Source organism: Engystomops pustulosus, chromosome 4, assembly GCF_040894005.1.
Source record: "Engystomops pustulosus chromosome 4, aEngPut4.maternal, whole genome shotgun sequence".
NCBI lineage: Eukaryota > Metazoa > Chordata > Amphibia > Anura > Leptodactylidae > Engystomops > Engystomops pustulosus.
In genome coordinates, this window is record NC_092414.1 from 226,853,215 (window position 1) to 226,971,192 (window position 117,978).

The following is a 117,978-nucleotide window of genomic DNA, read 5'->3' on the forward strand; positions in this document are numbered from 1 at the left end:
TCTGTATACTGGAGTATATACTATATACCATACACTGCTGATCTGTGCGGTCACATGTCTCTCCTCTGATCAGTTATCTGTATACTGGAGTATATACTATATACCATACACTGCTGATCTGTGCGGTCACATGTCTCTCCTCTGATCAGTTATCTGTATACTGGAGTATATACTATATACCATACACTGCTGATCTGTGCGGTCACATGTCTCCTCTGATCAGTTATCTGTATACTGGAGTATATACTATATACCATACACTGCTGATCTGTGCGGTCACATGTCTCTCCTCTGATCAGTTATCTGTATACTGGAGTATATACTATATACCATACACTGCTGATCTGTGCGGTCACATGTCTCCTCTCTGATCAGTTATCTGTATACTGGAGTATATACTATATACCATACACTGCTGATCTGTGCGGTCACATGTCTCTCCTCTGATCAGTTATCTGTATACTGGAGTATATACTATATACCATACACTGCTGATCTGTGCGGTCACATGTCTCTCCTCTGATCAGTTATCTGTATACTGGAGTATATACTATATACCATACACTGCTGATCTGTGCGGTCACATGTCTCCTCTGATCAGTTATCTGTATACTGGAGTATATACTATATACCATACACTGCTGATCTGTGCGGTCACATGTCTCTCCTCTGATCAGTTATCTGTATACTGGAGTATATACTATATACCATACACTGCTGATCTGTGCGGTCACATGTCTCCTCTCTGATCAGTTATCTGTATACTGGAGTATATACTATATACCATACACTGCTGATCTGTGCGGTCACATGTCTCCTCTGATCAGTTATCTGTATACTGGAGTATATACTATATACCATACACTGCTGATCTGTGCGGTCACATGTCTCTCCTCTGATCAGTTATCTGTATACTGGAGTATATACTATATACCATACACTGCTGATCTGTGCGGTCACATGTCTCCTCTGATCAGTTATCTGTATACTGGAGTATATACTATATACCATACACTGCTGATCTGTGCGGTCACATGTCTCCTCTGATCAGTTATCTGTATACTGGAGTATATACTATATACCATACACTGCTGATCTGTGCGGTCACATGTCTCCTCTGATCAGTTATCTGTATACTGGAGTATATACTATATACCATACACTGCTGATCTGTGCGGTCACATGTCTCCTCTGATCAGTTATCTGTATACTGGAGTATATACTATATACCATACACTGCTGATCTGTGCGGTCACATGTCTCTCCTCTGATCAGTTATCTGTATACTGGAGTATATACTATATACCATACACTGCTGATCTGTGCGGTCACATGTCTCCTCTGATCAGTTATCTGTATACTGGAGTATATACTATATACCATACACTGCTGATCTGTGCGGTCACATGTCTCCTCTGATCAGTTATCTGTATACTGGAGTATATACTATATACCATACACTGCTGATCTGTGCGGTCACATGTCTCCTCTGATCAGTTATCTGTATACTGGAGTATATACTATATACCATACACTGCTGATCTGTGCGGTCACATGTCTCCTCTGATCAGTTATCTGTATACTGGAGTATATACTATATACCATACACTGCTGATCTGTGCGGTCACATGTCTCTCTCTGATCAGTTATCTGTATACTGGAGTATATACTATATACCATACACTGCTGATCTGTGCGGTCACATGTCTCTCCTCTGATCAGTTATCTGTATACTGGAGTATATACTATATACCATACACTGCTGATCTGTGTGGTCACATGTCTCTCCTCTGATCAGTTATCTGTATACTGGAGTATATACTATATACCATACACTGCTGATCTGTGCGGTCACATGTCTCTCCTCTGATCAGGTATCTGTATACTGTAGTATATACTATATACCATACACTGCTGATCTGTGCGGTCACATGTCTCCTCTGATCAGTTATCTGTATACTGGAGTATATACTATATACCATACACTGCTGATCTGTGCGGTCACATGTCTCCTCTGTGATCAGGTATCTGTATACTGGAGTATATACTATATACCATACACTGCTGATCTGTGCGGTCACATGTCTCTCCTCTGATCAGTTATCTGTATACTGGAGTATATACTATATACCATACACTGCTGATCTGTGCGGTCACATGTCTCTCCTCTGATCAGTTATCTGTATACTGGAGTATATACTATATACCATACACTGCTGATCTGTGCGGTCACATGTCTCTCCTCTGATCAGTTATCTGTATACTGGAGTATATACTATATACCATACACTGCTGATCTGTGCGGTCACATGTCTCCTCTGATCAGTTATCTGTATACTGGAGTATATACTATATACCATACACTGCTGATCTGTGCGGTCACATGTCTCCTCTGATCAGTTATCTGTATACTGGAGTATATACTATATACCATACACTGCTGATCTGTGTGGTCACATGTCTCCTCTGATCAGTTATCTGTATACTGGAGTATATACTATATACCATACACTGCTGATCTGTGCGGTCACATGTCTCCTCTGATCAGTTATCTGTATACTGGAGTATATACTATATACCATACACTGCTGATCTGTGCGGTCACATGTCTCTCCTCTGATCAGTTATCTGTATACTGGAGTATATACTATATACCATACACTGCTGATCTGTGCGGTCACATGTCTCCTGTGATCAGTTATCTGTATACTGGAGTATATACTATATACCATACACTGCTGATCTGTGCGGTCACATGTCTCCTGTGATCAGTTATCTGTATACTGGAGTATATACTATATACCATACACTGCTGATCTGTGCGGTCACATGTCTCCTCTGATCAGTTATCTGTATACTGGAGTATATACTATATACCATACACTGCTGATCTGTGCGGTCACATGTCTCCTCTGATCAGTTATCTGTATACTGGAGTATATACTATATACCATACACTGCTGATCTGTACGGTCACATGTCTCTCCTCTGATCAGTTATCTATATACTGGAGTATATACTATATACCATACACTGCTGATCTGTGCGGTCACATGTCTCCTCTGATCAGTTATCTGTATACTGGAGTATATACTATATACCATACACTGCTGATCTGTGCGGTCACATGTCTCTCCTCTGATCAGTTATCTATATACTGGAGTATATACTATATACCATACACTGCTGATCTGTGCGGTCACATGTCTCCTCTGATCAGTTATCTGTATACTGGAGTATATACTATATACCATACACTGCTGATCTGTGCGGTCACATGTCTCCTCTGATCAGTTATCTGTATACTGGAGTATATACTATATACCATACACTGCTGATCTGTGCGGTCACATGTCTCCTCTGATCAGTTATCTGTATACTGGAGTATATACTATATACCATACACTGCTGATCTGTGCGGTCACATGTCTCCTCTGATCAGTTATCTGTATACTGGAGTATATACTATATACCATACACTGCTGATCTGTACGGTCACATGTCTCTCCTCTGATCAGTTATCTATATACTGGAGTATATACTATATACCATACACTGCTGATCTGTGCGGTCACATGTCTCCTCTGATCAGTTATCTGTATACTGGAGTATATACTATATACCATACACTGCTGATCTGTGTGGTCACATGTCTCCTCTGATCAGTTATCTGTATACTGTAGTATATACTATATACCATACACTGCTGATCTGTACGGTCACATGTCTCCTCTGATCAGTTATCTGTATACTGGAGTATATACTATATACCATACACTGCTGATCTGTGTGGTCACATGTCTCCTCTGATCAGTTATCTGTATACTGGAGTATATACTATATACCATACACTGCTGATCTGTGTGGTCACATGTCTCCTCTGATCAGTTATCTGTATACTGTAGTATATACTATATACCATACACTGCTGATCTGTACGGTCACATGTCTCCTCTGATCAGTTATCTGTATACTGGAGTATATACTATATACCATACACTGCTGATCTGTGCGGTCACATGTCTCCTCTGATCAGTTATCTGTATACTGGAGTATATACTATATACCATACACTGCTGATCTGTGCGGTCACATGTCTCCTCTGATCAGTTATCTGTATACTGGAGTATATACTATATACCATACACTGCTGATCTGTGCAGTCACATGTCTCCTCTGATCAGTTATCTGTATACTGGAGTATATACTATATACCATACACTGCTGATCTGTGTGGTCACATGTCTCCTCTGATCAGTTATCTGTATACTGGAGTATATACTATATACCATACACTGCTGATCTGTGCGGTCACATGTCTCCTCTGATCAGTTATCTGTATACTGGAGTATATACTATATACCATACACTGCTGATCTGTGCGGTCACATGTCTCCTCTGATCAGTTATCTGTATACTGGAGTATATACTATATACCATACACTGCTGATCTGTGCGGTCACATGTCTCTCCTCTGATCAGTTATCTGTATACTGGAGTATATACTATATACCATACACTGCTGATCTGTGCGGTCACATGTCTCCTCTGATCAGTTATCTGTATACTGGAGTATATACTATATACCATACACTGCTGATCTGTGCGGTCACATGTCTCCTGTGATCAGTTATCTGTATACTGGAGTATATACTATATACCATACACTGCTGATCTGTGCGGTCACATGTCTCTCCTCTGATCAGTTATCTGTATACTGGAGTATATACTATATACCATACACTGCTGATCTGTGCGGTCACATGTCTCCTGTGATCAGTTATCTGTATACTGGAGTATATACTATATACCATACACTGCTGATCTGTGCGGTCACATGTCTCTCCTCTGATCAGGTATCTGTATACTGGAGTATATACTATATACCATACACTGCTGATCTGTGCAGTCACATGTCTCTCCTCTGATCAGTTATCTGTATACTGGAGTATATACTATATACCATACACTGCTGATCTGTGCGGTCACATGTCTCCTCTGATCAGTTATCTATATACTGGAGTATATACTATATACCATACACTGCTGATCTGTGCGGTCACATGTCTCCTCTGATCAGTTATCTGTATACTGGAGTATATACTATATACCATACACTGCTGATCTGTGCGGTCACATGTCTCCTCTGATCAGTTATCTGTATACTGGAGTATATACTATATACCATACACTGCTGATCTGTGCGGTCACATGTCTCCTCTGATCAGTTATCTGTATACTGGAGTATATACTATATACCATACACTGCTGATCTGTGCGGTCACATGTCTCTCCTCTGATCAGTTATCTGTATACTGGAGTATATACTATATACCATACACTGCTGATCTGTGCGGTCACATGTCTCCTCTGATCAGTTATCTGTATACTGGAGTATATACTATATACCATACACTGCTGATCTGTGCGGTCACATGTCTCCTCTGATCAGTTATCTATATACTGGAGTATATACTATATACCATACACTGCTGATCTGTGCGGTCACATGTCTCCTCTGATCAGTTATCTGTATACTGGAGTATATACTATATACCATACACTGCTGATCTGTGCGGTCACATGTCTCTCCTCTGATCAGTTATCTGTATACTGGAGTATATACTATATACCATACACTGCTGATCTGTGCGGTCACATGTCTCTCCTCTGATCAGGTATCTGTATACTGGAGTATATACTATATACCATACACTGCTGATCTGTGCAGTCACATGTCTCTCCTCTGATCAGTTATCTGTATACTGGAGTATATACTATATACCATACACTGCTGATCTGTGCGGTCACATGTCTCCTCTGATCAGTTATCTGTATACTGGAGTATATACTATATACCATACACTGCTGATCTGTGCGGTCACATGTCTCTCCTCTGATCAGTTATCTGTATACTGGAGTATATACTATATACCATACACTGCTGATCTGTGCGGTCACATGTCTCTCCTCTGATCAGTTATCTGTATACTGGAGTATATACTATATACCATACACTGCTGATCTGTGCGGTCACATGTCTCCTCTGATCAGTTATCTGTATACTGGAGTATATACTATATACCATACACTGCTGATCTGTGCGGTCACATGTCTCCTCTGATCAGTTATCTGTATACTGGAGTATATACTATATACCATACACTGCTGATCTGTGCGGTCACATGTCTCCTCTGATCAGTTATCTGTATACTGGAGTATATACTATATACCATACACTGCTGATCTGTGCGGTCACATGTCTCTCCTCTGATCAGTTATCTGTATACTGGAGTATATACTATATACCATACACTGCTGATCTGTGCGGTCACATGTCTCCTCTGATCAGTTATCTGTATACTGGAGTATATACTATATACCATACACTGCTGATCTGTGCGGTCACATGTCTCCTCTGATCAGTTATCTGTATACTGGAGTATATACTATATACCATACACTGCTGATCTGTGCGGTCACATGTCTCCTCTGATCAGTTATCTATATACTGGAGTATATACTATATACCATACACTGCTGATCTGTGCGGTCACATGTCTCTCCTCTGATCAGTTATCTGTATACTGGAGTATATACTATATACCATACACTGCTGATCTGTGCGGTCACATGTCTCCTCTGATCAGTTATCTGTATACTGGAGTATATACTATATACCATACACTGCTGATCTGTGCGGTCACATGTCTCCTCTGATCAGTTATCTGTATACTGGAGTATATACTATATACCATACACTGCTGATCTGTGCGGTCACATGTCTCTCCTCTGATCAGTTATCTGTATACTGGAGTATATACTATATACCATACACTGCTGATCTGTGCGGTCACATGTCTCTCCTCTGATCAGTTATCTGTATACTGGAGTATATACTATATACCATACACTGCTGATCTGTGCGGTCACATGTCTCCTCTGATCAGTTATCTGTATACTGGAGTATATACTATATACCATACACTGCTGATCTGTGCGGTCACATGTCTCCTCTGATCAGTTATCTGTATACTGGAGTATATACTATATACCATACACTGCTGATCTGTGCGGTCACATGTCTCTCCTCTGATCAGTTATCTGTATACTGGAGTATATACTATATACCATACACTGCTGATCTGTGCGGTCACATGTCTCCTCTGATCAGTTATCTGTATACTGGAGTATATACTATATACCATACACTGCTGATCTGTGTGGTCACATGTCTCCTCTGATCAGTTATCTATATACTGGAGTATATACTATATACCATACACTGCTGATCTGTGCGGTCACATGTCTCTCCTCTGATCAGTTATCTGTATACTGGAGTATATACTATATACCATACACTGCTGATCTGTGCGGTCACATGTCTCCTCTGATCAGTTATCTGTATACTGGAGTATATACTATATACCATACACTGCTGATCTGTGCGGTCACATGTCTCCTCTGATCAGTTATCTGTATACTGGAGTATATACTATATACCATACACTGCTGATCTGTGCGGTCACATGTCTCTCCTCTGATCAGTTATCTGTATACTGGAGTATATACTATATACCATACACTGCTGATCTGTGCGGTCACATGTCTCCTCTGATCAGTTATCTGTATACTGGAGTATATACTATATACCATACACTGCTGATCTGTGTGGTCACATGTCTCCTCTGATCAGTTATCTGTATACTGGAGTATATACTATATACCATACACTGCTGATCTGTGCGGTCACATGTCTCCTCTGATCAGGTATCTGTATACTGGAGTATATACTATATACCATACACTGCTGATCTGTGCGGTCACATGTCTCCTCTGATCAGTTATCTGTATACTGGAGTATATACTATATACCATACACTGCTGATCTGTGCGGTCACATGTCTCCTCTCTGATCAGTTATCTGTATACTGGAGTATATACTATATACCATACACTGCTGATCTGTGCGGTCACATGTCTCCTCTGATCAGGTATCTGTATACTGGAGTATATACTATATACCATACACTGCTGATCTGTGCGGTCACATGTCTCCTCTGATCAGTTATCTATATACTGGAGTATATACTATATACCATACACTGCTGATCTGTGCGGTCACATGTCTCTCCTCTGATCAGTTATCTGTATACTGGAGTATATACTATATACCATACACTGCTGATCTGTGCGGTCACATGTCTCTCCTCTGATCAGTTATCTGTATACTGGAGTATATACTATATACCATACACTGCTGATCTGTGCGGTCACATGTCTCCTCTCTGATCAGTTATCTGTATACTGGAGTATATACTATATACCATACACTGCTGATCTGTGCGGTCACATGTCTCCTCTGATCAGGTATCTGTATACTGGAGTATATACTATATACCATACACTGCTGATCTGTGCGGTCACATGTCTCCTCTGATCAGTTATCTATATACTGGAGTATATACTATATACCATACACTGCTGATCTGTGCGGTCACATGTCTCCTCTGATCAGTTATCTATATACTGGAGTATATACTATATACCATACACTGCTGATCTGTGCGGTCACATGTCTCTCCTCTGATCAGTTATCTGTATACTGGAGTATATACTATATACCATACACTGCTGATCTGTGCGGTCACATGTCTCTCCTCTGATCAGTTATCTGTATACTGGAGTATATACTATACACTAGACACTGCCCCTTTTGTCAGGCTCCAGGGGTAGTGGAGCCACTGGACCACCACGGATGCTGACGTAAGCCGACACCTGGTGGCACCCGGTTTTCCCCAGACCCCGCCGCCGTTGGACTTGCTGTGGTTTGGTGCCACCAGGTTGTTCCACAAATGTGGCTTTGTCCACAGTGGCAGCCGCGGCGAGTTACACAGACTTTAGGCAGAATTGTAGTGGGGACCAGGCAGGAGGTCAGGACCGGCAGCTCGGGATCGGAGTCATAGACGAAGCAACAGGTCAGGGCAGGCGGAATAGGATCAAAGTCACATACAGAACAACGGGAAATCAGTAGACAGGCACAAGGCAAGGACACGAGCTTTCTCACCGGCATAGAGCAGGACGATCCGGTAGGGAATCGGCCAGCACCTCCCTCCAGAAGATGGTGCCACTCTTCTAAGGCAAGGGTTATCGCTCACAGTAACCGATCTCCTGTGGAGTAATTCCTCTCTGCAGATGTAAGCGCATGTAAGGGTTCGGCCTTTGGACTCTTTGGCTCCCGCTCTGCTCCCGCTCCTACAGATGAGGCGTCACCTTCCAGGTGGAAAGTCTTCTCTGTATGTGGCCGTGTGAGAACTGGGCCCGAGGCAAAGCCTGACTTCAATGTAGAGCCGGACTCTAGAACCGATGATGCCAAAATCGAGGATTGGCACCCTTCTAGGTGAGTGCCACGATGGGGGACACCAGGGAGGAGAAGTGCGGAATAAACTGCTGGGAGTAACGCCCAGGAATCTCTGTATTGCACGTTGTCCTACTGGGCGAGGCCATTGAAAGAGCGCAGACAGCTTGGAAGGATCCTCGGTCAGAGATAATATAGCCGAGGAAGGGGAGACTCCACTGATGGAACTGGCACTTCTCAGTGTAAGGACTACTGGCCCTTAAACGGGTGAGAACTTGCCGGGATATCGTGCAGATAAACCACGACACAGGAATATAGCAAGTGCCTAAGGATGTCATTGACAAACTCCTGGAAGGCAGCCGCTGCGTTACAGAGTCCAAACGGCTTCACCAGGTACTCAAAGGGTCCATCACGAGTGTTGAAGGCCGTCTTCACGGATACAGATGAGGTTATAAGCCCCCAGCTTGGAGAAGACCTTGGCACCACGTAGGTACTTTAATCAAAGGCACAGGATAGCGATTCTTAGCGGTGACTTTGTTAAGACCTTGATAGTCTATACGGAGTGACGAACCCTGCACCAGCCGGAGAGGAGGGTTTTACGTATGAACCCCCTCTGCAGGTTCTCTTTGATGTAGTCTGACATTGCTAACCCCAAGGAGGAGACATATCCGCCAGCGTGTCACTAGGGCAGTGGTAAGGACACTGCGGTGGCAAAATCTCTGCTTGCTTCTTCAAAAAGACAACAGCAAAGTCTTGATGAGAAGCTGGGACACCCTCCAGAGATTGGGAGACCACGGAAGAGACCACGACAGGGACTGGATGATGAACCATCATACAGATCAGATCCCCAACGAAGAATCTCCCCCGTCTTCTAGTGATGGACAGGTGCATGGACTGGCAACCATGGAAGTCCTAACAGGAGGGACGAGATGGAGCGAGGCAGCACATAGAAAGACTGTCCCTCTTTATGTAGAGCTCTGACTTGCGGGATCATAGGCTCTTTACGGTACCGGACTGGATCGAAAAGGATTTGGCCACTGCCCGAGGAGATGACCAGGGGATTATCGAGGCAGACCACAGGGACGTGATGCTCAGAGACCAGAGCGGCATCCATAATGTTTCCCGAACAACCAGAGTCTAAGAAGGCAGAAACCTTAAACTGGCTACCTGTGCCAAAGCTGAGGAGCACGGGAATGTTTAGGTGTGGAGAAGCTTTGCTCTCACGTAGGGACGCTTCTCCCTAGAACCCTAGCTGTGGGTGTTTCCTGGAAGCTGAGGAGCATGGGAATGTTTAGGTGTGGAGAAGCTTTGCTCTCACGTAGGGACCCTTCTCCCATGAACCCTAGCTGTGGGTGTTTCCTGGAAGCCGAGGAGCACGGGAATGTTTAGGCGCGGAGAAGCTTTGCTCTCACGTAGGGACCCTTCTCCCATGAACCCTAGCTGTGGCCGTTTCCTGGAAGCTGAGGAGCACGGGAATGTTTAGGTGTGGAGAAGCTTTGCTCTCACGTAGGGACCCTTCTCCCATGAACCCTAGCTGTCGGCGTTTCCTGGAAGCTGAGGAGCACGGGAATGTTTAGGTGTGGAGAAGCTTTGCTCTCACGTAGGGACCCTTCTCCCATGAACCCTAGCTGTCGGCGTTTCCTGGAAGCTGAGGAGCACGGGAATGTTTAGGTGTGGAGAAGCTTCGCTCTCACGTAGGGACCCTTCTCCCATGAACCCTAGCTGTGGCCGTTTCCTGGAAGCTGAGGAGCATGGGAATGTTTAGGTGTGGAGAAGCTTTGCTCTCACGTAGGGACGCTTCTCCCATGAACCCTAGCTGTGGGCGTTTCCTGGAAGCTGAGGAGCACGGGAATGTTTAGGTGTGGAGAAGCTTTGCTCTCATGTAGGGACGCTTCTCCCATGAACCCTAGCTGTCGGCGTTTCCTGGAAGCTGAGGAGCACGGGAATGTTTAGGTGTGGAGAAGCTTTGCTCTCACGTAGGGACCCTTCTCCCATGAACCCTAGCTGTGGGCGTTTCCTGGAAGCTGAGGAGCACGGGAATGTTTAGGCGCGGAGATGCTTTGCTCTCACGTAGGGACGCTTCTCCCATGAACCCTTGCTGTGGGCGTTTCCTGGAAGCTGAAGAGCACGGGAATGTTTAGGTGTGGAGAAGCTTTGCTCTCACGTAGGGACCTTTCTCCCATGAACCCTAGCTGTGGGTGTTTCCTGGAAGCTGAGGAGCACGGGAATGTTTAGGTGTGGAGATGCTTTGCTCTCACGTAGGGACGCTTCTCCCTAGAACCCTAGCTGTGGGCGTTTCCTGGAAGCTGAGGAGCACGGGAATGTTTAGGTGTGGAGAAGCTTTGCTCTCACGTAGGGACGCTTCTCCCATGAACATAGCTGTGGGCGTTTCCTCGAAGCTGAGGAGCACGGGAATGTTTAGGTGTGGAGAAGCTTTGCTCTCACGTAGGGACCCTTCTCCCATGAACCCTAGCTGTGGGCGTTTCCTGGAAGCTGAGGAGCACGGGAATGTTTAGGTGTGGAGATGCTTTGCTCTCACGTAGGGACCCTTCTCCCATGAACCCTAGCTGTGGGCGTTTCCTGGAAGCTGAGGAGCACTGGAATGTTTAGGTGTGGAGAAGCTTTGCTCTCACGTAGGGACGCTTCTCCCATGAACCCTAGCTGTGGCCGTTTCCTGGAAGCTGAGGAGCACGGGAATGTTTAGGTGTGGAGAAGCTTCGCTCTCATGTAGGGACGCTTCTCCCATGAACCCTTGCTGTGGGCGTTTCCTGGAAGCTGAGGAGCACGGGAATGTTTAGGTGTGGAGATACTTTGCTCTCACGTAGGGACGCTTCTCCCATGAACCCTAGCTGTGGGCGTTTCCTGGAAGCTGAGGAGCACGGGAATGTTTAGGTGTGGAGAAGCTTTGCTCTCACGTAGGGACGCTTCTCCCATGAACCCTAGCTGTGGCCGTTTCCTGGAAGCTGAGGAGCACGGGAATGTTTAGGTGTGGAGAAGCTTTGCTCTCATGTAGGGACGCTTCTCCCATGAACCCTTGCTGTGGGTGTTTCCTGGAAGCCGAGGAGCACGGGAATGTTTAGGTGTGGAGAAGCTTCGCTCTCATGTAGGGACGCTTCTCCCATGAACCCTTGCTGTGAGCGTTTCCTGGAAGCTGAGGAGCACGGGAATGTTTAGGTGTGGAGATGCTTTGCTCTCACGTAGGGACGCTTCTCCCATGAACCCTAGCTGTGGGCGTTTCCTGGAAGCTGAGGAGCACGGGAATGTTTAGGTGTGGAGAAGCTTTGCTCTCACGTAGGGACGCTTCTCCCATGAACCCTAGCTGTGGGCGTTTCCTGGAAGCTGAGGAGCATGGGAATGTTTAGGTGTGGAGAAGCTTTGCTCTCACGTAGGGACGCTTCTCCTATGAACCCTAGCTGTGGGCGTTTCCTGGAAGCTGAGGAGCACGGGAATGTTTAGGTGTGGAGAAGCTTTGCTCTCATGTAGGGACGCTTCTCCCATGAACCCTAGCTGTGGGCGTTTCCTGGAAGCTGAGGAGCACGGGAATGTTTAGGTGTGGAGAAGCTTTGCTCTCACGTAGGGACGCTTCTCCCATGAACCCTAGCTGTGGGCGTTTCCTGGAAGCTGAGGAGCACGGGAATGTTTAGGTGTGGAGAAGCTTTGTTCTCACGTAGGGACCCTTCTCCCATGAACCCTAGCTGTGGGTGTTTCCTGGAAGCTGAGGAGCACGGGAATGTTTAGGTGTGGAGAAGCTTTGTTCTCACGTAGGGACCCTTCTCCCATGAACCCTAGCTGTGGGCGTTTCCTGGAAGCTGAGGAGCACGGGAATGTTTAGGTGTGGAGAAGCTTTGCTCTCACGTAGGGACCCTTCTCCCTAGAACCCTAGCTGTGGGCGTTTCCTGGAAGCTGAGGAGCACGGGAATGTTTAGGAGTGGAGAAGCTTTGTTCTCACGTAGGGACCCTTCTCCCATGAACCCTAGCTGTGGGCGTTTCCTGGAAGCTGAGGAGCACGGGAATGTTTAGGTGTGGAGAAGCTTTGCTCTCACGTAGGGACCCTTCTCCCTAGAACCCTAGCTGTGGGCGTTTCCTGGAAGCTGAGGAGCACGGGAATGTTTAGGTGTGGAGAAGCTTTGCTCTCACGTAGGGACCCTTCTCCCTAGAACCCTAGCTGTGGGCGTTTCCTGGAAGCTGAGGAGCACGGGAATGTTTAGGTGTGGAGAAGCTTTGCTCTCACGTAGGGACGCTTCTCCCTAGAACCCTAGCTGTGGGCGTTTCCTGGAAGCTGAGGAGCACGGGAATGTTTAGGTGTGGAGAAGCTTTGCTCTCACGTAGGGACCCTTCTCCCATGAACCCTTGCTGTGGGCGTTTCCTGGAAGCTGAGGAGCACGGGAATGTTTAGGTGTGGAGAAGCTTTGCTCTCATGTAGGGACCCTTCTCCCATGAACCCTAGCTGTGGGCGTTTCCTGGAAGCTGAGGAGCACGGAAATGTTTAGGTGTGGAGAAGCTTTGCTCTCACGTAGGGACGCTTCTCCCTAGAACCCTAGCTGTGGGCGTTTCCTGTAAGCTGAGGAGCACGGGAATGTTTAGGTGTGGAGAAGCTTTGCTCTCATGTAGGGACGCTTCTCCCTAGAACCCTAGCTGTGGGCGTTTCCTGGAAGCTGAGGAGCACGGAAATGTTTAGGTGTGGAGAAGCTTTGCTCTCACGTAGGGACGCTTCTCCCTAGAACCCTAGCTGTGGGCGTTTCCTGGAAGCTGAGGAGCACGGGAATGTTTAGGTGTGGAGAAGCTTTGCTCTCACGTAGGGACCCTTCTCCCATGAACCCTAGCTGTGGGCGTTTCCTGGAAGCTGAGGACAGACAGGACAAGCCCCAAGGAAATGTTCAGGACTGGCACAAGAGATCCTCCTGACTTTGCCTGGACCGTTCCTGGGGAGAAAGCAAAGCTCTATCCACCTGCATCGGTTCATCTGCAGCGGACACAGCCGGAGGCTGAAGCGGTCTTTGGAAGGCTGGAGCCAGGCACGGCAAACCTCGGACCCGGACTTGCACCTGTTCGAGACGTTCCTCAGAGCGCTCCATAAACTGGATATCTATCCGAGTGGCCAGAGAGATGAGACCTCTCAGAGTAGACGGCAGGTCACGTGCAGACAGCATGTCTTTAACTTGTCTCGAAAGTCCCTTCTTAAAGGTCGCAATCAGGGCTGCTTAGTATCAGGCTAGCTCAGAGGCCAAAGTGTGGAACCGAACTTTATAGTCACCAATGGATGAGTCCCCTGGTCGCAGGTTCAGCAGTGCGGCCTAAGCTGAAGACGCCCGTGCAGGTTCCCCTAAGAGGGACCGTAGCTTAGTGAAGAAAGAGGCGATGTCCTGTTTCTATCCCAGAGGGGAGTAGCCCATGCCAGGGCTTTCCCGTAGAGGAGGCAGATGATAAATGCCAACTTAGAGCGTTCCGAGATCAACTGGGTCGGCATAAGCCCGATGTGCAGGGAACACTGGGTGATAAAGCCCTGCACAACTTGGGGTCCCCATCATACTTTCATGGCATGTATAGTCTCAACCTGGGTTCAGCGGCAGGCAGGCAAACCGGAGCAGCAGAAGAAGTCGCAGGGAGCCGGCGTTACTGCCGAGTAGCCATCATCTGCTGCAGCATGGCGGTAACAAGTCTGAGCGGTTGACCCTGCACGGCAATCTGCTGGGACTGCTGAACCAAGAAGCGGAACCTTGGCGGGATCCATGGCCGGATCTTACTGTCAGGCTCCAGGGGTAGTGGAGCCCGCCAACGTTGGACTTGCTGCGGTGTGGTACCACCAGGTTGTTCAGAGTGGCAGCCGTGGCGAGTTACACAGACTTTAGGCAGGACCGGCAGCTCGGGATCAGAGTCAGGGACGAAGCAACAGGTCAGGGCAGGCGGAATAGGATCAAAGTCACATACAGAACAACGGGAAATCAGTAGACAGGCACAAGGCAAGGACACGAGCTTTCTCACCGGCATAGAGCAGGACGATCCGGTAGGGAATGCTGGGAGAGGCCGGCTTTTAACCCTATCCTGGAATGGCCTGCACCAATCAGCGGTGCGCTGACCCTTCAAAACATCCGAAGCCGGCGCACACACCATCCTATACACCAGACACCACCCCTACAGCCATCCTATACGCCAGACACCGCCCCTATATCCATCCTATACGCCAGACACCGCCCCTATATCCATCCTATACGCCAGACACCGCCCCTATATCCATCCTATACGCCAGACACCGCCCCTATATCCATCCTATATGCCAGACACCGCCCCTATATACATCCTATACGCCAGACACCGCCCCTATAGCCATCCTATACGCCAGACACCGCCCCTATATCCATCCTATATGCCAGACACCGCCCCTATATACATCCTATACGCCAGACACCGCCCCTATATCCATCCTATACGCCAGACACCGCCCCTATATCCATCCTATATGCCAGACACCGCCCCTATATCCATCCTATACGCCAGACACCGCCCCTATAGCCATCCTATACGCCAGGCACCGCCCCTATAGCCATCCTATACGCCAGGCACCGCCCCTATAGCCATCCTATACGCCAGACACCGCCCCTATATCCATCCTATACGCCAGACACCGCCCCTATATCCATCCTATACGCCAGACACCGCACCTATATCCATCCTATACGCCAGACACCGCACCTATATCCATCCTATACGCCAGACACCGCCCCTATATCCATCCTATACACCAGACACCGCCCCTATATCCATCCTATACACCAGACACCGCTCCTATATCCATCCTATACGCCAGACACCGCCCCTATATCCATCCTATACGCCAGACACCGCACCTATATCCATCCTATACACCAGACACCGCCCCTATATCCATCCTATACACCAGACACCGCTCCTATATCCATCCTATACGCCAGACACCGCCCCTATATCCATCCTATACACCAGACACCGCTCCTATATCCATCCTATACGCCAGACACCGCACCTATATCCATCCTATACGCCAGACACCGCCCCTATATCCATCCTATACGCCAGACACTGCCCCTATAGCCATCCTATACGCCAGACACCGCCCCTATAGCCATCCTATACGCCAGGCACCGCCCCTATAGCCATCCTATACGCCAGGCACCGCCCCTATATCCACAGAATATTAGTTGTATACACCACGTTTTATCGCTATAATTATTCTGGACTTATAATAGTCCTGTAGAGCAGACACTTTAGCTTTGGGTATGGCAGTACTGGAGCCACTTACCTTCAGAGGGGAGATGTGTGAATGGGAGACGTAGCCATGTACATTCTCTATCTGTGAGAGGTTCTTCTCGGACACATGTACCAGCTCCGGAGCCTTCATGGTGTTGGCCAGATGTGCCGGGCTGTGCTCCAGGGGAGGGGAGTCATCGTCCTGGTACCGATATTTCTGGTAAAAGAGACAATTATTAATGGAAGGAACCGATAAATCATGTCTCATCTGTCATCTCTATGTAGAGGTCTGCGATGGAAGTAGGGAATCAGAGGCTCCTGGCCACATCGGTGTCTCCCCTATGAAGATGTCCTTATGGTTACCATCTTTAGGTTACTGGCTCGATGAGCAGCGCAGCCGGCTCCATGACCGGCCCGTATGACACCGGCGGCTCTGGGCACTATGTGCAAGGTGCGGGGGATCACAGGGGCCCTTCATAACTCCGCCACCCCCCGCATGCGCGCATCGCGCTTACACTTAGGGCACCAGTTTTTGGGGCACTCAGTTTAAAGGGCGCACGACATTTCTGATGAGGCACAGTAATAAAAGTGGCGCATAATCCAGGTCTGCATCGGGAGCCCCTTTAGGTGCAGAATTAGGTGGTGAGGCGGACACAGAGCAGGACAACACAAAACTGGTGCAGGCAACAAGTGCAAGATCCAAAGACGTTCTGTCCAGCGCAAAATCACCAGAAAACGGGTGATAGATAGATAGATAGATAGGAGATAGATAGATAGGAGATAGATAGGAGATAGATATATAGATAGGAGATAGATAGATATAACACAGATAGGAGATAGATAGATAGATAGATAGATAGATAGATAGATAGATAGATAGATAGATAGATAGATAGATAGATAGATAGATAGATAGATAGACAGATAGACAGATAGATAGATAGATAGATAGATAGATAGATAGATAGATAGATAGATAGATAGATAGATAGGAGATAGATAGATAGATAGATAAGAGATAGATAGATAGATAGATAGACAGATAGATAAGAGATAGATAGGAGATAGATAGATAGGAGATAGATAGATAGGAGATAGATAGATAGATAGGAGATAGATAGGAGATAGATAGATAGATAGGAGATAGATAGATAGATAGATAGATAGATAGATAGATAGGAGATAGATAGATAGATAGATAGATAGATAGATAGGAGATAGATCGACAGATAGATAGATAGATAGATAGATAGATAGATAGATAGGAGATAGATAGATAGATAGATAGATAAATAGATAGATAGATAGATAGATAGATAGGAGATAGATCGACAGATAGATAGATAGATAGGAGATAGATAAGAGATAGATAGATAGATAGATAGATAGATAGATAGGAGATAGATAGGAGATAGATAGGAGATATATAGATAGATAGATAGGAGATAGATAAGAGATAGATAGATAGATAGGAGATAGATAGATAGATAGGAGATATATAGATAGATAGATACATAGATAGGAGATAGATAGATAGATAGATAGATAGATAGATAGATAGATAGATAGAAGATAGATAGATAGATAGGAGATAGATAGATAGATAGATAGATAGATAGATAGATAGATAGGAGATAGATAGATAGGAGATAGATAGGAGATAGATAGATAGATAGATTAAAGCTCATGTGTACAGGACCCCCGTCCCATAGGAGCACTGATCTGGCCCGGAGGACCGCGTGTTCACCAGGCGTGAGATCCAGGATGTACCGGGCCCTGGATGTTGTAGAAGGAGGTAAGAAGAGTGAGGGACGTTGTAATGTAATAACCAGGAGATACCCGCGTAATATGGGGGTACCAGGAGGCAGTCTGAGGTATGTTACCCCTGACACAGTGGGAAGGGTGGCTGGAATACACTATTAGCCTTTGCCTAAAAAACTAGCGATCAGTGTGTCAAAGAGCTGACAATCAGAAAAAGAAAACCGATGTATCCAGGTCAAGATATGCCGACATGTCCGGGTCTTGTCATCTCGTTACCTGTAGACTTTTCCCCCTGCTTCCCTGCTTCCTTGCTCCCCTTCTCCCCTTCCCCACCCTGCTTCCATGCTGCCTTGAGCCCCTGCTCCCCTTCCCCACCCTGCTCCCCTGCCCCACCGTGCTCCCCTGCTTCCTTGCTCCCCTGCTTCACTGCTCCCCTGCTTCACTGCTCCCCTGCTTCCTTGCTTCCCTGCTCCCCTTCCCCACCCTGCTTCCTTGCTTCCCTGCTCCCCTTCCCCACCCTGCTCCCCTGCTTCCTTGCTCCCCTGCTTCACTGCTCCCCTGCTTCCTTGCTTCCCTGCTCCCCTTCCCCACCCTGCTTCCTTGCTTCCCTGCTCCCCTCCCCCACCCTGCTTCCCTGCTTCCTTGCTTCCCTGCTCCCCTTCCCCACCCTGCTTCCATGCTTCCCTGCTTCCTTGCTTCCCTGCTGCCTTGAGCCCCTGCTCCCCTTCCCCACCCTGCTTCCATGCTTCCCTGCTTCCTTGAGCCCCTGCTCCCCTTCCCCACCCTGCTTCCTTGCTCCCCTTCCCCACCCTGCTTCCATGCTTCCCTGCTGCCTTGAGCCCCTGCTCCCCTTCCCCACCCTGCTTCCATGCTTCCCTGCTTCCTTGAGCCCCTGCTCCCCTTCCCCACCCTGCTTCCCTGCTTCCTTGCTCCGCTGCTTCACTGCTTCCCTGCTTCCTTGCTCCCCTGCTCCCCTTCCCCACCCTGCTTCCATGCTTCCCTGCTTCCTTGCTTCCCTGCTTCCTTGAGCCCCTGCTCCCCTTCCCCACCCTGCTTCCATGCTTCCGTGCTGCCTTGAGCCCCTGCTCCCCTTCCCCACCCTGCTTTCCTGCTGCCTTGAGCCCCTGCTCCCCTTCCCCACCCTTCTTCCCTGCTTCCTTGCTCCCCTGCTCCCCTTCCCCACCCTGCTTCCTTGCTCCCCTGCTTCCTTGCTCCCCTGCTTCCTTGCACCTTGACCTATTGTCAGGCATTTCCTATGTCTTTCAAACAATACTACCTCCTCCATGCCTACAAGTTGTGTTTCATAATTATTCACCTATTGCGCAAACCAAAGAAATAAACTTGTCAGATGAGCACAGACTCCAGGGCAGTCTCCATAAGAAAGATCTCTCGGCAGTCATTCCTGCAGGAGAACACCATGGAAGCGGCTGTCCTCTGAGAGGTCCTCCCTATATCCTCTAGGGCTTTCTGTATACGGTATATTGTAGCTGTGACGTCTCAGGAGCGGAGGCTCAAACTGTCAGGATTAAGGTCTTCCCCCGGAGCTCCCCTCCCAGGTGATAAATATGTTGTCCATGCAGCGAGACCCCGTGTCTGCAGTTACGTTCCCCCCGGATTAGCATGGCTGGGCACAGGCGCTCCCCAATGCACACCCTGTTATGTGTCTTGTGCGGGTTTGATGAGGATGACCTCACTGCTTTGAGACCTAATTCATGTGGAATGAATGACAGTCACCACCATCATCCAGGTAACACACAGTCTACAGTCACCACCATTATCCAGGTAACACACGGTCTACAGTCACCGCCATCATCCAGGTAACACACGGTCTACAGTCACCACCATCATCCAGGTAACACACGGCCTGCAGTCACCGTCATCATCCAGGTAACACACGGTCTACAGTCACCGCCATCATCCAGGTAACACACGGTCTACAGTCACCACCATCATCCAGGTAACACACGGCCTACAGTCACCGCCATCATCCAGGTAACACACAGTCTACAGTCACCGCCATCATCCAGGTAACACACGGCCTGCAGTCACCGCCATCATCCAGGTAACACACGGTCTACAGTCACCGCCATCATCCAGGTAACACACGGTCTACACTCACCGCCATCATCCAGGTAACACACAGTCTACAGTCACCTCCATCATCCAGGTAACACACGGTCTACAGTCACCACCATAATCCAGGTAACACACAGTCTACAATCACCACCATCATCCAGGTAACACACGGTCTACAGTCACCGCCATCATCCAGGTAACACACGGTCTACAGTCACCGCCATCATCCAGGTAACACACAGTCTACAGTCACCGCCATCATCCAGGTAACACACAGTCTACAGTCACCTCCATCATCCAGGTAACACACGGTCTACAGTCACCACCATAATCCAGGTAACACACAGTCTACAGTCACCGCCATCATCCAGGTAACACACAGTCTACAGTCACCGCCATCATCCAGGTAACACACAGTCTACAGTCACCACCATCATCCAGGTAACACACGGCCTGCAGTCACCGCCATCATCCAGGTAACACACGGCCTGCAGTCACCACCATCATCCAGGTAACACACAGTCTACAGTCACCGCCATCATCCAGGTAACACACAGTCTACAGTCACCGCCATCATCCAGGTAACACACGGTCTACAGTCACCGCCATCATCCAGGTAACACACGGTCTACAGTCACCGCCATCATCCAGGTAACACACAGTCTACAGTCACCGCCATCATCCAGGTAACACACGGTCTACAGTCACCGCCATCATCCAGGTAACACACGGCCTGCAGTCACCACCATCATCCAGGTAACACACAGTCTACAGTCACCACCATCATCCAGGTAACACACGGTCTACAATCACCACCATCATCCAGGTAACACACGGTCTACAGTCACCGCCATCATCCAGGTAACACACGGTCTACAGTCACCGCCATCATCCAGGTAACACACAGTCTACAGTCACCGCCATCATCCAGGTAACACACAGTCTACAGTCACCTCCATCATCCAGGTAACACACGGTCTACAGTCACCACCATAATCCAGGTAACACACAGTCTACAGTCACCGCCATCATCCAGGTAACACACAGTCTACAGTCACCGCCATCATCCAGGTAACACACAGTCTACAGTCACCACCATCATCCAGGTAACACACGGCCTGCAGTCACCGCCATCATCCAGGTAACACACGGCCTGCAGTCACCACCATCATCCAGGTAACACACAGTCTACAGTCACCGCCATCATCCAGGTAACACACAGTCTACAGTCACCGCCATCATCCAGGTAACACACGGTCTACAGTCACCGCCATCATCCAGGTAACACACGGTCTACAGTCACCGCCATCATCCAGGTAACACACAGTCTACAGTCACCGCCATCATCCAGGTAACACACGGTCTACAGTCACCGCCATCATCCAGGTAACACACGGCCTGCAGTCACCACCATCATCCAGGTAACACACAGTCTACAGTCACCGCCATCATCCAGGTAACACACAGTCTACAGTCACCTCCATCATCCAGGTAACACACGGTCTACAGTCACCACCATCATCCAGGTAACACACAGTCTACAGTCACCACCATCATCCAGGTAACACACGGTCTACAGTCACCACCATCATCCAGGTAACACACGGCCTACAGTCACCACCATCATCCAGGTAACACACGGCCTACAGTCACCACCATCATCCAGGTAACACACAGTCTACAGTCACCACCATCATCCAGGTAACACACGGCCTACAGTCACCACCATCATCCAGGTAACACACGGCCTACAGTCACCACCATCATCCAGGTAACACACGGCCTACAGTCACCACCATCATCCAGGTAACACACGGCCTACAGTCACCACCATCATCCAGGTAACACACGGTCTACAGTCACCACCATCATCCAGGTAACACACGGTCTACAGTCACCGCCATCATCCAGGTAACACACAGTCTACAGCCACCTCCATCATCCAGGTAACACACAGTCTACAGACACCGCCATCATCCAGGTAACACACAGTGTACAGTCACCACCATCATCCAGGTAACACACGGCCTGCAGTCACCGCCATCATCCAGGTAACACACAGTCTACAGTCACCGCCATCATCCAGGTAACACACAGTCTACAGTCACCACCATCATCCAGGTAACACACGGCCTACAGTCACCACCATCATCCAGGTAACACACAGTCTACAGTCACCACCATCATCCAGGTAACACACGGCCTACAGTCACCACCATCATCCAGGTAACACACGGCCTACAGTCACCACCATCATCCAGGTAACACACGGCCTACAGTCACCACCATCATCCAGGTAACACACGGCCTACAGTCACCACCATCATCCAGGTAACACACGGCCAACAGTCACCACCATCATCCAGGTAACACACAGTCTACAGTCACCACCATCATCCAGGTAACACACGGCCTACAGTCACCACCATCATCCAGGTAACACACGGCCTACAGTCACCACCATCATCCAGGTAACACACGGCCTACAGTCACCACCATCATCCAGGTAACACACGGTCTACAGTCACCTCCATCATCCAGGTAACACACAGTCTACAGACACCGCCATCATCCAGGTAACACACAGTGTACAGTCACCACCATCATCCAGGTAACACACGGCCTGCAGTCACCGCCATCATCCAGGTAACACACAGTCTACAGTCACCGCCATCATCCAGGTAACACACAGTCTACAGTCACCACCATCATCCAGGTAACACACGGCCTGCAGTCACCGCCATCATCCAGGCAACACACAGTCTACAGTCACCGCCATCATCCAGGTAACACACAGTCTACAGCCACCGCCATCATCCAGGTAACACACAGTGTACAGCCACCGCCATCATCCAGGTAACACACAGTCTACAGCCACCGCCATCATCCAGGTAACACACAGTCTACAGTCACCTCCATCATCCAGGTAACACACAGTCTACAGCCACCGCCATCATCCAGGTAACACACGGCCTGCAGTCACCTCCATCATCCAGGTAACACACGGTCTACAGCCACCGCCATCATCCAGGTAACACACAGTGTACAGTCACCGCCATCATCCAGGTAACACACAGTGTACAGTCACCGCCATCATCCAGGTAACACACAGTCTACAGCCACCGCCATCATCCAGGTAACACACAGTCTACAGTCACCTCCATCATCCAGGTAACACACAGTCTGCAGTCACCTCCATCATCCAGGTAACACACGGCCTGCAGTCACCTCCATCATCCAGGTATCACACAGTCTACAGTCACCACCATCATCCAGGTAACACACGGTCTACAGTCACCTCCATCATCCAGGTAACACACAGCCTACAGTCACCGCCATCATCCAGGTAACACACGGCCTGCAGTCACCGGCATCATCCAGGTAACACACAGTCTACAGACACCGCCATCATCCAGGTAACACACAGTCTACAGTCACCTCCATCATCCAGGTAACACACGGTCTACAGTCACCTCCATCATCCAGGTAACACACAGTCTACAGTCACCTCCATCATCCAGGTAACACACAGCCTACAGTCACCGCCATCATCCAGGTAACACACGGCCTGCAGTCACCGGCATCATCCAGGTAACACACAGTCTACAGACACCGCCATCATCCAGGTAACACACAGTCTGCCGTCACCTCCATCATCCAGGTAACACACGGTCTACAGTCACCTCCATCATCCAGGTAACACACAGTCTACAGTCACCACCATCATCCAGGTAACACACAGTCTACAGTCACCGCCATCATCCAGGTAACACACGGTCTACAGTCACCTACATCATCCAGGTAACACACAGTCTGCCGTCACCTCCATCATCCAGGTAACACACGGTCTACAGTCACCTCCATCATCCAGGTAACACACAGTCTACAGTCACCACCATCATCCAGGTAACACACGGTCTACAGTCACCGCCATCATCCAGGTAACACACGGCCTGCAGTCACCACCATCATCCAGGTAACACACAGTCTACAGACACCGCCATCATCCAGGTAACACACGGCCTGCAGTCACCACCATCATCCAGGTAACACACGGTCTACAGTCACCGCCATCATCCAGGTAACACACGGCCTACAGTCACCACCATCATCCAGGTAACACACGGCCTACAGTCACCGCCATCATCCAGGTAACACACAGTCTACAGTCACCGCCATCATCCAGGTAACACACAGTCTACAGACACCGCCATCATCCAGGTAACACACGGCCAGCAGTCACCACCATCATCCAGGTAACACACAGTCTACAGTCACCACCATCATCCAGGTAACACACAGTGTACAGTCACCGCCATCATCCAGGTAACACACAGTCTACAGTCACCACCATCATCCAGGTAATACACGGTCTACAGTCACCGCCATCATCCAGGTAACACACAGTCTACAGTCACCTCCATCATCCAGGTAACACACGGCCTGCAGTCACCACAATCATCCAGGTAACACACAGTCTACAGTCACCGGCATCATCCAGGTAACACACAGTCTACAGTCACCGGCATCATCCAGGTAACACACAGTCTACAGACACCGCCATCATCCAGGTAACACACAGTCTACAGTCACCGCCATCATCCAGGTAACACACAGTCTACAGTCACCTCCATCATCCAGGTAAAACACGGTCTACAGTCACCGCCATTATCCAGGTAACACACAGTGTACAGTCACCGCCATCATCCAGGTAACACACAGTGTACAGTCACCGCCATCATCCAGGTAACACACAGTCTACAGACACCGCCATCATCCAGGTAACACACAGTCTGCAGTCACCACCATCATCCAGGTAACACACAGTCTACAGTCACCTCCATCATCCAGGTAACACACGGTCTACAGTCACCGCCATCATCCAGGTAACACACAGTGTACAGTCACCTCCATCATCCAGGTAACACACGGCCTACAGTCACCGCCATCATCCAGGTAACACACAGTCTACAGTCACCGCCATCATCCAGGTAACACACCGTCTACAGTCACCTCCATCATCCAGGTAACACACGGTCTACAGTCACCGCCATCATCCAGGTAACACACGGCCTGCAGTCACCACCATCATCCAGGTAACACACGGCCTGCAGTCACCACCATCATCCAGGTAACACACGGCCTACAGTCACCACCATCATCCAGGTAACACACGGTCTACAGTCACCTCCATCATCCAGGTAACACACGGCCTGCAGTCACCACCATCATCCAGGTAACACACGGCCTGCAGTCACCACCATCATCCAGGTAACACACAGTGTACAGTCACCTCCATAATCCAGGTAACACACGGCCTACAGTCACCGCCATCATCCCGGTAACACAAAGTGTACAGTCACCGCCATAATCCAGGTAACACACGGCCTACAGTCACCGCCATCATCCAGGTAACACACGGTCTACAGTCACCACCATCATCCAGGTAACACACAGTCTACAGTCACCGCCATCATCCAGGTAACACACAGTGTACAGTCACCGCCATCATCCAGGTAACACACGGTCTACAGTCACCGCCATCATCCAGGTAACACACAGTCTACAGTCACCGCCATCATCCAGGTAACACACGGTATACAGTCACCACCATCATCCAGGTAACACACAGTCTACAGCCACCGCCATCATCCAGGTAACACACGGTCTACAGTCACCGCCATCATCCAGGTAACACACGGCCTACAGTCACCGCCATCATCCAGGTAACACACGGCCTACAGTCACCACCATCATCAAGGTAACACACGGTCTACAGTTACCACCATCATCCAGGTAACACACAGTCTACAGTCACCGCCATCATCAAGGTAACACACGGCCTACAGTCACCACCATCATCCAGGTAACACACGGTCTACAGTCACCACCATAATCCAGGTAACACACAGTCTACAGTCACCGCCATCATCCAGGTAACACACAGTCTACAGTCACCGCCATCATCCAGGTAACACACAGTCTACAGTCACCACCATCATCCAGGTAACACACGGCCTGCAGTCACCGCCATCATCCAGGTAACACACGGCCTGCAGTCACCACCATCATCCAGGTAACACACAGTCTACAGTCACCGCCATCATCCCGGTAACACACAGTCTACAGTCACCGCCATCATCCAGGTAACACACGGTCTACAGTCACCGCCATCATCCAGGTAACACACGGTCTACAGTCACCGCCATCATCCAGGTAACACACAGTCTACAGTCACCGCCATCATCCAGGTAACACACGGTCTACAGTCACCGCCATCATCCAGGTAACACACGGCCTGCAGTCACCACCATCATCCAGGTAACACACAGTCTACAGTCACCTCCATCATCCAGGTAACACACGGTCTACAGTCACCACCATCATCCAGGTAACACACAGTCTACAGTCACCGCCATCTTCCAGGTAACACACAGTGTACAGTCACCACCATCATCCAGGTAACACACAGTCTACAGTCACCACCATCATCCAGGTAACACACGGTCTACAGTCACCACCATCATCCAGGTAACACACGGCCTACAGTCACCACCATCATCCAGGTAACACACGGCCTACAGTCACCACCATCATCCAGGTAACACACAGTCTACAGTCACCACCATCATCCAGGTAACACACGGCCTACAGTCACCACCATCATCCAGGTAACACACGGCCTACAGTCACCACCATCATCCAGGTAACACACGGTCTACAGTCACCTCCATCATCCAGGTAACACACAGTCTACAGACACCGCCATCATCCAGGTAACACACAGTCTACAGTCACCACCATCATCCAGGTAACACACGGCCTGCAGTCACCGCCATCATCCAGGTAACACACAGTCTACAGTCACCGCCATCATCCAGGTAACACACAGTCTACAGTCACCACCATCATCCAGGTAACACACGGCCTGCAGTCACCGCCATCATCCAGGCAACACACAGTCTACAGTCACCGCCATCATCCAGGTAACACACAGTCTACAGCCACCGCCATCATCCAGGTAACACACAGTGTACAGCCACCGCCATCATCCAGGTAACACACAGTCTACAGCCACCGCCATCATCCAGGTAACACACAGTCTACAGTCACCTCCATCATCCAGGTAACACACAGTCTACAGCCACCGCCATCATCCAGGTAACACACGGCCTGCAGTCACCTCCATCATCCAGGTAACACACGGTCTACAGCCACCGCCATCATCCAGGTAACACACAGTGTACAGTCACCGCCATCATCCAGGTAACACACAGTCTACAGCCACCGCCATCATCCAGGTAACACACAGTGTACAGTCACCGCCATCATCCAGGTAACACACAGTCTACAGCCACCGCCATCATCCAGGTAACACACAGTCTACAGTCACCTCCATCATCCAGGTAACACACAGTCTGCAGTCACCTCCATCATCCAGGTAACACACGGCCTGCAGTCACCTCCATCATCCAGGTATCACACAGTCTACAGTCACCACCATCATCCAGGTAACACACGGTCTACAGTCACCTCCATCATCCAGGTAACACACAGCCTACAGTCACCGCCATCATCCAGGTAACACACGGCCTGCAGTCACCGGCATCATCCAGGTAACACACAGTCTACAGACACCGCCATCATCCAGGTAACACACAGTCTACAGTCACCTCCATCATCCAGGTAACACACGGTCTACAGTCACCTCCATCATCCAGGTAACACACAGTCTACAGTCACCTCCATCATCCAGGTAACACACAGCCTACAGTCACCGCCATCATCCAGGTAACACACGGCCTGCAGTCACCGGCATCATCCAGGTAACACACAGTCTACAGACACCGCCATCATCCAGGTAACACACAGTCTACAGTCACCTCCATCATCCAGGTAACACACGGTCTACAGTCACCTCCATCATCCAGGTAACACACAGTCTACAGTCACCACCATCATCCAGGTAACACACAGTCTACAGTCACCGCCATCATCCAGGTAACACACGGTCTACAGTCACCTCCATCATCAAGGTAACACACAGTCTACAGTCACCACCATCATCCAGGTAACACACAGTCTACAGTCACCGCCATCATCCAGGTAACACACGGCCTGCAGTCACCACCATCATCCAGGTAACACACAGTCTACAGACACCGCCATCATCCAGGTAACACACGGCCTGCAGTCACCACCATCATCCAGGTAACACACGGTCTACAGTCACCGCCATCATCCAGGTAACACACGGCCTACAGTCACCACCATCATCCAGGTAACACACGGCCTACAGTCACCGCCATCATCCAGGTAACACACAGTCTACAGTCACCGCCATCATCCAGGTAACACACAGTCTATAGACACCGCCATCATCCAGGTAACACACGGCCAGCAGTCACCACCATCATCCAGGTAACACACAGTCTACAGTCACCACCATCATCCAGGTAACACACAGTGTACAGTCACCGCCATCATCCAGGTAACACACAGTCTACAGTCACCACCATCATCCAGGTAACACACGGTCTACAGTCACCGCCATCATCCAGGTAACACACAGTCTACAGTCACCTCCATCATCCAGGTAACACACGGCCTGCAGTCACCACCATCATCCAGGTAACACACAGTCTACAGTCACCGCCATCATCCAGGTAACACACAGTCTACAGTCGCCGGCATCATCCAGGTAACACACAGTCTACAGACACCGCCATCATCCAGGTAACACACAGTCTACAGTCACCGCCATCATCCAGGTAACACACAGTCTACAGTCACCTCCATCATCCAGGTAAAACACGGTCTACAGTCACCGCCATTATCCAGGTAACACACAGTGTACAGTCACCGCCATCATCCAGGTAACACACAGTGTACAGTCACCGCCATCATCCAGGTAACACACAGTCTACAGACACCGCCATCATCCAGGTAACACACAGTCTGCAGTCACCACCATCATCCAGGTAACACACGGTCTACAGTCACCTCCATCATCCAGGTAACACACGGTCTACAGTCACCGCCATCATCCAGGTAACACACAGTGTACAGTCACCTCCATCATCCAGGTAACACACGGCCTACAGTCACCGCCATCATCCAGGTAACACACAGTCTACAGTCACCGCCATCATCCAGGTAACACACGGTCTACAGTCACCTCCATCATCCAGGTAACACACGGTCTACAGTCACCGCCATCATCCAGGTAACACACGGCCTGTAGTCACCACCATCATCCAGGTAACACACGGACTGCAGTCACCACCATCATCCAGGTAACACACGGCCTGCAGTCACCACCATCATCCAGGTAACACACGGCCTGCAGTCACCACCATCATCCAGGTAACACACAGTGTACAGTCACCTCCATAATCCAGGTAACACACGGCCTACAGTCACCGCCATCATCCCGGTAACACAAAGTGTACAGTCACCGCCATAATCCAGGTAACACACGGCCTACAGTCACCGCCATCATCCAGGTAACACACGGTCTACAGTCACCACCATCATCCAGGTAACACACAGTCTACAGTCACCGCCATCATCCAGGTAACACACAGTGTACAGTCACCGCCATCATCCAGGTAACACACGGTCTACAGTCACCGCCATCATCCAGGTAACACACGGTCTACAGTCACCGCCATCATCCAGGTAACACACGGTATACAGTCACCACCATCATCCAGGTAACACACAGTCTACAGCCACCGCCATCATCCAGGTAACACACGGTCTACAGTCACCGCCATCATCCAGGTAACACACGGTCTACAGTCACCGCCATCATCCAGGTAACACACGGCCTACAGTCACCACCATCATCAAGGTAACACACGGTCTACAGTCACCACCATCATCCAGGTAACACACAGCCTACAGTCACCGCCATCATCCAGGTAACACACGGCCTGTAGTCACCACCATCATCCAGGTAACACACGGTCTACAGTCACCACCATCATCCAGGTAACACACAGTGTACAGACACCACCATCATCAAGGTAACACACGGTCTACAGTCACCACCATCATCCAGGTAACACACAGCCTACAGTCACCGCCATCATCCAGGTAACACACGGCCTGTAGTCACCACCATCATCCAGGTAACACACGGTCTACAGTCACCACCATCATCCAGGTAACACACAGTGTACAGACACCACCATCATCCAGGTAACACACAGTCTACAGTCACCACCATCATCCAGGTAACACACGGTCTACAGTCACCGCCATCATCCAGGTAACACACAGTCTACAGTCACCGCCATCATCCAGGTAACACACAGTCTACAGTCACCGCCATCATCCAGGTAACACACGGCCTACAGTCACCACCATCATCCAGGTAACACACGGCCTACAGTCACCGCCATCATCCAGGTAACACACGGTCTACAGTCACCACCATCATCCAGGTAACACACGGTCTACAGTCACCACCATCATCCAGGTAACACACGGTCTGCAGTCACCACCATCATCCAGGTAACACACAGTCTACAATCACCACCATCATCCAGGTAACACACGGTATACAGTCACCACCATCATCCAGGTAACACACAGTCTGCAGTCACCACCATCATCCAGGTAACACACAGTCTACAGTCACCACCATCATCCAGGTAACACACAGTCTACAGTCACCACCATCATCCAGGTAACACACAGTCTACAGTCACCACCATCATCCAGGTAACACACGGTCTACAGTCACCACCATCATCCAGGTAACACACGGCCTGCAGTCACCACCATCATCCAGGTAACACACGGTCTACAGTCACCGCCATCATCCAGGTAACACACGGTCTACAGTCACCGCCATCATCCAGGTAACACACGGTCTACAGTCACCACCATCATCCAGGTAACACACAGTCTACAGTCACCACCATCATCCAGGTAACACACGGCCTGCAGTCACCACCATCATCCAGGTAACACACGGTCTACAGTCACCACCATCATCCAGGTAACACACGGTCTACAGTCACCGCCATCATCCAGGTAACACACGGCCTACAGTCACCGCCATCATCCAGGTAACACACGGTGTACAGTCACCACCATCATCCAGGTAACACACAGTCTACAGTCACCACCATCATCCAGGTAACACATGGCCTGCAGTCACCACCATCATCCAGGTAACACACGGTCTACAGTCACCACCATCATCCAGGTAACACACGGTCTACAGTCACCGCCATCATCCAGGTAACACACGGCCTACAGTCACCGCCATCATCCAGGTAACACACGGTGTACAGTCACCACCATCATCCAGGTAACATACAGTCTACAGTCACCACCATCATCCAGGTAACACACGGCCTGCAGTCACCACCATCATCCAGGTAACACACGGCCTACAGTCACCGCCATCATCCAGGTAACACACGGTCTACAGTCACCGGCATCATCCAGGTAACACACGGTCTACAGTCACCGGCATCATCCAGGTAACACACGGTCTACAGTCACCGCCATCATCCAGGTAACACACGGTCTACAGTCACCGCCATCATCCAGGTAACACACAGTCTACAGTCACCGCCATCATCCAGGTAACACACAGTCTACAGTCACCGCCATCATCCAGGTAACACACAGTCTACAGTCACCTCCATCATCCAGGTAACACACAGTCTACAGTCACCGCCATCATCCAGGTAACACACAGTCTACAGTCACCGCCATCATCCAGGTAACACACAGTCTACAGTCACCGCCATCATCCAGGTAACACACAGTCTACAGTCAACTCCATCATCCAGGTAACACACAGTCTACAGTCACCACCATCATCCAGGTAACACACGGTCTACAGTCACCTCCATCATCCAGGTAACACACAGTCTACAGTCACCACCATCATCCAGGTAACACACGGTCTACACTCACCGCCATCATCCAGGTAACACACGGCCTACAGTCACCGCCATCATCCAGGTAACACACGGTCTACAGTCACCACCATCATCCAGGTAACACACGGTCTACAGTCACCGCCATCATCCAGGTAACACACAGTCTACAGTCACCACCATCATCCAGGTAACACACGGTCTACAGTCACCGCCATCATCCAGGTAACACACAGTCTACAGTCACCGCCATCATCCAGGTAACACACGGCCTACAGTCACCACCATCATCCAGGTAACACACGGCCTACAGTCACCGCCATCATCCAGGTAACACACGGTCTACAGTCACCACCATCATCCAGGTAACACACGGTCTACAGTCACCACCATCATCCAGGTAACACACGGTCTGCAGTCACCACCATCATCCAGGTAACACACAGTCTACAATCACCACCATCATCCAGGTAACACACGGTCTACAGTCACCACCATCATCCAGGTAACACACGGTCTACAGTCACCACCATCATCCAGGTAACACACAGTCTGCAGTCACCACCATCATCCAGGTAACACACAGTCTACAGTCACCACCATCATCCAGGTAACACACAGTCTACAGTCACCACCATCATCCAGGTAACACACGGTCTACAGTCACCACCATCATCCAGGTAACACACGGCCTGCAGTCACCACCATCATCCAGGTAACACACGGTCTACAGTCACCGCCATCATCCAGGTAACACACGGTCTACAGTCACCGCCATCATCCAGGTAACACACGGTCTACAGTCACCACCATCATCCAGGTAACACACGGCCTACAGTCACCACCATCATCCAGGTAACACACGGTCTACAGTCACCTCCATTATCCAGGTAACACGGTCTGCAGTCACCACCATCATCCAGGTAACACACGGCCTGCAGTCACCGCCATCATCCAGGTAACACACGGTCTACAGTCACCACCATCATCCAGGTAACACACAGTCTACAGTCACCACCATCATCCAGGTAACACACAGTCTACAGTCACCACCATCATCCAGGTAACACACGGTCTACAGTCACCACCATCATCCAGGTAACACACGGCCTGCAGTCACCACCATCATCCAGGTAACACACGGTCTACAGTCACCGCCATCATCCAGGTAACACACGGTCTACAGTCACCGCCATCATCCAGGTAACACACGGTCTACAGTCACCACCATCATCCAGGTAACACACGGCCTACAGTCACCACCATCATCCAGGTAACACACGGTCTACAGTCACCTCCATTATCCAGGTAACACGGTCTGCAGTCACCACCATCATCCAGGTAACACACGACCTGCAGTCACCGCCATCATCCAGGTAACACACGGTCTACAGTCACCACCATCATCCAGGTAACACACAGTCTACAGTCACCACCATCATCCAGGTAACACACGGCCTGCAGTCACCACCATCATCCAGGTAACACACAGTCTACAGTCACCGCCATCATCCAGGTAACACACGGTCTACAGTCACCGCCATCATCCAGGTAACACACGGTCTACAGTCACCGCCATCATCCAGGTAACACACGGTCTACAGTCACCGGCATCATCCAGGTAACACACGGTCTACAGTCACCGCCATCATCCGGGTAACACACGGTCTACAGTCACCGCCATCATCCGGGTAACACACGGTCTACAGTCACCGCCATCATCCAGGTAACACACAGTCTACAGTCACCGCCATCATCCAGGTAACACACAGTCTACAGTCACCGCCATCATCCAGGTAACACACAGTCTACAGTCACCTCCATCATCCAGGTAACACACAGTCTACAGTCACCGCCATCATCCAGGTAACACACAGTCTACAGTCACCGCCATCATCCAGGTAACACACAGTCTACAGTCACCGCCATCATCCAGGTAACACACAGTCTACAGTCACCTCCATCATCCAGGTAACACACAGTCTACAGTCACCACCATCATCCAGGTAACACACGGTCTACACTCACCGCCATCATCCAGGTAACACACGGTCTACAGTCACCGCCATCATCCAGGTAACACACGGTCTACAGTCACCACCATCATCCAGGTAACACACAGTCTACAGACACCGCCATCATCCAGGTAACACACAGTCTACAGTCACCGCCATCATCCAGGTAACACACAGTCTACAGTCACCACCATCATCCAGGTAACACACGGCCTGCAGTCACCGGCATCATCCAGGTAACACACGGTCTACAGTCACCGCCATCATCCAGGTAACACACAGTCTACAGTCACCACCATCATCCAGGTAACACACAGTCTACAGTCACCGCCATCATCCAGGTAACACACAGTCTACAGTCACCACCATCATCCAGGTAACACACAGTCTACAGCCACCGCCATTATCCAGGTAACACACGGTCTATAGTCACCACCATCATCCAGGTAACACACGGCCTACAGTCACCACCATCATCCAGGTAACACACAGTCTACAGTCACCACCATCATCCAGGTAACACACAGTCTACAGTCACCGCCATCATCCAGGTAACACACGGTCTACAGTCACCGCCATCATCCAGGTAACACACGGTCTACAGTCACCACCATCATCCAGGTAACACACAGTCTACAGACACCGCCATCATCCAGGTAACACACAGTCTACAGTCACCACCATCATCCAGGTAACACACAGTCTACAGTCACCACCATCATCCAGGTAACACACGGCCTGCAGTCACCGCCATCATCCAGGTAACACACGGTCTACAGTCACCACCATCATCCAGGTAACACACGGCCTGCAGTCACCGCCATCATCCAGGTAACACACGGCCTACAGTCACCACCATCATCCAGGTAACACACGGCCTGCAGTCACCACCATCATCCAGGTAACACACGGCCTACAGTCACCACCATCATCCAGGTAACACACGGTCTACAGTCACCGCCATCATCCAGGTAACACACGGCCTACAGTCACCGCCATCATCCAGGTAACACACGGTCTACAGTCACCGCCATCATCCAGGTAACACACGGCCTACAATCACCGCTGTATCCCAGTATATAGAGGATGTGTCTATGTATTTCCCGGTTCTCCTCTGCAGGGTCAGACTATCCTTAGATAATTCCCACCACTCATACCCCGGTAAGGATACTGCACAGGCTGTAATGTGATGGGTGGCCTGCAGAGGGCACCAGAACATCGTATAATATTGTACTCTCCGTCCTGACTTCTCGCTAACCCAGAGGGGAGGATTCATGGGAAGAGTTTCCAGGTAAATCTCCTTCACTATACATGTAACGCTACATTCACACGGACATATGGGGGACGTATATACAACTGCAAGCTCGCATGGCTCACCCCTCCTCCTCTCCAGCGCGTGTCCTGTATGCATGTAGCCTTACTATGATAATAAGACAGAGGTCAGGACAGGCGGCACAGGGTCAGTATAGTCATCAGGCAGAGGTCAGGGCAGGAGGCACAGGGTCAGTATGGTCATCAGGCAGAGGTCAGGACAGGAGGAACAGGGTCAGTATGGTCATCAGGCAGAGGTCAGGACAGGAGGAACAGGGTCAGTATGGTCATCAGGCAGAGGTCAGGACAGGTAACACAGGGTCAGTATGGTCATCAGGCAGAGGTCAGGACAGGAGGCACAGGGTCAGTATGGTCATCAGGCAGAGGTCAGGACAGGCGGCACAGGGTCAGTATGGTCATCAGGCAGAGGTCAGGACAGGCAGCACAGGGTCAGAATGGTCATCAGGCAGAGGTCAGGACAGGCAGCACAGGGTCAGTATGGTCATCAGGCAGAGGTCAGGACAGGAGGAACAGGGTCAGTATGGTCATCAGGCAGAGGTCAGGACAGGCAGCACACGGTCAGTATGGTCATCAGGCAGAGGTCAGGACAGGAGGAACAGGGTCAGTATGGTCATCAGGCAGAGGTCAGGACAGGAGGCACAGGGTCAGTATGGTCATCAGGCAGAGGTCAGGACAGGCGGCACAGGGTCAGTATGGTCATCAGGCAGAGGTCAGGACAGGCGGCACAGGGTCAGTATGGTCATCAGGTAGAGGTCAGGACAGGCAGCACACGGTCAGTATGGTCATCAGGAAGAGGTCAGGACAGGCGGCACACGGTCAGTATGGTCATCAGGCAGAGGTTAGGACAGGCAGCACACGGTCAGTATGGTCATCAGGAAGAGGTCAGGACAGGCGGCACACGGTCAGTATGGTCATCAGGTAGAGGTTAGGACAGGCAGATCAGTGTCAGTATGGTCATCAGGCAGAGGTCAGAACAGGCAGCACAGGGTCAGTATGGTCATCAGGCAGAGGTCAGGACAGGCAGCACTCAGTCAGTATGGTCATCAGGCAGAGGTTAGGACAGACGGCACAGGGTCAGTATGGTCATCAGGCAGAGGTCAGGACAGGAGGCACAGGGTCAGTATGGTCATCAGGCAGAGGTCAGGACAGGCAGCACACGGTCAGTATGGTCATCAGGCAGAGGTCAGGACAGGCAGAACAGGGTCAGTATGGTCATCAGGCAGAGGTCAGGACAGGCAGCACAGGGTCAGTATGGTCATCAGGCAGAGGTCAGGACAGGCAGCACACGGTCAGTATGGTCATCAGGCAGAGGTCAGGACAGGCAGCACAGGGTCAGTATGGTCATCAGGCAGAGGTCAGGACAGGCAGCACACAGTCAGTATGGTCATCAGGCAGAGGTTAGGACAGACGGCACACGGTCAGTATGGTCATCAGGCAGAGGTCAGGACAGGCAGTACACGGTCGGTATGGTCATCAGGCAGAGGTCAGGACAGGCAGCACAGGGTCAGTGTGGTCATCAGGCAGAGGTCAGGACAGGTAGCACAGGGTCAGTATGGTCATCAGGCAGAGGTCAGGACAGGCAGCACACGGTCAGTATGGTCATCAGGCAGAGGTCAGGGCAGGAGGCACAGGGTCAGTATGGTCATCAGGCAGAGGTCAGGACAGGCGGCACAGGGTCAGAATGGTCATCAGGCAGAGGTCAGGACAGGCGGCACACGGTCAGTATGGTCATCAGGCAGAGGTTAGGACAGGCGGCACACGGTCAGTATGGTCATCAGGCAGAGGTCAGGACAGGCGGCACAGGGTCAGTATGGTCATCAGGCAGAGGTCAGGACAGGCGGCACAGGGTCAGTATAGTCATCAGGTAGAGGTCAGGACAGGCAGCACACGGTCAGTATGGTCATCAGGCAGAGGTCAGGACAGGCGGCACACGGTCAGTATGGTCATCAGGCAGAGGTTAGGACAGGCGGCACAGGGTCAGTATGGTCATCAGGTAAAAGGTTAGGACAGGCAGATCAGTGTCAGTATGGTCATCAGGCAGAGGTCAGGACAGGAAGCACACGGTCAGTATGGTCATCAGGCAGAGGTCAGGACAGGAGGCACAGGGTCAGTATGGTCATCAGGCAGAGGTCAGGACAGGCGGCACAGGGTCAGTATGGTCATCAGGCAGAGGTAAGGACAGGTAGCACAGGGTCAGTATGGTCATCAGGCAGAGGTCAGGACAGGCGGCACAGGGTCAGTATGGTCATCAGGCAGAGGTCAGGACAGGCAGCACACGGTCAGTATGGTCATCAGGCAGAGGTCAGGACAGGCGGCACAGGGTCAGTATGGTCATCAGGCAGAGGTCAGGACAGGAGGCACACGGTCAGTATGGTCATCAGGCAGAGGTCAGGACAGGCGGCACAGGGTCAGTATGGTCATCAGGCAGAGGTCAGGACAGGCAGCACAGGGTCAGTATGGTCATCAGGCAGAGGTCAGGACAGGCAGCACACGGTCAGTATGGTCATCAGGCAGAGGTCAGGACAGGCAGCACACGGTCAGTATGGTCATCAGGCAGAGGTCAGGACAGGCGGCACACGGTCAGTATGGTCATCAGGCAGAGGTTAGGAGAGGCGGCACACGGTCAGTATGGTCATCAGGCAGAGGTTAGGACAGGCGGCACAGGGTCAGTATGGTCATCAGGTAGAGGTCAGGACAGGCAGCACACGGTCAGTATGGTCATCAGGCAGAGGTCAGGACAGGCAGCACAGGGTCAGTATGGTCATCAGGCAGAGGTCAGGACAGGCGGCACAGGGTCAGTATGGTCATCAGGTAGAGGTCAGGACAGGCAGCACACGGTCAGTATGGTCATCAGGCAGAGGTCAGGACAGGCGGCACACGGTCAGTATGGTCATCAGGCAGAGGTTAGGACAGGCAGCACAGGGTCAGTATGGTCATCAGGTAGAGGTTAGGACAGGCAGATCAGTGTCAGTATGGTCATCAGGGAGAGGTCAGGACAGGCAGCACACGGTCAGTATGGTCATCAGGCAGAGGTCAGGACAGGAGGCACAGGGTCAGTATGGTCATCAGGCAGAGGTCAGGACAGGCGGCACAGGGTCAGTATGGTCATCAGGCAGAGGTAAGGACAGGTAGCACAGGGTCAGTATGGTCATCAGGCAGAGGTCAGGACAGGCGGCACACGGTCAGTATGGTCATCAGGCAGAGGTTAGGACAGGCGGCACAGGGTCAGTATGGTCATCAGGCAGAGGTCAGGACAGGCAGAACAGGGTCAGTATGGTCATCAGGCAGAGGTCAGGACAGGAGGAACAGGGTCCGTATGGTCATCAGGCAGAGGTCAGGACAGGCAGCACAGGGTCAGTATGGTCATCAGGCAGAGGTTAGGACAGGCGGCACACGGTCAGTATGGTCATCAGGCAGAGGTCAGGACAGGCAGCACACGGTCAGTATGGTCATCAGGCAGGGGTCAGGACAGGAGGAACAGGGTCCGTATGGTCATCAGGCAGAGGTCAGGACAGGCAGCACAGGGTCAGTATGGTCATCAGGCAGAGGTTAGGACAGGCGGCACACGGTCAGTATGGTCATCAGGCAGAGGTCAGGACAGGCAGCACACGGTCAGTATGGTCATCAGGCAGAGGTCAGGACAGGCGGCACAGGGTCAGTATAGTCATCAGGCAGAGGTCAGGACAGGCGGCACAGGGTCAGTATGGTCATCAGGCAGAGGTCAGGAGAGGCAGCACAGGGTCAGTATGGTCATCAGGCAGAGGTCAGGACAGGAGGCACAGTGTCAGTATGGTCATCAGGCAGAGGTCAGGACAGGCAGCATAGGGTCAGCATTGTCATCAGGCAGAGGTCAGGACAGGCAGATCAGTGTCAGTATGGTCATCAGGCAGAGGTCAGGACAGGCAGCATAGGGTCAGCATTGTCATCAGGCAGAGGTCAGGACAGGCAGCATAGGGTCTGCATTGTCATCAGGCAGAGGTCAGGACAGGCAGCATAGGGTCAGCATTGTCATCAGGCAGAGGTCAGGACAGGCAGCAGAGGATTAGTATTGTAATGGTTACTAGATTGAGGTCAGACAGAAAATGTTAAGAGTCCAGTAACACAAGCAGTCAAATCTAGGAACCTTAGTGGTCAAGAATCTTTCTGTGGGTAAATTAGTAATCGGCACATGTAAGCCCCTGCATCTAACACCTGGTGCCCATCATTGATCACAGTAGCAGGGAGTCAGGGGACCAAAACATCCAAGAGCCGTCTTATCTCCATACCCACGGACTTGCTGATCTTTACCTCTTATGTAGTATATAGCACTAACCCTGGGGTACAGTTATGGAGGACAGCTAGGTTCTCCTCATCTGGTCCAGGAATAGGCTAGCCCTGAGCCGGCCCAAAAGCTGTTCCACCAGCACTGTCCTGCAAATGCCACCATTGTGTCCTCCATGGTAGAAGTCCAGCTGCAGATGCCACCATTGTGTCCTCCATGGTAGAAGTCCAGCTGCAGATGCCACCATTGTGTCCTCCATGGTAGAAGTCCAGCTGCAGATGCCACCATTGTGTCCTCCATGGTTGAAGTCCAGCTGCAGATGCCACCATTGTGTCCTCCATGGTAGACGTCCAGCTGCAGATGCCACCATTGTGTCCTCCATGGTAGAAGTCCAGCTGCAGATGCCACCATTGTGTCCTCCATGGTAGAAGTCCAGCTGCAGATGCCACCATTGTGTCCTCCATGGTTGAAGTCCAGCTGCAGATGCCACCATTGTGTCCTCCATGGTAGAAGTCCAGCTGCAGATGCCACCATTGTGTCCTCCATGGTAGAAGTCCTGCTGCAGATGCCGCCATTGTGTCCTCTGTGGTAGAAGTCCAGCTGCAGATGCCGCCATTGTGTCCTCCATGGTAGAAGTCCAGCTGCAGATGCCACCATTGTGTCCTCCATGGTAGAAGTCCAGCTGCAGATGCCACCATTGTGTCCTCCGTGGTAGAAGTCCAGCTGCAGATGCCGCCATTGTGTCCTCCATGGTAGAAGTCCAGCTGGAGATGCCACCATTGTGTCCTCCATGGTAGAAGTCCAGCTGGAGATGCCACCATTGTGTCCTCCGTGGTAGAAGTCCAGCTGCAGATGCCACCATTGTGTCCTCCGTGGTAGAAGTCCAGCTGCAGATGCCACCATTGTGTCCTCCATGGGAGAAGTCCAGCTGCAGATGCCACCATTGTGTCCTCCGTCGTATAAGTCCAGCTGCAGATGCCACCATTGTGACCTCCGTGGTAGAAGTCCAGCTGCAGATGCCACCATTTTGTCCTCCGTGGTAGAAGTCCAGCTGCAGATGTCACCATTGTGTCCTCCGTGGTAGAAGTCCAGCTGCAGATGCCACCATTTTGTCCTCCGTGGTAGAAGTCCAGCTGCAGATGCCACCATTGTGTCCTCCATGGTAGAAGTCCAGCTGCAGATGTCACCATTGTGTCCTCCGTGGTAGAAGTCCTGCTGCAGATGCCACCATTGTGTCCTCCGTGGTAGAAGTCCAGCTGGAGATGCCACCATTGTGTCCTCCGTGGTAGAAGTCCTGCTGCAGATGCCACCATTGTGTCCTCCGTGGTAGAAGTCCAGCTGGAGATGCCACCATTGTGTCCTCCATGGTAGAAGTCCAGCTGCAGATGTCACCATTGTGTCCTCCGTGGTAGAAGTCCTGCTGCAGATGCCACCATTGTGTCCTCCGTGGTAGAAGTCCAGCTGCAGATGGTGCAGATCTGTAGGTGATGAGTATGATCTGCAGATCTTTGGCTTTTGGCCTATATTTTTAGATTACAGTCAAACAGGTTTTCTAGAACTTTCATGGAAGTTGCTGGTTGCCAGGGTAATGAGGGTGTATTTCACATGGAGATGCCGGCTCCTAAAGGGAGGGGGGAAGCGAATGGAGAACTACGTCTAAAGTAACCACCATCATCCCCATAGCATCACGTGACAACCACCATCATCCCCATAGCATCATGGACATCTCTTCACAACCACCATCATCCCCATAGCATCATGGACATCTCTTCATAATCACCATCATCCCCATAGCATCACGTGACAACCTCCATCATCTCCATAGCATCATGAATATCTCCGTGTGTGCCCTGTTACTGTGGATATTTCATTATTAAGGGGGTATCTGTGGATATTTCGTTAATAATGGGGCTGCTCCTGGACATTTCATTATTAAGGGGGTATCTGTAGATATTTTTTGTTAATAATGGGGCTGCTCCTGGACATTTCATTATTAAGGGGGTATCTGTGGATATTTCGTTAATAATGGGGCTGTTCCTGGACATTTCATTATTAAGGGGGTATCTGTGGATATTTCGTTAATAATGGGGCTGCTCCTGGACATTTCATTATTAAGGGGGTATCTGTGGATATTTCGTTAATAATGGGGCTGCCCCTGGACATTTCATTATTAAGGGGGTATCTGTGGATATTTCGTTACTAATGGGGTTGCTCCTGGACATTTCATTATTAAGGGGGTATCTGTGGATATTTTGTTAATAATGGGGTTGCTCCTGGACATTTCATTATTAAGGGGTATCTGTGGATATTTCGTTAATAATGGGGCTGCTTCTGGACATTTCATTATTAAGGGGGCATCTGTGGATATTCCTTTAATAATGGGGCTGCTCCTGGACATTTCATTATTAAGGGGGTATCTGTGGATATTTCGTTAATAATGGGGCTGCTCCTGGACATTTCATTATTAAGGGGGTATCTGTGGATATTTCGTTAATAATGGGGCTGCCCCTGGACATTTCATTATTAAGGGGGTATCTGTGGATATTTCATTAATAATGGGGCTGCTCCTGGACATTTCATTATTAAGGGGGTATCTGTCGATATTTTGTTAATAATGGGGCTGCTCCTGGACATTTCATTATTAAGGGGGCATCTGTGGATATTCCTTTAATAATGGGGCTGCTCCTGGACATTTCATTATTAAGGGGGTATCTGTGGATATTTCGTTAATAATGGGGCTGCTCCTGGACATTTCATTATTAAGGGGGTATCTGTGGATATTTTGTTAATAATGGGGTTGCTCCTGGACATTTCATTATTAAGGGGTATCTGTGGATATTTTGTTAATAAGGGAGCTGCTCTTGGACATTTCATTATTAAGGGGGTATCTGTAGATATTTTTTGTTAATAAAGGGGTTGCTCCTGGACATTTCATTATTAAGGGGGTATCTGTGGATATTTTGTTAATAATGGGGCTGCTCCTGGACATTTCATTATTAAGGGGTATCTGTGGATATTTTGTTAATAATGGGGCTGCTCCTGGACATTTCATTATTAAGGGGGTATCTGTAGATATTTTTTGTTAATAAAGGGGTTGCTCCTGGACATTTCATTATTAAGGGGGTATCTGTGGATATTTTGTTAATAATGGGGCTGCTCCTGGACATTTCATTATTAAGGGGGTATCTGTGGATATTTCTTTAATAATGGGGCTGCTCCTGGACATTTCATTATTAAGGGGGTATCTGTGGATATTTCGTTAATAATGGGGCTGCTCCTGGACATTTCATTATTAAGGGGTATCTGTGGATATTTCGTTAATAATGGGGCTGCTCCTGGACATTTCATTATTAAGGGGTATCTGTGGATATTTTGTTAATAATGGGGCTGCTCCTGGACATTTCATTATTAAGGGGTATCTGTGGATATTTTGTTAATAATGGGGCTGCTCCTGGACATTTCATTATTAAGGGGTATCTGTGGATATTCCTTTAATAATGGAGCTGCTTCTGGACATTTCATTATTAAGGGGGTATCTGTGGATATTTTGTTAATAATGGGGCTGCTCCTGGACATTTCATTATTAAGGGGTATCTGTGGATATTTCTTTAATAATGGGGTTGCTCCTGGACATTTCATTATTAAGGGGGTATCTGTGGATATTTTTTGTTAATAATGGGGTTGCTCCTGGACATTTCATTATTAAGGGGGTATCTGTGGATATTCCTTTAATAATGGGGCTGCTCCTGGACATTTCATTATTAAGGGGTATCTGTGGATATTTCGTTAATAATGGGGCTGCTTCTGGACATTTCATTATTAAGGGGGTATCTGTGGATATTTTGTTAATAATGGGGCTGCTCCTGGACATTTCATTATTAAGGGGGTATCTGTGGATATTTCTTTAATAATGGGGTTGCTCCTGGACATTTCATTATTAAGGGGGTATCTGTGGATATTTTGTTAATAATGGGGTTGCTCCTGGACATTTCATTATTAAGGGGGTATCTGTGGATATTTTGTTAATAATGGGGTTGCTCCTGGACATTTCATTATTAAGGGGGTATCTGTGGATATTTTGTTAATAATGGGGCTGCTCCTGGGCATTTCATTATTAAGGGGTATCTGTGGATAATTCGTTAATAATGGGGTTGCTCCTGGACATTTCATTATTAAGGGGGTATCTGTGGATATTTTGTTAATAATGGGGCTGTTCCTGGACATTTCATTATTAAGGGGGTATCTGTGGATATTTCGTTAATAATGGGGTTGCTCCTGGACATTTCATTATTAAGGGGGTATCTGTGGATATTTTGTTGATAATAGGGCTGCTCCTGGGCATTTCATTATTAAGGGGTATCTGTGGATAATTCGTTAATAATGGGGTTGCTCCTGGACATTTCATTATTAAGGGGGTATCTGTGGATATTTTGTTAATAATGGGGCTGTTCCTGGACATTTCATTATTAAGGGGGTATCTGTGGATATTTCGTTAATAATGGGGCTGCTCCTGGACATTTCATTATTAAGGGGGTATCTGTGGATATTTCGTTAATAATGGGGCTGCTCCTGGACATTTCATTATTAAGGGGGTATCTGTGGATATTTCGTTAATAATGGGGCTGTTCCTGGACATTTCATTATTAAGGGGGTATCTGTGGATATTCCTTTAATAATGGAGCTGCTCCTGGACATTTCATTATTAAGGGGGTATCTGTGGATATTCCTTTAATAATGGAGCTGCTCCTGGACATTTCATTATTAAGGGGGTATCTGTGGATATTCCTTTAATAATGGAGCTGCTCCTGGACATTTCATTATTAAGGGGGTATCTGTGGATATTCCTTTAATAATGGAGCTGCTCCTGGACATTTCATTATTAAGGGGGTATCTGTGGATATTTCTTTAATAATGGGGCTGCTCCTGGACATTTCATTATTAAGGGGGTATCTGTGGATATTTCGTTAATAATGGGGCTGCTCCTGGACATTTCATTATTAAGGGGGTATATGTGGATATTCCTTTAATAATGGGGCTGCTCCTGGACATTTCATTATTAAGGGGGTATCTGTGGATATTTCGTTGATAAGGGAGCTGCTCTTGGACATTTCATTATTAGAGCTTGTGTAGAAAATTCATGAATGAGATCTCTTGGAAAGAAGTATATTTATAAGGGAGGCTGCTGCTGTGTGTATATCTCTGAGTAGTATATATGTGTATTCTCCAGTGTAATGTGCAAGAAGGGGGTAGCGGTGTGAGGTTAGGTACACAGGTCCCAGAGCCAAAGTTCGACTGGGGCCTAGTGGAGTTATTTTACACCACTGATTATTAGGAACCCCCAACATACTTGATCATGACTTGATCCCCATAATCATCCACTGAGCCTTGTCATCCTCTCTTGATCTCCATGATTTTCCCTCAGTAATCATTTCTTGACCACATTCCCTGAGCCTCATGACTTTCTCTCATTCTCCTGGGCCTAGCGATCATCTCTTGACCTCCATGAGCATCTGATGGCTCTCCTGATATCCTTTTACTTTCAGAATGATAATCCAAAACACCCAGGATCATCTCTTGATCACTGTGATGACCACCTGAGCTTTGTGATCATCTCTTGATCACTGTGATGACCACCTGAGCTTTGTGATCTTCTCTTGATCACTGTGATGACCACCTGAGCTTTGTGATCATCTCTTGATCACTGTGATGACCACCTGAGCTTTGTGATCTTCTCTTGATCACTGTGATGACCACCTTAGCTTTGTAATCTTCTCTTGATCACTGTTTTGACCACCTGAGCTTTGTGATCATCTCTTGATCACTGTGATGACCACCTGAGCTTTGTGATCATCTCTTGATCACTGTGATGATTACCTGAGCTTTGTGATCTTCTCTTGATCACTGTGATGACCACCTGAGCTTTGTAATCTTCTCTTGATCACGGTGATGACCACCTGAGCTTTGTAATCATCTCTTGATCACTGTGATGACCACCTGAGCTTTGTGATCATCTCTTGATCACTGTGATGACCACGTGAGCTTTGTGATCATCTCTTGTTCACTGTGATGACCACCTGAGCTTTGTGATCATCTCTTGATCACTGTGATGACCACCTGAGCTTTGTGATCATCTCTTGATCACTGTGATGACCACCTGAGCTTTGTGATCATCTCTTGTTCACTGTGATGACCACCTGAGCTTTGTGATCATCTCTTGATCCCTGTGATGACCACGCGAGCTTTGTGATCTTCTCTTGATCACTGTTTTGACCACCTGAGCTTTGTGATCATCTCTTGATCACTGTTTTGACCACCTAAGCTTTGTGATCATCTCTTGATCACTGTGATGATTACCTGAGCTTTGTGATCATCTCTTGATCACTGTGATGACCACCTGAGCTTTGTGATCATCTCTTGATCACTGTGATGACCACCTGAGCTTTGTGATCATCTCTTGATCACTGTGATGACCACCTGAGCATTGTGATCATCTCTTTATCACTGTGATGACCACCTGAGCTTTGTGATCATCTCTTGATCACTGTGATGACCACCTGAGCTTTGTGATCATCTCTTGATCACTGTGATGACCACCTGAGCTTTGTGATCATCTCTTGATCACTGTGATGACCACGCAAGCTTTGTGATCTTCTCTTGATCACTGTTTTGACCACCTGAGCTTTGTGATCATCTCTTGATCACTGTTTTGACCACCTAAGCTTTGTGATCATCTCTTGATCACTGTGATGATTACCTGAGCTTTGTGATCATCTCTTGATCACTGTGATGACCACCTGAGCTTTGTGATCATCTCTTGATCACTGTGATGACCACCTGAGCTTTGTGATCTTCTCTTGATCACTGTGATGACCACCTGAGCTTTGTAATCATCTCTTGATCACTGTGATGACCACCTGAGCTTTGTAATCATCTCTTGATCACTGTGATGACCACCTGAGCTTTGTGATCTTCTCTTGATCACTGTGATGACCACCTTAGCTTTGTAATCTTCTCTTGATCACTGTGATGACCACCTGAGCTTTGTGATCTTCTCTTGATCACTTTGATGACCACCTGAGCTTTGTGATCTTCTCTTGATCACTGTGATGACCACCTGAGCTTTGTGATCATCTCTTGATCACTGTGATGACCACCTGAGCTTTGTGATCATCTCTTGATCACTGTGATGACCACCTGAGCTTTGTGATCTTCTCTTGATCACTGTGATGACCACCTGAGCTTTGTGATCTTCTCTTGATCACTGTGATGACCACCTGAGCTTTGTGATCATCTCTTGATCACTGTGATGACCACGCGAGCTTTGTGATCTTCTCTTGATCACTGTTTTGACCACCTGAGCTTTGTGATCTTCTCTTGATCACTGTTTTGACCACCTGAGCTTTGTGATCATCTCTTGATCACTGTGATGACCACCTGAGCTTTGTGATCATCTCTTGATCACTGTTTTGACCACCTGAGCTTTGTGATCATCTCTTGATCACTCTGATCATCACCTGAGCTTTGTGATCAACTCTTGATGTGCATGATTATTCTGATCACCTTTTGAATCCCTAGATCACCCTAAGCCTCACAAATATCGATTAATCACCATTATCACACCCTGATCCTGTGAACATCTCCATGGTCATGCACAGAGCCTCATCATTATCTTTTGTTCTCCATGATCATCCTCTAAGCTTCATGATCATCTCTTAATCTCCATAATTAGTTAAGAGATCATCTATGATCACAGCCTGAGTCACACTTCTGATCATGTCTTGATATACATAGTCTTTCCCGATGCCTCAGCCTCATGACTATTTTTTGCGCTCTATGATCATTCCCTGAGCTTTGTGATCTTCTCTGACCTCCATAAATACCCTCTGAGCTTTGCAATCATCTCTTGATCTCCATACTTATCCCAAGTTTAATGATCATCTATAATCTCCGTGCCCATTCCCTGAGCCTCAAGATTATGGGACTTATTCTCCTGACATCCATGAACATGAACACTGAGCTTCATGACCATCTCTTGACCTCCATGAGCATCTCCTGTGCCATCTCTTCATCTCCACGATAATTCCCTGAGGTCCATGACTGTTTTTTCCATCTCTCTAGTGATGATCTGTAGACCTCCATGATCATCCTCTGATCCTCGTCATGATCATTTGATCTCCATGATATTACCAAGTCTGACAACCATCTCGTGATCTCTATGTAAATCCTCTGAGGTTCAGGACCATCTTTTGATGACCATGATTATTCCCCGAGGCTCAAGACTATCCCTTCATCTCCACTATGGCAAAGTGATCTTCTCTGGATCTCCATAGTCATCCCCTGAGCTTCATGAGTATTTCTTGTTCTTGTCCCTCCATACTCAACCCCGATCACATCTAATGATCATTGAGAAATGTAAAAACATTTCCTCCCTCAGATTTCATTTTATCAGGTAAAACAAAGTCAAACTATAAGATTTTATAGGGAGAAATAAGATTCGAGGACAGGTTATAGAATGAGGGGGTTATGGTAGGATGACATGTATACACAATATAGGGGGTTATGGTAGGAGGAGATATATGGGTTCTAGGATGATAGGGGTTGTAGTTAGGGGAGATGTTGTATACGAGAGGATGCAGTATGGAGCAGGAGGAGGATCCAGGAGATGATGGCAGACATGGAGCGATCCCCGGGCTCCTAATACCTGCAAATAACAGCGGCTGCTCCTCCGCTCAGACATCCCACATTAATATTCATCTCAGCTGTGAAGGAGGGGAGAGACCACCTACCATATACACACCCAAATATAAAGAGGAGAGACCACCTACCATATACAGAGCCAAATATAGAGAGGGGAGAGACCACCTACCACACACAGACAGACAGACTGCAGCCGAGCCTTACTCTTCATTATAGGAAGAGAACAACGCAGAGAGCAGGGAGGACAACACACACGGCTCAAGAGCGGAGCGAGGAGGGGGATAAGACGAGAGGTCCCCGACTCCCCACCCCTCCTATATACTATAGCCCCCCACACCGGCTCAGATACACCCCCACCCCTCATGTATACTGTACCCCCTCCCCCACACCGGCTCACATACACCGTCACCCCTCCTATACACTCTTCCACCCCAGACCGGCTCACATACACAACCACCCCTCCTATATACTGTTCCATCCCAGACTGCCTCAGATACACCACCACCCCTCCTATGTACTGTACCCCCACAAACAGACTGGCTCAGATACACCGCCACCCCTGCTATGTACTGCACCCACAAACACCGGCTCAGATACACCACCACCCCTCCCGTGTACTGTCCCATATATACAAATCTCATAATCTCCTGATATCACCTCCATATAGATTGTGTCCTCACCTCGTGTCTCCATCTCCCCTCCATATAGATTGTGTCCTCACCTTGTGTCTTCATCTACCCCCCTCCATATAGATTGTGTCCTCACCTCGTGTCTCCATCTACCCTCCATATAGATTGTGTCCTCACCTCGTGTCTCCATCTACCCTCCATATAGATTGTGTACTCACCTCGTGTCTCCATCTACCCTCCATATAGATTGTGTCCTCACCTCGTGTCTCCATCTACCCTCCATATAGATTGTAACCTCACCTCGTGTCTCCATCTAACCTCCATATAGATTATGTCCTCACCTCGTGTCTCCATCTATCCTCCATATAGATTGTGACCTCACCTCGTGTCTCCATCTACTCTCCATATAGATTGTGTCCTCACCTCGTGTCTCCATCTCCCCTCCATATAGATTGTGTCCTCACCTCGTGTCTCCATCTATCCTCCATATAGATTGTGTCCTCACCTCGTGTCTCCATTTACCCTCCATATAGATTATGTCCTCACCTCGTGTCTCCATCTACCCTCCATATAGATTGTGTACTCAACTCGTGTCTCCATCTACCCTCCATATAGATTGTAACCTCACCTCGTGTCTCCATCTCCCCTCCATATAGATTATGTCCTCACCTCGTGTCTCGATCTACCCTCCATATAGATTATGTCCTCACCTCGTGTCTCCATCTCCCCTCCATATAGATTATGTCCTCACCTCGTGTCTCCATCTATCCTCCATATAGATTGTGTCCTCACCTCGTGTCTCCATCTACCCTCCATATAGATTATGTCCTCACCTCGTGTCTCCATCTCCCCTCCATATAGATTGTGTACTCACCTCGTGTCTCCATCTATCCTCCATATAGATTGTAACCTCACCTCGTGTCTCCATCTACCCTCCATATAGATTATGTCCTCACCTCGTGTCTCCATCTCCCCTCCATATAGATTATGTCCTCACCTCGTGTCTCCATCTATCCTCCATATAGATTGTGTCCTCAGCCTGTGTCTCCATCTACCCTCCATATAGATTGTGACCTCACCTCGTGTCTCCATCTACCCTCCATATAGATTGTGACCTCCCCTTGTGTCTCCATCTCCCCTCCATATAGATTGTGTCCTCAGCTCGTGTCTCCATCTACATTCCATATAGATTATGTCCTCACCTCGTGTCTCCATCTACCTTCCATAGAGATTGTGTCCTCACCTCGTGTCTCCATCTACCCCCCTCCATATAGATTGTGTTCTCACCTCGTGTCTCCATCTACCCTCCATATAGATTATGTCCTCACCTTGTGTCTCCATCTCCCCTCCATATAGATTGTGTCCTCAGCTCGTGTCTCCATCTACCCTCCATATAGATTATGTCCTCACCTCGTGTCTCCATCTACCTTCCATAGAGATTGTGTCCTCACCTCGTGTCTCCATCTACCCCCCTCCATATAGATTGTGTTCTCACCTCGTGTCAACATCTACCCTCCATATAGATTGTGTCCTCACCTCGTGTCTCCATCTCTCCTCCATATAGATTGTGTCCTCACCTCGTGTATCCATCTCCCCTCCATATAGATTGTGTCCTCACCTCGTGTCTCCATCTACCCTCCATATAGATTGTGTCCTCACCTCGTGTCTCCATCTGTCCTCCATATAGATTGTGTCCTCACCTTTGTGTCTCCATCTATCCTCCATATAGATTGTGTCCTCACCTTTGTGTCTCCATCTATCCTCCATATAGATTGTGTCCTCACCTCGTGTCTCGATCTCCCCTCCATATAGATTGTGTCCTCACCTTCGTGTCTCCATCTACCCTCCATATAGATTGTGTCCTCACCTCGTGTCTCCATCTACCCTCCATATAGATTATGTCCTCACCTCGTGTCTCCATCTACCCTCCATATGGATTGTGTCCTCACCTCGTGTCTCCATCTACCCTCCATATAGATTGTGTCCTCAGCTCGTGTCTCCATATAGATTTTGACCTCACCAAATATCTCCATATAGATTGTGACCTCACCTCGTGTCTCCATCTACCCTCCATTTAGATTGTGTCCTCACCTCGTGTCTCCATCTACCCTCCATTTAGATTGTGTCCTCACCTCGTGTCTCCATCTACCTTCCATATAGATTGTGACCTCACCTTGTGTCTCCATCTACCCTCCATATAGATTGTGTCCTCAGCTTGTGTCTCCATCTATCCTCCATATAGATTGTGTCCTCACCTCGTGTCATCATCTACCCTCCATATAGATTGTGACCTCACCTCGTGTCTCCATCTATCCTCCATATAGATTGTGTCCTCACGTCCTGTCTCCATCTACCCTCCATATAGATTGTGACCTCACCTCGTGTCTCCATCTACCCTCCATTTAGATTGTGTCCTCACCTCGTGTCTCCATCTACCCTCCATTTAGATTGTGTCCTCACCTCGTGTCATCATCTACCCTCCATATAGATTGTGACCTCACCTCGTGTCTCCATCTATCCTCCATATAGATTGTGTCCTCACGTCCTGTCTCCATCTACCCTCCATATAGATTGTGTCCTCACGTCCTGTCTCCATCTACCCTCCATATAGATTGTGTCCTCACCTCGTGTCTCCATCTACCCTCCATATAGATTGTGTCCTCACCTCGTGTCTCCATCTCCCCTCCATGTAGATTGTGTCCTCACCTCGTGTCTCCATCTCCCCTCCATATAGATTGTGTCCTCACCTCGTGTCTCCATCTCCCCTCCATATAGATTGTGTCCTCACCTCGTGTCTCCATCTCCCCTCCATATAGATTATGTCCTCACCTCGTGTCTCCATCTACCCTCCATATGGATTGTGTCCTCACCTCGTGTCTCCATCTACCCTCCATATAGATTGTGTCCTCAGCTCGTGTCTCCATATAGATTTTGACCTCACCAAATATCTCCATATAGATTGTGACCTCACCTCGTGTCTCCATCTACCCTCCATTTAGATTGTGTCCTCACCTCGTGTCTCCATCTACCCTCCATTTAGATTGTGTCCTCACCTCGTGTCTCCATCTACCTTCCATATAGATTGTGACCTCACCTTGTGTCTCCATCTACCCTCCATATAGATTGTGTCCTCAGCTTGTGTCTCCATATAGATTGTGACCTTACCTCGTGTCTCCATCTACCCTCCATATAGATTGTGACCTCACCTCGTGTCTCCATCTACCCTCCATTTAGATTGTGTCCTCACCTCGTGTCATCATCTACCCTCCATATAGATTGTGACCTCACCTCGTGTCTCCATCTATCCTCCATATAGATTGTGTCCTCACGTTCTGTCTCCATCTACCCTCCATATAGATTGTGTCCTCACGTCCTGTCTCCATCTACCCTCCATATAGATTGTGTCCTCACCTCGTGTCTCCATCTACCCTCCATATAGATTGTGTCCTCACCTCGTGTCTCCATCTCCCCTCCATGTAGATTGTGTCCTCACCTCGTGTCTCCATCTCCCCTCCATATAGATTGTGTCCTCACCTCGTGTCTCCATCTCCCCTCCATATAGATTGTGTCCTCACCTCGTGTCTCCATCCTCCCTCCATAGTGATTTTGTCCTCACCTTGTATCTCCATCTACCTTCCATATAGATTGTGTCCTCACCTCTTGTCTCCATCTACCCTCCATATAGATTATGTCCTCACCTCGTGTCTCCATCTATCCTCCATATAGATTCTGTCCTCACCTCGTGTCTCCATCTACCCTCCATATAGATTATGTCCTCACCTCGTGTCTCCATCTCCCCTCCATATTGATTGTGTACTCACCTCGTGTCTCCATCTACCCTCCATATAGATTGTAACCTCACCTCGTGTCTCCATCTACCCTCCATATAGATTATGTCCTCACCTCGTGTCTCCATCTATCCTCCATATAGATTGTGTCCTCAGCTTGTGTCTCCATCTACCCTCCATATACATTGTGACCTCACCTCGTGTCTCCATCTACCCTCCATATAGATTGTGACCTTCCCTTGTGTCTCCATCTACCCTCCATATAGATTGTGTCCTCAGCTCGTGTCTCCATCTACCCTCCATATAGATTATGTCCTCACCTCGTGTCTCCATCTATCCTCCATATAGATTGTGTCCTCACCTGGTGTCTCCATCTACCTTCCATAGAGATTGTGTCCTCAGCTCGTGTCTCCATCTACCCTCCATATAGATTATGTCCTCACCTCGTGTCTCCATCTATCCTCCATATAGATTGTGTCCTCACCTGGTGTCTCCATCTACCCTCCATATAGATTGTGACCTCCCCTTGTGTCTCCATCTACCCTCAATATAGATTGTGTCCTCAGCTCGTGTCTCCATCTACCCTCCATATAGATTATGTCCTCACCTCGTGTCTCCATCTATCCTCCATATAGATTGTGTCCTCACCTGGTGTCTCCATCTACCTTCCATAGAGATTGTGTTCTCACCTCGTGTCAACATCTACCCTCCATTTAGATTGTGTCCTCACCTCGTGTCTCCATCTCCCCTCCATATAGATTGTGTCCTCACCTCGTGTATCCATCTCCCCTCCATATAGATTGTGTCCTCACCTTCGTGTCTCCATCTACCCTCCATATAGATTGTGTCCTCACCTCGTGTCTCCATCTACCCCCCATATAGATTATGTCCTCACCTCGTGTCTCCATCTACCCTCCATATGGATTGTGTCCTCACCTCGTGTCTCCATCTACCCTCCATATAGATTGTGTCCTCAGCTTGTGTCTCCATATAGATTTTGACCTCACCAAGTATCTCCATATAGATTGTGACCTCACCTCGTGTCTCCATCTACCCTCCATTTAGATTGTGTCCTCACCTCGTGTCTCCATCTATCCTCCATATAGATTATGTCCTCACCTTGTGTCTCCATCTACCCTCCATATAGATTATGTCCTCACCTTGTGTCTCCATCTATCCTCCATATGGATTGTGTCCTCACCTCGTGTCTCCATCTACCCTCCATATAGATTGTGTCCTCAGCTTGTGTCTCCATATAGATTGTGACCTCACCTCGTGTCTCCATCTACCCTCCTTATAGATTGTGTCCTCACCTCGTGTCTCCATCTACCCTCCATTTAGATTGTGTCCTCACCTCATGTCTCCATCTACCCTCCATATAGATTGTGACCTCACCTTGTGTCTCCATCTACCCTCCATATAGATTGTGACCTCACCTCGTGTCTCCATCTATCCTCCATATGGATTGTGTCCTCACCTCGTGTCTCCATCTACCCTCCATATAGATTGTGTCCTCAGCTTGAGTCTCCATATAGATTTTGACCTCACCTAGTGTCTCCATATAGATTGTGACCTCACCTCGTGTCTCCATCTACCCTCCATATAGATTGTGTCCTCACCTCGTGTCTCCATCTATCCTCCATATAGAATGTGTCCTCACCTCGTGTCTCCATCTATCCTCCATATAGATTGTGTCCTCACCTCGTGTCTCCATCTACCCTCCATATAGATTGTGTCCTCACCTCGTGTCTCCATCTACCCTCCATATAGATTGTGTCCTCACCTCGTGTCTCCATCTACCCTCCATATAGATTGTGTCCTCACCTCGTGTCTCATTTATCCTCCATATAGATTGTGTCCTCATCTCGTATCTCCATCTACCCTCCATATAGATTGTGACCTCACCTCGTGTCTCCATCTCCCCTCCATATAGATTGCATCCTCACCTCGTGTCTCCGTCTACCCTCCATATAGATTGTGATCTCACCTCGTGTCTTCATCTACCCTCCATTTAGATTGTGTCCTCACCTCGTGTCTCCATCTACCCTCCATATAGATTGTGTCCTTACCTCGTGTCTCCATCTACCCTCCATAGTGATTTTGTCCTCACGTCGTGTCTCCATCTACCCCTCCATATAGATTGTGTCCTCCCCTCGTGTCTCCATCTCCCCTCCATATAGATTCTGTCCTCACCTCGTGTCTCCATCTACCCTCCATATAGATTGTGACCTCACCTCGTGTCTCCATCTCCCCTCCATATAGATTGTGTCCTCACCTCGTGTCTCCATCTACCCTCCATATAGATTGTGACCTCACCTCAAGTCTCCATCTATCCTCCATATAGATTGTGTCCTCACGTCCTGTCTCCATCTACCCTCCATATAGATTGTGTCCTCACGTCCTGTCTCCATCTACCCTCCATATAGATTGTGTCCTCACCTTGTGTCTCCATCTACCCTCCATATAGATTGTGTCCTCACCTCGTGTCTCCATCTCCCCTCCATATAGATTGTGTCCTCACCTCGTGTCTCCATCTCCCCTCCATATAGATTGTGTCCTCACCTCGTGTCTCCATCCTCCCTCCATAGTGATTTTGTCCTCACCTTGTATCTCCATCTACCTTCCATATAGATTGTGTCCTCACCTCCTGTCTCCATCTACCCTCCATATAGATTGTGTCCTCACCTCCTGTCTCCATCTACCCTCCATATAGATTGCGTCCTCACCTCGTGTCTCCATCTTCCCTCCATATAGATTGTGTCCTCACGTCGTGTCTCCATCTACCCCCCTCCATATAGATTGTGTCCTCACCTAGTGTCTCCATCTACCCTCCATATAGATTGTGACCTCACCTCGTGTCTCCATCTATCCTCCATATAGATTGTGTCCTCACCTCGTGTCTCCATCTACCCTCCATATAGATTGTGTCCTCACGTCCTGTCTCCATCTACCCTCCATATAGATTGTGTCCTCACGTCCTGTCTCCATCTACCCTCCATATAGATTGTGTCCTCACCTCGTGTCTCCATCTACCCTCCATATAGATTGTGTCCTCACCTCGTGTCTCCATCTCCCCTCCATATAGATTGTGTCCTCACCTCGTGTCTCCATCTCCCCTCCATATAGATTGTGTCCTCACCTCGTGTCTCCATCTTCCCTCCATATAGATTGTATCCTCACCTCGTGTCTCCATCTACCCCCCTCCATATAGATTGTGTCCTCACCTCGTGTCTCCATCTACCCTCCATATAGATTGTGACCTCACCTCGTGTCTCCATCTACCCCCCTCCATATAGATTGTGTCCTCACCTCGTGTCTCCATCTACCCTCCATATAGATTGTGACCTCACCTCGTGTCTCCATCTACCCTCCATAGTGATTTTGTCCTCACGTTGTGTCTCCATCTATCCTCCATATAGATTGTGTCCTCGCCTTGTGTCTCCATCTCCCCTCCATATAGATTGTGACCTCACCTCGTGTCTCCCTCTATCCTCCATATAGATTGTGTCCTCACCTCGTGTCTCCATCTACCCTCCATATAGATTGTGTCCTCACGTCCTGTCTCCATCTACCCTCCATATAGATAGTGTCCTCCCCTCGTGTCTCCATCTACCCTCCATATAGATTGTGTCCTCACCTCCTGTCTCCATCTACCCTCCATATAGATTGTGTCCTCACCTCGTGTCTCCATCTACCCTCCATATAGATTGTGTCCTCACCTCCTGTCTCCATCTACCCTCCATATAGATTGTGTCCTCACCTCGTGTCTCCATCTACCCTCCATATAGATTGTGACCTCACCTCGTGTCTCCATCTACCCCCCCCATATAGATTGTGTCCTCACCTCGTGTCTCCATCTCCCCTCCATATAAATTGTGTCCTCACCTCGTGTCTCCATCCTCCCTCCATAGTGATTTTGTCCTCACCTTTTGTCTCCATCTACCTTCCATTTAGATTGTGTCCTCACCTCCTGTCTCCATCTACCCTCCATATAGATTGTGTCCTCACCTCCTGTCTCCATCTACCCTCCATATAGATTGTGTCCTCACCTTGTGTCTCCATCTTCCCTCCATATAGATTGTGTCCTCACCTCGTGTCTCCATCTCCCCTCCATATAGATTGTGTCCTCACCTCGTGTCTCCATCTCCCCTCCATATAGATTGTGTCCTCACCTCGTGTCTCCATCTCCCCTCCATATAGATTGTGTCCTCACCTCGTGTCTCCATCTACCCTCCATATAGATTGTGTCCTCACCTCGTGTCTCCATCAACCCTCCGTATAGATTGTGTCCTCACCTCGTGTCTCCATCTACCCTCCATATAGATTGTGTCCTCACCTCCTGTCTCCATCTATCCTCCATATAGATTGTGTCCTCACCTCGGGTCTCCATCTACCCTCCATATAGATTGTGTCCTCCCCTCGTGTCTCCATCTACCCTCCATATAGATTGTGTCCTCACCTCGTGTCTCCATCTCCCCTCCATATAGATTGTGTCCTCACCTCGTGTCTCCATCTACCCTCCATATAGATTGTGTCCTCACCTCGTGTCTCCATCTACCCCCCTCCATATAGATTGTGTCCTCACCTCGTGTCTCCATCTACCCCCCTCCATATAGATTGTGTCCTCACCTCATGGTCATATGAGGATCATAGTCACCCTACCCCTGGCTTTTTAAAAACCTGTTCTGGCTTAGAGTCACAGTTATGGAGCACACAGTGTACATGTATACAATCAGAATCAGGGCATAAAGGGGAAGGCTGACTTGTGGGAATAGTGCACACTATTTACAGGCTTCCATAAGCTCTGTGGAAAAGAAGGAGTTAATAAGACATCTTTCCTCAGGACACCCCGATAACATGTCAGCCTGCGGCAAGTCCATGACACCAAAATACATAGCGTTGTGATGTCACAGACAGGAAGGAAGCTCACATAAGGAGCGAGTGGAGGAGACACTGTGTCCATGGAAACACGGGTGACATCACACTGAATAAGTGACAGCAAGGGGTGTGGGAAGCGGCAGCGGGGGAGGGAAGATTTGTAAAGAGACGAGCGTGGGAAAATGAAAAGAGACTGCTTGAGGTGGAAGGAAAGTCTGATAGACCAACAACAGCCTAGAGGCTCCAACACACACACACAAGGGTGACCCTGAAACATCAACTGCACACATGACCCCAGGCGACACAACCCCCCATTTATACACCCTAGGGTTACCCTGAAGTGTATACTTTATGGGAACCAAGTTGAAAGCTGACCCTGGGTGACCTGTTCTTACATATAATGCATGGACTATGCTAACCCTTGTCTATCATACATTTTATACTTTATTGTCCATCTACACGCCATCCTTCCAATGCACCATCTACGCGCTGTCCTTCCAATACACCATCTACACGCCGTCCCTCCAATACACCAGCTACGCGCCGTCCTTCCAATACACCATCTACACTCAATCCTTCCAATACACCATTTACGCGTCGTCCTTCCAAAACACCATCTACACGCCGTCCTTCCAATACACCATTTACGCGTCGTCCTTCCAATACACCATCTAGGCGCTTTACTTCCAAAACACCATCTACGCGCCGTCCTTCCAATACACCATCTACGCGTAGTCCTTCCAATACACCATCTACGTGCCGTCCTTCCAATACACCATCTATGTGCCGTCCTTCCAATACACCATCTACGCGCCGTCCTTCCAATACACCATCTACACGCCGTCCTTCCAATACACCATCTACGCGCCGTCCTTCCAATACACCTGCTACACGCCATCCTTCCAATACACCTGCTAAACGCCATCCTTCCAATACACTATCTACACGCCGTCCTTCCAAAACACCATCCACGCGCCGTCCTTCCAATACACCATCTACACGCCGTCCTTCCAATACACCATTTACGCGTCGTCCTTCCAATACACCATCTAGGCGCTTTACTTCCAAAACACCATCTACGCACCATCCTTCCAATACACCATCTACGCGTAGTCCTTCCAATACACCATCTACGTGCCGTCCTTCCAATACACCATCTACGTGCCGTCCTTCCAATACACCATCTACGTGCCGTCCTTTCAACACACCATCTACGTGCCGTCCTTCCAATACACCATCTACACGCCATCCTTCCAATACACCAGCCAAGCGGCGTCCTTCCAATACACCAGCTACACTCTATCCTTCCAATACACCATCTACTCGCCGTCCTTCCAATACACCATCTACACTCTATCCTTCCAATACACCATCTACTCGCCGTCCTCCCAATACACCATCTACTTCCAATATACCATCTACACTCCATCCTTCCAATACACCATCTACGCGTAGTCCTTCCAATACACCATCTACGTGCCGTCCTTCCAATACACCATCTACGTGCCGTCCTTCCAATACACCATCTACACGCCGTCCTTCCAATACACCATCTACGCGCCGTCCTTCCAATACACCATCTACGCGCCGTCCTTCCAATACACCATCTACACGCCGTCCTTCCAATACACCTGCTACACGCCGTCCTTCCAATACCCCTGCTACACGCCATCCTTCTAATACACTATCTACGCGCCGTCCTTCCAAAACACCATCCACGCGCCGTCCTTCCAAAACACCATCCACGCGCCGTCCTTCCAATACACCAGCCAAGCGGCGTCCTTCCAATACACCAGCTACACTCTATCCTTCCAATACACCATCTACTCGCCGTCCTTCCAATACACCATCTACACTCTATCCTTCCAATACACCATCTACTCGCCGTCCTTCCAATACACCATCTACTTCCAATATACCATCTACACTCCATCCTTCCAATACACCATCTACGCGCCGTCCTTCCAATACACCATCTACGTGCCGTCCTTCCAATACACCATCTACGCGCCGTCCTTCCAATACACCATCTACGCGCCGTCCTTCCAATACACCATCTACGCGCCGTCCTTCCAATACACCATCTACACGCCGTCCTTCCAATACACCTGCTACACGCCATCCTTCCAATACACCTGCTACACGCCATCCTTCCAATACACCTGCTACATGCCATCCTTCCAATACACTATCTACGCTCCGTCCTTCCAAAACACCATCCACGCGCCGTCCTTCCAATACACCATCCACACGCCGTCCTTCCAATACATCATCTAGGCGATGTCCTTCCAAAACACCATCTACACGCCATCCTTCCAATACACCATTTACGCGCCGTCCTTCCAAAACACCATCTACACGCCGTCCTTCCAATACAACATTTACGCGTCGTCCATCTAATACACCATCTAGGCGCTTTACTTCCAAAACACCATCTACACGCCGTCCTTCCAATACACCATCTACGCGTAGTCCTTCCAATACACTATCTACGTGCCGTCCTTCCAATACACCATCTACACGCCATCCTTCCAATACACCAGCCAAGCGGCGTCCTTCCAATACACCATCATACCATCTACACTCCATCCTTCCAATACAACATCTACGCGCCGTCGTTCCAATACACCATCTACACGCCGTCCTTCCAATACACCATCTACACGCCGTCCTTCCAATACACCATCTACTTCCAATATACCATCTACATTCCATCCTTCCAATACAATATCTACGCGCTGTCCTTCCAATACACCATCTACGCGCCATCCTTCCAAAACACCAGCTACGCGCAGTCCTTCCAATACACTAGCTTCACTCTATCCTTCCAATACACCTGCTACACGCCATCCTTCCAATACACTATCTACACGCCGTCCTTCCAATACAACATCTACACGCCGTCCTTCCAATACAACATCTACACGCCGTCCTTCCAATACAACATCTACACGCCGTCCTTCCAATACAACATCTACACGCCGTCCTTCCAATACAACATCTACACGCCGTCCTTCCAATACACCATCTACACGCCGTCCTTCCAATACACCAGCTACACGCCGTCCTTCCAATACACCAGCTACACGCCGTCCTTCCAATACACCATCTACACCCTATCCTTCCAATACACCATCTACACGCCGTCCTTCCAATACGCCATCTACACACCGTCCTTCCAATACACCATCTACACGCCGTCCTTCCAATACACCATCTACACGCCCTCCTTCCAATACACCATCTACACGCCGTCCTTCCAATACACCATCTACACGCCGTCCTTCCAATACACCATCTACACGCCGTCCTTCCAATACACCATCTATACTCGATCCTTCCAATACACCATCTACACTCAATCCTTCCAATACACCATCTATGCGCCGTCCTTCGAATACACCAGCTACACGCCGTCCTTCCAATACACTATCTACACTCTATCCTTCCAATACACCAGCTACGCGCCGTCCTTCGAATACACCAGCTACACGCCGTCCTTCCAATACACCAGCTACACGCCGTCCTTCCAATACACCAGCTACGCGCCGTCCTTCCAATACACCAGCTACGCACCGTCCTTCCAATACACCAGCTACGCACCGTCCTTCCAATACACCAGCTACACGCCGTCCTTCCAATACACCAGCTACACGCCGTCCTTCCAATACACCAGCTACACGTCGTCCTTCCAATACACCAGCTACACGCTGTCAACATCCATCCCCATTACACCCGTTTTTATTATACACACCATCTACACCTGTTCTTATCATACATACCGTCCACACTTGTTCTCATTACACACCATCTACAACCGCCCTCATTAGATACCATCTGAGTTAACCTCATTAGACATCATCTGTTCTTATAACACACACCAGCTACACCAGTCCTCGTTACAAACCACCTACACCTGTTCTTATAATACACACCATCTACATCCGTCCCTGTTACACACCATCTACACCGGTCCTCGTTAAATACCATCTACATCAACACACCATTACACACCATCTATACCCGTTCTTATAATACACACCGGCTACACCAGTCCTGGTTAAACACCATGTGAACCTGTTCTTATAACACACAACCCATAATACATGTCTATATTATGTGCATGTACACCCATCCTCATACACAACAGCTCTTCATGCATACCCAACACAATTTTTCTAAAATAAATCTATACTCCTCCCATAATATCCATCATTCCATGAAAATATTTTCCACTACCTAAATTGTCCTTGTTTCAGTCACGTACATTTATCTGGTCCTAGCCCTGGTGATCAGATCACAACCTACAGTAGCTTTGTAATAAACATCTCAAAAACTGATGGAATCCATTGGACCAGGTTGAAGAAAAGAGTAAAATCATCTTGAAGGATAAAAAAATGCGGACTTCAATCATCAACCATGTGAGGGCAGAACGCTAAATTGAGAAACACTAACATGACAGGCGGATGTCAGTCATATGTGCGACTCGATTCCCCCTGTGCCCTGTGCACTAGGCCCGGGAAGTCTCTCGATGAACTGGCGGATTGTGGATCTGCTCCCAGACCCGGATCAGGGATCTCCTGGTTACTCTGCGACACTATTACTGCGGGTGCTGGCTTGCCAAGGTCTGACTCCCCGAAGTACAACAAATCCAATACAGGAACGCAGCATCCGTCTCGTATATATTCCCATGTGGATACAAGGCAATGTCACAGTGTTACACAACCTCAACCTCATGACATAAACAATATTTACAATATATTTACATATTTTTTCTATACCTTCCATATGATACACATCACCTAGAGACCTGATAAAAGAACTATAGGGCACACACATGAAAGGACATCTATCTAGGATAGAAGGATTGTAAACCAAGCACTGACCTGCTTGTGCGCCCCCTCTGGTGCATCTGCTCTTCTTTTAGCTTCTTATGCCCTTGTTTTCAAGAACAAGAGGCTTTAAAATATGCAAATGAGCCTGAGGCGCTCTGGGCTCCATTAACACCCCATGTACATCATTTTAAAAGTCTTTTTTTTGTACAAACCAGGGCATAAGAAGCTAAGAGGAGCGGATCCTCCCAGAGGGGGCACGGACTGGGTGGTAGATGTCCTTTAATAACACATGACAACTCAGCATGCTGGGTATTATCATGCAGTGCTGACATCATGGAGGGGAGTGGACCCACTGGACCACCGCGGACGTTGACACCTGGGACCGGAATCTAAGTGGTACCCGGCTTTCACCAGAGCCCACCGTAAAGCAGGTTGGACATGCTGCGGCATGGTACCCCCAGGTCTTTACACAGGTGCGACTTGTCCACGGTGGTAGCTAAGGCGAGGTACAGAGACACTGAGCAGAATCGTAGTCGGGGACAGGCAGGAGGTCAGGATGGGCAGCACGGGATCAGAGTAACAACAGGTCAAGGCAGGCAGCAGAGGAGCAGAGTCAGGAACGGAACCGGGTCAACAACGGGAAAACACCCAACATCAAAGGGCATGGGAATAAGCTTTTTCTACGGCACTAGGCATGAAGATCCGGCAGGGAGTGCAGGGAGAGGCTGGTTTACATGAAATTCAGGAAAATGGCCAGCGCCAACTAACAATGCTCTGGGCCTTTAAATCATCTAAAGCCGGCGCATACGCGCCCTTGGAGACGGGAACACGTGCACATGGCCGGAGGAACGGGGACAGGGAAGATGCACATGTGCCGCGCTGGTGGGCAGAGAGATGCACAGGTGAGCAAGTGACCCCTGATGTAACCCCTGACACAAAGACACGCCCATTGAGAGGACGGCCAGAATTATTCATTATTTCTCTATTTATTTCTTTACTTTTTTCGATTAATTTCAAAAGTATAATTAAGAAAGTATGAAATGAGAGTGAGGCCCATGAGACGTCTCCATGTTAATCACATCTGCTCCAAATATGGCAAATCACTGAGTCAAATGAGGAGGGGAGGACAGGAGAGACCAACAGTATTCCACAAACCAGACATAGACCTACACAGCCATCGCCGCACCTCCACCCAACCTACACAGCCATCGCCGCACCTCCACCCAACCTACACAGCCATCGCCGCACCTCCACCCAACCTACACAGCCATCGCCGCACCTCCACCCAACCAACACAGCCATCGCCGCACCTCCACCCAACCTACACAGCCATCGCCGCACCTCCACCCAACCTACACAGCCATCGCCGCACCTCCACCCAACCTACACAGCCATCGCCGCACCGCCACCCAACCTACACAGCCATCGCCGCACCTCCACCCAACCTACACAGCCATCGCCGCACCTCCACCCAACCTACACAGCCATCGCCGCACCTCCACCCAACCTACACAGCCATCGCCGCACCTCCACCCAACCTACACAGCCATCGCCGCACCTCCACCCAACCTACACAGCCATCGCCGCACCTCCACCCAACCTACACAGCCATGGCCGCACCTCCACCCAACCTACACAGCCATCGCCGCACCTCCACCCAACCTACACAGCCATCGCCGCACCTCCACCCAACCTACACAGCCATCGCCGCACCTCCACCCAACCTACACAGCCATCGCCGCACCGCCACCCAACCTACACAGCCATCGCCGCACCTCCACCCAACCTACACAGCCATCGCCGCACCTCCACCCAACCTACACAGCCATCGCCGCACCGCCAACCAACCTACACAGCCATCGCCGCACCGCCACCCAACCTACACAGCCATCGCCGCACCTCCACCCAACCTACACAGCCATCGCCGCACCTCCACCCAACCTACACAGCCATCGCCGCACCTCCACCCAACCTACACAGCCATCGCCGCACCTCCACCCGACCTACACAGCCATCGCCGCACCTCCACCCGACCTACACAGCCATCGCCGCACCTCCACCCAACCTACACAGCCATCGCCGCACCTCCACCCAACCTACACAGCCATCGCCGCACCTCCACCCGACCTCCACAGCCAGAGTCGCACATCCACCCAACCTCCACAGCCATCAGCGCACCTCCACCTGACCTCCACAGCCAGAGCCGCACCTCCACCCAACCTCCACAGCCATCAGCGCACCTCCACCCAACCTACACAGCCAGGACCAAACCTCCATCCGACCTACACAGCCATCACCGAACCTCCACCCGACCTACACAGCCATCGCTGTACCTCCACCCAACCTACACCGCCAGAACCAAACCTCCACCCGACCTACACAGCCATCGCCGCACATCCACCCAACATACAACCAACCTACACAGCCAGGGCCAAACTTCCATCCAACCTACACAGCCATCGCCGCACCTCCACCCAACCTACACAGCCATCGCCTCATCTCCACCCAAGCTACACAGCCAGAAAAGAACCTTCAGCAGGCCTACACGCCATCACGGCACCTCCACCGACCTGCAAAGCCATCATGGCACCTCCACCCGACCTACACAGCCAGCGCCACACCTCCACCCGACCTACACAGCCATCACAGCACCACCACCCGACCTACACAGCCATCACGGCACCTCCACCCGACCTACACAGCCATCACGACACCTCCACCCGACCTACACAGCCATCACGGCACCTCCACCCGACCTACACAGCCATCACGGCACCTCCACCCGACCTACACAGCCATCACGACACCTCCACCCGACCTACACAGCCATCACGGCACCTCCACCCGACCTACACAGCCATCACGGCACCTCCACCCGACCTACACAGCCATCACGGCACCTCCACCCGACCTACACAGCCATCACGGCACCTCCACCCGACCTACACAGCCATCACGGCACCTCCACCCGACCTACACAGCCAGCACGCCACCTCCACCCGACCTACACAGCAAGCACGGCACCTCCACCCGACCTACACAGCCAGCACGGCACCTCCACCCGACCTACACAGCCAGCACGGCACCTCCACCCGACCTACACAGCCAGCACGGCACCTCCACCCGACCTACACAGCCAGCACGGCACCTCCACCCGACCTACACAGCCAGCACCGCACCTCCACCCGACCTGCACAGCCAGCACGGCACCTCCACCCGACCTACACAGCCAGCACCGCACCTCCACCCGACCTGCACAGCCAGCACCAATAATCCACCTGACCCACACAACGCCAAACTCCACTTTACAGTGACCTCATAACAATCCTAACGAGTCAAAGCTCACCCTTTACTTGTGCTACCCAGCAAACACTGATCCTATAAACAACCAACCCAGCTGACGATGACCCTATAACAGAGCTGCTCAGTCCACACTAACCTTATAACCCAATAGCCAAAGATGATCCCATAAGAGTAAGGGCTCATTTACAAAAAAGTATGTCAGCCGGCCAGGTGTATCGGGTGTATAGATATGAGGACAGTATACAGGTATATAGTGATCGGGTGTATAGATATGGGGACAGTATACAGGTATATAGTGATCAGGTGTATAGATATGGGGACAGTATACAGGTATATAGTGATCAGGTGTATAGATATGGGGACAGTATACAGGTATATAGTGATCAGGTGTATAGATATGGGGACAGTATACAGGTATATAGTGATCGGGTGTATAGATATGGGGACAGTATACAGGTGTATAGTGATCGGGTGTATAGATTTGGGGACAGTATACAGGTGTATAGTGATCAGGTGTATAGATATGGGGACGGTATACAGGTATATAGTGATCAGGTGCATAGATATGGGGACAGTATACAGGTATATAGTGATCAGGTGTATAGATATGGGGACAGTATACAGGTATATAGTGATCAGGTGTATAGATATGGGGACAGTATACAGGTATATAGTGATCAGGTGTATAGATATGGGGACAGTATACTGGTATATAGTGATCAGGTGTATAGATATGGGGACAGTATACAGGTATATAGTGATCAGGTGTATAGATATGGGGACAGTATACAGGTATATAGTGATCGGGTGTATAGATATGAGGACAGTATACAGGTATATAGTGATCGGGTGTATAGATAAGGAGACAGTATACAGGTATATAGTGATCAGGTGTATAGATATGGGGACAGTATACAGGTATATAGTGATCAGGTGCATAGATATGGGGACAGTATACAGGTATATAGTGATCAGGTGTATAGATATGGGGACAGTATACAGGTATATAGTGATCAGGTGTATAGATATGGGGACAGTATACAGGTATATAGTGATCAGGTGTATAGATATGGGGACAGTATACTGGTATATAGTGATCAGGTGTATAGTGATCGGGTGTATAGATATGGGGACAGTATACAGGTATATAGTGATCGGGTGTATAGATATGGGGACAGTATACAGGTATATAGTGATCGGGTGTATAGTGATCAGGTGTATAGATATGGGGACAGTATACAGGTATACAGTGATCAGGTGTATAGATATGGGGACAGTATACAGGTATACAGTGATCAGGTGTATAGATATGGGGACAGTATACAGGTATACAGTGATCAGGTGTATAGATATGGGGACAGTATACAGGTATACAGTGATCAGGTGTATAGATATGGGGACAGTATACAGGTATATAGTGATCAGGTGTATAGATATGGGGACAGTATACTGGTATATAGTGATCAGGTGTATAGATATGGGGACGGTATACAGATATATAGTGATCAGGTGTATAGATATGGGGACGGTATACAGGTATATAGTGATCAGGTGTATAGATATGGGGACAGTATACAGGTGTATAGTGATCGGGTGTATAGATATGGGGACAGTATACAGGTATATAGTGATCAGGTGTATAGATATGAGGACAGTACACAGGTATATAGTGATCAGGTGTATAGATATGGGGACAGTATACAGGTATATAGTGATCAGGTGTATAGATATGGGGACAGCATACTGGTATATAGTGATCAGGTGTATAGTGATCGGGTGTATAGATATGGGGACAGTATACAGGTATATAGTGATCGGGTGTATAGATATGGGGACAGTATACAGGTATATAGTGATCAGGTGTATAGATATGGGGACAGTATACAGGTATATAGTGATCAGGTGTATAGTGATCAGGTGTATAGATATGGGGACAGTATACAGGTATATAGTGATCAGGTGTATAGATAAGGGGACAGTATACAGGTATATAGTGATCAGGTGCATAGATATGGGGACGGTATACAGGTATATAGTGATCAGGTGTATAGATATGGGGACAGTATACAGGTATATAGTGATCAGGTGTATAGATATGGGGATAGTATACAGGTATATAGTGATCAGGTGTATAGATATGGGGACAGTATACAGGTATATAGTGATCGGGTGTATAGATATGGGGACAGTATACAGGTATATAGTGATCAGGTGTATAGATATGGGGACAGTATACAGGTATATAGTGATCAGGTGTATAGATATGGGGACAGTATACAGGTATATAGTGATCGGGTGTATAGATATGGGGACAGTATACAGGTATATAGTGATCAGGTACATAGATATGGGGACAGTATACAGGTATATAGTGATCAGGTGTATAGATATGGGGACAGTATACAGGTGTATAGTGATCAGGTGTATAGATATGGGGACAGTATACAGGTATATAGTGATCAGGTGTATAGATATGGGGACAGTATACAGGTGTATAGTGATCGGGTGTATAGATATGGGGACAGTATACAGGTATATAGTGATCAGGTGTATAGATATGGGGACAGTATACAGGTATATAGTGATCAGGTGTATAGATATGGGGACGGTATACAGGTATATAGTGATCAGGTGTATAGATATGGGGACAGTATACAGGTATATAGTGATCAGGTGTATAGATATGGGGACAGTATACAGGTATATAGTGATCAGGTGTATAGATATGGAGACAGTATACTGGTATATAGTAATCAGGTGTATAGATATGGGGACAGTATACAGGTATACAGTGATCAGGTGTATAGATATGGGGACAGTATACAGGTATACAGTGATCAGGTGTATAGATAGAAGGACAGTATACAGGTATATAGTGATCAGGTGTATAGATATGGGGATGGTATACAGGTATATAGTGATCAGGTGTATAGATATGAGGACAGTATACAGGTTTATAGTGATCAGGTGTATAGATATGGGGACGGTATACAGATATATAGTGATCAGGTGTATAGATATGGGGACGGTATACAGGTATATAGTGATCAGGTGTATAGATATGGGGACAGTATACAGGTATATAGTGATCAGGTGTATAGATATGAGGACAGTAAACAGGTTTATAGTGATCAGGTGTATAGATATGGGGACGGTATACAGATATATAGTGATCAGGTGTATAGATATGGGGACGGTATACAGGTATATAGTGATCAGGTGTATAGATATGGGGACAGTATACAGGTGTATAGTGATCGGGTGTATAGATATGGGGACAGTATACAGGTATATAGTGATCAGGTGTATAGATATGAGGACAGTACACAGGTATATAGTGATCAGGTGTATAGATATGGGGACAGTATACAGGTATATAGTGATCAGGTGTATAGATATGGGGACAGTATACAGGTATATAGTGATCAGGTGTATAGATATGATGACAGTATACAGGTATATAGTGATCAGGTGTATAGATATGGGGACAGAATACAGGTATATAGTGATCAGGTGTATAGATATGGGGACAGTATACAGGTGTATAGTGATCAGGTGTATAGATATGGGGACAGTATACAGGTATATAGTGATCAGGTGTATAGATATGGGGACAGTATACAGGTATATAGTGATCAGGTGTATAGATATGGGGACAGAATACAGGTATATAGTGATCGGGTGTATAGATATGGGGACAGTATACAGGTATATAGTGATCAGGTGTATAGATATGAGGACAGTACACAGGTATATAGTGATCAGGTGTATAGATATGGGGACAGTATACAGGTATATAGTGATCAGGTTTATAGATATGGGGACAGTATACAGGTATATAGTGATCAGGTGTATAGATATGGGGACAGTATACAGGTATATAGTGATCAGGTGTATAGATATGGGGACGGTATACAGGTATATAGTGATCAGGTGTATAGATATGGGGACGGTATACAGGTATATAGTGATCAGGTGTATAGATATGGGGACAGTATATAGGTATATAGTGATCGGGTGTATAGATATGGGTACAGTATACAGGTATATAGTGATCAGGTGTTTAGATAAGGGGACAGTATACAGGTATATAGTGATCAGGTGTATAGATATGGGGACAGTATACAGGTGTATAGTGATCAGGTGTATAGATATGGGGACAGTATACAGGTACATAGTGATCAGGTGTATAGATATGGGGACAGTATACAGGTATATAGTGATCAGGTGTATAGATATGGGGACAGTATACAGGTATATAGTGATCAGGTGTATAGATATGGGGACAGTATACAGGTATATAGTGATCAGGTGTATAGATATGGGGACGGTATACAGGTATATAGTGATCAGGTGTATAGATATAGGGACAGTATACAGGTATATAGTGATCGGGTGTACAGATATGGGGACAGTATACAGGTATATAGTGATCGGGTGTATAGATATGGGGACAGTATACAGGTATATAGTGATCAGGTGTATAGATATGGGGACAGTATACAGGTATATAGTGATCAGGTGTATAGATATGGGGACAGTATACAGGTATATAGTGATCAGGTGTATAGATATGGGGACAGTATACAGGTATATAGTGATCAGGTGTATAGATATGGGGACAGTATACAGGTATATAGTGATCAGGTGTATAGATATGGGGACAGTACACAGGTATATAGTGATCAGGTGTATAGATATGGGGACAGTATATAGGTATATAGTGATCAGGTGTTTAGATATGGGGACAGTATACAGGTATATAGTGATCAGGTGTATAGATATGGGGACAGTATACAGGTATATAGTGATCGGGTGTATAGATATGGGTACAGTATACAGGTATATAGTGATCAGGTGTTTAGATATGGGGACAGTATACAGGTATATAGTGATCAGGTGTATAGATATGGGGACAGTACACAGGTGTATAGTGATCAGGTGTATAGATATGAGGACAGTATACAGGTATATAGTGATCGGGTGTATAGATATGGGGACAGTATACAGGTATATAGTGATCAGGTGTATAGATATGGGGACAGTACACAGGTGTATAGTGATCAGGTGTATAGATATGGGGACAGTACACAGGTATATAGTGATCAGGTGTATAGATATGGGGACAGTATACAGGTATATAGTGATCAGGTGTATAGATATGGGGACAGTATACAGGTGTATTGTGATCAGGTGTATAGATATGGGGACAGTATACAGGTATATAGTGATCAGGTGTATAGATATGGGGACAGTATACAGGTATATAGTGATAAGGTGTATAGATATGGGGACAGTATACAGGTATATAGTGATCAGGTGTATAGATATGGGGACAGTATACAGGTATATAGTGATCAGGTGTATAGATATGGGGACAGTATACAGGTATATAGTGATCAGGTGTATAGATATGGGGACAGTATACAGGTATATAGTGATAAGGTGTATAGATATGGGGACAGTATACAGGTATATAGTGATCAGGTGTATAGATATGGGGACAGTATACAGGTATATAGTGATCAGGTGTATAGATATGGGGACAGTATACAGGTATATAGTGATCAGGTGTATAGATATGGGGACAGTATACAGGTATATAGTGATCAGGTGTATAGATATGGGGACAGTATACAGGTATATAGTGATCAGGTGTATAGATATGGGGACAGTATACAGGTATATAGTGATCAGGTGTATAGATATGGGGACAGTATACAGGTATATAGTGATCGGGTGTATAGATATGGGGACAGTATACAGGTATATAGTGATCAGGTGTATAGATATGGGGACAGTATACAGGTATATAGTGATCAGGTGTATAGTGATCAGGTGTATAGATATGGGGACAGTATACAGGTATAGTGATCAGGTTTATAGATATGGGGACAGTATACAGGTATATAGTGATCGGGTGTATAGATATGGGGACAGTATACAGGTATATAGTGATCGGGTGTATAGATATGGGGACGGTATACAGGTATATAGTGATCAGGTGTATAGTGATCAGGTGTATAGATATGGGGCCAGTATACAGGTATAGTGATCAGGTTTATAGATATGGGGACAGTATACAGGTATATAGTGATCGGGTGTATAGATATGGGGACAGTATACAGGTATATAGTGATCGGGTGTATAGATATGGGGACGGTATACAGGTATATAGTGATCAGGTGTATAGATATGGGGACAGTATACAGGTGTATAGTGATCAGGTGTATAGATATGGGGACAGTATACAGGTATATAGTGATCAGGTGTATAGATATGGGGACGGTATACAGGTATATAGTGATCAGGTGTATAGATATGGGGACAGTATACAGGTGTATAGTGATCAGGTGTATAGATATGGGGACAGTATACAGGTATATAGTGATCAGGTGTATAGATATGGGGACAGTATACAGGTATATAGTGATCGGGTGTATAGATATGGGGACAGTATACAAGTATATAGTGATCAGGTGTATAGATATGGGGACGGTATACAGGTATATAGTGATCAGGTGTATAGATATGGGGACAGTATACAGGTATATAGTGATCAGGTGTATAGATATGGGGACAGTATACAGGTACATAGTGATCAGGTGTATAGATATGGGTACAGTATACAGGTACATAGTGATCAGGTGTATAGATATGGGGACAGTATACAGGTATATAGTGATCAGGTGTATAGATATGGGGACAGTATACAGGTATATAGTGATCAGGTGTATAGATATGAGGACAGTACACAGGTATATAGTGATCAGCTGTATAGATATGGGGACAGTATACAGGTATATAGTGATCAGGTGTATAGATATGGGGACAGTATACAGGTATATAGTGATCAGGTGTATAGATATGATGACAGTATACAGGTATATAGTGATCAGGTGTATAGATATGGGGACAGAATACAGGTATATAGTGATCGGGTGTATAGATATGGGGACAGTATACAGGTGTATAGTGATCAGGTGTATAGATATGGGGACAGTATACAGGTATATAGTGATCAGGTGTATAGATATGGGGACAGTATACAGGTATATAGTGATCAGGTGTATAGATATGATGACGGTATACAGGTATATAGTGATCAGGTGTATAGATATGGGGACAGTATACAGGTATATAGTGATCAGGTGTATAGATATGGGGACAGTATACAGGTACATAGTGACCAGGTGTATAGATATGGGGACAGTATACAGGTATATAGTGATCAGGTGTATAGATATGAGGACGGTATACAGGTATATAGTGATCAGGTATATAGATATGGGGACGGTATACAGGTGTATAGTGATCAGGTGTATAGATATGGGGACAGTATACAGGTATATAGTGATCAGGTGTATAGATATGGGGACAGTATACAGGTATATAGTGATCAGGTGTATAGATATGGGGACAGTATACAGGTATATAGTGATCAGGTGTATAGATATGGGGACAGTATACAGGTATATAGTGATCAGGTGTATAGATATGGGGACAGTATACAGGTATATAGTGATCAGGTGTATAGATATGGGGACAGTATACAGGTATATAGTGATCAGGTGTATAGATATGAGGACAGTATACAGGTATATAGTGATCGGGTGTATAGATATGGGGACAGTATACAGGTATATAGTGAACAGCTGTATAGATATGGGGACAGTATACAGGTATATAGTGATCAGGTGTATAGATATGAGGACAGTATACAGGTATATAGTGATCAGGTGTATAGATATGAGGACAGTATACAGGTATATAGTGATCGGGTGTATAGATATGGGGACAGTATACAGTTATATAGTGGAGGATACAGGAATAGAGAGGGGTAGTATATACATGTACATAGGACTACACAGAGCTCTGGTACAGTATAGAGGAGGATACAGGTATGTATGGGGTAGTATATACATATGACTACACAGAGCTCCGGTACAGTATAGAATAGCATACAGGTATATAGTGATCAGGTGTATAGATATGGGGACAGTATACAGGTATATAGTGATCAGGTGTATAGATATGGGGACAGTATACAGGTATATAGTGATCAGGTGTATAGATATGGGGACAGTATACAGGTATATAGTGATCAGGTGTATAGATATGGGGACAGTATACAGGTATATAGTGATCAGGTGTATAGATATGGGGACAGTATACAGGTGTATAGATATGGGGACAGTATACAGGTATATAGTGATCGGGTGTATAGATATGGGGACAGTATACAGGTGTATAGTGATCAGGTGTATAGATATGGGGACAGTATACAGGTATATAGTGATCAGGTGTATAGATATGGGGACAGTATACAGGTATATAGTGATCAGGTGTATAGATATGGGGACAGTATACGGGTATATAGTGATCAGGTGTATAGATATGGGGACAGTATACAGGTATATAGTGATCAGGTGTATAGATATGGGGACAGTATATAGGTATATAGTGATCAGGTGTATAGATATGGGGACAGTATACAGGTATATAGTGATCAGGTGTATAGATATGGGGACAGTATACATGTATATAGTGATCAGGTGTATAGATATGATGACAGTATACAGGTATATAGTGATCAGGTGTATAGATATGATGACGGTATACAGGTATATAGTGATCAGGTGTATAGATATGGGGACAGTATACAGGTATATAGTGATCAGGTGTATAGATATGATGACAGTATACAGGTATATAGTGATCAGGTGTATAGATATGATGACGGTATACAGGTATATAGTGATCAGGTGTATAGATATGGGGACAGTATACAGGTATATAGTGATCAGGTGTATAGATATGGGGACATTATACAGGTACATAGTGATCAGGTGTATAGATATGGGGACAGTATACAGGTATATAGTGATCAGGTGTATAGATATGGGGACAGTATACAGGTGTATTGTGATCAGGTGTATAGATATGAGGACAGTATACAGGTATACAGTGATCAGGTGTATAGATATGGGGACAGTATACAGGTATATAGTGATCAGGTGTATAGATATGGGGACGGTATACAGGTATATAGTGATCAGGTGCATAGATATGGGGACAGTATACAGGTATATAGTGATCAGGTGCATAGATATGGGGACAGTATACAGGTATACAGTGATCAGGTGTATAGATATGGGGACAGTATACAGGTATATAGTGATCAGGTGTATAGATATGGGGACGGTATACAGGTATATAGTGATCAGGTGTATAGATATGGGGACAGTATACAGGTATATAGTGATCAGGTGTATAGATATGGGGACAGTATACATGTATATAGTGATCAGGTGTATAGATATGGGGACGGTATACAGGTATATAGTGATCAGGTGTATAGATATGGGGACAGTATACATGTATATAGTGATCAGGTGTATAGATATGGGGACAGTATACAGGTATATAGTGATCGGGTGTATAGATATGGGGACGGTATACAGGTATATAGTGATCAGGTGTATAGATATGGGGACAGTATACAGGTATATAGTGATCAGGTGTATAGATATGGGGACAGTATACAGGTATATAGTGATCAGGTGTATAGATATGAGGACAGTATACAGGTATATAGTGATCAGGTGTATAGATATGAGGACAGTACACAGGTATATAGTGATCAGGTGTATAGATATGGGGACAGTATACAGGTATATGGTGATCAGGTGTATATATATGGGGACAGTATACAGGTGTATAGATATGGGGACAGTATACAGGTATATAGTGATCAGGTGTATAGATATGGGGACAGTATACAGGTATATAGTGATCAGGTGTATAGATATGGGGACAGTATACAGGTATATAGTGATCGGGTGTATAGATATGGGGACAGTATACAGGTATATAGTGATCAGGTGTATAGATATGGGGACAGTATACAGGTATATAGTGATCAGGTGTATAGATATGGGGACAGTATACAGGTATATAGTGATCAGGTGTATAGATATGGGGACAGTATACAGGTATATAGTGATCAGGTGTATAGATATGAGGACGGTATACAGGTATATAGTGATCAGGTGTATAGATATGGGGACAGTATAGAGGTATATAGTGATCAGGTGTATAGATATGGGGACAGTATACAGGTATATAGTGATCAGGTGTATAGATATAGGGACAGTATACAGGTATATAGTGATCAGGTGTATAGATATGGGGACAGTATACAGGTATATAGTGATCAGGTGTATAGATATGGGGACAGTATACAGGTATATAGTGATCAGGTGTATAGATATGAGGACGGTATACAGGTATATAGTGATCAGGTGTATAGATATGGGGACAGTATAGAGGTATATAGTGATCAGGTGTATAGATATGGGGACAGTATACAGGTGTATAGTGATCAGGTGTATAGATATGGGGACAGTATACAGGTATATAGTGATCAGGTGTATAGATATGGGGACAGTATACAGGTGTATAGTGATCGGGTGTATAGATATGGGGACAGTATACAGGTATATAGTGATCAGGTGTATAGATATGGGGACAGTATACAGGTATATAGTGATCAGGTGTATAGATATGGGGACAGTATACAGGTGTATAGTGATCGGGTGTATAGATATGGGGACAGTATACAGGTATATAGTGATCAGGTGTATAGATATGGGGACAGTATACAGGTATATAGTGATCAGGTGTATAGATATGAGGACAGTATACAGGTATATAGTGATCAGGTGTATAGATATGGGGACAGTATACAGGTATATAGTGATCAGGTGTATAGATATGGGGACAGTATACAGGTATATAGTGAACAGGTGTATAGATATGGGGACAGTATACAGGTATATAGTGATCAGGTGTATAGATATGAGGACAGTATACAGGTATATAGTGATCAGGTGTATAGATATGAGGACAGTATACAGGTATATAGTGATCGGGTGTATAGATATGGGGACAGTATACAGTTATATAGTGGAGGATACAGGAATAGAGAGGGGTAGTATATACATGTACATAGGACTACACAGAGCTCTGGTACAGTATAGAGGAGCATACAGGTATATATGGGGTAGTATATACATGCACATAGCACTACACAGAGCTCTGGTACAGTATAGAGTAGCATACAGGTATATATGGGGTAGTATATACATAGGACTACACAGAGCTCCAGTACAGTATAGAGGAGCATACAGGTATATATGGGGTAGTATATACATGTACATAGGACTACACAGAGCACCAGTACAGTATAGAGGAGGATACAGGTATATATGGGGTAGTATATACATATGACTACACAGAGCACCAGTACAGTATAGAGGAGGATACAGATATATATGGGGTAGTATATACATGCACATAGCATTACACAGAGCTCCGGTACAGTATAGAGGAGGATACAGGTATATATGGGGTAGTATATACATGCACATAGCATTACACAGAGCTCCAGTACAGTATAGAGGAGGATACAGGTATATATGGGGTAGTATATACATGTACATAGGACTACACAGAGCTCTGGTACAGTATAGAGGAGGATACAGATATATATGGGATAGTATATACATGTACATAGGACTACACAGAGCACCGGTACAGTATAGAGGAGGATACAGGTATATATGGGGTAGTATATGCATGTACATAGGACTACACAGAGCTCCGGTACAGTATAGAGGAGGATACAGGTATATATGGGGTAGTATATACATGTACATAGGACTACACAGAGCTCCGGGACAGTATAGAGGAGGATATAGGTATAAATGGGGTAGTATATACATGTACATAGGACTACACAGAGCTCCGGTACAGTATAGAGGAGGATACAGGTATATAAGGGGTAGTATATACATGCACATAGCACTACACAGAGCACCAGTACAGTATAGAGGAGGATACAGGTATATATGGGGTAGTATATACATGTACATAGGACTACACAGAGCTCTGGTACAGTATAGAGTAGCATACAGGTATATATGGGGTAGTATATACATAGGACTACACAGAGCTCCAGTACAGTATAGAGGAGCATACAGGTATATATGGGGTAGTATATACATGTACATAGGACTACACAGAGCACCAGTACAGTATAGAGGAGGATACAGGTATGTATGGGGTAGTATATACATGCACATAGCACTACACCGAGCTCTGGTACAGTATAGAGGAGGATACAGGTATATATGGGGTAGTATATATATAGGACTACACAGAGCTCCGGTACAGTATAGAGGAGGATACAGGTATATATGGGGTAGTATATACATGCACATAGCACTACACCGAGCTCTGGTACAGTATAGAGGAGGATACAGGTATATATGGGGTAGTATATATATAGGACTACACAGAGCTCCGGTACAGTATAGAGGAGGATACAGGTATATATGGGGTAGTATATACATGCACATAGCACTACACAGAGCTCCGGTACAGTATAGAGGAGGATACAGGTATATATGGGGTAGTATATACATATGACTACACAGAGCTCCAGTACAGTATAGAGGAGGATACAGGTATATATGGGGTAGTATATACATGTACATAGGACTACACAGAGCTCTGGTACAGTATAGAGGAGGATACAGGTATATATGGGGTAGTATATACATATTACTACACAGAGCTCCGGGACAGTATAGAGGAGGATACAGGTATATATGGGGTAGTATATACATATTACTACACAGAGCTCCGGGACAGTATAGAGGAGGATACAGGTATATATGGGGTAGTATATACATGCACATAGCACTACACAGAGCTCCGGTACAGTATAGAGGAGGATACAGGTATATATGGGATAGTATATACATGTACATAGGACTACACAGAGCTCCGGGACAGTATAGAGGAGGATACAGGTATATATGGGGTAGTATATACATGCACATAGCACTACACCGAGCTCTGGTACAGTATAGAGGAGGATACAGGTATATATGGGGTAGTATATACATATGACTACACAGAGCTCGAGTACAGTATAGAGGAGGATACAGGTATATATGGGGTAGTATATACATATTACTACACAGAGCTCCGGGACAGTATAGAGGAGGATATAGGTATATATGGGGTAGTATATACATGTACATAGGACTACACAGAGCTCTGGTACAGTATAGAGGAGGATACAGGTATATATGGGGTAGTATATACATATGACTACACAGAGCTCTGGTACAGTATAGAGGAGCATACAGGTATATATGGGGTAGTATATACATGTACATAGGACTACACAGAGCTCTGGTACAGTATAGAGGAGCATACAGGTATATATGGGGTAGTATATACATGTACATAGGACTACACAGAGCTCTGGTACAGTATAGAGGAGCATACAGGTATATATGGAGTAGTATATACATGTACATAGGACTACACAGAGCTCCGGTACAGTATAGAGGAGGATACAGGTATATATGGGGTAGTATATACATAGGACTACACAGAGCTCCGGTACAGTATAGAGGAGCATACAGGTATATATGGGGTAGTATATACATAGGACTACACAGAGCTCTGGTACAGTATAGAGGAGCATACAGGTATATATGGAGTAGTATATACATGTACATAGGACTACACAGAGCTCCGGTACAGTATAGAGGAGGATACAGGTATATATGGGGTAGTATATACATGTACATAGCACTACACAGAGCTCCGGTACAGTATAGAGGAGGATACAGGTATATATGGGGTAGTATATACATATGACTACACAGAGCTCCGGTACAGTATAGAGGAGCATACAGGTATATATGGGGTAGTATATACATAGGACTACACAGAGCTCCAGTACAGTATAGAGGAGCATACAGGTATATATGGGGTAGTATATACATGTACATAGGACTACACAGAGCACCAGTACAGTATAGAGGAGGATACAGGTATATATGGGGTAGTATATATATAGGACTACACAGAGCTCCGGTACAGTATAGAGGTGGATACAGGTATATATGGGGTAGTATATACATAGGACTACACAGAGCTCTGGTACAGTATAGAGGAGGATACAGGTATATATGGGGTAGTATATACATGCACATAGCACTACACAGAGCTCCGGTACAGTATAGAGGAGGATACAGGTATATATGGGGTAGTATATACATGTACATAGGACTACACAGAGCTCCGGTACAGTATAGAGGAGGATACAGGTATATATGGGGTAGTATATACATGTACATAGGACTACACAGAGCTCTGGTACAGTATAGAGGAGCATACAGGTATATATGGGGTAGTATATACATGTACATAGGACTACACAGAGCTCTGGTACAGTATAGAGGAGGATACAGGTATATATGGGGTAGTATATACATGCACATAGCACTACACAGAGCTCCGGTACAGTATAGAGGAGGATACAGGTATATATGGGGTAGTATATACATGCACATAGCACTACACAGAGCTCCAGTACAGCATAGAGGAGGATACAGGTATATATGGGGTAGTATATACATGCACATAGCACTACACAGAGCTCCGGTACAGTATAGAGGAGGATACAGGTATATATGGGGTAGTATATACATGCACATAGCACTACACAGAGCTCCAGTACAGCATAGAGGAGGATACAGGTATATATGGGGTAGTATATACATGCACATAGCACTACACAGAGCTCCGGTACAGTATAGAGGAGGATACAGGTATATATGGGGTAGTATATACATATGACTACACAGAGCTCCGGTACAGTATAGAGGAGCATACAGGTATATATGGGGTAGTATATACATGTACATAGGACTACACAGAGCTCTGGTACAGTATAGAGGAGGATACAGGTATATATGGGGTAGTATATACATGTACATAGGACTACACAGAGCTCCGGTACAGTATAGAGGAGGATACAGGTATATATGGGGTAGTATATACATGTACATAGGACTACACAGAGCTCTGGTACAGTATAGAGGAGCATACAGGTATATATGGGGTAGTATATACATATGACTACACAGAGCTCCAGTACAGTATAGAGGAGGATACAGGTATATATGGGGTAGTATATACATGTACATAGCACTACACAGAGCTCCGGTACAGTATAGAGGAGCATACAGGTATATATGGGGTAGTATATACATAGGACTACACAGAGCTCCGGTACAGTATAGAGGAGCATACAGGTATATATGGGGTAGTATATACATAGGACTACACAGAGCTCCAGTACAGTATAGAGGAGCATACAGGTATATATGGGGTAGTATATACATAGGACTACACAGAGCTCTGGTACAGTATAGAGGAGGATACAGGTATATATGGGGTAGTATATACATGTACATAGGACTACACAGAGCTCCGGTACAGTATAGAGGAGGATACACGTATATATGGGGTAGTATATACATGTACATAGGACTACACAGAGCTCTGGTACAGTATAGAGGAGCATACAGGTATATATGGGGTAGTATATACATAGGACTACACAGAGCTCCAGTACAGTATAGAGGAGCATACAGGTATATATGGGGTAGTATATACATAGGACTACACAGAGCTCCAGTACAGTATAGAGGAGGATACAGGTATATATGGGGTAGTATATACATATTACTACACAGAGCTCTGGTACAGTATAGAGGAGCATACAGGTATATATGGGGTAGTATATACATGTACATAGGACTACACAGAGCTCCGGTACAGTATAGAGGAGGATACAGGTATATATGGGGTAGTATATACATGCACATAGCACTACACAGAGCTCCAGTACAGTATAGAGGAGGATACAGGTATATATGGAGTAGTATATACATGTACATAGGACTACACAGAGCTCCGGTACAGTATAGAGGAGGATACAGGTATATATGGGGTAGTATATACATGCACATAGCACTACACAGAGCTCCGGTACAGTATAGAGGAGGATACAGGTATATATGGGGTAGTATATACATGCACATAGCACTACACAGAGCTCCGGTACAGTATAGAGGAGGATACAGGTATATATGGGGTAGTATATACATGTACATAGGACTACACAGAGCTCTGGTACAGTATAGAGGAGCATACAGGTATATATGGGGTAGTATATACTTGTACATAGGACTACACAGAGCTCTGGTACAGTATAGAGGAGCATACAGGTATATATGGGGTAGTATATACATATGACTACACAGAGCTCTGGTACAGTATAGAGGAGCATACAGGTATATATGGGGTAGTATATACATGTACATAGGACTACACAGAGCTCCGGTACAGTATAGAGGAGGATACAGGTATATATGGGGTAGTATATACATGCACATAGCACTACACCGAGCTCTGGTACAGTATAGAGGAGGATACAGGTATATATGGGGTAGTATATACATAGGACTACACAGAGCTCTGGTACAGTATAGAGGAGGATACAGGTATATATGGGGTAGTATATACATGCACATAGCACTACACAGAGCTCCGGTACAGTATAGAGGAGCATACAGGTATATATGGGGTAGTATATACATATGACTACACAGAGCTCCGGTACAGTATAGAGGAGCATACAGGTATATATGGGGTAGTATATACATAGGACTACACAGAGCTCCAGTACAGTATAGAGGAGCATACAGGTATATATGGGGTAGTATATACATATTACTACACAGAGCTCTGGTACAGTATAGAGGAGCATACAGGTATATATGGGGTAGTATATACATGTACATAGGACTACACAGAGCTCCGGTACAGTATAGAGGTGGATACAGGTATATATGGGGTAGTATATACATATGACTACACCGAGCTCTGGTACAGTATAGAGGAGCATACAGGTATATATGGGGTAGTATATACATGTACATAGGACTACACAGAGCTCCGGTACAGTATAGAGGAGGATACAGGTATATATGGGGTAGTATATACATGCACATAGCACTACACAGAGCACCAGTACAGTATAGAGGAGGATACAGGTATGTATGGGGTAGTATATACATGTACATAGGACTACACAGAGCTCCGGTACAGTATAGAGGAGGATACAGGTATATATGGAGTAGTATATACATGTACATAGGACTATACAGAGCTCCGGGACAGTATAGAGGAAGATACAGGTATATATGGGGTAGTATATACATGCACATAGCACTACACAGAGCTCCGGGACAGTATAGAGGAGGATATAGGTATATATGGGGTAGTATATACATGTACATAGGACTACACAGAGCTCCGGGACAGTATAGAGGAGGATACAGGTATATATGGGGTAGTATATACATGCACATAGCACTACACAGAGCTCCGGTACAGTATAGAGGAGGATACAGATATATATGGGGTAGTGTATACATGTACTTGGACTACACAGAGCTTCGGTACAGTATAGAGGAGGATACAGGTATATATGGGATAGTATATACATGTACATAGGACTACACAGAGCTCCGGGACAGTATAGAGGAGGATACAGGTATATATGGGGTAGTATATACATGCACATAGCACTACACCGAGCTCTGGTACAGTATAGAGGAGGATACAGGTATATATGGGGTAGTATATACATAGGACTACACAGAGCTCTGGTACAGTATAGAGGAGGATACAGGTATATATGGGGTAGTATATACATGCACATAGCACTACACAGAGCTCTGGTACAGTATAGAGGAGGATACAGGTATATATGGGGTAGTATATACATATGACTACACAGAGCTCCGGTACAGTATAGAGGAGGATACAGGTATATATGGGGTAGTATATACATGTACATAGGACTACACAGAGCTCTGGTACAGTATAGAGGAGGATACAGGTATGTATGGGGTAGTATATACATAGGACTACACAGAGCTCTGGTACAGTATAGAGGAGGATACAGGTATATATGGGGTAGTATATACATGCACATAGCACTACACAGAGCTCTGGTACAGTATAGAGGAGGATACAGGTATATATGGGGTAGTATATACATAGGACTACACAGAGCTCTGGTACAGTATAGAGGAGGATACAGGTATATATGGGGTAGTATATACATGCACATAGCACTACACAGAGCTCTGGTACAGTATAGAGGAGGATACAGGTATATATGGGGTAGTATATACATGCACATAGCACTACACAGAGCTCTGGTACAGTATAGAGGAGGATACAGGTATATATGGGGTAGTATATACATATGACTACACAGAGCTCCGGTACAGTATAGAGGAGGATACAGGTATATATGGGGTAGTATATACATGTACATAGGACTACACAGAGCTCTGGTACAGTATAGAGGAGGATACAGGTATATATGGGGTAGTATATACATGCACATAGCACTACACAGAGCTCTGGTACAGTATAGAGGAGGATACAGGTATATATGGGGTAGTATATACATGTACATAGCACTACACAGAGCTTCGGTACAGTATAGAGGAGGATACAGGTATATATGGGGTAGTATATACATGTACATAGGACTACACAGAGCTCTGGTACAGTATAGAGGAGGATACAGGTATGTATGGGGTAGTATATACATGTACATAGGACTACACAGAGCTCTGGTACAGTATAGAGGAGGATACAGGTATATATGGGGTAGTATATACATGTACATAGGACTACACAGAGCTCCGGGACAGTATAGAGGAGGATACAGGTATATATGGGGTAGTATATACATGCACATAGCACTACACCGAGCTCTGGTACAGTATAGAGGAGGATACAGGTATATATGGGGTAGTATATACATAGGACTACACAGAGCTCCGGTACAGTATAGAGGAGGATACAGGTATATATGGGGTAGTATATACATGTACATAGGACTACACCGAGCTCTGGTACAGTATAGAGGAGGATACAGGTATGTATGGGGTAGTATATACATGCACATAGCACTACACAGAGCACCAGTACAGTATAGAGGAGGATACAGGTATGTATGGGGTAGTATATACATGCACATAGCACTACACAGAGCTCTGGGCCTTCAGCACCTCGGCCAGCGGCCTGCCTTGTGGCTGCACATGTTGTGTCCTCTATCTGGGCTCCTTCATGTGAGGGGCTTCTTCTCTGTATGTACAGTATGCCCCCCCCCCCTATAGGTGCTGAGGCTGTAGGGTGTCCTGTGGTGTAGCGCCCCCTCTTGTCATCACTATCTGCCTCCCTCTCCATATACATACATCCATACATGTCACAGGCGGGGGTCACTGGGGTCTTACCTTAGTGGTGACAATACACAGACAATCCATGGTCCCCTCCGCTGCTTAACCACATCCAAAATCACTGCAGGAGCACCCCTCCCTCCCCCCACACCAGGCCTCCTGTCCGTCCGTCCGTCTGGTGTGGGAGGATAGAGAGAGGGGCAGGGAAAACAGGGTGAGGACGGGGAAAGACAGAGGGACAGAGAGAGGAGAGACAGAGGGTCTGCGAGAGAGGAAGAAAGCAGCCTGCAGCCTTCTGCGGGAAAGAGGGAGGAGGGCAGAGGGAGGAGAGACAGCTGAACAGAGACAGAGCCAAGGGGGTGGAGAGAGAGACCCACGCGAGGCTGCTCTTACTCACCAAGACACTGTGACTAAGAGACAGAGAGGAGACAGAACCAGAGAGGAGAGAGAAGAGACAGAACCAGAGGGGACAGAGAAGAGACAGAACCAGAGAGGAGAGAGAAGAGACAGAACCAGAGAGGAGAGAGTAGACACAGAACCAGAGGGGAGAGAGAAGAGACAGAACCAGAGACAGAACCAGAGAGGAGAGAGAAGAGACAGAACCAGAGAGACAGAGAGGAGAGAGAAGAGACAGAACCAGAGGAGACAGAGAAGAGACAGAACCAGAGGGGACAGAGAAGAGACAGAGCCAGAGGGCACAGAGAAGAGAGAGAACCAGAGGGGACAGAGAAGAGAGAGAACCAGAGGGGACAGAGAAGAGAGAGAACCAGAGGGGACAGAGAAGAGAGAGAACCAGAGGGGACAGAGAAGAGACAGAACCAGAGTGGACAGAGATGAGACAGAACCAGAGGGGACAGAGAAGAGACAGAATCAGAGAGGAGAGAAAAGAGACAGAACCAGAGAGGAGAGAGAAGAGACAGAACCAGAGAGGAGAGAGAAGAGACAGAACCAGAGAGGAGAGAGAAGAGACAGAACCAGAGAGGAGAGAGAAGAGACAGAACCAGAGCGGAGAGAGAAGAGACAGAACCAGAGCGGAGAGAGAAGAGACAGAACCAGAGCGGAGAGAGAAGAGACAGAACCAGAGCGGAGAGAGAAGAGACAGAACCAGAGAGGAGAGAGAAGAGACAGAACCAGAGAGGAGAGAGAAGAGACAGAACCATAGCGGAGAGAGAAGAGACAGAACCATAGCGGAGAGAGAAGAGACAGAACCAGAGAGGAGAGAAAAGAGACAGAACCAGAGCGGAGAGAAAAGAGACAGAACCAGAGCGGAGAGAGAAGAGACAGAACCAGAGCGGAGAGAGAAGAGACAGAACCAGAGGGGACAGAGAAAAGACAGAACCAGAGGGGACAGAGAAGAGACAGAACCAGAGGGGACAGAGAAGAGACATACCGCATACCGAGAAGAGACAGAACCAGAGAAAAGAGAGAGAAGAGACAGAACCAGAGAGGAGAGAGAGAAGAGACAGTACCAGAGAGGAGAGAGAGTGGACAGGGAAGAGACAGAACCAGAGAAACAGAGTGGACAGAGAAGAGACAGAACCAGAGGGGGCAGAGAAGAGACAGAACCAGAGAGGAGAGAGAGAAGAGACAGAACCAGAGAGGAGAGAGAGTGGACAGGGAAGAGACAGAACCAGAGAAACAGAGTGGACAGAGAAGAGACAGAACCAGAGGGGACAGAGAAGAGACAGAACCAGAGGGGACAGAGAAGAGACAGAACCAGAGCGGACAGAGAAGAGACATACCGCATACCGAGAAGAGACAGAAACAGAGAAGAGAGAGAGAAGAGACAGAACCAGAGAAGAGAGAGAGAAGAGACAGAACCAGAGAGGAGAGAGAGAAGAGACAGAACCAGAGAGGAGAGAGAGAAGAGACAGAACCAGAGAGGAGAGAGAGAAGAGATAGAACCAGAGAGGAGAGAGAGAAGAGACAGAACCAGAGAGGAGAGAGAGAAGAGACAGAACCAGAGAGGAGAGAGAGAAGAGACAGAACCAGAGAGGAGAGAGAGAAGAGACAGAACCAGAGAGGAGAGAGAGAAGAGACAGAACCAGAGAGGAGAGAGAGAAGAGACAGAACCAGAGGGGACAGAGAAGAGACAGAACCAGAGGGGACAGAGAAGAGACAGAACCAGAGGGGACAGAGAAGAGAGAGAACCAGAGTGGACAGGGAAGAGACAGAACCAGAGTGGACAGGGAAGAGACAGAACCAGAGAAACAGAGTGGACAGAGAAGAGACAGAACCAGAGGGGACAGAGAAGAGACAGAACCAGAGGGGACAGAGAAGAGACAGAACCAGAGGGGACAGAGGAGAGAGAAGAGACAGGACCAGAGGGGGGACAGAGGAGAGAGAAGAGACAGAACCAGACAGGGCAGAGAGGACAGAGATGAGACAGAACCAGACGGGACAGAGAGGACAGAGATGAGACAGAACCAGAAGGGAAAGAGAAGAGACAGAACCAGAAGGGAAAGAGAAGAGACAGAACCAGAAGGGAAAGAGAAGAGACAGAACCAGAGGGGACAGAGAAGAGACAGAACCAGAGGGGACAGAGAAGAGACAGAACCAGAGGGGACAGGGAAGAGACAGAACCAGAGGGGACAGAGGAGAGAGAAGAAACAGGACCAGAGGGGACACAGAGGAGAGAGAAGAGACAGAAGCAGAGGGGACACAGAGGAGAGAGAAGAGACAGAACCAGACGGGACATAGAGGAGAGAGAAGAGACAGAACCAGACGGGACAGAGAGGACAGAGATGAGACAGAACCAGAAGGGAAAGAGAAGAGACAGAACCAGACGGGACAGAGGGGGCAGAGAAGAAACAGAACCAGAGGGGACAGAGAAGAGGCAGAACCAGAGAAAAAGATGAGAGAGAAGAGACAGAACTAGAGGGGACAGAAAAGAAACATAACCAGAGGGGAAAGAGAGGAGACAGAACCAGAGGGGACAGAGAAGAGACAGAACCAGAGGGGACAGAGAAGAGACAGAACCAGAGGGGACAGAGAAGAGACAGAACCAGAGGGGACAGAGAAGAGACAGAACCAGAGGGGACAGAGAAGAGACAGAACCAGAGGGGACAGAGAAGAGACAGAACCAGAGGGGACAGAGAAGAGACAGAACCAGAGGGGACAGAGAAGAGACAGAACCGGAGCGGACAGAGGGGAGAGAGGAGAGAGAAGAAACAGAACCACAGGAGACATAGAAGAGACATAACCAGAGGGGAAGGAGAGTAGATAGAAGAGACAGAACCAGATGGGACAGAGAAGAGACAGAACCAGAGGGTTATACGTGGAGCGTATAATCTCATACACATTTGTGAAGGTGATGAATGGAAGACCACCTTCAATACTCGTGATGGTCTTCATGCCATTTAGACTCTGTAATGACCCAGCAGTGTTCTAGGAGTTTTTCAATGACATTTTCAGAGACTTGCTTTATACCTGTGTCGTGGTCCATCTAGACAATGATCTGGTGTTCTTCACGGACCTTGAGTCGCATCCGGCCCATGTACGGCAAGTTCCCAGTTACCCAAGGGCCAATGGCTTATATGCAAAGCTCGAGAAGTGCAAATTCCACCAAAAGAGTCTTCCTTTCCTCGGATACATCATCTCTGACAAGGAACAACAGATGGATGGGCTTCCCCAATTACTGCCGGCAATTCATACCGCATTTCTCCTCTCTTGTGTCTCCCACTGTGGCACGGACAAAAAAGAACGCCGATCCTGCTAGAGGTTGATGCTTCCTCGGTAGAAGCTAGAGCCGTTCTCACCCAGAAAGGGCCCAAGTGCCGAACCCTCACTTGTGGTTTCTTCTCCAAAATCTCAGCTGCAGAGAATAACTACTCCATAGGAGATCAGGAACTTCTGGCCATAAAGCTTGCCTTGCCTTAGAGGAGCTCGTCATTCGGTCTGTATCCATACAGACCACAAGAACCTCCTATATGTGTAGACTGCTCAGCATCTCAACCCAAGGCAGGCTCGCTGGTCTCTCTTCTTCTCTAGTTTACACTTCTTGAATCATTTTCTTCCAGCAGAGAACTCTGATTGCCCTCTCTCGTGCCTAAGACGTAGTTGGGGAAGAACCAGCTCTGCGACATATTCCTCCTTAACGACTTGTAGCTCCTGTGGATTTACGTCAGCTCCTCATCTTGCCAGCCTGTTCTACCTTCACATCTCCCGGCTTTACGGACTTCCTCAGCATATCGTTTCAGACCGAGAAGTGCAGTTGGTTTCCAAGTCCTAGCGTTCTTTGTGCAGCCAACTACAATTTAAGCTGGACTTCTACTGGGCTTATCATCTGCAGTCTAATGGGCAAATGGAGAGGGTCAACCAGACTTTGGGCTGCTACCTACGGGACTTTGTCTCCGCTCGACAAGACAATTGGTCTAACCTCTAATCTTGGGTGTGATTCTCATACAATTCTCTGGACTCTGATTCTGCCGGGGCCTCCCCCTTCTGTATTGTCTATGGACGACATCCACGCCCACCTCTCCCTCTGTCTGTCCCTTCTGATGTTCCTGCGGTGGAAGAATTGGTTCAAGATCTCAAATCCATCTGGAGCAAATGCGTCAATATCTACTTTGGGCTTCCACCCGCACTGAAACCAAGGCCGACAAGAAACCCAGGTCTCCTCCAGTCTTCTCCCCGGATGATAAAGTGTGGCTGTTTTCTAGGTACGTGCGGCTGAAGATTCCCAGATACAAGCTTGGTTCTTGTTTCTTTTTTCGTCCATTTGAGGTGCTAAAGCGGATTAACCCTATGGCATATAAGCTTCTTCTTCCAACCACCATGCGCATCCCGTACTCCTTCCATGTCTCTCTTCTGAAGCCAGTTATCCAGAACCTCTTCTCCCGGCAACTGCCTTCTCCTGCTCCTCAGGCTGATTCCACCGATGTCTTTGAGGTAAAGGAGCTCCTGGATATGAAGACGGTTAGAGGGAAGAGGTTCTTCCTTATCGACTGGAAGGGGTTCGGGCCAGAAGAAAGCTCCTGGGAGCCCAAAGAAAACATCCGGTGTTCCCTGGAGATTTCTCCAGAGCAAGAAGAGGGGGAGGCCAAAGAGGAGGATAACTGTCACAGGTGCTCCTGCGACCCATGTCCTGATTGGATAGCTACGGCAGCCTGACTCACCTCACCGTGCTCCAGCAATATCTCCCGCGGTCCAGCTTCCTGCAAACCCCGCCAGATATTTGTGCTCTATGCCTCTGAGAAAGCTGTACCTTACTGCCTGCTTCTTTTCCGTTGTGACTTCCTGCTACCTTCCTGACTCTGATCCTTTGCCACCTGTCCTGACCTTCTGCTACATCCCCGACCCTGATCCTGTGCTGCCTGTCCATGACTCAGTCTCTGCCTTACGATTCTGCGCCTCGCCTTGGCCACCACCGTGAGCAAAGTCAAGCCTGGTGGTATCCTGACGCAGCAAGTTCAACCCACTTTTGAGCGGTATCTGTTGAAAACCGAGTGTCACTTAGACTCCCAGATGTCAGCTTCAGTGGGTCCACTACCCCTGAATCCTGACAGCGTACAGGACTCTGCTCTATGACTACAGAGATGAAGAAATGACACCAGGGGCAGGCTCATCTGTGGGTTGGAGACAGCGAACAGGACTCTGCTCTATGACTACAGAGATGAAGAAATGACACCAGGGGCAGGCTCATCTGTGGGTGGTAGACAGTGGACAGGACTCTGCTCTATGACTACAGAGATGAGGACCCGGCACAGGTTAATCTGTGGGAGGTAGACAGAAGACAGGACTACGACTGTTCTATGACTACAGGCATGAGAACATGGCACCAGGCACAGGTTCATCCATGGGAGGTAGATGGTGGCCAGGACTCTGCTCTATGGCTAAAGAGATGAGGGCAAGGCACAAGGGAAAAGCTCATCTGTGGAAGGTAGATAGTGGACAGGACTCTGCTCTAGGACTACCGAGATGAGGACACAGATGAACACAAATCAGTCATACATTTGCAACATGAGAAATGTAAAAGAAACTAGACACTCCAGGTCACATCCTTCTGATGTGCCAAACTGTCTCCTCCGCATTTCAGGAGGTTTCTGGGACATTAGCCGGAAGATTTAGTTTCCCCAGCCGGCCTGCAATATCATCATAGTATTATAGTATATAAGGCTGGAAAAGGACCCATCAAGTCCAACCTTTAAAGGAAACCTACCACTACGGAGCTCCCTATTAAGGTAGATCCAGTGGTAGGTGCATCTAATGTATGTAAGGATAGTTCTTTTTAGCCCCTATATTCTTTGATCCTCCTACCAGATAGCTTCAGCATGCAGCTATGAAACTGGAGTTCTGCGCATGCGCAGAACGCAGGCCGGCGGCTGCAGAATCTCGGCTCCGAAGCCTGAGCTACTGCGCATCCGCAGAACTCCAGTTTTCGCGGACTAGTGCTATTATGCTGCAAATATGTGCAAACCTGACATCTTCATGGAACAATAGCAGTACTAGGTTGTTTGGCAGGGACAAATGGTATTTTTCTCGTACCTCTTTCAGCCCCTGGGTCCATAGGGTTTGAGAGTGTGAGCACAACCAGATGCCGTGGTAAAGATCTATCATAGGGATATTGCATTTGGGGCACAATGTCATCTGCTGGGGAGCCGCCGGATGGAGGGGGGATGTTGAAACCAATAATTGTTCTATGAATAAATCTGAAGTGGATATCCCCCCATTTTTCCAAAACCATGGCTTCTCTGATCTTGCCCCAACCATCTTAAATCTGGGGGAAAGGTCTTCTGCTTCAAGGATCGACTCCCATTTTGAAAATAAGGCCTTATCTGGTTGTCCTGTTAGGCCATTACATAATTTGGGGTATAAGGAAGGTATGGAGTATACCGCCATTGGAGATACTCCAATACTTTCCCTAAATATTCTGCCACACTCACATGATCCAGAAAAAGGTCAAATTTGCGTCCTATAATTTGACCAATTAAGCCCGAGGTGAAAATCTGGGATCTACTCACTCTATCACTGAAGACTCTGTGCAAGGACACCAGCGGGTTATAGGTAAGCATCATCTCGTAATATTCCTGGATATCTGCACAAGGGAAAAACAAGGGCAAAGTCAAATTAAATATCAGCCCCCACCAACCTGCAACCCCCCACAACCAAGCATCGCTCTCCCAATATCACCTGCGACGCTTTGGCACCCAAATGTCTTACACTCAGAACCCAATGCTTGCTCATTCTTACCCAGCAAAGCTTGGAATAAGTTACTCTGGAAAATTCGGATAAGATTCTCAGCTTTGACTCTTAGAGTGTCGTCCAGGGCCAAGGTGTGCTCCATCAGGTTCAGCACAGTCTGGGTATCTGTAGCAGAGAGTGAGAGCATACCACCATTACACCCCTGATCTTGTACCCAGCGCGTCACCACCTATAACCACTCCATTCATAACAGCATGTGACCATGGATCAGCTCAAGTAATCAGCACTTGTTTCAGTCCTACGATATCCCTAATCTGGGGTTTACCTGTGAAAATTGATTGAATCTCCGCAGGATGACCCCCAACTTCCTATTTTCCAAAGTAACAGCAAATTCAGCAGAGGAGAGCCCAGGGGCCTTCACACCAGGAGCAGTGGAGAGCCCAGGGACCTTCACGCCAGGAGCAGAGGAGAGCCCAGGGACCTTCACGCCAGGAGCAGAGGAGAGCCCAGGGGCCTTCACGCCAGGAGCAGTGGAGAGCCCAGGAACCTTCACACCAGGAGCAGTGGAGAGCCCAGGGGCCATCACGCCAGGAGCAGAGGAGAGCCCAGGGGCCTTCACGCCAGGAGCAGAGGAGAGAACAGGGACCTTCACGCCAGGAGCAGTGGAGAGCCCAGGGGCCTTCACACCAGGAGCAGTGGAGAGCCCAGGGACCTTCACACCAGGAGCAGTGGAGAGCCCAGGGGCCTTCACACCAGGAGCAGTGGAGAGCCCAGGGACCTTCACACCAGGAGCAGTGGAGAGCCCAGGGACCTTCACGCCAGGAGCAGTGGAGAGCCCAGGGACCTTCACGCCAGGAACAGAGGAGAGCCCAGGGGCCTTCACGCCAGGAGCAGAGGAGAGCCCAGGGGCCTTCACGCCAGGAGCAGAGGAGAGCCCAGGGGCCTTCACGCCAGGAGCAGAGGAGAGCCCAGGGGCCTTCACACCAGGAGCAGAGGAGAGCCCAGGGTCCTTCACACCAGGAGCAGTGGAGAGCCCAGGGACCTTCACGCCAGGAGCAGTGGAGAGCCCAGGGACCTTCAAGTCAGGAGCAGTGGAGAGCCCAGGGACCTTCACGCCAGGAGCAGAGGAGAGCCCAGGGGCCTTCACGCCAGGAGCAGTGGAGAGCCCAGGGACCTTCACACCAGGAGCAGTGGAGAGCCCAGGGGCCATCACGCCAGGAGCAGAGGAAAGCCCAGGGGCCTTCACGCCAGGAGCAGAGGAGAGCCCAGGGGCCTTCACGCCAGGAGCAGTGGAGAGCCCAGGGGCCTTCACGCCAGGAGCAGTGGAGAGCCAAGGGACCTTCACACCAGGAGCAGTTGAGAGCCCAGGGGCCTTCACACCAGGAGCAGTGGAGAGCCCAGGGACCTTCACACCAGGAGCAGTGGAGAGCCCAGGGACCTTCACACCAGGAGCAGTGGAGAGCCCAGGGGCCTTCACGCCAGGAGCAGAGGAGAGCCCAGGGGCCTTCACGTCAGGAGCAGAGGAGAGCCCAGGGGCCTTCACGCCAGGAGCAGAGGAGAGCCCAGGGGCCATCACGCCAGGAGCAGTGGAGAGCCCAGGGGCCTTCACGCCAGGAGCAGAGGAGAGCCCAGGGGCCTTCACGCCAGGAGCAGAGGAGAGCCCAGGGGCCTTCACGCCAGGAGCAGAGGAGAGCCCAGGGGCCTTCACGTCAGGAGCAGAGGAGAGCCCAGGGGCCTTCACGCCAGGAGCAGAGGAGAGCCCAGGGGCCATCACGCCAGGAGCAGTGGAGAGCCCAGGGGCCTTCACGCCAGGAGCAGAGGAGAGCCCAGGGACCTTCACGCCAGGAGCAGAGGAGAGCCCAGGGGCCTTCATGCCAGGAACAGAGGAGAGCCCAGGGGCCTTCACGCCAGGGGCAGAAGAGAGCCCAGGGGCCTATACACCAGGAGCAGTGGAGAGCCCAGGGACCTTCACACCAGGAGCAGAGGAGAGCCCAGGGGCCTTCACGCCAGGAGCAGTGGAGATCCCAGGGGCCTTCATGCCAGGAGCAGTGGAGAGCCCAGGGGCCTTCACGCCAGGATCAGTGGAGAGCCCAGGGGCCTTCACACCAGGAGCAGTGGAGAGCCCAGGGGCCTTCACGCCGTGAGCAGAGGAGAGCCCAGGGACCTTCACGCCAGGAGCAGTGGAGAGCCCAGGGACCTTCACGCCAGGAGCAGTGGAGAGCGCAGGGGCCTTCACGCCAGGAGCAGTGGAGAGCCCAGGGACCTTCACGCCAGGAGCAGAGGAGAGCCCAGGGACCTTCACGCCAGGAGCAGAGGAGAGCCCAGGGGCCTTCACGCCAGGAGCAGTGGAGAGCCCAGGGGCCTAAACACCAGGAGCAGTGGAGAGTCCAGGGGCCTTCACGCCAGGAGCAGTGGAGAGCCCAGGGGCCTTCACGCCAGGAGCAGTGGAGAGCCCAGGGGCCTAAACACCAGGAGCAGTGGAGAGCCCAGGGGCCTTCACGCCAGGAGCAGTGGAGAGCCCAGGGACCTTCACTCCAGGAGCAGTGGAGATCCCAGGGGCCTTCACGCCAGGAGCAGTGGAGAGCCCAGGGGCCTTCACGCCAGGAGCAGAGGAGAGCCCAGGGGCCTATACACCAGGAGCAGTGGAGAGCCCAGGGACCTTCACACCAGGAGCAGAGGAGAGCCCAGGGGCCTTCACACCCGGAGCAGAGGAGAGCCCAGGGGCCTTCACGCCAGGAGCAGTGGAGAGCCCAGGGGCCTACACGCCAGGAGCAGAGGAGAGCCCAGGGGCCTTCACGCCAGGAGCAGTGGAGAGCCCAGGGACCTTCACGCCAGGAGCAGTGGAGAGCCCAGGGACCTTCACGCCAGGAGCAGAGGAGAGCCCAGGGACCTTCACGCCAGGAGCAGAGGAGAGCCCAGGGGCCTTCACGCCAGGAGCAGTGGAGAGCCCAGGGGCCTAAACACCAGGAGCAGTGGAGAGTCCAGGGGCCTTCACGCCAGGAGCAGTGGAGAGCCCAGGGGCCTTCACGCCAGGAGCAGTGGAGAGCCCAGGGGCCTAAACACCAGGAGCAGTGGAGAGCCCAGGGGCCTTCACGCCAGGAGCAGTGGAGAGCCCAGGGACCTTCACTCCAGGAGCAGTGGAGATCCCAGGGGCCTTCACGCCAGGAGCAGTGGAGAGCCCAGGGGCCTTCACGCCAGGAGCAGAGGAGAGCCCAGGGGCCTATACACCAGGAGCAGTGGAGAGCCCAGGGACCTTCACACCAGGAGCAGAGGAGAGCCCAGGGGCCTTCACACCCGGAGCAGAGGAGAGCCCAGGGGCCTTCACGCCAGGAGCAGTGGAGAGCCCAGGGGCCTACACGCCAGGAGCAGAGGAGAGCCCAGGGGCCTTCACGCCAGGAGCAGTGGAGAGCCCAGGGACCTTCACGCTAGGAGAAGTGGAGAGCCCAGGGACCTTCACGTCAGGAGCAGTGGAGAGCCCAGGGACCTTCACGCCAGGAGCAGTGGAGAGCCCAGGGGCCTTCAAGTCAGGAGCAGAGGAGAGCCCAGGGACCTTCACGCCAGGAGCAGAGGAGAGCCCAGGGACCTTCACGCCAGGAGCAGAGGAGAGCCCAGGGGCCTTCACACCAGGAGCAGTGGAGAGCCCAGGGGCCTTCACGCCAGGAGCAGTGGAGAGTCCAGGGGCCTTCACGCCAGGAGCAGAGGAGAGCCCAGGGGCCTTCACGCCAGGATCAGTGGAGAGCCCAGGGGCCTATACACCAGGAGCAGTGGAGAGTCCAGGGGCCTTCACGCCAGGAGCAGAGGAGAGCCCAGGGGCCTATACACCAGGAGCAGTGGAGAGCCCAGGGACCTTCACGCTAGGAGAAGTGGAGAGCCCAGGGACCTTCACGTCAGGAGCAGTGGAGAGCCCAGGGACCTTCACGCCAGGAGCAGTGGAGAGCCCAGGGGCCTTCAAGTCAGGAGCAGAGGAGAGCCCAGGGACCTTCACGCCAGGAGCAGAGGAGAGCCCAGGGACCTTCACGCCAGGAGCAGAGGAGAGCCCAGGGGCCTTCACACCAGGAGCAGTGGAGAGCCCAGGGGCCTTCACGCCAGGAGCAGTGGAGAGTCCAGGGGCCTTCACGCCAGGAGCAGAGGAGAGCCCAGGGGCCTTCACGCCAGGATCAGTGGAGAGCCCAGGGGCCTATACACCAGGAGCAGTGGAGAGTCCAGGGGCCTTCACGCCAGGAGCAGTGGAGAGCCCAGGGGCCTTCACACCAGTAGCAGAGGAGAGCCCAGGGACCTTCAAGTCAGGAGCAGTGGAGAGTCCAGGGGCCTTCACGTCAGGAGCAGTGGAGAGCCCAGGGGCCTTCACACCAGGAGCAGTGGAGAGCCCAGGGGGCTTCACGCCAGGAGCAGTGGAGAGCCCAGGGACCTTCACGCCAGGAGCAGTGGAGAGCCCAGGGACCTTCACGCCAGGAGCAGTGGAGAGCCCAGGGACCTTCACGCCAGGAGCAGTGGAGAGCCCAGGGGCCTTCACGCCAGGAGCAGAGGAGAGCCCAGGGGCCTTCACGCCAGGAGCAGTGGAGATCCCAGGGGCCTTCACGCCAGGAGCAGTGGAGAGCTCAGGGGCCTTCACGCCAGGATCAGTGGAGAGCCCAGGGGCCTTCACACCAGGAGCAGTGGAGAGCCCAGGGGCCTTCACGCCGTGAGCAGAGGAGAGCCCAGGGACCTTCACGCCAGGAGCAGTGGAGAGCCCAGGGACCTTCACGCCAGGAGCAGTGGAGAGCCCAGGGACCTTCACACCAGGAGCAGTGGAGAGCCCAGGGACCTTTACGCCAGGAGCAGAGGAGCCCAGGGGGAGTAAATCAGATTGTCCTTCAGATAAATCACTACACAGACAATTCTTCGTGGAATAGGTTTTTGGAGAATTCTTAGACTGCTGGGGCACGCCCAAAAACATGACATGGGATTCTTAATATTGTGGCCTCATCGAATACAGATGAAATTGTTTGAATCCTGAAGATCCAGCATTGAAAAATTTCAGCCTATCAACCTGTTGAAAAGTTCGGAGACTCATGTATATGAGATGTTTGAGCCTTTACTAGTCATGGATGTAGAGTTACTGTCTCTCCACATCCTCTAATATAACAAAACACCACTGGGGCCTCTGGCAACAATAACTGATAGACAGAACCCTGGGGTGGAGTGGATCCAAGGACAGATCAGGAGAACCATCGCAGCCTTCATCATTCTTGCTGAAGACATCTGGATAGCTGGAACGATGAGAGGACAAGCCAGACAGAGTGGCATCGGAGTGGCTATGTATAAGGAGTGTCCCCACCAGGAGCCCCGGCACATAGCTTAATGGGTTTCCCCCTGCACAGACTATGCTATGGGGTGCTCTGGGGTGCGCGGAGCTTGTTGAATTACATTTCTGTCACACATACCTCCCAACATTTGTGAAAGGGAAAGAGGGACAAAATGGCAGCACGCGATCCCCCTAAGCCACACCCCCAATCACTCCCTGGCCACGCCCCAAATTTTAGCCATATTAAAATAATAAAAATCATCTCAATAAAAAAAAAAAATTATCCTCATTGGGATTTGAACCCAGAACCTGCAGTGTCCACGAACAATAATAACACAGCGCCTCAACCCACTGAGCTATAAACTCTGTGATTAACAAGGTGGAGAATTTTGGTAACTAAGAACTATGACTATATACTGCCTTGGTATATAGGGAGGGATCTTCTCAGATTATTGTAATTATTGAGACTATTATTATTATTATTATTATTATTATGGAGATTATTATTATTATTTTTTTGACCATTATTAATAATCATCTCCATAATAATAAAAATAATAAAATTTATAATAATAATAATAATAGTCTCAATAATTACAATAATAATCTCTGAGAAGATCCCTCTCTATATATCAGTGCATTAGTCTGTGTCACAGTGTAACACTGGCAGATAACATGTCTTAGTTACCAGAAATCCTCAGCTCTGTATCACTGGGCTTATAGCTCAGTTAGTTAAGCTTCTGTCTATAGTGCAGAGGGTCCCAGGATAGAATCTCAGCCTGGCCAAAACTTTATTTAATTTAATTATATAAAGAGCTTGTGTCTGGGGAAGCCCTGGAGACCATATATGGACAGATACTGATCTGACCTGATGACGTGGTCCCTGCTCTCCAGCTAACCCGACACTTCTCTGAAAAGGATTCCCTCCCGATGTCTGCTCTGGGGAGCCCTAGGAGATGCAGTGACCATATATGGACAGATGCTGATCTGACCTGATGACGTGGTCCCTGCTCTCCAGCTAACCCGACACTTCTCTGAAAAGGATTCCCTCCTGATGTCTGCTCTGGGGAACCCTAGGAGATGCAGTGACCATATATGGACAGATGCTGATCTGACCTGATGACGTGGTCCCTGCTCTCCAGCTAAGCCGACACTTCTCTGAAAAGGATTCCCTCCCGATGTCTGCTCTGGGGAACCCTAGGAGATGTAGTGACCATATATGGATAGAGATCTGAGCCTGATGACGTGGTCCCTGCTCTCCGCTAACCCGACACTTCTCTGAAAAGGATTCCCTCCCGATGTCTGCTCTGGGGAACCCTAGGAGATGCAGTGACCATATATGGACAGATGGTGATCTGACCTGATGACGTGGTCCCTGCTCTCCGCTAAGCCGACACTTCTCTGAAAAGGATTCCCTCCCGATGTCTGCTCTGGGGAACCCTAGGAGATGTAGTGACCATATATGGATAGAGATCTGCACCTGATGACGTGGTCCCTGCTATCTCTGCTAAGCCGACACTTCTCTGAAAAGGATTCCCTCCCGATGTCTGCTCTGGGGAACCCTAGGAGATGCAGTGACCATATATGGACAGATGCTGATCTGACCTGATGACGTGGTCCCTGCTCTCCGCTAAGCCGACACTTCTCTGAAAAGGATTCCCTCCCGATGTCTGTAGAAGCCATTCTGTACTGTGAGTTCAGGCTTTCAAAGTATTTACTATGCGGACACAGCGCCGGGACACAGCAGCGGGACCTGGGGGGAGAATCCGTGACAATCTCATAGCTGCCCATGACGCGGGGCAGAGGTACGAAAAACGGGAAAGTCTCATCAAAATCGGGACGGTTGGGAGCTATGTGTCACATGTGGAAGCCCTGGGGGTCTGGCACTGGTCCTTCTCTCCACCTAAGAGGTCATACGTTCTAGCATTTCCTCTTTTATCCTAGACATAGGAATGACAGACAGAAGATGTACATGTACCATGTGACCAGGGGAATCTACTTCTATGTATCCTTCAAATACCCAATAGTAAGGAACGACTCCTAGAGCGAGTAGGAAACATGTAAAACATGGAATCTGCCAAGGAGCGCAGGTTAGGTAAACAAGGCATCACCTAGACCTTCAATTTACCGGTAGACCCCAACAGGCCGGACACACAATACTCCACAATATATGATATATAAGGTGTCACTTATGGGAGGTGCAGATGTCACCCCTACCACTATTTCTTCACTCACTGACCCTTGGAAGACCCACAAGCCCACGCTGACACTGTGCCACCTCGGGGCTCACCACTGATATGATGGATGAAAGAGCGAATCCATGAGGAGCCGCCTACTGGAGGACGTGAGGGGACATTGGGGAGAGCGCTCACATCAGAAGAGCAGTAACCCCGGTGCAGAGGAGAGAGCAGGACTGATGCCGAGGAGCGGGACTAGAGGCTCTGGCTCACTTATTAACCCCTTAACATCAAGCCCCTTTCTCGATTTGGGGATTTCATCCCAGCTCTCCAGCAGACCACCGCTCTCCTCCCGGGGACACCCCTTATCTCTGAGATCCTGTCCTTCATACACAACTTACCAAGATAACAGCGCCGAGCCACGTCCCATCCCCCTCCCCCCATGTTATATCACACATGTAATACACCCCTCCCCCCATGTAATATCACACATGTAATACACCCCCTCCCCCCATGTAATATCACACATGTAATACACCCCTCCCCCCATGTAATATCACACATGTAATACACCCCTCCCCCCATGTTATATCACACATGTAATACACCCCTCCCCCCATGTTATATCACACATGTAATACACCCCTCCCCCCATGTTATATCACACATGTAATACACCCCTCCCCCCATGTTATATCACACATGTAATACACCCCTCCCCCCATGTAATATCACACATGTAATACACCCCCTCCCCCCATGTTATATCACACATGTAATACACCCCTCCCCCCATGTAATATCACACATGTAATACACCCCTCCCCCCATGTTATATCACACATGTAATACACCCCTCCCCCCATGTAATATCACACATGTAATACACCCCTCCCCCCATGTAATATCACACATGTAATACACCCCTCCCCCCATGTAATATCACACATGTAATACACCCCCTCCCCTCATGTAATATCACACATGTAATACACCCCTCTCCCCCCATGTAATATCACACATGTAATACACCCCTCCCCCCATGTAATATCACACATGTAATACACCCCCCTCCCCCCATGTAATATCACACATGTAATACACCCCCCTCCCCCCATGTAATATCACACATGTAATACACCCCTCCCCCATGTAATATCACACATGTAATACACCCCTCCCCCATGTAATATCACACATGTAATACACCCCTCCCCCATGTAATATCACACATGTAATACACCCCCTCCCCCCATGTAATATCACACATGTAATACACCCCCTCCCGCATGTAATATCACACATGTAATACACCCCCTCCCCCCATGTAATATCACACATGTAATACACCCCCTCCCCCCATGTAATATCACACATGTAATACACCCCCTCCCCCAAGTAATATCACACATGTAATACACCTCCTCCCCCCATGTAATACACCCCCTCCCCCCATGTAATATCACACATGTAATACACCCCCCTCCCCCCATGTAATATCACACATGTAATACACCCCCTCCCCCCATGTAATATCACACATGTAATACACCCCCCTCCCCCCATGTAATATCACACATGTAATACACCCCTCCCCCATGTAATATCACACATGTAATACACCCCCTCCCCCCATGTAATATCACACATGTAATACACCCCCTCCCCCATGTAATATCACACATGTAATACACCCCCTCCCCCATGTAATATCACACATGTAATACACCTCCTCCCCCCATGTAATACACCCCCCTCCCCCCATGTAATATCACACATGTAATACACCCCCCTCCCCCCATGTAATATCACACATGTAATACACCCCTCCCCCATGTAATATCACACATGTAATACACCCCTCCCCCATGTAATATCACACATGTAATACACCCCCTCCCCCCATGTAATATCACACATGTAATACACCCCTCCCCCATGTAATATCACACATGTAATACACCCCCTCCCCCCATGTAATATCACACATGTAATACACCCCCTCCCCTATGTAATATCACACATGTAATACACCCCTCCCCCATGTAATATCACACATGTAATACACCCCCCTCCCCCCATGTAATATCACACATGTAATACACCCCCTCCCCATGTAATATCACACATGTAATACACCCCCTCCCCCATGTAATATCACACATGTAATACACCCCCCTCCCCCCATGTAATATCACACATGTAATACACCCCTCCCCCCATGTAATATCACACATGTAATACACCCCCTCCCCCCATGTAATATCACACATGTAATACACCCCTCCCCCCATGTAATATCACACATGTAATACACCCCCTCCCCCATGTAATATCACACATGTAATACATCCCCTCCCCCATGTAATATCACACATGTAATACACTCCCTCCCCCCATGTAATATCACACATGTAATACACCCCTCCCCCCATGTAATATCACACATGTAATACACCCCCTCCACATGTAATATCACACATGTAATACACCCCCTCCCCCATGTAATATCACACATGTAATACACCCCTCCCCCATGTAATATCACACATGTAATACACCCCCCTCCCCCCATGTAATATCACACATGTAATACACCCCCCTCCCCCCATGTAATATCACACATGTAATACACCCCTCCCCCCATGTAATATCACACATGTAATACACCCCCTCCCCCCATGTAATATCACACATGTAATACACCCCCTCCCCTATGTAATATCACACATGTAATACACCCCCTCCCCATGTAATATCACACATGTAATACACCCCCTCCCCCATGTAATATCACACATGTAATACACCCCCTCCCCCATGTAATATCACACATGTAATACACCCCCTCTCCCATGTAATATCACACATGTAATACACCCCTCCCCCATGTAATATCACACATGTAATACACCCCCCTCCCCCCATGTAATATCACACATGTAATACACCCCCTCCCCCCATGTAATATCACACATGTAATACACCCCTCCCCCCATGTAATATCACACATGTAATACACCCCCCTCCCCCATGTAATATCACACATGTAATACACCCCCTCCCCCATGTAATATCACACATGTAATACACCCCTCCCCCATGTAATATCACACATGTAATACACCCCTCCCCCATGTAATATCACACATGTAATACACCCCCTCCCCCCATGTAATATCACACATGTAATACACCCCCTCCCCCATGTAATATCACACATGTAATACACCCCCTCCCCCATGTAATATCACACATGTAATACACCTCCTCCCCCCATGTAATACACCCCTCCCCCCATGTAATATCACACATGTAATACACCCCTCCCCCATGTAATATCACACATGTGATACACCCCTCCCCCATGTAATATCACACATGTAATACACCCCTCCCCCCATGTAATATCACACATGTAATACACCCCCTCCCCCCATGTAATATCACACATGTAATACACCCCCTCCCCCATGTAATATCACACATGTAATACACCCCTCCCCCCATGTAATATCACACATGTAATACACCCCTCCCCCTATGTAATATCACACATGTAATACACCCCTCCCCCCATGTAATATCACACATGTAATACACCCCCTCCCCCCATGTAATATCACTCATGTAATACACCCCCTCCCCCCATGTAATATCACACATGTAATACACCCCCTCCCCCCATGTAATATCACACATGTAATACACCCCTCCCCCATGTAATATCACACATGTGATACACCCCTCCCCCATGTAATATCACACATGTAATACACCCCTCCCCCATGTAATATCACACATGTAATACACCTCCTCCCCCCATGTAATATCACACATGTAATACACCCCTCCCCCATGTAATATCACACATGTAATACACCCCTCCCCCATGTAATATCACACATGTAATACACCCCCTCCCCCATGTAATATCACACATGTAATACACCCCTCCCCCCATGTAATATCACACATGTAATACACCCCTCCCCCATGTAATATCACACATGTAATACACCCCTCCCCCTATGTAATATCACACATGTAATACACCCCTCCCCCCATGTAATATCACACATGTAATACACCCCCTCCCCCCATGTAATATCACTCATGTAATACACCCCCTCCCCCCATGTAATATCACACATGTAATACACCCCCTCCCCCCATGTAATATCACTCATGTAATACACCCCCTCCCCCCATGTAATATCACACATGTAATACACCCCCTCCCCCCATGTAATATCACACATGTAATACACCCCCTCCCCCATGTAATATCACACATGTAATACACCCCCTCCCCCATGTAATATCACACATGTAATACACCTCCTCCTCCCATGTAATACACCCCCTCCCCCCATGTAATATCACACATGTAATACACCCCTCCCCCCATGTAATATCACACATGTAATACACCCCTCCCCCATGTAATATCAGACATGTGATACACCCCTCCCCCATGTAATATCACACATGTAATACACCCCTCCCCCCATGTAATATCACACATGTAATACACCCCCTCCCCCCATGTAATATCACACATGTAATACACCCCCTCCCCCCATGTAATATCACACATGTAATACACCCCCTACCCCATGTAATATCACACATGTAATACACCCCTCCCCCCATGTAATATCACACATGTAATACACCCCTCCCCCCATGTAATATCACACATGTAATACACCCCTCCCCCCATGTAATATCACACATGTAATACACCCCCTCCCCCCATGTAATATCACACATGTAATACACCCCTCCCCCCATGTAATATCACACATGTAATACACCCCTCCCCCAGGTAATATCACACATGTAATACACCCCCCTCCCCCCATGTAATATCAAACATGTAATACACCCCCCTCCCCCCATGTAATATCACACATGTAATACACCCCCTCCCCCCATGCAATATCACACATGTAATACACCCCTCCCCCCATGCAATATCACACATGTAATACACCCCCTCTCCCATGTAATATCACACATGTAATACACCCCCTCCCCCATGTAATATCACACATGTAATACACCCCCTCCCCCCATGTAATATCTCACATGTAATACACCCCTCCCCCATGTAATATCACACATGTAATACACCCCTCCCCCCATGTAATATCACACATGTAATACACCCCTCCCCCATGTAATATCACACATGTAATACACCCCTCCCCCCATGTAATATCACACATGTAATACACCCCCCTCCCCCCATGTAATATCACACATGTAATACACCCCCTCCCCCCATGTAATATCACACATGTAATACACCCCTCCCCCCATGTAATATCACACATGTAATACACCCCCTCTCCCATGTAATATCACACATGTAATACACCCCCCTCCCCCATGTAATATCACACATGTAATACACCCCTCCCCCCATGTAATATCACACATGTAATACACCCCTCCCCCATGTAATATCACACATGTAATACACCCCTCCCCCCATGTAATATCACACATGTAATACACCCCTCCCCCATGTAATATCACACATGTAATACATCCCTCCCCCCATGTAATATCACACATGTAATACACCCCCTCCCCCATGTAATATCACACATGTAATACACCCCCTCCCCCATGTAATATTACACATGTAATACACCCCTCCCCCCATGTAATATCACACATGTAATACACCCCCTCCCCCCATGTAATATCACACATGTAATACACCCCCTCCCCCCATGTAATATCACACATGTAATACACCCCTCCCCCATGTAATATCACACATGTAATACACCCCCCTCCCCCCATGTAATATCAAACATGTAATACACCCCCCTCCCCCCATGTAATATCACACATGTAATACACCCCCCTCCCCCCATGTAATATCACACATGTAATACACCCCCCTCCCCCCATGTAATATCAAACATGTAATACACCCCCCTCCCCCCATGTAATATCACACATGTAATACACCCCCCTCCCCCCATGTAATATCACACATGTAATACACCCCCTCCCCCCATGTAATATCACACATGTAATACACCCCCCTCCCCCCATGTAATATCACACATGTAATACACCCCCCTCCCCCCATGTAATATCACACATGTAATACACCCCCTCCCCCCATGTAATATCACACATGTAATACACCCCCCTCCCCCATGTAATATCACACATGTAATACACCCCCTCCCCCCATGTAATATCACACATGTAATACACCCCTCCCCCCATGTAATATCACACATGTAATACACCCCTCCCCCCATGTAATATCACACATGTAATACACCCCCCTCCCCCCATGTAATATCACACATGTAATACACCCCTCCCCCCATGTAATATCACACATGTAATACACCCCTCCCCCTATGTAATATCACACATGTAATACACCCCCCTCCCCCATGTAATATCACACATGTAATACACCCCCTCCCCCATGTAATATCACACATGTAATACAGCCCCCTCCCCCATGTAATATCACACATGTAATACACCCCCTCCCCCATGTAATATCACACATGTAATACACCCCCTCCCCCATGTAATATCACACATGTAATACACCCCTCCCCCATGTAATATCACACATGTAATACACCCCTCCCCCCATGTAATATCACACATGTAATACACCCCCTCCCCCCATGTAATATCACTCATGTAATACACCCCCTCCCCCCATGTAATATCACACATGTAATACACCCCCTCCCCCCATGTAATATCACTCATGTAATACACCCCCTCCCCCCATGTAATATCACACATGTAATACACCCCCTCCCCCCATGTAATATCACACATGTAATACACCCCCTCCCCCCATGTAATATCACACATGTAATACACCCCTCCCCCATGTAATATCACACATGTAATACACCCCTCCCCCATGTAATATCACACATGTAATACACCCCCTCCCCCCATGTAATATCACACATGTAATACACCCCCCTCCCCCCATGTAATATCACACATGTAATACACCCCTCCCCCATGTAATATCACACATGTAATACACCCCCCTCCCCATGTAATATCACACATGTAATACACCCCCTCCCCCCATGTAATATCACACATGTAATACACCCCCTCCCCCCATGTAATATCACACATGTAATACACCCCCCTCCCCCCATGTAATATCACACATGTAATACACCCCCCTCCCCCATGTAATATCACACATGTAATACACCCCCCTCCCCCCATGTAATATCACACATGTAATACACCCCCCTCCCCCCATGTAATATCACACATGTAATACACCCCTCCCCCATGTAATATCACACATGTAATACACCCCCCTCCCCCATGTAATATCACACATGTAATACACCCCCTCCCCCATGTAATATCACACATGTAATACACCCCCCCATGTAATATCACACATGTAATACACCCCTCCCCCATGTAATATCACACATGTAATACACCCCTCCCCCATGTAATATCACACATGTAATACACCCCTCCCACATGTAATATCACACATGTAATACACCCCTCCCCCATGTAATATCACACATGTAATACACCCCCCTCCCCCATGTAATATCACACATGTAATACACCCCCTCCCCCCATGTAATATCACACATGTAATACACCCCCTCCCCCATGTAATATCACACATGTAATACACCCCCTCCCCCCATGTAATATCACACATGTTATACACCCCTCCCCCATGTAATATCACACATGTAATACACCCCCTCCCCCCATGTAATATCACACATGTAATACACCCCTCCCCCCATGTAATATCACACATGTAATACACCCCTCCCCCCATGTAATATCACACATCTTATACACCCCTCCCCCCATGTAATATCACACATGTAATACACCCCCCTCCCCCCATGTAATATCACACATGTAATACACCCCCTCCCCCATGTAATATCACACATGTAATACACCCCCCTCCCCCATGTAATATCACACATGTAATACACCCCCTCCCCCCATGTAATATCACACATGTAATACACCCTCTCCCCCATGTAATATCACACATGTAATACACCCCCTCCCCCCATGTAATATCACACATGTAATACTACCCCTCCCCCCATGTAATATCACACATCTTATACACCCCTCCCCCCATGTAATATCACACATGTAATACACCCCCCTCCCCCCATGTAATATCACACATGTAATACACCCCCTCCCCCATGTAATATCACACATGTAATACACCCCCTCCCCCCATGTAATATCACACATGTAATACACCCCCTCCCCCCATGTAATATCACACATGTAATACACCCCCTCCCCCATGTAATATCACACATGTAATACACCCCCTCCCCCATGTAATATCACACATGTAATACACCCCTCCTCCATGTAATATCACACATGTAATACACCCCCTCCCCCCATGTAATATCACACATGTAATACACCCCCCTCCCCCATGTAATATCACACATGTAATACACCTCCTCCCCCATGTAATAGCACACATGTAATATCACACATGTAATACACCCCCCTCCCCCCATGTAATATCACACATGTAATACACCCCCCTCCCCCATGTAATATCACACATGTAATACACCCCCTCCCCCATGTAATATCACACATGTAATACGCCCCCCTCCCCCCATGTAATATCACACATGTAATACACCCCTCCCCCATGTAATATCACACATGTAATACACCCCCCTCCCCATGTAATATCACACATGTAATACACCCCCTCCCCCCATGTAATATCACACATGTAATACACCCCCTCCCCCCATGTAATATCACACATGTAATACACCCCCCTCCCCCCATGTAATATCACACATGTAATACACCCCCCTCCCCCATGTAATATCACACATGTAATACACCCCCCTCCCCCCATGTAATATCACACATGTAATACACCCCCCTCCCCCCATGTAATATCACACATGTAATACACCCCTCCCCCATGTAATATCACACATGTAATACACCCCCCTCCCCCATGTAATATCACACATGTAATACACCCCCTCCCCCATGTAATATCACACATGTAATACACCCCCCCATGTAATATCACACATGTAATACACCCCTCCCCCATGTAATATCACACATGTAATACACCCCTCCCCCATGTAATATCACACATGTAATACACCCCTCCCCCATGTAATATCACACATGTAATACACCCCTCCCCCATGTAATATCACACATGTAATACACCCCCCTCCCCCATGTAATATCACACATGTAATACACCCCCTCCCCCCCATGTAATACACCCCCTCCCCCCATGTAATATCACACATGTAATACACCCCCCTCCCCCATGTAATATCACACATGTAATACACCACTCCCCCTATGTAATATCACACATGTAATACACCCCCTCCCCCATGTAATATCACACATGTAATATACCCCCTCCCCCATGTAATATCACACATGTAATACACCCCTCCCCCCATGTAATATCACACATGTAATACACCCCTCCCCCATGTAATATCACACATGTAATACACCCCCTCCCCCCATGTAATATCACACATGTAATACACACCTCCCCCCATGTAATATCACTCATGTAATACACCCCCTCCACCATGTAATATCACACATGTAATACACCCCTCCCCCCATGTAATATCACACATGTAATACACCCCCTCCCCCCATGTAATATCACACATGTAATACACACCTCCCCCCATGTAATATCACTCATGTAATACACCCCCTCCCCCATGTAATATCACACATGTAATACATCCCCTCCCCCCATGTAATATCACACATGTAATACACCCCCCTCCCCCCATGTAATATCACACATGTAATACACCCCTCCCCCCATGTAATATCACACATGTAATACACCCCCCTCCCCCCATGTAATATCACACATGTAATACACCCCTCCCCCATGTAATATCACACATGTAATACACTCTCCTCCCCCATGTAATATCACACATGTAATACACCCCTCCCCCCATGTAATATCACACATGTAATACACCTCCTCCCCCATGTAATATCACACATGTAATACACCCCCTCCCCCATGTAATATCACACATGTAATACACCCCCTCCCCCCATGTAATATCACACATGTAATACACCCCCTCCCCCATGTAATATCACACATGAAATACACCCCTCCCCCATGTAATATCACACATGTAATACACCCCCCTCCCCCCATGTAATATCACACATGTAATACACCCCCCTCCCCCCATGTAATATCACACATGTAATACACCCCCCTCCCCCCATGTAATATCACACATGTAATACACCCCCTCCCCCCATGTAATATCACACATGTAATACACCTCCTCCCCCCATGTAATATCACACATGTAATACACCCCCCTCCCCCCATGTAATATCACACATGTAATACACCCCCTCCCCCATGTAATATCACACATGTAATACACCCCCTCCCCCCATGTAATATCACACATGTAATACACCCCTCTCCCCCCATGTAATATCACACATGTAATACACCCCCTCCCCCATGTAATATCACACATGTAATACACCCCTCCCCACATGTAATATCACACATGTAATACACCCCTCCCCCATGTAATATCACACATGTAATACACCCCTCCCCCCATGTAATATCACACATGTAATACACCCCCTCCCCCCATGTAATATCACACATGTAATACACCCCCTCCCCCCATGTAATATCACACATGTAATACACCCCCTCCCCCATGTAATATCACACATGTAATACACCCCCCCCCATGTAATATCACACATGTAATACACCCCCTCCCCCATGTAATATCACACATGTAATACACCCCTCCCCCATGTAATATCACACATGTAATACACCTCCTCCCCCCATGTAATATCACACATGTAATACACCCCCCTCCCCCCATGTAATATCACACATGTAATACACCCCTCCCCCCATGTAATATCACACATGTAATACACCCCCTCCCCCCATGTAATATCACACATGTAATACACCCCCTCCCCCCATGTAATATCACACATGTAATACACCCCCTCCCCCCATGTAATATCACACATGTAATACACCCCCTCCCCCCATGTAATATCACACATGTAATACACCCCCCTCCCCCCATGTAATATCACACATGTAATACACCCCTCCCCCATGTAATATCACACATGTAATACACCCCTCCCCCATGTAATATCACACATGTAATACACCTCCTCCCCCCATGTAATATCACACATGTAATACACCCCTCCCCCATGTAATATCACACATGTAATACACCCCTCCCCCATGTAATATCACACATGTAATACACCCCCTCCCCCATGTAATATCACACATGTAATACACCCCTCCCCCCATGTAATATCACACATGTAATACACCCCTCCCCCATGTAATATCACACATGTAATACACCCCCTCCCCCCATGTAATATCACACATGTAATACACCCCCTCCCCCCATGTAATATCACACATGTAATACACCCCCCTCCTATGTAATATCACACATGTAATACACCCCTCCCCCATGTAATATCACACATGTAATACACCCCTCCCCCCATGTAATATCACACATGTAATACACCCCTCCCCCCATGTAATATCACACATGTAATACACCCCCTCCCCCCATGTAATATCACACATGTAATACACCCCCTCCCCCATGTAATATCACACATGTAATACACCCCCTCCCCCATGTAATATCACACATGTAATACACCCCCTCCCCCATGTAATATCACACATGTAATACACCCCTCCCCCCATGTAATATCACACATGTAATACACCCCCCTCCCCCATGTAATATCACACATGTAATACACCCCTCCCCCCATGTAATATCACACATGTAATACACCCCCTCCCCCCATGTAATATCACACATGTAATACACCCCCTCCCCCCATGTAATATCACACATGTAATACACCCCCTCCCCCATGTAATATCACACATGTAATACACCCCCTCCCCCATGTAATATCACACATGTAATACACCCCCTCCCCCCATGTAATATCACACATGTAATACACCCCTCCCCCTATACTATAGATCTGTGTACAGGTTGTAGGGTCAGAATACGTTGTATCAGGTCCGTGAAGTAATAAATACAGGCAGTCCCTGGGTTACGTACAAGATGGGGTCCGGAGGTTAGTTTTTAAGTTGAATTTGTATGTAAGTCGAAACTGCATATTTTATAATTATAGATCCAGACAGAAATATTTTTGGCCCCAGTGACAATTGGAGTTTAAATATTTTTTGCTGTAATTGGACCAAGAATAAATCTTCATTACAGACACCGTACAGCTGATCCCTGCAGCCTGGGACTATAGTAACATCCACAGGGGTCTGTCTGTAACTATGGGTCGTCTGTAAGTAGGGGACCGCCTGTACATAGATCACCTGATACCCTCCTCATCCTGCAGTATGATAAGATCGGGGGACCCCTGGGTGGGGTAGAGGGGGAGCTCCGGTACCTTGTTTTTTGGCCGGCATCTCGCTGCTCCCAGGACACTTCATAATCTCTTAATCTGCTGCATAATCCGGTTTACAGGGGATTTCATGCCCTGGGGGATTGTGGGGATTGTGGTCCTTGTTACATGACCTGGTGACAGCGGGGGCAGTGGGAGGAGGCTCACAAGGGGTTAAACATGCTAGGCACATACGTGATGATCAGCCAGGGGAGGGACAGTCACATGGTTGTTGTTCCCGCGTTTAACCTTTTGGCTGGTCCGTGTCTCTGCCGGCGCCGCCCTCCTGTCACATCCCAGGCCTGGCACCAGGGAAGGATTTACACAAAGCGGGAGAATAGGAAAACTTCCGGCTCAATAATGAACACTTTCCGTGTTTCAGACGCATTGGAGTAGTCATAACGTGAGGAGGTGCTACCACCTGACCAGGGGGGGAGGATAAAACCCCTGTGCAGGGGGAGCACATGGTCCAGTCTGCAGAGACACCTCCAGTGCTGCCACAGAAACCAATCCCAGGAACTGAGTCAGGAGACTCTAACCCAGAGCTGCAGCTTCCACACCAGGACACACTCCATCTCCATAATCCACACCTGGGACCGTTTTGGCCGTTGCCTGCTACCTGTTGTTCAATAAAGAACCGTGAGTTTATTTGCACCACGTCTTCTCCACGTCTGTCCTTATACTGGCCCTGTACACTGTCCTTATACTGGCCCTGTAGACTGTCCTTATACTGGCCCTGTACACTGTCCTTATACTGGCCCTGTACACTGTCCTTATACTGGCCCTGTACACTGTCCTTATACTGGCCCTGTACACTGGCCTTATACTGGCCCTGTACACTGTCCTTATACTGGCCCTGTACACTGTCCTTATACCGGCCCTGTACACTGTCCCTATACTGGCCCTGTAGACTGTCCCTATACTGGCCCTGTAGACTGTCCCTATACTGGCCCTGTACACTGGCCTTACACTGGCCCTGTAGACTGGCCTTATACTGGCCCTGTAGACTGGCCTTATACTGGCCCTGTAGACTGGCCTTATACTGGCCCTGTAGACTGGCCTTATACTGGCCCTGTAGACTGGCCTTATACTGGCCCTGTACACTGTCCTTATACTGGCCCTGTACACTGTCCTTATACTGGCCCTGTACACTGTCCTTATACCGGCCCTGTACACTGTCCTTATACCGGCCCTGTACACTGGCCTTATACCGGCCCTGTACACTGGCCTTACACTGGCCCTGTAGACTGTCCTTATACTGGCTCTGTAGACTGTCCTTATACTGGCCCTGTAGACTGTCCTTATACTGGCCCTGTACACTGTCCTTATACTGGCTCTATAGACTGTCCTTATACTGGCCCTGTAGACTGTCCTTATACTGGCCCTGTAGACTGTCCTTATACTGGCTCTATAGACTGTCCTTATACTGGCCCTGTACACTGTCCTTATACTGGCCCTGTAGACTGTCCTTATACTGGCCCTGTAGACTGGCCTTATACTGGCCCTGTAGACTGGCCTTATACTGGCCCTGTACACTGTCCTTATACTGGCCCTGTACACTGTCCTTATACTGGCCCTGTAGACTGTCCTTATACCGGCCCTGTACACTGGCCTTACACTGGCCCTGTAGACTGTCCTTATACTGGCCCTGTAGACTGTCCTTATACTGGCCCTGTAGACTGGCCTTATACTGGCCCTGTAGACTGGCCTTATACTGGCCCTGTAGACTGGCCATATACTGGCCCTGTAGACTGGCCTTATACTGGCCCTGTAGACTGGCCTTATACTGGCCCTGTAGACTGGCCTTATACTGGGAAAAGAGAGCATGAGCACCGGAACCATGCTGTCACCGCGGCTGATCCTGAGTGATTACCGCTGGGGAAGTTTAAGGGGGGTAGAGAATGTTTCCTAGGCTAGGTTAGTTGGCTCACCTCCCAGGGAATAGTGACTGTGCCTTAAAGGGACCAAGTCCCCATTACCAGCCATCAACCATAGCAACGGACATTGTTAAGCCCCTCAAACTCAGAAAGACCAGCCCAGCCATATCAGCCCAGGAAGAGGACACTGAGCTGGAGCAACTCCTGTCACCTGGGCCCTCCTCAGGGGATCGGAGCATGCCGAACATCCCAGAGAGCCCATCCAGTTCTACTGCAACCAGTGTCACCACCATTATGCCCCTGACTATGCCCTACTATCTGGGGGTTCCCTGGTTACCCCAATATGAAGGAAAGTTACATACCCTCTCCGAATTTAGAGCTAAGATACTAGCTACCTTCACCCTGTATCTGCTCACAGAAGAACAGAAGGTGGGCATCCTAACCGGGCAATTAAAGGGACCCGCTCCCTGGGAAGTCAAGTCTTGCCCCCAGGCGGAACGCCAGAATGAGGCCCAAATCCTCAATAGGCTCCGCACCACCTTTGAAAAGTTTATTGCCTCTGAGCTGAAGCTGAAGTTCTTTGGGAAATGACAGAAGCTCCAAGAGTCCCTTAGAGACTGTGCCCTTTCCCTACAGGAGACATGGAAGGCTATCCTCCGCCTTGACCCTAAAGAGGATTCTGAGCAAACCCTGCGGGAACAATTTATTAATGGGCTTCTGGATAAGTATCATAAATGCCAGTTAAAATGCTGTCTCTTCAACACTCTCAGGCCTCTTTTCTTGAGTTCAAGGAGATTGCCATGGACATCCTGGGAGAACGCGTGCCAGCTGGACCACAGGAGGAGTCTGAGCCTGTGGATCTGCACCAGCCTTTCCTCCAGCGGTACTGGCAACACCGCCTCTAGTGTCCGCAGAAATCGCTGTCCTAGCAAATCACCACCCTGGCAGACACCAGAAGCAAAATGCTCGAGCCACTGGCGTAGTTGGAAGTAGCTGCCTCATCCAGGAGGAAAAAACACCTGATAGTTCCTTAAAGCCAGCCGCTACCCATGACTCCCGGGCCAAATAGCGTACGACTACGGCAAAATCCCTGAACACCTGGTGTCAGAGAGAACCAACACTGTGGTGCAGCTACTGCCGTAGATACAGGCATGAAGAGAATGAATGTCGTCGGTTAAACGACAAACCCTTGAAGCTACGGGACAACCTCCAAAGGAAGGTTCCACCTGGATGCCAGGGTTTGTGGGGTCTCGCCCCATGGTTCATATAACCATAAATGGAGTGACCCTACCGGCCTTATTCCATACCAGCTCTCAAGTGACCACCATTCGCAGTGCTACCTTTGAGAAATGCCGAGGAGGAGCATCCCTGTTACACCCTCCAAAGGCCTATTTGAAGAACTCCTGACCAATGAAGCCCAGTGAATCTCGAAAGGTGATTCAAGAGATCATACATGTCCTGGCGGCGCAACAGAAGTCTAAATCAAAGATCCTCAACCTGTCCACAGTCAACCTGGGACTGATACGTTAGTATGGTGCCGAGCCTGCATGGGTGTTCAAGGTCAAGACTACCAGGCCATGGTAGAAGCTCTACCAGCTGATGAAGACCTGCCCATTCTGGCAGCCAGGAGCCTAGTCACTGCATCTGGAGGACAAGTACCCATCAGACTGCTTAATGTGGGAGACTCCCCAGTGGATCTGAGAAGATACCAAGCCGTAGCCACCCTCATCAGCGTCCACCCTGAAATCTAGTGGAAACCTCCCTGTCTGCCTCCCAACAGCTGGAGGTGAAGCAAAGCACTGAAGGGGAGCCTGCCGAGCAATCCTGGTGGCTTGAGCTCAAGCACAGACCAAGCACAAGGTGTCCTGGATGTCGTCATGCGTCACCACCCGGCCTTTAGCAAACACCCGTGGACTTTGGGCAGACTACCCTCATCCAGCATCAAGGAGAAGTATCGGCCAATTCCTCCAGCCCGTTACTAAGAGGCAAAGAAGCTGGTGTAAAAGATAAAGACAGCCAATGTTACCCGGGAGAATCAGAGCCCGTGGGCTGCCCCGCTGCTCCTTGTGAAGAAGGAAGGAAGCCTTCACTTCTGTGGTGACTATAGGAAGATCAGAAATATCACCACAAGGACGCCTATCCGCTGCCTCGAATCGAGGAATCCCTCGCAGCCTTAGGGTCGGCTGCCTTCTTCTCCACCATTGATCTGACCAGTAGGTACCGGCAAGTGACAAAGGCGCCTGAAGATAGGGAGAAGACGGCCTTCACCACCCCAATGGGTCTGTCCCAGTTCAATAACATGCCCTTCGGCCTATGCAATCCCCAGGCACATTCAAGTGGTTATTGGAGAGATGTTTGAGACATCTAAACTACGAAACCATCCAACTACACTTGGAAGATATAATCATCTACTCCAAGACCTATGAGGATCACCTCCAGCATCAGGATGTACAATATATAGAGAGGATGTACAGTATATAGAGGGGGTGTACAGTATATATAGAGGGGGTGTACAGTATATATAGAGGAGGTGTACAGTACATATAGAGGAGGTGTACAGTACATATAGAGGAGGTGTACAGTATATATAGAGGAGGTGTACAGTATATATAGATGAGGTGTGCAGTATATATAGAGGGGGTATACAGTATATATAGAGGGGGTGTCAGTATATATAGAGGGGGTGTACAGTATATATAGAGGGGGTGTACGGTATATATAGAGGAGGTGTACGGTATATATAGAGGAAGTGTACAGTGTATATAGAGGAGGGGGTACAGTATATATAGATGAAGTGTACAGTATATATAGAGGAGGTGTACGGTATATATAGAGGGGGTGTACAGTATATATAGAGGAGGTGTACGGTATATATAGAGGGGGTGTACAGTATATATAAAGGGGATGTACAGTATATATAGAGGAGGTGTACAGTATACATAGAGGAGGTGTACAGTATATATAGAGGGGGTTTACAGTATATATAGAGTAGGTGTACATTATATATAGAGGAGGTGTACAGTATATATAGAGGAGGTGTACAGTATATATAGAGGGGGGTGTACATTATATATATAGAGGAGGTGTACATTATATATATAGAGGAGGTGTACGGTACATATACAGGAGGTTTACAGTATATAGAGGAGGTGTACAGTATATATAGAGGGGGTGTACAGTATATACAGAGGGGGTGTACAGTATATATAGAGGGGGGTATACAGTATATATAGAGGAAGTGTACAGTATATATAGAGGATGTGTACAGTATATATAGAGGACGTGTACAGTATATATAGAGGAGGTGTACAGTATATATAGAGGGGGTGTACAGTATATATAGAGGAGGTGTACAGTATATATAGAGGAGGTGTACAGTATATATAGAGGAGGTGTACAGTACATATAGAGGAGGTGTACAGTATATATAGAGGGGGTGTACAGTATATATAGAGGAGGTGTACAGTATATATAGAGGGGATGTACAGTATATATAGAGGAGGTGTACAGTATATATAGAGGGAATGTACAGTATATAGAGGAGGTGTACAGTATATATAGAGGAGATGTACAGTATATATAGAGGAGGTGTACAGTATATATAGAGGAGGTGTACAGTATATATAGAGGGGGTGTACAGTATATAGAGGAGGTGTACAGTATATATAGAGGAGGTGTACAGT

General features: G+C 48.2%; 1 protein-coding gene across 1 annotated transcript; it reads right to left on the reverse strand.

Annotated features, from left to right (window-relative positions):
* Positions 1 to 16,529: 16,529 nt before the first annotated feature.
* LOC140128823 (disks large homolog 1-like) lies at positions 16,530 to 112,516 on the reverse strand. Its single transcript, XM_072150526.1, has 4 exons — positions 112,425 to 112,516; positions 92,451 to 92,567; positions 92,222 to 92,295; positions 16,530 to 16,799 (listed from the first exon to the last, which is right to left on the reverse strand). Exons 1-4 carry the CDS (start codon positions 112,465 to 112,467, stop codon positions 16,530 to 16,532), a joined length of 504 nt encoding a protein of 167 aa, XP_072006627.1. The 5' UTR covers positions 112,468 to 112,516.
* Between the last annotated feature and the right edge of the window lie 5,462 nt (positions 112,517 to 117,978).

Coding starts and splice junctions, on each gene's coding strand:
- LOC140128823 (XM_072150526.1), bottom strand. CDS start 112,467: ATGAAGTGTCCTGGGAGCAGCGAGATGCCGGCCAAAAAACAAG. Junction 92,296..92,450: donor CTTATTCCAAGCTTTGCTGG/GTAAGAATGAGC, acceptor TCCCTTGTGCAG/ATATCCAGGAATATTACGAG. Junction 16,800..92,221: donor ACAGAGTCTTCAGTGATAGA/GTGAGTAGATCC, acceptor CTCTTTTACCAG/AAATATCGGTACCAGGACGA.